This window comes from Monodon monoceros, unplaced genomic scaffold (assembly GCF_005190385.1).
Source record: "Monodon monoceros isolate NGI ecotype Baffin Bay Population unplaced genomic scaffold, NGI_Narwhal_1 Super_Scaffold_11, whole genome shotgun sequence".
NCBI classification, from domain to species: Eukaryota; Metazoa; Chordata; class Mammalia; order Artiodactyla; family Monodontidae; genus Monodon; species Monodon monoceros.
Window position 1 is genome coordinate 76,862,613 of NW_021703767.1, and position 144,179 is coordinate 77,006,791.

At 36.0% G+C, this 144,179-nt stretch overlaps 1 protein-coding gene and 1 pseudogene across 1 annotated transcript; both read left to right on the forward strand.

Annotated features, from left to right (window-relative positions):
• The first annotated feature begins 19,725 nt into the window (after window positions 1-19,725).
• Window positions 19,726-27,453, forward strand: GMNC (geminin coiled-coil domain containing). The gene is made up of 5 exons (XM_029215502.1): window positions 19,726-19,789; window positions 21,347-21,521; window positions 23,218-23,306; window positions 24,221-24,337; window positions 26,084-27,453. The coding sequence occupies exons 1-5, from the start codon at window positions 19,787-19,789 to the stop codon at window positions 26,699-26,701; spliced, it is 1,002 nt and encodes a 333-aa protein (XP_029071335.1). The 5' UTR covers window positions 19,726-19,786; the 3' UTR covers window positions 26,702-27,453.
• Window positions 27,454-52,833: 25,380 nt separating this feature from the next.
• On the forward strand, window positions 52,834-106,387 carry LOC114890298 (annotated as a pseudogene).
• Window positions 106,388-144,179: the final 37,792 nt, after the last annotated feature.

Here is a 144,179-nt window from a genome sequence, read left to right on the forward strand (position 1 = left end):
ATATTGGAAAAGTCTTCAGGAAGCCCCCTCTAGTGTCTGAAGGATGCAACAGCTCACTGGCAAAGGATTTGGGAGAGACAAAGATGTGGAAATTTTAGTGTATCCTCTAAAGTGGCTCAAAGGAACCATGGAGATAGTCAACTCCAATATCCATTCTATTTACAAATAGGAAAACTAAAGGTCCACAGAGAAAATGTTTTGTTTAAGGTCACACTGGTATATCACTTATATAAGGTCACTGGTATATCAAGTGTATCAGCTCAAATTTCCTGACTCCTAGGTCACAGAACAATCTACTCTACACTATGGACTTGGATTTGAGCCAAGCAGGCCCAGAGTAGAATAAAAGCAAGGAACTTGGGGGATGTGGAATTTTTTAAATGAAAGAGGTATAGAGATGAGAGACGGGTCATTGGGATAAAGGAGAAAATAAGAAGGTTAGCATTAAGGGTTAGGAAACTGTAGTAAAGAAATGTCACTTAACAATTATTCTCTTATTCTTGTCACCTGTCTCAATAAAGTTTACTGACAATGCAGAACATGAAAATGTCATAACAAGGCAATAAACCTTTATTTCCTGCCCCACTCCAGTTCATGATAATGGACTGGCAATGGGATTGTTAGTTAAAACAGTCACGATGTATCATTCTTAAATAGGATGTGCAACTTTTGGCCTCCTCATCCTTCCTTCAGAATGTATAAAGTGCTGTAACCAGCTGATCTCTAAGACACGTTATTAAAGCTCTAATTACACCAAGTACAGTTGATAGTTTTCACCTCTCCCACAACTTCCCTTTCTTTCCACCACTCACCTTCCTACCCAGGAGCTTTCAGTTACTCACAAGAGGGACCCAAGTCCAGCAAATTATTCTACAAATGAGTACTCCAAAAGGATGGCTAAAGTAAGACCTATACTGTATTCAAGAGGAAGAGATCAAAATACATTTAAGTAGTTTTGGGACATCCTTCAAAAATCCATGTTTTCCCATTTTCTGACAATAATCCCCTATCTTTCCAGTACTTTGTTTACTTGTTCTTACTATGCTTGCTCTCTGACTTCAGTAAGGTACCTAGTTTCTTAACTCTTCTGTTCTAAGTCTTTCAATCCTCTTGAGACATTTTTCTTTATGATCCAACATTTCTACCATTTCTTTACTAAAGCCTTCAAATCTGTCACTACATTGAAGTTCCTATAAAACTTTTTAACAAACCCTCAAATAGAGATCAATTCAAACATCCTTATTTTTCTTTACTCATATGGTACTGGTCACATAATTTACTTACTACCCCTCCAAAGTCATTCTCTTTATTTGAACCCTTATCTGATGATCAGCTCCCTCTTCTCTCTCTTTTGTGGCAATTTTGAACCTTCATAGATTTCCACAAGCTTGTATCTTTGTCTTTTAGTAGATTGATTGTTTCCTTTAAAAAGAAATTAGAAATTATCAAGTAGGTACTTCCTCAGTTTTCTATCAAAAAGTATGTCACATCAATATTCTTCCATATCTTTTTATTACCAATTAGGCCCTTTTCCTATTGAAGCTCTAATCTCTATCCTTTCTCTGGATGTTGAATCCTATATTCTTTCTGTCTCCAGGGGTATTATTTTATTAATAATTTTGCATTTGGCTACACAATGTTTGTGTTTATGAGACTCAGTGTTGTTAAATAAGAATTCTCTCCCAAATGATACACAGATTCAATGTAATCCCAACCAAAACCCCAGTAGGATTGTACAGGCTGACACTGAAGATGTAAATGGACAAGAATATAGTCAGATAGCCTTTTGAAAAGAACAAAACTGTAAGATTTCAAGAACTTAATATAAAATTATAGTGATTAAAACAGTGTGGTACTGGAGGAAAAAAAACGATGACATGAGTAGATTAATAGGAAATACACAGTAGATTTAACTTGATTTATGATTTATAACAATAGTGACAGTGCAGTGCAGTGGAGGAAAAGAACAATTGTTTTAATAAATATACTGGATCAATTGACTATGTGGAGAAAGATGAATCTTAAACTCCACCTTACACAATACAAACATTACATCAGAGAGACTGCAGACATAAGTGTACAACGTAAAGCAGTAAATCCTTAAGAAGAAAAGATAGGAGACTATCTTTATGACCTTGGGGTAGCCAAAGATTTAAAAAATAAGACACAAAGGAATTACCATGAAGGAAATATTGATCAATTGAGTTATTTTAAAATTCAGAATTTCTGGACATCAAAAGATGCCAATAGGAGTGCAAAGGCAACATACAGAATAGGTGAAGATATTTTGTTTATCTTGATAGGATTAATGTATGATGAATTTTGGACTCTCATTAAGTATTTGATTATTTTGGAAACTATGTATTAAGTGCCTACCAGGACTCACTGGATATTTAAAGTCATTATTTCATTTATTCTTCACCACAGTTATGCAAAACACATGGTAATCTATTTATAGAGAAATTGAGGCTCAGAGGGATTTAGTAATTTGCTCACAATCTCACATCTACTAGGAGACAGAGGTGCAACTTAGAGAATCCAAAGTCCAAATTCTCTCTGTCTTGGTTGACTTAATTCAATATCTAGATAATGCATATTTTATGTGATCTACTCCACAGATGTTGTATATATTAAATTTTGAATAGGAAGAGATGTGAGTATCATTTTTATGCCATAGAACCCCTCAGTAGATTCTTGAACTTGGATAATCTAACAGCTAAGCAAGCTTGAGGCAATGCTGAAGGGAAAACAGAAGAGGAAAGGAAATCTTCAAATCTTCAGTGTAAAAGAAGAAAAGGGAGTCCAGAGAAAGTCTGGTATAAGGAGACATAGAAACAAACAGGCAGACATTATACAGCTTAGAAACAGAAAATAGTATTTCTGTGTAGTGGAAAGACTGTACTGGCCTAGAAATATGAAGAAGTGTGTCCAGGAAAGAGTTCTGCTAGGGTGTCTAGTGAGAGCCTAGAAAACTCCCATGATCTCTTTGCTGCTGAGTGTCTCTGTCTGTAAAATGAAAGAAATGGACCAAAGTGTCTCAGATGTTCCCTCCACCTCTGGTGCTAAATGAATCTCTCTGTGTATTGACCAAGTGGTACACATAGGGCAAAGAGCCCACACAGCCTTTACAAAGTGAATACCAAATTGTCTACAACTACTGCATTTTTTTTCCATTTGTTTTTCAAAGTTATTGACCAGTCAACATTTAAATCAATGCTTTAAAGAATTGAATTTGTTTAACTCATAATGTTTTTTTTTCTGTAAACTTCAGGTTTTACTTCTTCTACTAGGCATGTACTCTATATTAAATTGTAGTGAGTTCAATCTTATCATATCAAAGACACTGATTTAGTTTTCCACATGACTCTCTTGGTCATTTTAATGTATATTCCTTTCACCCATAGCTTTCCACATAGGTTTCATTTATGTAAATAAATATCACTGTGCAAATCTCTGGGCCACAGTAAATAAATAAATAAATAAATAATAAATAAATAAATAAATAAATAAATAAATAAATGAAAACAGTTTCTGTGGAACAGCAAAAATCCCATAGAGGGCAGTATGGTTTTAGCTGACTCAGTACTAAATCCTATTTCATTGTAAAGAATGTAATAACTCTTTAAAAGAATAAAAGAGTAAGGGGCAGAAACCTGATTTTAAAATAATATATAACCAATGTAAAATCTTTGGCATATGCCAAACTAAAAATAATTTTTAAATAACCAATTATCTCGAAGTTCAGACAGAACTATTTTGAATTTATATATAATTACTATCTGATTATGTGGTTTTGTATACATTTCTTTTTACTTTTTTATTTTAAGATAATCATAGCTTGATAAACAGTTTCAAGAAATAATACAGAAGGATTCTACTTATTATTTACTCAGTTTATGCCAATGGTAACACCTTTTATACATTTTTTTGAAGTCATAGTTAAAATTTTTCTAGTGTGATTGAATTCTTTATATGTTATTTTGAATGGATGGGTAAAATCCCTTTATAAGGATATATGTTAATTTAAACCATTCAGCTCTTGGTTGAATTTTAGGTAAATTTCATATTTTCACAATGAATGTTGTGAGAAACATATTTTCATTTAAATTTTGTCAATTTCTGAATATTTATTTATAATATGTTCTTAAATTGGAATTAATGAGTAAATAGGTATTACTATGTAAATATTCTTTATATCTATCACCAAACTGCTTTACAGAAATGTTATATCAACTAACACTTGTGTGACTATAGCTTTGACAACACTTAATTTTATTTTTACTAGGAAAAATAATATTTCAGTTTATTTGTGATGGGAAAAAAGCATTGGTGTGAATAATAGTTGAGAACTAAGCATTGTAAATTATCTCAGCAAAATCTAATAGGTGGTAGGCAAATAGAGTGTAAAAGCATTTTAAAGGTCTCTTGAGAGGGGCAGAGGAGAATAAAGTTGAGGGAAATGAAAATATTTTTAAAATCTTATCTTATTGGAATGGAAAGAAGGAATGAGGAAGCATAATGCTTTCCTAAGGTAAACCATTAAGTCAGTGAGAATCGGTATATCATTTAGAGTTTCACAGCTTTGGCTAGACTCAGTCTACGTGGTTTGAAAAACCTTTGTTTCACCTCTTACCTGTGTGACATTGGATAAATGGCTCAATTCCTCAGTAGTTAGAAATGATAAGTATGACTACCCTAGAGGATTGCCATGCTGACAGAACTAGATAATATAGATGATTATAGATTAACTACAATTGTAGTAAACATATCACACTAATGGAAGATGTTAATAATAGGGGTAATTTTGGGGAGGGGGGAGGGAAGAGGGAGTATATAGGAACTCTGTACTTTCTACTCAACTTTTTTGTAAAGTTAAAACTGAGCAAAAAGTAAAGTCTATTAACTTAAAAAATAGTGTAGAAACCTCTGCTGGATTATATACATTATTTAGTAAAAACATTTTTTTGTCAGCTGTACAACAGAATAAATTTACATAACCTTTTAATATGTTAATTGCTTTTATATTAATATTTCCTTAAGGTATTGCTGACCCCTTAAAAATTTATATTTTTCAAATATAGATAGATAGACATACAGATAGATAGATAGATTATTTCATCATGCCAGTAATCCCAAGAGCTAAGCAAAGGCAGCTACTATTTGTGCCTTATGGATTAAAAAAAAATGGTTAACTTCACAGAACAAGAAAGTTGTTTAGTAAAAATAAAGATTAATTCTTCTGATTTCTTGGATCTTGGAATGATCCATGTTCATCGATATGAAAATAAAATAGACATTGTACAAATAATGTTAAAAATAGTAAATCAGATAAATAACATAAAACAAAAAGAAAGATATAAAATGTCTTATCAATCATTATTTAAGTTGGGAATGGACTATAATCTCCCTTAAAAACGCATGTTTTTAAACTAGATTTTAAAATATCCAGCTCTATGCTATTTATAAGAATCAGAGTGAAAAAAAGTAATGAAAATCTGAAAGTAAATGCAATTGAGAGAGAAGACATAGCAATATTAATGTCAGAAAGTGTACTTTACAATTGAAAACACTAAGCAATATGTAAAGGGGACTCATGTATTAATAAAAGACACATTTGGTGAAGAAGATATACAGTTATAGACCTTTGTAGCACAAACAATACAGTAGCTAAATATATAAAGAGCCATATATTAGAATATTGGCAACTTGATGAAAATATAATTATAATAAAAACCTTTAATATGTTTCTTTTGAAATTTAAGTAAATTTAAGCACTTCCTGAACATTAACTGATTTAATCCTCACCATAATAACCCTGTGATGTGGACATGATTTTAATCTCGATTGCAATTGAGGAAAAGTACAAAATATAAATAAATCAAAAGTTTCTTTTTTTTTAGATGTCTAATAAAAATGATAAATCCCCCATAAACCTGATTAAGAACAAAAGAATGTAAGTAAAATATACACCATTAGAGAAGATAAGACCTAACTGCAGAGGATATTAAAAGAATAATAAAATGTTATGATATGCAATTCAATGGCAACACGTTCAATGGCAACACGTTTGAAAACCTAAAAAAATGGATTTTGGGGGAAAAATATATAATTACCACAAATGAATGAAAAATTAGTGGAAATTTTTAAATGGTTATTATAATTGAAAAATATTGAAGGACTGGATAGGTTCACAGGTGATTTCTATCAAATATTTAAATTATAGATACTCTAGGTATATTAAAGTAATATGGAAAATATCAGAAAATCTATAGAGAGAGATATTGAAAATAAATGTGATCAAATTTAGTGGTCATTCTAGTAATAACACCAAATAAAATCAGAAAGAAAATAAAATACTAAATTTAATTCTTGACTATACAAATAAAACAATATATTTTTATAAACAGCAAAGCTTTAAAGTAATTTTATTTAAGGTCAGAGGAGGCCTGCTTTTGTCATTAGTTTTCAGTGTTGGCTGGATGTGTAAAAAAGGCAAAAAGGTAAGGAAAAAAATTAGTATTGATATTGGAAAAGAAAGAGTTTCATTTCTTTCTGTTGTTGATATGATTGTATCCAACCCAGGAGGTTCTAAAATTATAATGAGACTTTGTAAGGAGTTTGGGTATAAGATATATGTAAAGAAATAGTTTTCTCTTTAGCTCTGAAGCGTATAGAAGTAGAAAGAGAGAGGAAAAAAAAAACCTCACTGATAATAGCACATACACACAACTGAAAATACTTAGAAATTAACAGAGTAGAGTAGGACCTATATAATATATATATATTTGAAGTATATATGAAATTATATATGAAATATATATATATATGTATATATATATAATCTTATGAGGGACATAAAATATTCTCAACTAATAGAAGTAGTTGTATGATGATAGTTGAAATGTGAAGTATTGCAGCCAATTTAAAAAGAAGCGTCTAGGGCTTCCCTGGTGGCGCAGTGGTTGAGAATCTGCCTGCTAATGCAGGGGACACGCGTTCGAGCCCTGGTCTGGGAGGATCCCACATGCCGCGGAGCAACTAGGCCCGTGAGCCACAAGTACTGAGCCTGCGCATCTAGAGCCTGTGCTCCGCAACGAGAGGCCGCGATAGTGAGAGGCCCGCGCACCGCGATGAAAAGTGGCCCCCGCTTGCCACAACTAGACCGAAAGCCCTCGCACAGGAACGAAGACCCAACACAGCAAAAATAAATAAAATAAATTAATAAACTCCTACCCCCAACATCTTCTTAAAAAAAAAAAAAAAAAAAAAAGAAGCGTCTAGCAGCATCTATTAAAATTATAAGACCTTTGACTCAACAAATACTCTCCGGGAAATCTACCTCTAAGAAATAAATTGGCACTACATCAGGATATATGCATGGAAAGTTAAATCTGTAATGTTTATAGAAACAAAAAATATGAAAATAATCTAAATTTTCATTAAGAGAAATTATTGAATATATTATGTAATATTATATATCCAATGTATTATTTTATAGCCAATAAATCTGTTAAAATTGTTCCAGTTTACTTAGCTTCTACAAGGTATCACTGAATGAGAAAAGAAATATTATATAGACAAATCTATATATCTTTCCATTCTTTTGTAAAATTATGTTAAAATGTAAAATAATGTTAAAAATAGCCCTATGTGGTATGTGTGCATGTACTATCTATAGATGTTTATGTACATTTAGTTACATAGCATGGATAAATTAACTAAGTGGGAGATGTTGGTGGAGGACAATGTCCAGGACAGGGAGAGACAAGTGATCACTATGGCTGCATAACAATCCCAAAACTTAGTGGCTTAAAGCAGTGATTCTCAACTGGGAGTGATTTTGCCTCCCAAGGGACATTTTTTGATTGTCATGACTTGAGAAGGGATTGCTACTGGCAGGAGGCCAGGGATATTGTTAAGCATCCTTTTGATGCACAGGACAGCTCTCCAAGGCAAAGAATTGTCCCATCCAACATATCAGTAGGGCAAAGCCAAGAAATCCTGGCTTAAAGAAATGATAATATTTATTTGGCTTATGGATCTGCAATTTGGGTCAGGAAGAGCTGAGTGAGAATAGCTCGTTTGTGCTCTACCCAGTGTCTGGCTAGAAGGCCAGGCTGAAATCACATGAAGGCTCTCTCGCTTACATGGTTTGGTTTTGATACTGACTGTAGGCTGAGACCCGAGACTGTCAACAGGAACGTGGATCTCATGGACTCACTCCGTGTGGCCCCGCCTTTTTCGTAACAGTGTGGTTAGTTTCCAAGGAGAGAGAGAGAGAGAAAAAAAAACCATATCATCTTGTGATGTTAATTTGGTTGAGGCAGTCACGAGGTCCCCTGTAGTTTCAAGAGGAAGCAAAATAGACTCCAGACCCCACCTCTTGACAGGAGTGGCAAGGTTCTAAAGGCACATATAGGAAGGGAAAAACTACTCTGTCCATTTTTGAAAGATATAATTTGCCACACAGCAACAATGAAAGATACACATTTTAAAAATTACTTCTGTAAAATTATCTAAGTGTGTGTGGACATTTTAGCATTCCTGGTAAGGTTAACTATTTTACACTTTGGTAACCATTTGCTGTTTTCTTCCGTGAATAATGACCATTGCACATTTTTTTCTATTGTTAAGTTTAGAGTTTCCTTATTTATTTGTGTATGTTCTTTATTATTAACTATTCTCCACCTCTTTCCAGAAAACACTTAAACTCCTTAAAGGAAGAGAAAAAATACATGAAGTTGGCATAGAAAAAATAGGAGAGAGAGAAGAAGTTAAGTAAATGCAATGACATCAACCAAGACCAGAAAGAGGGTAAAAATTAGTGTCATAAAAACCTTTACCTTCCTATAGGCTCTACACTTACACAGCCAAAGGAAAGAGGGAAACCTGGACCAAATTCTCAACGTTCATGTTTATTTTGACATAAAGAACAGCTTTGGTCAGGGGACTGCTGGGGAACCATGAGAAAATTATACAATATTTAATTAAATACAACAATTTCATTGATATGATAAACCTCACAGTTACTCCATACAGACAGTCCCCAACGTACAATGGTTCGATTCCCTTACAATGGTGCAAAAGTCATATTAACTAGTGGAAACTGTACTTAGAATTTTGAATTTCAGGCTTTTCCCAGGCTAGCAATATACGGTACAATACTCTCTTGTGGTGTTGGGCAGCAACAGTGAGGGTAAACACAAGTATAAACAACCATTCTTTACCCATGCAACCATTTTTTTTTTTTACTTTCAATACAGTATTCAATAAATTAATTGAGATATTTAATACTTTATTATAAACTAGGCTTTGCGTTAGATGACTTTGCCTAACTGTAGGCTAATGTAAGTGTGCTGAGCCCATTTAAGGTAGGCTAGGCTAAGCTATGATGTTTGGTAGGTTAGGTATATTAAATGCATTTTCAACCTAGGATGGGTTTATCAGGATGTAACACCACTGTAAGTTGAGGAGCATCTTTATACAATAGGAAAATAGACCTTTGAAACAGTGCATGTTTTTCCCCCTGTAGGTAATTTTATGTACATGTATGTATGTAATGGGATATTATTCAGCCATTAAAAAAAAAGAAGGAAATCTTGCTATTTGCGACAATGTGGATGGAACTTGAGGGCATTATACTAAATGAAATGTCAGACAGAGAAAGTCAAATACTGTATGATCTCACTGTGGAGTCTAAAAACAAACAAACAAACAAAACAAAACCAATAAATACAGAGAAGAGATCGGTAGTTGCCAGAGGTGGAGGGTGACGAGGTGGGCAAAATGAGTGAAGGTACTCAAAAGATACAAACTTCCAGTTATAAAACAAATAAATCATGGGGATGTAATGTATAGCACGGTGACTATAATTCATAATACTGTATTGCATCTTTGAAAGTTGATAAGAGTAGATATTGAAAAAATATGCATTTATGCGTAGAAAGTTACAACTGGAGTCCAGATTACTATTAAGAATATGGTAGCTTTTTATGTTACAAATATGTTAGACTGAATAAAGATGCTTAAACAAGTGGCATGATATGGCTAATATAACTACTGTAATTTAATTTCAAGGTATTATATAAGTTTTTCTCACAATATTTAGAATACCCAAAGAAGGCCATTAGAATAACTTTTTAACAGTTCTAAGTTGTAAAATAAAATCACAATAGCCTAAGACCTCAAATTTAAAATGTGACTGCCTAATAAACATTACAGAATTATTATAATCACTAATCATTAATAAAAAAACAACATTGATTAATAACAAGATTGGATGGAAATTTGGAGATTCAGTTTCTGGTTCTAGCTTTGCACTTAACAACAGGTGGTCTTGGGCAACTCCAGAAACCTCCTGGATGTGTCTCCGAAGATGAAAGATTAGATGGGATGATGTCTAAAGCCTCTTTCTATTCTAAATATTATGAATACACAGATTTAAAGCCTTAGGCATAACACAAGATCAATGAAAAAGGATATTTTGGTTTTGTTTTTAAATGGAAGCTAGTTCTGCCCAAGGGTATAGGGGCCTGAATTGCCCAAGGTGTAACTGGTAGGATGAAGTGCATCCATTCCGCAGAATCTTGAAGAACATTATTTTACCCAGTAATTGGTTCTTTGGAAACAAACATCAGTTGACTCATCTAGTTAAACCCTTCAATAACTTCCCACTGCTTTTAGGATAGAGCCTGATGCCTGCATCAAGCTTTGTCTCATCTACCTCTCCCACCCATTACTCATCACTTTGTTTCTGAATATGTGTCTCAGGGGCTTTGCATGTGCTTTTTACCTTCCTTGTTGTATATTTCCCTCTCCTCTCAACTCCTACTCTTCCTTCGAGTCTTTACTAAAATGTCATTTCCTCAGGAAAATAAACCCTGATGCCTCAGTCTACTACCAGCTTTCTTCCTCCTGGTAAATGGGTTAGGAAAACAGGTTCAACACTCCTACACCCTATAATTAATCTTTTATTGCATTTATCACAGTTTCAATTTAGGTAAATATGTGGACAATATTTCCCTCCTAGAGTAGAAACATCATTAAGGTAGAGACTATGTCTGTTTTGTTCATGATTTATCCCCATTACATATATAATACAGTATAAAATGAAAGAGGAGCTCACTTACTTTTTGAATGAGTGCCTGTTTGCATTAACTAAATAACCTCTCTGTGTTCTGGTCTTTGATGGAATACCTCCAGGAATGAAGAACCTACTACTGCTTAAAGAAAAAAGAAAACTATTTCCTTTTTGACAACTCTGTTAAAAAATATCTTCAACTATTGAACGTAGATCTGTGTCCCTGTAAGTTCTACCTTGTTTCTGTTTTAGCCTCTGACTATATGTAGAATAAGTCATTCCTGAGGGTCATAAAATATGTAAGACTTTGTCTCTTCCGTACATACATTTCGGCTAGGATATAGTCACATTTCCAATGCAAAATTAATAGTAAAACCTGATGTCTGCAGCAAAATGACTACATAAAGGAGAGCAAAAGACGAAAGGTCAACATTTGTTTCACAAAGAGCAAAAAGTAAAATACTTATTCAACTTGTGGTTTTTTTAGCCTCAAGAAAGCACAGGATTCAGTAAGCCAGTTTTCACATTCTCCTTCTCTTCTGATTGCCCACATTTTTGGCCCATTTTCTCCTTATAGGCTTTTTATTTATTTATTAAATTTTACAACTTATGCAAGATGTCGTCATCTACTTTGTGTATTTTTCAGTTTTCTGGACACCCTAGTGTCTCACAATCTGAAGTTCCCACAGGCATAATCAAAGCATCAATGTGGGAGGAAAGCTCAACCTGGTAACCTTTAATTTTCCCGTGAACCCTGATAAGTTCTGACTTAGTGTAACCTGACCCATGAAGGTCCTGTACTCCAAATTCTCATTTTTCCCTAAAACTTAAGCCCTTAAGACCTGGGATGGACTCAATATATCCTCTCACTTAATGTGCTCCTTCTATTTATTATGACTAGTTCTCAGGACCTAGTGATCCTGAGATTGAAAGAAAAGGTGCTAAAGGAATGGGGATTAGCAGTGATCCTTCCCTACCACGAACATTTTCACCCACAGCTGCCTCTTCCCATCTTCCAAAAACCCTTGGTCCCTATGGAAGTTCTACTAAATCACAGCAGAACACTAAATCTCTATTCCCATATAAGAAAGGTTAAGGAGTTCTCAGTCTCTTTAAAGATATGCATGGAAATTAATTACAAAGGCAGACTTCTAATCTCAAAATCCTGTTGAATTGTAAGTTCTCATTATTGGAAATAATTTTAAGGAGCATATTTTCTTGGTATTACCAGTGTATGAATGAAATATAAAACATCTGAGATTACTGGTTATCTGGCCTTTTTGTGAATTTTTTTAGTGACCAAGAGCTCACTACTCACAGAGTATCAAGTTCTATCTTTATATAGTACTGAGTGTTAGAATGTCTTCTTTTTAAGCTGAAGTCTGGCAACTTGTTAATTCTATCTATTGGCACTAGTTCTACTTAATCTCTTCAATACTTTGTTTTAATTTAAAGATTATAATAATTTATTTATTTATATATTAAATATATATATTTAAATAAATTATTTATATATATATTATATTTATAAATTATAATTAATTTATTTTATTTTCTTCTTCGATATATTTAAAAAATATATTTAAAAAAGACCCTAACCTTCTTGCATTTTGTGATATTTTTATCTTAGTATCAAAGCCTCACTAAGTCTTTGTAATTTTTGGCATTTTGGAGCAATGCAGTAATTAAATAAAGTGGCTATTTTGTGGTAAAATATTTTTCTCCTCTCTGTAGATTTGTACAATTTTTAAAACAGTTTCAAGGTTGTGGAGAGAAAAGAAATAAAATATTTTTCTGCCCCCACTTCACCCTTCATACTGCAAATTTGCATAAAAGTAGAAACATGTGGAATGCTTATTGTAATCAATATACACATAGACATTATCTATCACTACTGTTCAAGTTGCTTTAATTTTAAATATGATGTTATTCCACAAGAGTCTATCACTAATGATTTTTCCCTTATTTTTTTCAGTTGTATGAATATACTTGCATGTATCTTAATGTAGTTAACACAATGTTGTTTGTCCATGTCTTTAATTCTTTTACAAGAATATTTTCTATGAATACACAGTCTATGCTATGAATATACTGCCATTTATTAAAAGAGTCTCTTATTGGACATTTAGAAAGTTTTTACAAATATTTGTTATACTGATATGATAATCAAAGTTGTACATTATTTTTGTTCAAATTTATTATTTTCATAAATCGATTATTTTGTGCTTGCTCCCTTAAAGGATATGGATATTTTAAAGTTCTTGAAATATATTCACATGTGGTTGATTTCATATAATTTTTTCTTCTGATTACTTACTTATGTTTTATTACAAAGCCTACAATTTGTGTGTCCGTGTGTGTATAGCAATAACACTTTTTTCTTTCTCTCCTGAGCTAAGAAACCAGCAATAGACATAAAAGGCAGGTACATGGATATAAAAGTTAACTTTATCACTTGAAAAAATAGGCTTGATTATCAAACATGATTTATATTTGTAGTTTTAATAGGCTTCCTAATAGTATTTCTAAATAATATAGACTTACTTGCCCTATCACAGGTGACACTGGCTAGCCACACACAATTCCAATTGGGACAGAGCTTTCCCTACTTCATTTCCTCAGGGGAAGCAGAAATAGTTTGTGTCATGTAGATGTTGACATGAATGTGGGTAACTCATTTCCTTTCCTTCTTTCAATCTCGCCAATCAAATAAATCCTTTCTCATGGGAACAGTTGCCCCTTTATAGAAAAGTGAGGAGTGAAGAATAAGTCTTTGTTTCCCAACACCTTTTCTCTTCACTCTGTATTTCAAGGCAATGGGCTCATTGATTCCTCCAGATACATGCATATGTATATAAGCAAATATATAAACACATACATTTATACACATCTGAATAGATACTAAAGAATGCACAAAGAATAATTGTTAATAATTTTTTAAAAGATAAAAGTTCTTCAATATGCAACTTGTGTTCTTACCAGTTGTGTTCTGGGACAATGAACCAGTTTTTAAAGAGCTTAGTGAATTTGCTTGCTTGTCTTTGGTGTCTTCTCACCTAAAAACGAAGCCATGGAAATTTATTGTGTTTAAAATTATTGGCTATGATTTGGTCGTGCAGGGCTAATGCTGCTGTTCCAGAGGTGGCAGGCAGCAGGAAAGCTTCTGGTTGGATGAAGCAAAAACAGATTATTTACACTGTCTTCATCGTGACTCTCTTTTTATACATTAACAGAGGATTTTGGAGTTTTACTTTATTGTTGGCATGGTACTTTATTCATAGTCTAACGCTTCTGCTCAATTCATTCAAGTGTTATTTAGCATTATTAATTTCATAGCAATTATAATTCTCTGTATTTTTCTCAGATTGTTTTTGAATGTATAAATGCTTCCCTTAGCTAGAGGTTTTTATTATGCTTTCATTTTGTAAAAAAATATGTGGAAAACAGTTTGACTAGAAACACCCAAATTTGATTATTAAAAATTTCGAGTAAGTTTCTTTGATTTGATTGTAAATAAGGTGATTTTGCCACAAATTATTGGATCAATAAGAATTCTGCTAACATTTTATGGATTGTTATGGATTACAAAGATATGGAATTATAACTTCACTTTAACATTTTGTATCTAAATGTATTTCTTTGTCTTCTTTTAATGAAAGATGTCACATTGTTTCAGATTCTCTAATTCCAGGGTTAGAACGAATGAGGTCCTGGTGGTCCTGTTTTGCTAACACCATGAACTAAACTTTTTGAATAAGCCAGCCAGTGATGTATCTATTTGTATTATCTTCAGGATAAAATTAGATGTCATGGTCTGTGCCAATGCACCTTTTAGGTCTTTAGTGCCTAGTCAGCAATCCATCTACTAACCCCGAGATCAAAAATCCTTAAGAGATTTCAGGAGCAATGAAGGTACTGAAACCTAGTTTATGAAAGTATTACTGCTCCTGAAGCAGAAATTCATTTTATTTCAAATTAGAGTTGGACTAGAATAACTCTGATGTATAGTAATCATAATAACTCAAGATTTCCATTATTTTCTAATGTAGTTAAAGTAATGAGGAGTAGAGCTGTGTTTGTTTTATGTTGTTTGGGATTCCACATCTCTAATCTTTCTGTTAATTCAAATAACTTTCACTACTTAAGTATTTACAGTGCTATTGAGATTATCTTATTGCAATTTGGCCAGAGAGGAGAGTGGGACTTCCCAACCAGTGCACCAAAATGCTATGAGTTAAAGCTCTGGGAGATAGTGTTATCCCCTGTCCTCATGGTGGCCTGATAGGGTCTGGGAGAAATGGGATATTTGCCCACAAACATAATTTTCTTAAGTGCCATATTACGAGAAAAGCCAGAAAAAGCAATTTCACAGAGTACAAAAGAGGTTTCCTGCACTTTATACAATGAATACAGATTTGCATCCACTTGCTAGGTATCCTTCAATGTGAAGTACACAGTTGATAATTTGAAAGATTTGTGAATATCATTATAGTATATGATGGTTCTTAATACAATACAATCCAATACAACTGAAAAATTAAGCAATCACTCAATGTGTCAATAAGTAAAGGTCTAAAGCTGATTATAAAGCTATTGAAATAAATGCTAGTTAAAAATCCAATAAAATAGTATCATAAATCTCTACCCCCTGCCCCCTCATTCTCCATAGCACTTATCTGAGTCAGGCCTGAATCGAACATTTCACTCTATAATTTGTCCCTGGCTCTTCTCTTCTCTGGCTAATAACCTGATATTAACAGTTGACTTTCTTTTGTATACCTTTTGTTCATGTAGAAATAGTTTTTACTAAGGCATGAGTTATTGCATATGTGATGGTTATTAGAAGCTATGGGTAGGTGGTGAAGAGTAGGCAAGATTCTGTCCATACCAGCATGATTGATTTCTGCACATCACTCTGGAGGAATGATATACAAAACTAAAACTAAACACGTCATGGTTCTCCAGATATGCTGAAATAAAACATGCAAATGTTAAATCTCCCACTGTAAATCATTTACTGAATTGAATTTTCTCTAAGGGTTTCACTTTTCTTTACCTATATGTGAAAGCAGGCCTAGTATCTTTTTATTCCCTGGAGACTTAGCTGTAGAAGTTAGAGGGAAAGGTTATGTTCATAAAGAGAATTTCTTAATTGTTCTTTTATTATATATGCTACTGAATTCACTAATGAGGTAATCAAATAAAGTGTCCTCCAGGGGCAAAATAAAAGCACATTCCATATGCCAATCTATTTATCTCCTTGGCCCACCTCTGATCACACTCTCCCCTTTTCTGTCTGCAGACTTGGTTTGTGTGCAGGTCAAATTACCTCCTATTTTGTTATATCTTTGGCCTGGCAGGAGGCAGTGCCCTGATTCAACAATTGGGCTGTTATTAGCCACCTTTCTTTAAACACCATCCCTTCAGCCACAATACAAAAAAGCAGTTTTCAACTGATCTTATTTTTCATAGAAGAAAAATCATCTACATGAATTGCAATCACTAAGGAAGGTGCACCTTCTTCTTTGATACTTATGAATAAAAAATGGCCAAAGGAATTCACATTACTACTTAATTGATTCATTTTTCAAAAAATAATCATCAAATAAACCATAAGGCTTACACCTAAGCAGTGGACCTTAAATAAAAATATGAGTTTAAATCACACCTTAAGAATTTAGAAATTTTTTCCATTAGTTTATGATTGCAGGAAAGCTTTACCTTCTTATTTATGTTAAATTGTCAATAGCTCTTTACTGTTTAAAGATTCTCTGCCACCATATACACTTCCAGTCTTACTAAGCTAAAGTAGTTAATGATTTATGAAATATTTACTGTGCTGAAAATCCATCAAAATTTTAAAAAAATATTTCTACCCCTCAAAAAAACCCCTGGAATTTTACAAATGTAGTTTGTATTTTTAGTTATTTTTAATAGGCAAGGCACTGCAGCATATATGTTCAAAGAAAGAGTCTTCTACACCTAACAGTAATAATAGCTACTGGTCATGATTTAGGCAGTGAATTAAGAATGTTCAAGCATTAGTGGTCAGTTTTTTAACAAACTTCTCAAGTAGGTACTTCTTTCTTAATTTACCAGAGGAGCTAATTGAGGATTTGGAGACCATAATATAGCCTCAGGTGACTTAGTCTCAGAGGGTAGAGCAGGAATCTGAACCCAGGTATATTTGGATCTAAAGCCTATGCCCTTTATGTCATACCATGCTTGCTCAATTGCCTGTTTTGTGTCATTTTTGGAGTCAAGAAATTGTATCTCCCAAAGGCTTACATGTCTCAGTTATGACAGTTTTCAAAACAAAACAACCTCCCTCCTCCTTTTTCTTGCCCCAGGTGCTCATTGCAAAACTAATTAGGATTTTCTTTGCCCTGAACAAGATCATTGATTCTTACCACCTAAAGCAGTTTTGAACTGTTGCCAGGGCATCTTTGCCCTTTGTGCAGCGAGAGCAGAGAGGGGACCACTCTTTCACGTCACTGAATGAAATGAGTCCTGTTGAGTGACTCAGGCAATAACTTCCAGGGAGTGATCTTCAAATCTGGTACTAGTCACTTAAAAATGTGTGAATAGGGTTCCCCTGGTGGCACAGTGGTTGGGAGTCCACCTGCCGATGCAGGGGACGCGGGTTCGTGCCCCGGTCCGGGAGGATCCCACATGCCGCGGAGCGGCTGGGCCCGTGAGCCATGGCTGCTGGGCCTGTGGGTCCGGAGCCTGTGCTCCGCAGCGGGAGAGGCCACAGCAGTGAGAGGCCCAAGTATCGCAAAATAAAAATGTGAATAAACAGTATTAGAACAGAATAAAAGGACTCTACTGAGTCTGACACCTTCCTCCTCTTCCTCTTCCATCTCTTTCTTAATTTTGGACACAAAGCTTAATAAGTATCTGCTAACTGTTAGTCAATGCTAAATGCTATGGATGGTAAATACAAGGCCGAATGAATAAAGGTTAAAACCGGTTTAGAGAAAGGGCTTTGCAGACCAGAATCAGAACTTTTCTCAATTCCTTCACTTTGTATTAGTTCTCTAGGGCTTCCATAACAAGAACCACAGCCTGGATGGCTTAAACCACAGAAATTTATTCTCTCACAATTCTAAAGGCTGGAAGTCCAAGGTCAGGGTGTCAGCAGCGTTATTGGTTTCCCCTGGGACCTCTTTCCTTGACTTGCAGATGGCTGCCTTCTCTCTGTGTCCTCACATGGCCATTTCTCTGTGCATGCCATCCTTGGTGCCTCTTCCTCTGCTTGTAAGGACACTCGTTTTATTAGCTTAGAGCACCACCCTTACGACCTCTTAACCTTCATGACCTCTTTAGAGGCCCTATCTTCAAATACAATCACATTGAGGGTTAGAGATTCAACATATATAAAATTGGGGGAAACACAGTTCAATCCATGAAAATGTCCATTACATAAATATAATGTGCAGTGGAAAGACATCAAAGAGAGTCAGAAACTATAATTATGGTAGTTAGCATGGATGCTGGAGCCGGAGGTTCAGATTCCCAGTCTGCCACTTCCCAATTGTGTGAACATTGGTCAAATTTAACTTCGGTGCTTCATTCACTATCTTTTGAAACAGAGACAGTAAAAGTACCAGCCTCCTGGGTTATTGCAGATGAAGTAAGAGTTGGCTGTTAGTGGTAGATGAATAGTTTTAAGGATATTACTCGTTTTTCTACTCTGGATATAACATCATAGGAATGGTGAGAATAAAATGCAAGAGGAAAAATGGCAGAAATAAAACACTTTGAGAAGTATTAACACTAAATTTTCTTAATTATATTAATTCACTCTGTGTAATAGTAGTTGTGAAGAAAAGACCAACACAGAGACAGACACTTGAGATTCCTACATTTGTAACTTAATTCATTCTTCATTGAGCACCCATTACATGTTAGAAATTGTTCCGGGCACTTTGGAGACAGCAGTGAACAAAACGGACAGAAACCGCTATTCTCCTGAAGCTTACATTGTAGAATGGATATAGATCGCCTCCGCATTTCACACCCACTTCAGAAGCTGGGGAAAATGAGACATTATATAGAAGGAAAATGCCAATCAATCGCAACGTCATACAGCAAGCTATTTATCAAGTGGCCAGAGAATACCCACGAGCAGTATTGACCTTGGGGTTGGAAGGGTTCCCCAAGCGCCGCTCTGAACCCCGAGATGCTGGTTTGCGTTTTTCCTGACCCTACACCCTGGCTCCCGGGCCAACCTGTGCGCCCCGCCTTGCCCAGCAGCTGCGTGCCTCGCGCGGGCAGGAGCCGGGATCGCCCTACCCGTCCGGGCGGCGCGGTCACGGCGGGTCCTGACGCCGGGGCCCGGGGGACGCGCGGCGAGCCGGCACCGGCGCGGGTTTTGAAGCCGCGCTGCGCACCCGGAGGCGGAGCGCCGTGGGCCTGCCCGAGACCCCGGCCCGCTGGTCCCGGGTCTCGGGAGGCGGTCGCCGATAGTGGCAGTGACTTTGGCTTTCGCCAGATGTCTCCTGACCCACGTCACCAGCTTGTAAGCCTCGCACCAAATCAGAGGGCGGCGCTTGCCGGGAGCCCCGGGCGTCACCCGGAGCTCCCTTAGATTAGAACTCGCCTCTCCTAGCTCCTCCCCTCAGTCCCATTTAAAGCTCCCACCGGCTTTCCTGAAAAATTAAGAGTGGGCTCAGTTTCTGCAGCGCCTTCTTCCAGGGCAAGATGGTAAGTGAGGAGCCGGTGTTAGCTAGTCCGCTGGCGAAACCGGGGGTCTCTGAGGTCTACTAAGCTTTGCCTTTAGAATTTCTTCCACCTTGGAAACAAGATTTCTCTGCTACCTGCCAATTAAAACAGGTCTTCCTTCCTGCTCCATCTCTCTTTTCTTCTCCCCTGTCTCCTCCTGGCTTTCTCTCTGTCTCTGTTTCTCTGTCTCTCTCTCATCCTTTTGTCCTCTCTGTTATTTCTACTCTCTGTACTTTCTCCCAACTTTCCCTTTACACCTGTACTCGCTTTTCATTCCACCTCTTTCTCTAGATTATGCACATATTTGCAAACACTTGAACTTGAGGCTAGGGGTATTTGGGGTTTGTTTCCTTCTCAGATGTCAATTGCATAATAGCTCAGCTTTGATTCCAATAATAGCCTCAGGGGAAGAGCCTACAAACATGCTTTCAGAATAAAAGAAAATAGCACTTGATAAACTTTTGGCGGAATTTCTTTGGTCTGCACTGCCCACGCTGGACTTGCTTCAAGACTGGACTTTTTCGAAACTTAACTTATTGGGAACGTTAACAAAGTGTGACTTAATTGACTTAACTTTCTTTTTTCCTCTTTTTATTTGTTTTCTCTCTGTATGTTATGCCTGAGAAAGTTCACAAGTCAACAAAAGACTTGTCGTGGTCAAAGAGTTTGTCCAAAGCTGGGCTCTGCTGAAATGAATGGCTTTTACCTGATTAAACATTGACAAATAATTAGGAATGAGCGGTTGTACAAATTAACCCAGGGAGTCTGAATACCTGCCCCTAACTGGACGTTTGGAAAGACTGTGTGTTTGAGGTTTGAGGAAGCTGGGGCAGGAGGGTGTTCACTGGATCAGAACACAGTAGAGAATACATGCCAGGCAGTTAGTAGTGGCAAGATAACTTTGGAAAGGCATTGAGATGTAGTGGTGGAGAGACCTAATTAGAGCTTCCTGTCTCTGCTAACTAACCTGTTTCAGTAGTATCCAGTAGCATTTAAAACCAGAGGAAGAGAGGTAGGAGGAAGGGAGGAATGGAGCAAGTTTATAATTCAGAAACTAAAAACGAAAATAAGGAGGTTAGATTATGTGACGTGTTCTGTCCATTTCAGCCTTAGCATTCTAAGTTCTTTGTCATTTAAGGTTGTTAGAAATATAATTAAGATATTTGCTAGAAAGAGTCAAGTAGTTCTTACATGTTTCACTCATTAAGTAGAATTCCTTTTACTTAGATCTTGGGTAGCCTGTTAGATGCCTCAGACCTGGCAACAGAGACTACTCCTAGATATTTACAAGTTTGGTCCGTCTAATACTAGCCTGTTCTTTGCTGAGAGGACCTAAGGAAAGTACTGGGTAAACCAAGGAGCTGATTCCTTTTTAGTAATTATATTTGGACCACTCAGAATCAATCTGGGATCTATATTTAACACTTTTACTGTTTTTTATTCACTGTGCATGTTTTCTGTTTCTTTCTCCCATTCTTTTCTCCCTCCAAATTCTCATCACCCCATCTCTTGGGACCTCCCACATACTGAATTTTACAGAACACCGTTCTGCCTTGCCAAGACCAGTACTTTGTAGGAGGCCAGAGCTATAATTGCCCGTATTCCGGTACGACGTCAGAATCTAGTGTTGATGTTTCCACGGAGACTTGGGTCTCTTTCTGGGCTGCTGGTCTCCTGGACAACAGAGAGCCCCAACAAGCACCACAGGCACAGGGTAAGTTCTGCTCTTCTGCTTTCCTGGTAGATCTGAAGTCCTTTTCCTGTACTCATAGTTGCAAGGCATTATGGGCTGGAACTCTGTAAAAGAAGGGATGATATGTAAAGTTTAAGAAAGCCCAAAGACTCCTGTATTTTGCAACCTAATAACTTGCTTTTTGTGTACTTGCCAAATAGTGAAAATGGGCTTCTTCCCGTTGCTCACTGTACAATATGTATTTCTCCCTATACTTTACAGTTCTTGGAGATTTCAGAGTCACTGAGAAAGTATGGGTCCGGGTCAATGTCATATAAACAATACTATTGTGATACTTTTGGAATTAAAATACCAGTTAGAGCTTTTTTTTTTTTTTTTTTTTGGTATTCAGGAAAATTTCCCTGGGTATGAGAGAGAAGCAAGAAGTACTAACTTAATCTTTTATTTCATAAAGGAAATTCTATGAATAGTGTCTTATAAGTGGAAAGAAAATGATTCCTTTTTGCCTAAAGAAGACTTCAACTTTGGAGGAAAGTATAACTTTGATGGAAAATTGCACATTAATTTTGCCCTGGGGCTTAGTAAACAGTGTTATAACTATTAAAGGAATTTCTGATTAACACTCAAGTTTCGGGAAGAACTCTAAGGCATTTCAGAATTCAACATCTGGACTGTTGGTTCTACCACAGGAATTTGTTGAATTTGAGAAAAGACACAAACAAAAAGCCCCCAAATATGGAAACACACTTACATGTAAGGAAGGAAGTTATTCAATTTTAGCTTTCTACCGCAAGAAACAGAGAAAACAGAATGCCCAAGAATGTGAAACCAAAGAGTGTATAAAATTTTATTCCTGTCTCCTTGCCCATCATTCCACTTTAATCAGAAATATTTCAGTAATATTTTAGTTGAAGTAGAGGAGAGCAAGAGTCAGAACTGTACTAGATGAGGAAAAGAAACTAAAAGTAAACCAAATTAGCATGCCCAAGCATAGTTCTTATTGGTAGGCATAATTTGCTGTCAAATATGAAAAGAACAACAAAATCTCTTTGAAAAATCATAAAACACTTTATAGATGATGGCATTTGAAATACATGAGTTTGGGTACAGTTTTGAGATTTTCAATGAGTTCTTCAGAGAAGCAAGTTCAAATTATTGTGAAGTAGAAAGTGCTATTCCATAGAATTCTGAATAAATACTCTCTCTCAGGCTTAACTGATAGGCAGATAGGCAGAAATTTTTCATCTGGGGAAAAATGGTAGCATCAAAAATAGGATTTGATTCTGGAGCCAAACACTATATTATTAAGCACTACAGCTTAGAAAATAAGATAAAAACTTGGAAAACATAGTGGAATTGCAATGCAGGCCTACTTGAGGGTGGGACCAATAAACATTTGCATGAATTAATAAGGCAGATAGGACAGTCTTTATAAATTTAGCCAGCAGGAATATATATATTAGGAAGGAAGTTGACCTCTTGACTCCTAAAAATTCACCTCTGTAGCCACCTTGGCATATAGTCTATAAATATTTGTCTTTCATAGCATGCTTGCCCCTTCTGAAAACTTTAAATGTTATTTTCCCATGTGGAGGCAACGGCTAATTTTAGAAAGGTAATTGAACCTATTACCTTTCCAAAATCCTCCAGTGAGTTCTTTATTACACAAAAACTGCATGTGTGTTTTCTCAGTTACCCATTTGGTGTTTTCACATAGAATCATCCAGTGACTCGAATTTCCCTGTTCTTAATTCGTGTTCATGGGAAGAGGCTCAGCTTTCCTCTCAGCTCTACAGAAACAAGCAGGTATGTGTAGATAATCAGAACATGAGACTGGCCATGTTCCATGCAGTTCATTCTCAACATCATACCTTAATGTCACATGGCTTCTTTTCCCTTGTTCAATTCATTGACTGTCAGTTTAGAACCAAAATGGATATTTGTCCACAGAGAAGTCAAAGTTAGGTGATCACCATGATGGAAAATAATAACAACAAAACCAACAACAACCAAAACCCTCTAGGAAGACCTTCAATCAAGCCCTGACCTTACACATTTTAGCTGTATGGCCTCTCAAATCCTCCTTTCTCTTATCTATGAAATGGAGATATTTGTGCTGCCTATCTCAGAGGGCTGGTGGAAAGATCAAATGATAGAATGAGTGTGATAGTATTTTTAAACCATAAACAGCTCATCACTTGGACAAGGGATGATGATTGTAAAAGTTCTTGCAAAGATTGCTTAATTTTCCTTATTTTGTTTGTTGTTATTTATGAGAGAGTAATTTAATCTAGTGGACGTACAAACTGACCTGAGACTGAGGGAAGCCAACCCACATCTTTTTTTCTTTCTTCTCTTTTTAACATGCAAGGAAGAAGTTCAGCAAAACCTTTCTAAACACCGTTTTCTATATTTAAACAGTTGCACGCAGCTCATTTTCCTACATACCTTCCCGATCCCCTTGTGGTTACAATTTTAAAAGTCATATAATCTCTTCAAACACTTTGCAATGAAAAAATTCAGAGCACAAACTGAACAATCAAGTGGTAAGTGGGTGTAGATTGAACTTAGGGCTTTGAGGACGAGGGCTCGCTGAGATTGAGTTCATAAAACAAACAGAATAATAATCAAGTTTAAGTAGGTTAAGGATCAGTGGCATTATTATAAGGTTACAAAGTCAATATAGTGGAGTAGCCTTCACCATTGTCTCCTTTTTGCAGCTCCAAGATACTCTGGTGCAGAAGGAAGAAGAACTTGCTAGGTTACATGAAGAGAATAATCATCTCAGACAATACCTGAATTCTGCTTTAGTTAAATGTCTTGAGGAAAAAGCCAAGGTATGTGATGACCCCCTTTATAAGGACAGAGCAGTGATTTGAGAAAGAAGACCATTTGGGTAAAACTCCTTGATTCAGTGTAAGAAGTGTATTAAACAATGTGCCTTGAAATGCGTCAATAGGATGGGCAAATTTTTCTGAAGGAAATATAGCACTTTCACAACAATGTTTATATATCATTTCCCTGAAGTATCTAGATTGCAGATTTTAGCATATATTACAAAAGGAGTTGCTTAAGAATCAAAAACCAGTCAAGGGGATTGCTGAGACAACAGAGGCTAATCAAAAGATAGAGTTGGGTGGGACGCTGGAGCGGGAATTAGATCCGAGAGACATGCGTTTCTTTTAATTATCTGTTTAAATTTAGGTCAGTCACTCTCCCACTTGGGGCCTCATTTACTTCTTTGTAAGTGTATGGGCTAAAAGATCTTTTAAGAATCTTTCCATGTCTAAAATGTTATAAATATGGCTGGAACCCACATCTCTTGACTGGTAATTAGACATAGCCAAGTACATTATCTGTTCATGAACATTTCATTCTTACCCTTTTAAAATGAACTGTTTCTAACTCAAGGATAGTTTGCCCATAGTCCCTTTTTGTTGTTCTTCCTTTTTGGGGTTTTGTATTTTTTGTTACCTATCTGCCATTCTGTTACCATTATTGTTTTATCATCAATCTTTACCTTACTTCTAGACAAGCTACATTATTTATCTAAATCGATCATATTTCTTATGACTCTTACCCAGATATAGCAGCTCAGAGAAGAAAAACCACTATATTTAGTTCCTTTAGAATTCAGTTAGCTTTGTTAAAAAAAGGGAGCACAGCTCACAGTTATTAGCCTGAGGTCCTATCTCCAGCCACCATTCTGTGAAAAAGCACAGTTATTAAATTAGTAAGTGATATTAATTAAGCAATTTTTCTCTCTTGTTCTCAATTTTGCAAGATTTAGAATAATATAATACATACCACATGGGAGTGCTGTGAAAGTTAGGAAAATTAGAGGAAGAGTGTTATGTAGAATTGTAATCAGTGGTTCTGTCTAGATTCAGGTGCCTTAGGCTTAAATCTAGGCTGCATGATCCTTAGCAAGTCACTAATGTGCCTGTGCCTCAGTTTCCTCATTAAAGGAGGGTTTAATAGTATCTACATAAAATGACATCATGCATATAACCAGTGTTCAATACATGATAGTTGCTATTATTGCCATAATAATAATAATAATCATGACTTCCTGGAACTGAAGTTTTAAAGACATCATTTACATCATTTCAACTTTTTTTTTTTTTAAATGCTGTATTTTTTATTTTTTTGCGGTACGCGGGCCTCTCACTGCTGTGGCTTCTCCCATTGCGGAGCACAGGCTCCGGACACGCAGGCTCAGTGGCCATGGCTCACAGGCCCAGCCGCTCCGCGATATGTGGGATCTTCCTGGACCGGGGCACGAACCCGTGTCCCCTGCATCGGCAGGTGGACTCTCAACCACTGCGCCACCAGGGAAGCCCATCATTTCAACTTTTAAATGACTAGTAAAATTATATGAATTGGAATTTCTAGGTGGTAACTTGTCATCATAGATTTTGATTTAAAAGCAGAAGTTAATCCAATCAGTTTTGCTTTTGCATATGAAAATATAAATTTAATCAAGTTTTCTAAGGAATTAAGGTGACCAGTAAATATTTGACAGTCTTAAAGAAAATGATGTTGATTATCTGACTGTGTATTTTCAAATATTACTTCCCCAGAAATTGCTGTCATCAGATGGGTTCTCCAAAGCACGTGGAAAATTCAGAAAGGGGAAGAGGAAACCCAAAGAGCAAAGATATTTTCCTCCTGAGATTCCCCACCATAAAAATGCCAAAAGAAACCTCTCTAGTGAATTTGCTAACTGTGAACAACCTGGGCCCCCTGTGGATCCCTGGGTTCTTCAAACACTGGGGTTGAAAGACCTCAACACCATTGATGACACCTCATCAGCTAACTACAGTGCCCTCTCTTCTCATCCCAGACGGACCACAAGCACATTTCCCCAGTTTCTGAATGATGCAGTTGATTATCCCGGTGCCTCCGGGGAAGATCTGCCAATTGACTATGGAGGTGACAGAACAACCCCCTCACACAGCACTGCCAGCCACAGGGAAGATTTTCACTTCCTTTCTCAACTTTCAAATCCCGCAGGAGGACTACAAACTCTTCCTTACTATACTTCTGATGTGTCACCCAATAAGACAGAGATGGCCTTTTCCACATCCCTGAGCCCTCACTGTAATGTGAAAACTCACTCCTTCCACCAGGGACAAGCCTTTGTTCGTCGAGATGAAGAGGGAGGCTGGAAGTTTACCTGGGTCCCTAAGCAGTCTTAGTGATCCCCTCCTCTATCACAAAGGACTGCCATGAACTCTGTTTACAAGACCTGTCTTGCACTTGAACCTGACTATGTGGAAAATGCAAGCTATTGCCCAGACTGTCTCCTGCCACTTTAAATGTCACTCTCAATTACCCACTTAAATCTGCAGGGAATGGCTTCCAGGAATCTATAATGAAACATGCCTGCTCTTCTTTCACCTAAATTTGACTTGTTTACACACCCACACCTGCTGTTGACTTCCTTCCTTGGCCCTATACTTGAAAAGGTATTTTCCAATTGCCTGAATATTCCTTTGAGACCTACATGTGCCATTCCAATTATAACAAGTCTAAAAGCTTTTCTTCTTTCATCAGACAGTTTAAATGTTCACAGCCTTCACCTTTCCACTTTTATTTCTCTCCTGTTCCTCTTCATTTCTAAAAACTGCCTTTGAAATGAGCATTATAATTGCTCCACATAGCTGTTATTGGGTGTTCAAATAACTGGGGGTGGGGTAGAAACAAGAATCTTTGCCCATTGCCATTCCTGAAGACATAATGTGAGTAATGTTATGTGTAGTGCAGTTCATTAACTTGAGTGTCCCATGATGGAGCTGACAAAAAAATCTCTTCAACACCTGGAAATCTACTGATAAGCAACAACACTGATAAATTAAACGATAAAAGAGAATGAAAATTACTTCAAAATGCCTGCATGGTGTATCAGCTTCTATGGGCACCTGGCATTGTGTCTGCAACCAACATCACTCAAACAAGATTTTTGAGGAACTCGTGGTAACAGAATAAGTCACTATCCTAAACTAATTAGATGCTGATACACTTCTATTCCTGAAAGTATAGTCTAGCCTAGCTCTGACACTGTCTTACTTATCCATTCAGTCATTCATGTGTTCATTTGTTCATTCATCAACACACCCAAAATATTTGTAGAACACCAACTGTGTAGCAGGCATTGTGCTATGTGGTGATGATAAAATGTGAACAAGTTAGATGCTGTGGCCACCCTCATGAGACTTAGACCCACTCATCTGCTGTGACCTTGAGAAAGCTACTTCCTTGGTATGAAAATTCAGTTTTCCCAACTGTAGAATACAGAAGTCAAAGTAGATAATCACTGACATTCTATAAATTGAGCCTGGGTCCCATCAGCTTTACTCCAACACTGCCATCCCAGGGCACTGTTCTCTGTTTTTGATTGGCATTGCAGATATGTTGGGTGAACTTTTTTGTATACAATTTTTTAAAAATGTGAGCCATTTGTAGTTAACACTAGAAATCATTGCTCTGATCACAGTATTCTTTTTCTGGTATGAGCCCATTTTTGAGTTAATTCAGTCTGTGTGAGAACATGCATCTAAAAAATAGAGACATTATTTTCTAAATAAGTGTGCATAGATTTAATGGAAATATTGACATCAAAGATCTCTCTTTCTAGATTAAAAAACATGCATTCTTCATGTTCCTGCTAGTTCTCCTTCTTTCCAATTCCCCAGGCTCCCTATCCTTCCCAGAATAAGTTAGGTATCAAAGATGTGCACCTATGATTTTGGGGGGACCAAACTTCAGTTGATGATAAGACCCACCGTGTTGTACGTCTTTCCCATTTTTCTTTATTCCACCCTTCAGTAAGTCATCTGTACAATCAACGCCTGAGAGCATGAGTATTCTATTTGGAATTCTTTGTGACTAAGACATGTCTTTTGTTGCTGTTTGGTTTTTGCTTTATTTTGGTGATGTGGACATATGATCTATTTATAAAGTTTTGCTACCACCCAGTTTTCTTTATAATCCGTGAAGGGGAATCAAATATATTAATTATTTTCATGACTTGGGAAGAAATAGAACACATTCTATTTTCTAAAAACAAAAACCAAAACAAAAAAGTGCCTTTTACATTCTAATATCTGTTCCCCTGTATGGTGAAACTTATCTCTTTTTAATTACAAATATAAGAATTAGAATTGACTGTGCTTTAATAGTAGGAATCAAGAAAGCAACATAAATATTTTGAAAGTCTAAACGATCAAGTTGTAAAACAAAATTCATTAGTCAACAAATTATTTTGCATTTTTTATGTGCTTCATCATGTGTTAGGTACTATGAGGAAGCACCCAGGCTTAGCACATTTGGTACATACAACAAAGCCACTTTTAAGTGAAACTTGGTCTCAGCCCAGTTTAAAGAAATTACAGCACATTTGTGGTAAATGATAACTCGCTCTGGCTTATGTGGGAGAAAATGACCACTTGTTCTTACAATCATATCTATAGGCATTTGATATTCACTGGAATTATGTATAGAAACTTATTTTACTGATGTTTGAAAAATTAGAAATTTCTCTCACCTGAGTATATGTTCTAACTTTATGGTTTTACCATGCCCATCCAGTAAACCAGAGTTAATATTTTACTAATATAAAGTGAGAAATAAAAATTAAATAGCACTTTTGTGATTGCAATGAATATTTTTATATTGTGCATAACATTTTCGAATAATGGATTTTCTTCTCCTAGGTTTTAACCATAATCTTTTGATGTGCACCTCTTTTGTATGGTATATGTGGCCAGACTAATATTTTCAGCATTTAGGGTTCAATGGTTCTTTCCTTTATCCAGGGTACATTAATGAGGCTTTCAGATGTTAACTGGCCTAAAAGGTCAAGTGCTTTGTGTGTACAGCATTCTCTTACCTAACCTCCCATAAAAATTAGAATCCAGTATCAGTTTTTAAAATTTGATCACACTTCCAATGTCCTCTAATCATCTGAAAATAGATCATACTTGTATCTCACTAGCATCTGGAAAATAAGGGCAATTGGAAAACCTTACTTATGCAGGTACATTTAATGAATGGGATTGTTTAATACTGCAGTGATGCTAAACTATAATTTTGAAAATTTTGAAGAAAAGAAGCTATGTGAATCAACGAAAAGAATTACTGTTTGATCTATTTCAAGAAAACAGAAACATTTTTTTAAAGTGTGACAAATCAACAACAGACCTACTAAGTATAAAGTTAATACACCTATGATAATTTTTTGATAAATTTACCTCTTGCCTGTAAAGTCAAGATATGCAATTTACATTTGTTTCAGTTTACCAAAAGATTCACATAAGGTCAATATTAAATGTACCATTTAAAAAAGAATTTAATAAATCAAAATAATAAAAATTTAAACGTTTAATAATTTTATTTGGTTTACAAGCTACAAATATATGGTATATTTCTTAACATATTTGTCATATTTTTAGCTACATTTTTTGTTACATGAACATAACCAGACATCCAGTTATGATTCTTAACATTGGATACTCTATAAATGTAAGATATAACTTAACACTTAATATTTTAAATGATTTTGATTTGTTTATGATTTAAAATATTTCTAATTATATGTAAAAGTCAATTTTGTAATGAATTTATATCTAATAAATAAATGACAAAAAATTTAATCCTACTTTTTTGGCCTTATTTTAGAAAATATTTCAGTGAATGAACAACAGACAAAAACAAGTTTTTGGTATTTATTTCTGCCATAAATTTTGTCATAGAAAAATATATGTATTTTTTGGGCTTCCCTGGTGGCGCAGTGGTTGAGAGTCTGCCTGCCGATGCAGGGGACACGGGTTCGTGCGCCGGTCCAGGAAGATCTCACACGCCGTGGAGCGGCTGGGCCCGTGAGCCATGACCACTGAGCCTGCGCATCCGGAGCCTGTGCTCCGCAACGGGAGAGACCACAGCAGTGAGAGGCCCGCGTACCAAAAAAAAAAAAAAAATGTATTTTAACTTCCAAATAGTGGTATGATTAATAATTGAGGCACTCATTCAACAGATATAGTCTGTGCCAGGCTCTGTAGAAGATATAAAGATGAAATACGGGCTCAAACTAACATAGCTATAAATGAGAGAAATAACTTAAACATGCTTAATCAAAGCAAGGGAGTAATTAGCTTTTATAATTAAAAAGTTCGTGCTTCAGATATGGCTGGATCTAGGTGCTCAAGCAGTACTGTCAGGAAGCTGGTTTGGGATCTCAAGGAAAACTGATAATTAGGAGTGAATTCTGGAATGCTGTTAAGATAGTCTCATCACACAAAAGTATGGCAGAAACCAGGATGAGATAAGCAATGTGAGCCTAAAGAGCAGCAAGCTATATCCCGTAAGATATTGTCTAGTTTTGTAACATTCTCCTTATCTTTCACATTGTAACCCCTTGCCCCCTGAAATGAATAAAGTCTCAGTTAAATGTTCCAGATTGGTCTCAGTCATACCATGGTAGATTATGAAAATATTTGGGTGTCTGTACATACAAATTGTGAGCAGATTTTCCCTGAGGTCACTATAGAAGCCATATATCTATCCCTAAGGGGGAGATTAATATCAAGAGAAATAATTTGAGACTTGCATATCAGGCCAATAACCCACTGTTACACAGGTTACCAGTAATGGATAATCCGGATTTTACTTGGTTTCCTTACAGGGATTTTTTTTTCTTGGAGACAACTACCTCTGAACCTCACTCACTCTAAATAACCCTTGAAAATGCACGTCATAAGTACAGGTTATTAGAAACATCTTGATTCCCATTTTACAGGTGAGAAATCTGGCTTTAGTGTTTTATAGATCACATTGTAACAAGTAGCTGAGGCCCAAAGTAAACCCTGGCACTGACTTTAGACCCAATTCTTTTTCTTCTATACTACACAATGATGATGTTTGGGACCAGTAAATATATTTACAGTCTGCAGTCTGTTACAGATAATTATAAGCCTCAGAGCTAGAGGCCTGGGAGTATGGGAGTTGTCTTAGATCTTTACTTACGTTCATCAGAAAGCTATTTGGGGGTCCCAGCTTTCTTAATCCCATCATTGCTAAAAGGGATTATTCGCAAAAGATCTAATTCATCCTCCACCATTTCAAGAAAAGGGAAGTGTATAAATTGAAAACTATTGTAGAAATTTGGGATAAAGAGAGTGGGATGGAAAAGGTAGACTACGCACAGTGAAAAATATTAATATGCTTCTTAAATGAAAGGAAGATAAATTGAAAGGGAAATAAATCTCTCTTCTAATCTTGCTACTGCTGCTAAAAAGCCTAAAGCCTAAAGTAGCAGTTTATAAGCAATGCTCATGAAGTCTCTTTCTTCTTCCCTTCATACAGGAAATAGATTTTATGCCTGTTGAAGTAATAGCATTATTCCCTCTCCTGTCAATCCTTTTAAGTATAACTCTAGGGACAGTAAAACAGTTGGGGAAGCATATTTACAATGTTGAGCCCACTTCTTCTAACTTACAGGAGCATTCTATTCTCTCCCTTTGGAAATCAGGGGTTAAATGATACCTTTTCAGGGGCACAGCTGATGTTTTTCTTTCATCTCTTTTCCAGGCTTATAATCTGAAATAATAAGGCATTGAAAGGGCGTTTCAAGGTAATTTCTCATTTCAAAAGGGTCCCTAATACTCAATGGATGGTCCCTCTGGGGTGAGGCTTAAGATCTCAGATCTGTAATCAAGAGCGTTCCAAAGGTACTGTTCCCTCAGGGTCCTCTGTTTGCTCTGAAGCTGAGAGCACGAGAAGCCCTTTTTTTTTTTTTGCGGTGTGCGGGCCTCTCACTGTTGTGGCCTCTCCCGTTGCGGAGCACAGGCTCCGGACGCGCAGAATCAGTGGCCATGGCTCACGGGCCCAGCCGCCCCCTGGCATGTGGGATCTTCCCTGACAGGGGCACGAACCCGCGTCCCCTACATCGGCAGGCGGACTCTTAACCACTGCGCCACCAGGGAAGCCCGAGAAACTCTTTAATGAGTGTGGAGTGAGAAGTCAGGACCCCTAGTTATAATCAGGCAAAAGGCCGAATCACACCCTCCTTTCATTTTAGTCTCCTGAGATTTGCCACCTTCCATTCTTCTTCCATCCCTAACCGCAGGGGAGTCAAAATGGATGCAACCTGAAAGTGGCATCTGCACAGTGCACCCCCTGCCCCATCCACTGGGAGAGCTGTGTACCCCAGGAATCCCAGCCTCCTTTGGGAGCAGAGCACCATATTGCTATAGACTTAGCCTTTCCTTCTTTTGATTTTAAGGATCGTAAGTAATCCACCTAGTCCATCCTATCGTCCTCACTCCAAATTTCTACAATAGTTTTAATTAATATGCTTTCTTTTGAAACGATAAAGGTTGGATTAGGTTTCTTGTGAGCTGTTCTGTTAGCAACAAAGGAAGAAAAAGGGCTGAACGTCCAGAATAGCCCTCTGATAAATGTAAATGTCTTCCTTCCAACGGCCTTGAATGGGCTTAAGGAAGATTGTTTAATATCTATGCTAATTATTAGCATTTATTTGTGTCAGTAGGTCAGAATACTGACAAAAGATTCACATTCCCCTTCCCTACATTTGAGTGATATTATGGAAAAAGAAAGGACTCTAGTCCAAAAATTGAGCTTCTTCCCTCACAGCTGTAACACCCCAGGAATTAATTTAGCATTCCTCAGCCTTCGTGTATTCACCTATAAAATGGAGATAATGTTTGCCCTATCTATCTCATAAATTTCTGAGATAATCTTTTAATTTTTAAGAACCATGTGTAAGCTAAGATTCTGTTATTTTTCACACTCTTCACACAGAGTAAATGTACATTCAATTTAATTCTTGAGTAGAAAACTTCATACTTCATAAAATGCCATGTCTTAAAACCACTTATACATATTTCTATTGATTCAAATCAGTAAATTCTCTCTGTTTTTCTCTTATGTTCAAAGTGCAATTTTATGTTCCAGAGACTATGGCCCATGTCTTAAAAGAGTTTACAGGTTAGTGAGTGGAGAGGAACTAAGAAAGGAGTCATTGAAGGCATGTTGAGACATTCATTGGATATTAAGTTAGAATTGCATCAGTAGAGATAGATGCAGGAGGAAAATAAAGAGAAGAGAAGCTCAACAGGGTAAACATGAGGCCTATGAAAGGAATAATCACTAGCCCAGGTGGCTTCAGGGTAGATTGTTTATAAAATAAAATATCTATTCTTGGAATCCAGAAGAAATTTCTGTACAGTGAGACCTGCTGCTGACTCTACAAATGTGTTATTAATAATAGAAGGGAGGCACCACCTATAGCACCCAAAAGAGTAAAGGCAATAACTTAGATATGCTATTTGCATGCTTAAAATAAAACAATTCATTCATGATTTTCATGACTATTTACATTGGTATTGATACAGTAACTCATAAAGAAGTCCAATTTTTATGATTTCTTTTAAAATACTCTTAACTTCTCAAGACAGATTCAGGAAGACTTCAAAGACAAAGGTAAGGAGATACAGGTAGTGGAAATTACCAGTTGTTCTTGATTCATATCCAGGAATGGGCAGTGATTTTAAGTGTGTTAAAATTTACTTTATATATGTGAACATTTTAGTGTTTCCCTTTGTTTTTTCTCTATTTGCTTAAAATATGAGAAAGTGATAGCCCATCTAGAAATTTGAAGCAATATCAATTGGTTTTTACTACAATTACTTGCAAACTGTTTTTTTAGTTTGATGAAAGAGTGTCCAAAAATTGCTTCTATGAAAAATACTGATCAATATTTCTTCTGGTACTGTTAATTAATCATCTTCAAATTACAGCTTTGGGAAAGTTTTCTTGAAAATATGTTGCATTTTTATATATGAATATGCATTTATGAACTTCACATTTAATTTTTGTATACAGAGGAAATGAGTTATGAAATACATATTAAATAATAAAAATGACAAAAGCAAAAACATAATTATAACTTCATTACATGAAACAATAAAAATGTATACGTGAACAAAACAAGAAGCAGAGGTGAGGTAAACAATACAAATTTTTTTGGGTGGGGACAGTGGGGGAATGGAAAACTTTGTGTTTTTATAAATATTTATTTATTTATTTGGTTGCACCAGGTCTTAGTTGCAGATCCAGGACTCCTTAGTTGTGGCTCGCTGGCTTCTTAGTTGCGGCACGTGGGCTCCTTAGTTGTGGTATGTGAACTCTTAGTTGCGTCATGTGTGTGGGATCTAGCTCCCTGACCAAGGATCAAACCCAGGCCCCCTGCATTGGGAGCACAGGGTCTTATCCATGGCACCACCACAGAAGTCTTAGGAATGGAAAATTTTGGATGATATTTTTCTTCTCACTTATGTTTCTGTTAATATCCAAACTGAAACAATTTGCAGAAAATCTACAGAGAGATACCCACAGAAGATAATAAATGGAGATCATGGTGCTGGACATGTGATAGATTTCCATTCTCCCAAAGCAATGAATTGTCAAGTATGTGCAATTAAAAATGAAAAGTTATATGACTGAGTTAGACATTTAGGCAACAAATACTTGAGTTATTTTCTTCTTAGACAAGGTGATTTTTAAACCATGGGAAGTAAGTGTTCCAGATCCTTAGTTAATTAGGTCATTCTATTAGCCATCAAATTATGCATTTCTAATTCTTCATCATTTTTGAATAAAATAATGCCGCTATTAAAATTAATATCAACATCTTTATTACATTTTAAATACTACTTATATTAATTGATTAAAGTATAAAGCAGTCAATGTCTATAATATACAGTGATCAAAAATCCATGTGTGCATGTGTGTAGATAAATAAAATGTTGTAGGATGCACAACTTTTTCAAGGGAAAGAGTCAAGTTTACTTTGCTGTGTGGGACAGAGCCTGGAATTCAATTTCTTTCCGGAATCTCAAAGAAAAAACAGCTCAGAAACCTTTGGTATTTATGTCATTGTCATTCCTCTTACTCCCTTAACATGCTTCTACTCTCTAAGATGTTGTAACAAATATCTGATCACCTGCTTTCCCTCTACTTTCCCCCTTCTCCTTTCTGTTCCAGCTTGCCAATGATCAATCCTACAACCATGCCTAGGAAGTAATTTTCTCTCCCTGTCAATCTCATTATCTTTCTGTGATATTATTTTCAATGTCAAACATGAATTTTAACAACTTTTTCCTTTGTATCAAGACTATGACAATTCTAACCCCCTTCCAAGCCAGAGACAGATGGTGTAAAATAAGCAAGAAAAAGCATATTACTCTCTATAAATAATATTAATCATGTTGAATACGAAAGAACTAAGAAAGTGCTCCTTTCTCACTTCCTATCCCATTGATTTTACAATCTGATCAATAGATTTTGGAGTCTACTACAAACAACACTGAGGAATATTGAAATATTGGATGATTGTTTTTAACACTGAGTCCCCAATTCTAGAAAAGTCAGGTAAAGCAAGCTTCACATGTGTCTAGATTCATTTAGAACTTAAGAATAACAATTAAGTACAAAAAAAGGCTATTTTTTAACAATTTAGAATGGATTATCATTTTCCACTTAACAGTAGTATGGCTTTAGGCAGATTACTTAAACTTTTTCGGATTTTGCCTCCTTTGTGATGTTGGCAAAATGATAGTGCCTAACTCAAGTTTTGAGGCAGAGACTGAATAAGTTATATTCAAATATTTAGAATAGTTTCTGACACATAGTAAGTACACAGAAATGTTAATTATATTATTACATTTATCGCCATCATGATCATCATAAAGAAAAGCATCAACATAAAATATGAAAGCTTGAAAGCACAATTTATTATGAGAACTAGGAGAGATTTCCAAAACCATCTAGAACAACTGTATATAGCTCACGTAACATGTACAAACAGAAAGTAGATAGTTTAGAAAGGGAAAAAGAATCTGTGAGTGGGAAGAATGGTCAATCAAATTTGGGTCTCCCTCACAGTATCTTAATGCTCTCAGGTTGGTCTTTTTACCTATATTATCACCCCTGCCATCAATATATATTGGACCCATAAGGTATGTTATATGTAATATTTAAATCTATGACCTCTGCTAAGGCTATTGCTTCACCTTAGCCTTGTGAGGACAAACTAATGATGTGTTTTTACAAATTGTTTGTATCTTTTTCTAAATCATCCATGCTTATGAGAGAAACATTAGAAAACAAAGTTAAGCAAAAAGAACAATCATAACTCTGAAACTACTACGCATGTGTCTGTATACATACTTCTTGTCTTCTACACACAAATGTGTATTTTTTACAAAAAAATTAAACTACTGCATTTCTTTTATTTTTATTATGTAAGTTTTTATTCATAAATAATAACAAGTAGAAGTCTTTGTCCATATATAAAGGGAGTTAGGAATTTTGGATGAAATGATCTATATGTGTTCTTGAGGGCAATATGATTGATTTTTTAAAAGGATGTTTATTAAGGTAAAGCTTTTTGAAGACTTTAATGGGTACGTACAGAACGATTATAGTTGGCTACTACATCATTTTGCCAATCACTTTTGAATATATATTCATTGGTATAGAGAAACAATGATTGCCCTGTTGTATCCGAGGTATGCAAATGTATAAAAATGTTCTTAATCTCATTGCTCTGACCAAGGGTCTGAAATCAGCCCCTGAAACTGCATCCCAACTATCAAGAAGGATAGGAAACTGGTTATTATTTTTCATTATATTTCTAATCACATCCAAATGAACTACATAGCAAGGTATGAAACAATTCTTAATATCATCCCCCCACCACAAATGACATCAGGCTACTGTAACCAAAGTTATAGTTGAAGATTAAGATTAAAGCCATGATATATCTCATTTAAAAATATTGAATAACTGGAAAACAAGCAAACTTATATGACGCATTTAAGAGACTGTAACACAAACACACACCACAGAAATTACAGATAGATATTTTCAGGATATATGTTAGAATTATGCTAATCTTAGTGTCATTATTAAATAAGACAGTGAATTTATGAAAATATGTTATGCTGTAAATTCTTCCTTTTATCATTGAATTTAGATATGAAATTTTGGCAGAAGGGAGGAATCCACTTCTGTGCCAATGTCTTTCCTCTCCTTGGAATTTCCTTTCTTTTTTTTTTTTTTTTTAGCGTGTATATTTCTTTTTTTTAAATTTAATTTAATTTATTTTTTTATACAACCTGCTGTATAAAATATCCATTTTACAGATATTATTGTATATATGTCAGTCCCAATCTCCCTATTCATCACACCCCCCCCCCACCACTTCCCCTGCTTGGTGTCCATACGTTTGTTTGGTACATCTGTGTCTCAATTTCTGCCCTGCAGACCGGTTCATCTGTACCATTTTGCAGAGCACAGGTTCCAGAGGCGCAGGCTCAGCAGCCACGGCTCTTGGGCCCAGCCGCTCCGCATCATGTGGGATCCTCCCAGATCGGGGCACGAACCCGTGTCCCCTGCATCGGCAGGTGGACTCTCAACCACTGCGCCACCAGGGAAGCCCATGTACCATTTTTCTAGGTTCCACATATATGCGTTAATATACGATATATGTTTTTTTCTTTCTGACTTACTTCACTCTGTATGACAGTCTCTAGATCCAGCCACGTCTCTACAAATGACCCAAGTTTGTTCTTTTTTATGGCTGAATAATATTCCATTGTATATATGTACTACATCTTCTTTATCCATTCGTCTGTCGATGGGCATTTAGGTTGCTTCCATGACCTGGCTATTGTAAATACTGCTGCAATGAACATTGAGGTGCATGTGCTTTTTGAATTATGGTTTTCTCTGGGTATATGCCCACTAGTGGGATTGTTGGATCATATGGTAAGTCTATTTGTAGTTTTTAAGGAACCTCCATACTGTTCTCCATAGTGGCTGTATCAATTTACATTCCCACCAACAGTGCAAGAGGGTTCCCTTTTCTCCATACCCTCTCTAGCATTTGTTGTTTGTAGATTTTCTGATGATGCCCATTCTAACTGGTGTGAGGTGATACCTTGTAGTTTTGATTTGCATTTCTGTAATAATTAGTGATGTTGAGCAGCTCTTCATGTACTTCTTGGCCATCTGTATGCCTTCTTTGGAGAAATGTCTATTTAGGTCTTCTGCCGATTTTTGAACAGGGTTGTTTGTTTTTTTAATATTGAGCTGCATAAGCTGTTTAAATATTTTGGAGATTAATCCTTTGTCCGTTGATTCATTTGCAAATATTTTTTCCCATTCTGAGGTTGTCTTTTCGTCTTGTTTATGGTTTACTTCGTTGTACAAAAGCTTTGAAGTTTCATTAGATCCCATTTGTTTATTTTTGTTTTTATTTCCATTACTCTAGGAGGTGGATCAAAATAGATCTTGCTGTGATTTATGTCAAAGAGTGCTCCTCCTATGTTTTCCTCTAAGAGTTTTATAGTGTCTGGTCTTACATGTAGGTCTTCAATCCATTTTGAGCATATTTTTGTGTATGGTGTTAGGGAGTGTTCTAATTTCATTCTCTTACATGTAGCTGTCCAATTTTCCCAGCACCACTTATTGAAGAGACTGTCTTTTCTCCATTGTATATTCCTGCCTCCTTTGTCATAGATTAGTTGACCATAGGTGCGTGGGTTTACCTCCAGGCTTTCTATCTTGTTCCATTGATCTATGTTTCTGTTTTTGTGCCAGTACCATATTGTCTTTATTATTGTAGCTTTGTAGTATAGTCTGAAGTAAGGGAGTCTGATTTCTCCATCTCCGTTTTTTTTCCTTCAAGACTGCTTTGGTTATTCATGGTCTTCTTTGTCTCCATACAAATTTTAAGAATTTTTGTACTAGTTCCATAAAATGTGCCATTGGAAATTTGATAGGGATTGCATTGAATCTGTAGATTGCTTTAGGTAGTATAATCATTTTCACAATATTGATTCTTCCAGTCCAAGAACATGGTATATCTCTCCATCTGTTGGTATCATCTTTAATTTCTTTTATTAGTGTCTTATAGTTTTCTGCATACAGGTCTTTTCTCTCCCTAGGTAGGGTTATTCCTAGGTATTTTATTCTTTTTGTTGCAATGGTAAATGGGAGTGTTTCCTTAATTTTTCTTTCAGATTTTTCATCATTAGTGTATAGGAATGCAAGAGATTTCTGTGCATTAATTTTGTATCCTGCAACTTTACCAAATTCATTGATGAGCTGTAGTAGTTTTCTGGTGGCATCTTTAGGATTCTCTATGTATAGTATCATGTCATGTGCAAACAGTGACAGTTTTACTTCTTCTTTTCCAATTTGTATTCCTTTTATTTCTTTTTCTTCTCTGATTGCCATGGCTAGGACTTCCAAAACTATGTTGAATAATAGTGGTGAGAGTGGACATCCTTGTTTTCTTCCTGATCTTAGAGGAAATGCTTTCAGTTTTTCACCATTCACAATGATGTTTGCTGTGGTTTTGTCATATATTGCCTTTATTATGTTGAGGTAGGTTCCCTCTATGCCCACTTTGTGGAGTGTTTTTATCATAAATGGGTGTTGAATTTTGTCAAAAGCTTTCCCCCCATGTATTGAGATGATCATATGGTTTTTATTCTTCAATTTGTTAATATGGTGTATCACATTGATTGACTTGAAGAATCCTTGCATCCCTGGGATAAATCCCACTTGATCATGGTGTATGATCCTTTTAATGTGCTGTTGGATTCTGTTTGCTAGTATTTTGTTGAGGGTTTTTGCATCTATATTCATCAGTGATATTGGTTTGTAATTTTCTTTTTTTGTAGTACCTTTGTCTGGTTTTGGTATCAGGGTGGCATCATAAAATGAGTTTGGAAGTGTTCCTTCCTCTGCAATTTTTGGAAGAGTTTGAGAAGGATGGGTGTTAACTCATCCCTAAATGTTTGAAAGAATTCACCTGTGAAGTCATCTGGTCGTGGACTTTTGTTTGTTGGAAGATTTTTTTTTTTTTTTTTTTTTTTGTGGTACACGGGCCTCTCACTGTTGTGGCCTCTCCCGTTGCAGAGCACAGGCTCCGGACGTGCAGGCTCAGCGGCCATGGCTCACGGGCCCAACTGCTCTGTGGCATGTGGGACCTTCCCGGACCGGGGAACGAACCCATGTCCCCTGCATCAGCAGGTGCACTCCCAACCACTGGGCCACCAGGGAAGCCCTGTTGGAAGATTTTTAATCACAGTTTCAATTTCATTACTTGTGATTGGTCTGTTCATATTTTGTATTTCTTCCTGGTTCAGTCTTGGAAGGTTATGCTTTTCTAAGAATTTGTCCATTTCTTCCAGGTTGTACATTTTATTGGCATAGAGTTGCTTGTAGTAGTCTCAGGATATTTTGTATTTCTGCAGTCAGTTGTAACTTCTCCTTTTTCATTTCTAATTTTATTGATTTGAGTCCTCTCCCTCTGTTTCTTGATGAGTCTGCCTAATGCTTTATCAATTTTGTTTATCTTCTCAAAGAACCAGCTTTTAGTTTTATTGATCTTTGCTATTGTTTTCTTTGTTTCTATTTCATTTATTTCTGCTCTGATTTTAAGATTTATTTCCTTCTGCTAACTTTGGGTTTTGTTTGTTCTTCTTTCTCTAGTCCCTTTAGGTGTAAAGTTACATTATTTATTTGACATATTTCTTGTTTCTTCAGTTAGGCTTGTATAGCTATAAACTTCCCTCTTAGAACTGCTTTTGCTGCATCCCATAGGTTTTGGATCATCGTGTTTTCATTGTCATTTGTCTCTAGGTATTTTTTGTTTTCCTCTTTGATTCCTTCAGTGATCTCTTGGTTATTTAGTAACGCATTGTTTAGCCTCCATGTGTTTGTGCTTTTTATGTTCCTTTCCCTGTAATCCATTTCTAATCTCATAGCTTTGTTGTCAGAAAAGATGCTTGATATGATCTCAATTTTCTTAAAATTACTGTGGCTTGATTTGTTACCCAAGGTGTGATCTCTTCTGGAGAATGTTGCATGCACACTTGAGAAGAAAGTGTAACCTGCTGCTTTTGGATGGAATGTCCTATAAATATCAATTAAATCTATCTGGTCTATTGTGTCATTTAAAGCTTCTGTTCCCTTATTTACTTTCATTTTGGATGGTCTGTCCATTGGTGTAAGTGAGATGTTAAAATCCCCCACTATTATTGTGTTACTGTCAATTGCCTCTTTTATAGCTGTTAGCATTTGCCTTATGCATTGAAGTGCTCCTATGTTGGGTACATATATATTTATAATTGTTATATCTTCTTATTGGATTGATCCCTTGATCACTATGCAGTGTCCTTCCTTGTCTCTTGTAACATTCTTTATTTTAAAGTCTATTTTATCTGATATGAGTATTGCTAGTACACCTTTCTTTTGATTTCCATTTGCATGGAATATCTTTTTCCATCCCCTCACTTTCAGTCTGTATGTGTCCCTAGGTCTGAAGTGGGTCTCTTGTAGACATCATATATATGTGTCTTGCTTTTGTATCCATTCAGCAAGACTGTGTCTTTTGGTTGAAGCATTTAATCCATTCACGTTTAAGGTAATTATCGATAGGTATGTTAGTATGACCATTTTCTTAATTGTTTTGGGTTTGTTTTTGTATGTCCTTTTCTTCTCTTGTATTTCCCTCTTAGAGAAGGTCCTTTAGCATTTGTTGTAGAGATGGTTTGGTGGTGCTGAATTCTCTTAGCTTTTGCTTCTCTGTAAAGCTTTTGATTTCTCCATCGTATCTAAATGATATCCTTGCTGGGTAGAGTAATCTTGGTTGTATTTTCTTCCATTTCATCACTTTAAGTATATCATGCCACTCCCTCCTGGCTTGCAAAATTTCTTTTGAGAAATCAGGTGTTAACCTTATGGGAGTTCCCTTGTATGTTGTCGTTTTTCCCTTGCTGTTTTCAATAATTTTTCTTTGTCTTTAATTTTTGCCATTTTGATTACTATGTGTCTCAGCGTGTTTCTTTTTGGGTTTATCCTGTATGGGACTCTCTGTGCTTCCTGGACTTGGGTGGCAATTTCCTTTCCCATGTTAGGAAATTTTTCGACTATGTTGTCCCAGAGGTCTCTTAGGCTTTCTTCATGTCTTTTCATTCTTTTTTCTTTATTTTGTTGCACAGCAGTGAATTCCACCATTCTGTCTTCTAGGTTACTTATCTGTTCTTCTGCCTCAGTTATTCTGCTATTGATTCCTTCTAATGTTGTTTTCATTTCAGTTATTGGATTGTTCATCTCTGTTTGTTTGTTCTTTAATTCTTTTAGGTCTTTGTTAAACATTTCTTGCACTTTCTCGATCTTTGCCTCCATTCTTTTTCCAAGCTCCTGGATCATCTTCACTATCATTATCCTGAATTATTTTTCTGGAATGTTGCCTATCTCCACTTCATTTAGTTGTTTTTCTGGGGTTTTATCTTTTTCCTTCATCTGGTACATAGTCCTCTGCCTTTTCACCTTGTTTATCTTTCTGTGAATGCGTTTTTTTCCCCACAGGCTGCAGGACTGTATTTCTTATTGCTTCTGCTGTCTCGCCTTTCTTTCAATTTCTGTTGAAAACTCTTCTATTTCTAAAGTCTCCCCTCATTATTTACATGGTTTGCCATCTAAATGTCATTAAATATATTTGCCACGCATATCTTAAGGGAGACAAATCATTTCCATGGCTGGTTATTCAGCTATTATATTTTCAATGTCTATCTGTATCTCACTCACTCAGTAAAAATTTACCTAGTAACCACCATGTACTAGTCTATGCTTTGAGTGAAAAAGGAAAAACAATGAGTATGGGAGATAATACAAAACAAACTTGTATAATACACATGTTTTTAAATGTTACATTACTGAAGAAAATAAAAATAGTGATGTGGAGTCTAAATATAGAAAGATAATTCCAGATTGGGAGAGGCAATTACTGCAAGTATGAATAAGGGCTAAGGATTGAGGAAGTGACATTTGACTAATGGAAGTTGGAAGAACATTTGAGAGGAAAAAAAAAATAATGAGAACAAAATAATGAAGGAAGGAATTTTGGGTGCATGAAGTAAAGTGATGATATATATAACTGGGAAATTAGGTGGTAATAGTTTGTAGATAACCTTCTATTCATCTAGAAACATTTTATTGGGTTTAGACTTATTTTTTCTAAACTGGTGTTCATGCAGGCTTTAGGGAAAGAGAATTATCCACTTATAACTATATTTTAGGAAAATAAAGATATCAATTAACATAGGGGCAATAAGGAGGAAGTGGAACAATAAGGGGTTATGTGAATACCTTAGCACTGGCAATAACAATAGAGAGGAAAGTCAGAAAGGACAGTATTGCATTATTTTTTCCTCAGAAGAAATAAAAATAAGATTTTATTTGTCTATCAAAAGAAAATCTCTAGCTGAAGTATTATATGCAGCATTTTTGTTGACCTTACTTATTTCTGTTGGAAAATCTACAATTGAGTATGAATTCTCATTTTTTTCTTGCTCTATTTCTCATCCTCCCACTGTCTTAATTAATATTAGCTTGTTCATTTTCACAGATGAAAGAAAGGGAATAAGGGAATAGAATGAGTTCCTGAGCTGTTTGTTTTTTAAAAACTGATAACCGTTATGTGCTTAATAGAACATAGCCTAGTCATGTGTGTATAAAATTTTTAAATCCTACACAAAAGGCAGGAAATACATGATCAGCCCCGTCTTTTTTGTTATTTCACTGAATATTTACATCCTGAATTGAGATCCATTCAGCATTGCATTTTTAACAATGCTTCCCCCTATATACTGAAATTCGTGTAAAGAAAATACTTGAATATAATTTATTATAGACATAATTTTCAAATAAACTGGAAAATGTTTATCTATCTTGGTAGCTATTCAAAAGTTATTCATTGAACAAATATAACGTTAATAGAGTACTTAATATGAGATGCTAAATTTGCTCAATTTAGGAAATAAATACATATATGATACATCCCCTTGTCCTCTAAAACTTTTTATCCTAGTTTGGGACACAGATGTATAAACAGATAACTTATATATAATTACATATTTACATACATTAAAAACCTATTGAGAGGATTTAGCAATAAGATGTAGAGGAAAGGACACTGCAGTGAGAGTCTGGAAGTCTGAGTTCTAGTTCTTTTTGTCACTTATACTCTGTATGAACTTGCATTCTAAGTCATTTTCTTTATGAAACAGATTCTGACACAGAAATTTGCATGCAGGAGATTTTCATGGGAGCATTCTCAAGAACAAACTTCTAAGGGGACTACTTGCACATTTGGGAAAAGAGAAAAAATTGAATGGCGTCACTGTCAAAACAAAGCCTTCAGCTGAGATGGCCCTTCAAAATTGAAGCAAAGGGCTTAGTTTTTTGTACCCCGACATTAGAAGTGGGATTAATCTTGTATGGAGCAGCTTCTTTCAGCTGAAGTCCATCCCTGGAGAGCTGGGGGAATGAGTACTTTAATCCTGAAAGGGATTTTGTATGGTGCATCTCTTACAGCGTTCCTTAAGATGTACTTCTTGCATTGCTCAGGTCCACTTGCATCAACAATAAGTTCATTCCATATGGAAACATTTCCTACAGTATTCTGGTTGATATTTGGTCTTTTTTCCTGGAGAAACCTAGAAGAATTTTAAAACTACAATGTTCATGTAGAAGTTCATCTTGGGACTGCAACTGATATCCATTATATCTCTTGTTTATTGTCCATTCTTGGAGCACCCTAAACTTGTGCTAGCACCTCTGCTTGTCTAAGTGACTCACCTTGTAGTGACTCAGACAGTCATTCTCATGTGGTCTTCTCACCATAATGATCTTCTCACCATAACCAGCAGTGGCTGATGCTCTTGTCCATTTACCATTAAACTGAGTAAGAGAGTACTAAGAGTTATTCCAGTGGGGCAAACAGATGTCAAGCATTTCCTCCATATTGCCATTTTGTAATGGTAGCCCACTCTCTTCCTGATGACCAAGATAAAGTACTCATACCAGTGTTGTTTTTCTTTTCCTTATCTATTAGTCTCTTGTCATAGGAGCCCAAATGACTTAGAAGTAACCACAGCATAAAGTTCTATGGGACTCTTGTGTATCTCTGATGGAGGTGTTCCTCCTCTAAGAAGAGGACATCCAGAAAACAGATGTTAAAGCACAAATTCTCCAAGTAACTCAATGGGAGTGAAGGTAAGTGGGCCATTCTTACCTCCTCTTCTTTGATCTGGGACCCATATATTTTACTTAATGGGGGCCTAGCACTATAAAATGGGTCACTGATTTAGAGTGTAAACCACATCCTGGAGGACAACATATCACTCTTGTGGGTTATCACCCTCCAGTTGATGCCTCATCTGCATTACTCTATTATGCTGGCAGATTCTGGGTGGGAAGGTATGTGATGAGTCATATGCTCACTTTCATACCTCCTTTGGTGTAAAGTAGTTTCCTCTTTCTGAAATGATATTATACAGTATTCTAAGTGGTAGATCAAAAAGTCTATATGCTTTTAGATAGTGGTACTGGCCAAGATAGTAGTAAAGGTAGGTCTGTAACTTAAATATGTATCTACCTCAGTCAAAATGAATTTCTGTCCTTTTCTGATGAAAGGGGTCCAATATACTCATCTTGAATCCAGATAACTAATTGATCTCCTTGAGGGATGGGGCAGAAGCTCTGCATTTGTCTCCATTGATGGCAGATTGATATTAAACAACAGCTAGAGCAAGATCAGATTTGGGTTATTGAAGACCATATTGGTGGGTCTGTGTGTGCATTGCCCAAGTTTCCTCCATTTGTTAGCTCATTGTGCTCCGCTACAGTGTCATTTAGGCCTCTCCCATGGTTAGATTTTTCTCTGGTGAGTATTAACTTGTAATGAAAAGATCCTTACATTCATGTCCACTCCCAAGAAGACTTTTTGATGTATCATCTTGTCCAGGAGTGGGGCTGGGGGATAGATTTAGAGATTTCCACTTTACCTTCCCCATTTCAACAACTCTGGTCCTACAGGCCAAGAAGCCAACATAGGGTTCTTCCAACAACCAAATACGTCCATTCCAATTATGTGTTCAAGGACCAGAGAAATAACTTCTGGGATGTCTGGAGACTCACTGGACACAATGTCAGCTGCACCTGAGCCAGAATTCCACTTATTATCAGGTCCTCACATGCACTCACTTTAACAGCAGGACCATAATAATGATCCAGACCCTCAAGTGTTAATATCAACTTGAACTCTGCTCCATAGCCCTCAAAATGTCAGAGCATTCACATGTTCACAGTGTACAGTTATTTGATTAAATAACCATAAATCCTTTGGGAGATTAGAGGAATCATAACTCTATACGCATGCCATGATGTTCAAAATCATTCCTCATGGGGACTCAGTCTCTCCATTAATCGATGGATTCATTAATAGGGTTTGAGAACTGGCTCAGATCTGGAAACTAGACAAGGGATTAGAATACTTTATTGGAGTGGCTATTTGTACTCTTATTGGCTGACCATCTATCTTTCCCATAGGAATACTGTATCCTTTGAATCATTTCCATAGTTCTTGGGCTGCACACTGACAGTGACACTCATTACCATAATGACTTCAAACTTGCTGTTATCTTGCCTCTCTTATTTTAGGATCTTATTATCCCCATTACTATCAGTGAGCCCAGTTCTTAGTGTCTCCTATCATCTACTTTGGACTGGAGAAGATAGCCATCACTGAGCTTTTCAAACATGCTAGGTCCTCTCTCATCAGTGCATTGCTAATCACTTTGATAAACAGAGTCATGGGGGCTCTCTTTCATAACATAATCAGCTATTGTGTTTTCTGACTTCACTTAGTAAATCCACTCTAGCATGCCTACTTCTCTAAGCACTCTTTCACCTTCTGCCTTAGTATTTCTGTCATTTCTACTTCACTTAGGTGTAGGCTATTATTCTTTTCTAACTTCCATTAGCCATTTTAACATTGTATCATTGCCATGTCTCAGGGTCTTGTATCACTTAGCTTTGTAAACTTTCTGCCCCTCTTTGATCCAACATGTTTAGGATACGTTTAACTATGTGTACCCGAGATATTCTTATGAATATTTTAAGAGGAGAGGTGAGGCATTCAAGGCATAGAAAAAGCGTTTATAAAAGATAATTATCTGTTAAGAATTAATGCATACTTATTGGAATTCTGTGTTAACTTGATGTTTCCCATTTACCTACATCCTTATCCTTATTGAATGTGGATACACTAAACATGGAACTTGACCTCATTTTTTTCAAGACATCACCACTTCAAATGCACATTACTTTGGGCATACATATGTACACACACATTTACACATATGTATATACTCACCCATCCTCCCTCGTGCTGGACCAAGGAATTTAAACAACAGGCTTAAACTTGGTCAAAGGATGAGAAGAGAAGTTCCAATCTTTTAATGTTTAAGTGACCCCAGTTATGCATGAACGAGAAGACTGAATTCAACTTGCCAAGTAGGTCAGCAGACAGTACTATGAAAGATCAGGACAGTCTGGACATGGATTATCTTTTCCAACACTGGTTCATTACCTTCCATTTTAGTTCATGAACATTATCCATTATATCAAGCCTGGGTTATCTAAGATGAAATAGCCCCATGCTGCCAGAAATAAGGTGGGTGGAAGATGACAGATAAATTGCTAATTCAATATTGGAATTCTTTGGGACCTTTTTTACCAAGGTCAAGTTAGAGCATCATGAAGTCATGTGGTCACAAAAGAAAAACAATCATTATTGTAGAGATGAGAAATATTGACAATTCCAAAACAGTTTTTAAATATGAAATAAGAAAATTTATTGTGACTAGGTGTTTAAAAAGAAAATACTAAGAGAAATACCACTAATTGATAATATCTTCTGCGAAACTCTAAGCTTATATTTTTATGATTATCAGAGTTTGGGGGTTTCACATTACTGTTAATGCCATGGAAAAAATACTGAATTTTAATGAAATCTAAGTATTTAGGTGTGTCTTTTTCTTTTACAACTTGGCATTTTATTTACCATATTTAATCATGTAGGGTATAGTCTTCTCCCTATGTCTTTCCTCATCTCTACATTTTGAGGAAAAATATGTCTCCTCAGCATAAATCTACCTACAAAAATAGTTTTCTTTTCATGGTTTGGTTGGAAGAATTAGTCCTTATAGAGGTTTGATAAGGACACTTGAAAATAGAACATAGATTTCATTAAATGAAGAAAAAGGAAGAGTGCTTTTGAAACCTCTTAATTAATTTCATTTAAATGGCCCCATTAAAGGAAAAAAAATCATGAACCATGTGAGGAGACTGGCATAACTAAGATTGCTCCTATCAGCAGGACCATATATTAAGTCAACCCATTTGAAATTTCCATTTCTATAGGACAAATATGGTCTAATATTGGCAATTTCATACAATTTAATCTACCTGAATAGGTATCAATAATGTATTTTAATGGAAAAATATCTGTGAAAGTGCTTAGCAAATTGAACTGGTAAACAAAGTATATAAACAAAGAGCTAGAAATGGCTACTTTACATGTAATTGAAATTAATATTTTTTTTTCTGAGAATGCTTGCCTTGATTGTAAAATAATGCTTTTTAATTTCAAAATTGACCACTGGGCTTCCCTGGTGGCGCAGTGGTTGAGAGTCCGCCTGCCGATGCAGGGAACATGGGTTTGTGCCCCAGTCCGGGAAGATCCCACATGCCGCGGAGTGGCTGGGCCCGTGAGCCATGGCTGCTGAGCCCGCGCGTCCGGAGCCTGTGCTCCGCAACGAGAGAGGCCACAACAGTGAGAGGCCCGTGTACCACAAAAAAAAAAAAAAAATTGACCAACCATTAAATACACTTTGGAGTTTAGTCCAAATGTAAGACCAGTAATAATCATTACAAAATGCCAACCTACCAACAATGTCCTTGTTACTTAAAAACTCTTATCTTGGATTTTATTGGATGGAAAAGCTTTCCTCTCCATACAGAAGTGAATATCTTCACTTGGAGACCTTCGATAGACTCTGTAAAATTCTAAGTGTGTTAGATGGTGAAGTTATAGTTACTTACAGTCCTGAGTAATAAAGCAAAGGCTCTAATTCAGATAGTCTTCCGATTTTTGTGAGCCATTGCTGCCATTTTTGGAACAATAGAGGAATAGAAATATTTGCTGCTTATTTTGAAACGACTCCATTGATAAAGCTGTCCTTTACATGTATTTTTAACTAGGTCAATACACACCAGCCTTCAGCAATCTATTTTTTTTTTTTTTTTTTTTTTTGCGGTACGCGGGCCTCTTACTGTTGTGGCCTCTCCCGTTGCGGAGCACAGGCTCCGGACGCGCAGGCTCAGTGGCCGTGGCTCACGGGCCTAACCGCTCCGTGGCATGTGGGATCTTCCCGGACCGGGGCACGAACCCGTGTCCCCTGCATCGGCAGGCGGACTCTCAATCACTGCACCACCAGGGAAGCCCCAGCCATCTATTTTTATTCTAATAGGTGCAATCAAATGTAACAGTAAAGTAAGGAGGTACTTCCAAGGCCAATAACTAAGTGACTTAGTGGCTAAAATTCAGTCTCTGGAATTACTAATGTCCTTCTGTGCTGCAGCAAATTATAAAATTATAAGAGTAATTGTTAAAGAATGATTGTCTTGCAAATGATTGTTTTTTCGATCAGTGTGCTAATATATAACGAAGAACTATATGCCAAATATATCTCTAGATCCAGATAACAAAGTAGTACCTCATATTCCCCTAGTGTTTAGGGAAGTGATGAAAACATTTAACAGGTATTCAGAGAAGGTTTATTAAAAGAACAAAATAATAAATGCATTAATTGGTGCATTAATTAATTAATGGATATAGTGATCACATAGTACATCATATGTATGCAACACCTTACCATTTATTAAGCACTTTCAAATATATACAATGTAATTTGATGCTCACAGGATGTATGATGTACTGGAATGCACATATACTTTGGAATGAGAGGATAAAGGTTTGAGTTCTGTTCCTGTAATTTTTTCTGTTTAGATAACTTTGAACAAGTAAACACTCTGAATCTGATCTTTCCACACTGGTAAATAGGATTGATAAAATCTCTATCATAAGTGTTGCTGCAAGAATTAAGTGAGAGACTGCATATAAAAAAGTGATAAATAAAAACAATTCAAGTGTTATAACATCTAATTAGAGATGAACAAGCTTCAACTCTGGAAATTAACTTACTTGGTCAAAGTCAAACCAGTTTCCCAGATGTGGTTTACAACAGTACCGTTATTTATCATTTTTATCATGCTTATGAACCCCTTATAAGACCACATATAGTGTTTGTATAAATCCTTTAAGAACACATACAGCATTCTTATACAGTTAAGTCCATTACCCCTTATTGAGCATATTTTATTATAAACATTATATTTTAACATTTCATTCAAGGCCTCAAGTTCCCCTCTTTTAATAATCCTTAATGAATGGCTTGTATTCATGAATGGAACAAGGATCAGATACCCAGACTTTCCTTCACTGACTAGGGAATGCATCATTGGCACAGGCAAGTATGAACGGTCAGATTCAGGAATTAGTTCCCAATAAAACTTGCTTTCCAAGCCCTATCATTAATTTATAGACCAATCCTTTTCCATCTGAGCCAATATATGTCTGTTGCTTCTCAATTTAATTTTTTAACTTTGTGCCAGTCTTTCTAACGGGTTCTCACGATCATTCTGATATTTGCTAGTACTCATTCTATGTAAAATTCTCTGTTAAATTCAGTGATGAATACCAGGGGAGTTAGAATTAAACTTTGGCTTCTGCATATTTGAAGAGAATAGGTAGCAGTTATTCTTTAGTAGTTCAATAAATAGCAAGAAGTACCTCTGATCTTTGAGAAGATTAAATTCTAAATGCAGATAAACGTCTTCGTCTTTTCAGCTAGCTTTATTTGAAAACAATTGGATGATACCCTCATTGATAAATGTATTAATAACTCCACGTGGCAGTTTCAGTTTTTACACTTTCTTATCTTTTCCTTCAGATTACAACCAGATGCAGAACTTCCTTCCAAGAAACTCCTTTTCTTATTCCTCTCAAATTAAGCTAGATTCTCTTGATTTTCTCTCCCAGAGAACCCTGAACATTTTCTTTATGGCACTTCCTACAGTTTGAGTTTTTGAGGGCAGGTAAGTTTCCAATATTATTCATCTTTTCTTTGCCCAATATTATTCATCTTCATTTGGGATATAGCATCACTCTACAACCCTGTTAAATGATTGCATGGACCATCCAGTGTTTTCCTCAATGGTCCCCCTTTCTATTAACATTCCTTGCATCATTCTGCTAAGAAGGGCTTCAATGAAGATCTGGTATTTTAGTCCAGAAAATAAATACCTCACCTTGTGCTCATCAGAGCTAGGTACAGAAGAGGAAAATTGATTTAATAGACCAACTTTTTTTTTTTTTTTTTTGCGGTACACGGGCCTCTCACTGCTGTGACCTCTCCCATTGCGGAGCACAGGCTCCGGACGCACAGGCTCAGCAGCCATGGCTCACGGGCCCAGCTGCTCTGCGGCATGTGGGATCCTCCCGGACCGGGGCACGAACCCGTGTCCCCTGCATCGGCAGGCTTTCTCTCAACCACTGCACCACCAGGGAAGCCGTAGACCAACTTTTCACAAAAATCCTGAGGGAAAAGTTAAAACCTTTGAAACTAAACAAAATATACTTTTCTTTGCATATTTCTTATACCATATAGCAGTCCTCTTAGTCTGATTGCATCCCAAATCTGACCTATAACTAAATCTACTCAAACATACGGCATGCTGCTTTCTCTTTTGGTGTTGCTGACAGAAACTTCAAAGATTTTAGAGACTTGTCTTGTAAGTCCCATGTGTGACTCTTTTTGTGAGGATAAAGTCTGATGGAGACAGTTGGGAATCACATACCAAAACAAGGTACTAGAATAGGAATAGTCAGGGGTTCTAGGGTAGAAGTCACCCTGGTTTTCATTGTAGGGAAGATAAATATGTAAGTCTGGTGGCCTAGAGGGTTACTCTCTCCTCAAAGTGATTCTGTATTCTTACTCTTTTTTTTCTTGGCTTCTTTGGATCTCTTTGGAATGTGCTTTTCATTTCAGCATGGATGCACTCAGCAGTTTGTGGCCCACTGGGCTGTTTTGCTTCACCGTCAAGTCGTGCTTGCCAGCTTTTGTTGAGAAATAACAGGAGGTCATACACGGTGTCAAGAAAATGTTGGCATAGTTAGAGAAACAGGTATTGTATTAGTTGCAATGAATTCAGACCTACTGATGGTAGGATTAATGAAATTGTGTCTGGCACTCTCCACGGCTCGATGGAGCTTACAATGAGCTATAGCTTGGACCCCAGAGAGGCTCAGCAAGACCCCTGGCCTCTGGCCTGCTTGATCAAGCCAGATTGGCCCAAGGTATTGGGAAACAAGTGAAAGCCTCCTAAAACACTTACCTAGAAAGGGAGGAGCAGATAGAGGTGAGAAGAGAGAGAGAAGGGAAGGGAAGGGAAAGAAAGGAGAGAGAAAGAAAGGAGGGAAGAAAAGAAGGAAAGGGGAGCATAGAGACAGAATTACATAAAATATCAATCTTTAGCAACTCCAAATTGAATTAAGATAAACATTAGTAGGAACAACCCTTTATTAATTGCTTTGTTATAGATAAATCACTGGTCCTAAACCTTTACATGCATTAATGAATGTAATCTCACAGCTACATCATGATGTTGGCCCTGCTTATATAACCCTTTTACAGATAACAGAGTGAGGCACAGGGAGACTAAGTAAATTGCCCAAGAGTTCACAGCTAGGAAAATGTGGACTTAGGATTTGAACTCAGAAAATCTGACTGCAGAGTCTGTGTTCTTAAGCACTAGGTACAACTGCTTCTTTCCAGAGGCTGTCACCCACACTCAACTGGTAACCCACAAATGTGGCTTGGTGGGCAGGGTGAGTGAATTGGGAAGGAATCCTAGAACTATGGAATGACAGATGTAGTAGACCTCAGAAGGTAGATATTTTTAGAGGAATATTGGAGTGAAGGAACTTATATATCCCATGCTTTGATATGGGTAATTGATTTTTTCTCCTAAATTTTATGTCATGCCAGGGAGCCTATCCTCCTGTTCAATACAAACTGTCTGCCCTTTAGTCCTTCCCTTTTCTTACAGACTGTGGAGATTATACTGCTTTTAGATATCATTTACTTAAATTTCTGAATGTATGGATGAGGAGGGTCAAAGAGGGGAAAGACACTGTTGTGCAGAAAGGCAGTGGGGATTAGAGAATCCAGGGCTCCTGAATCCTAGGTGAGTGTTCTTTGTATACCACACACGGAAAGACCACGAAGAAAAGGAGACACCAACATGGAAGGAGGCTCCAAGAGAGATGGCCAGAAACTCTTTCCCTTTCAGAGAGCCAAAGATAATAGTAATACAACTCGGTATGTTGCTTTATTTTGTGTTTAATTCAGCAGTACACAATAGCCATCCCTACCCCATTTTCCTCCTTCTTTTAGTGTTTCCAGAACTTCAGGAGAATCCATGAAACATTGACATCTGCAAATATCTATCCATGTTACACTTAAGGTTACATGTATAACTTCTGTATGGCTACTTCACTTCCCTCTCTGCCAGGACTCCTAAACTGACACCAGCTGCTTTACAAATCTTCAAAGCTGCTTCTGAAGAAGATCGTTTAGAAGAGAAAATGGGTAAAGACAAACCCTTGAACACATTTCTACTATTATGCTAGAGTTCCTGACCTTTAACGGGGCCAGTAGGATCCAGACACAGACTAACTGAATGCCATTAATTAAAGATTCAATTTCTTTTCCCCCAAACACCATGGTAAAAACAGCTGAAAAGATCATTCCATTTCTGAATCACAACTTGGACAACATTGCTTTCGAAGACAAAATTTTTTAAATATTAAATGATTTTGTTCTTTATTATGCACAAGTGTCGCTAATGTGTGGATATAGAATGAATGAAAAATATGATGTTGAAATATTCTTATAAGATTAGATAAAGTAATAGATAGAGAGTTCTGTATGAGTTGAGTATACATGATGTATACAATATAAAATTACTAGCACTGTTTCCATAGTGTAGAGGTTATCAGGTTTGTTTCACAATATAAAATTACTTTCAGACTGAGGGACTGGCAGACCGCCCTTAAAAGTTTAAAAAGTGGTTTTCATCTTTTCTCCAAATAACCAAGCTCAAATTCTCAAAATAACACCAGTAGATTAAAACTTATTAGGTGAGGTATGAGAGACCATCTATTTATAAAAGGCAGTTTGAGGTATTATAAAATAATTAACAGTATATTTGAATAAAAGTTTGTGTGAAAATGAAATTAGTAAAATCTAGTAATTACCTTAATTTGATTTTTCTAGTCTCTAATGAATAATTCAACACTTACTCAGTAGTTTGTGCTGTTTCTTTATCACATATTACACTTGTATTTGCATTATTGTCCTTTCAGGTTTATACACTCTGTTCTATTAGATTCAGCATCTTTTATCAACATTAAAATTACTTATATTATTTACTTTTATAGTCATAAAATATAATATTTACTAAAGCAGATCCACCTTTATAACAATTTGTTTTCTAAATATTATTACTTATTTTGCTTACTTGTCCTTCTCTGACATATTTCACTTAGCATAATACCCTCTAGATCCATCCACGTTTGTCAGAAAGAACGATTTCATTCTTTTATATGGCTGAGTAACATTTCATTGTATATATATGTGTGTGTGTGTGTGTGTGTGTGTGTAAAGTATATACACATATGCCACATCTTCTTTATCCATACATTTATCACTGGACATTCAAGTTGCTTCCATATCTTGGCTACTGTAAATAATGATGAAAATAACATTAGAGCACATATATCCTTTGAATTAGTGGGTTTTTAAAAAATTAATTAATTTATTTATTTTTGACTGCATTGAGTCTTCATTGCTGCGTGCAAGCTTTCTCCAGTTGCGGCAAGTGGGGGCTACTCTTCATTGAGGTGCACAGGCTTTTCATTGTGGTGGCTTCTCTTGTTGCAGAGCATGGGCTCCAGGCACGTGGGCTTCAGTAGTTGTGGCTCACGGGCTCTAGAGCACAGGCTCAGTAGTTGTGGCCCACGGGCCTAGCTGCTCCGCAGCATGTGGCCTCTTCCCATACCAGGGCTCGAACCCGTGTCCCCTGCACTGGTGGGCGGGTTCTCAACCACTGCGCCACAAGGAAAGTCCCTGAATTAGTGTTTTTGTTTTCTTCAGATAAATATCTTTTTGATAGTTTGTTGTTAGTGTATAGAAATGCAACAGATTTCTGTATACTAATTTTATATCCTGCAATTTTACTGAATTCATTTATTAGTTATAAAAGGATTTTGTAGCACCTTTAGGATTTTCTATAGATACTATAATGCATCTGCAAATAATGATGGTTTTACTTTTTCCTTTCCAATTTGGATTCCTTTTATTTCTTTTTCTTTTCTGAATGCTATGGCTAGGATTTCAAATAATATATTGAATAAAAGTGGCGAGAGTGGGCATCCTTTTCTTGCTCCTGATCTTAGAGGAAATGCTTTCAGCTCTTCACCTTTGATTATGTTGGCTGAAGCTTTGTCATATATGGCCTTTATTATGTTGAGGTACATTCCCTCTATACCCTCTTTGTTGAGAGTTTTTGTCATATCTGGATGATTAATTTTGTCACTAGCCTTTTCTGCACCTGTTGAGTGATCATATGATGTTCTATTCTTCTGTTTGTCAAGGTAGTGTATCACATTGATTTATTTGTGGATAGTGAAGCATCCTTGCATCCCTGGGATAAATTCCACTTGATTGGTGTATGATCCTCTTAATGTATTTTTATTTTCTTAATTTCAGATACCACATTAATAATCTCTAGGTTTTCCATTTATTTCTTTTCTACTACTTTCAAGTCTCTGAAATTTCCCATTTCTTTACTCACCCTACAGATCTTTTCTTGTAGATTCTTTAATATATTTATTATGGTTATTTCAAAGTCCTTGTCTAATAGTTTCAGCATATGGATTGTCTTTAGCTTGCTTTCAATTTACTGAATATTCTTTTGTCATGGGTCATATACTCCTGTTTTCTCATACATTTTGCAATTTTTATGATGATATTGTGTGAAGAAAGGCTGATGTAGAATATACATTATCTATCTATCTATGTAATATTAAGATATGTATATATATATATATGCCTCTCCAAGAAGTAATGCACTTTCCCCTTTTAGGTACTAAGCCTGAGGGACTGATTAGTTCATTGCTTCAAGCAGAAACTGAAGTGATTATGAAAGTGTTGTGACTTTAATCTCTCTAGCAGGGCTTGGAATTAAATCTCCAGGAATTGAAGAAGTTCTCCTTTTCTTTTCAGCCTAGCTCCAACTACTTGGGCCACAAAAAGGATACATTTTGATGTTATTAGGAGTTTCATTAGCTGCAACCTTAGTTAGACTGATTTCAACTTTGTCTTTAATTGCTTTGAAAACTTGCTCAAAACTGAATAAATAATGCAAGATGGTAAAGTCTCAAAAAAGAAAGAGTCTTCTATACCTTGAGACTATGAAACTATAATACTGCCAGACCTTCAGGCTGCAATACCTTGATGAGCCTTTGGAGACTGCAAGACTGCAGCACTATAAAAACGCAGGAGTTGAAATCCCTTTACATCACTGAAACAGTATCAAATCTCCAGATAAACAAAAGCAACAAAAAACCTTTCCTTAAATTCACTGAAAAGCAATGGACCTAAGTATTTCAAAACTATAAGAGTAAGTTCAAGAATGATGATCGCAAGAGACAAAGGATGCTTCTCTACCTGGAGTAGGTTGGAGGCAGAGGGTTGAGAAGAAGCTAACCTGCCAGAGAAGGACAGTTTCTCAGATGAAGAGAAGCCAAACTTTGGGTTAACCTGTCTTCTGGTATGCCAGAATTTCTTCTGGAAAACACCCCAAAGCAAAGACAACCCTCTCTGCTAAGTGTTTCTCTTATACAGGAAATCTGCTAAGTAAGCAGAGGCTAGAGGTAGCCCTGGGTAGCAGAAAGGATCTCTCAGTCTTTCAGGCTTGCAGTTTCAAAAGAGAAAGAGAAAGACAAATACCGTATGCTAACATATATATATGGAATTTAAGAAAAAAAAATGTCATGAAGAACCTAGGGGTAAGATAGGGATAAAGACACAGACCTACTAGAGAATGGACTTGAGGATATGGGGAGGGGGAAGGGTGATCTGTGACAAAGCAAGAGAGAGGCATGGACATATATACACTACCAAATGTAAAATAGATAGCTAGTGGGAAGCAGCCACATAGCACAGGGAGATCAGCTCGGTGCTTTGTGACCGCCTGGAGGGGTGGGATAGGGAGGGTGGGAGGGAGGGAGACGCAAGAGGGAAGAGATATGGGAACATATGTATATGTGTAACTGATTCACTTTGTTATAAAGCAGAAACTAACACACCATTGTAAAGAAATTATACCCCAATAAAGATGTTAAAAATAATAATTAAAAAAAAGCTTGCAGTCTTGAAGACTTGCAATTTCAGAGCCCTGTGATCTCGTGGATTCTTTTTCACAGTATCCAGTCTATCCACACACACACATACACACACAATGTGTCTATTTGTTAGGTTTAAAATTTAATATATCTCTTAATACAATGTTAATAATTGTATTTCTTTATATTTTATCCACATGCCATCTGTTGTATGTCATTCTACACATTCTCCCTTGTGATATAATCCATTCCCATGTTTTTTATTACTGAACACTGATCTTTAACCCAGATCCCTTTCCTAAGCTTCAGACTTACTTGCTTTACTTGTTCTCCCCACTTGAATTACACATTTACTTCATATATTAAAAATGCAAGCTTAATTCCTCACCTACTCTCTCCTAATTCCACCTGAAACCTGCCCTTTCTCTTCCTTATCACAGAGAATCAGCCAGATTCCCAGGTCTAAATCCTGTATAATATCATAATTGATTCTTTTTTCTCCCTTATCCTTATATCCAAATAATTACAGAGAACTATCACGGCTATCCTGTAAAGAGTTTGGTGCCATCTACTTCTCTTTAATCCTTCTAGCACTAATAATTCTCAACAGAGCATTGAGGGACTCTTTAATGGAAGCTAATTATTTGGTGTGCCTCTAGACAGGCTTTCTTTATACATGTGTTCAATCATCATTTTGAAAAAGAAGAGGAGAGTAGAGAAATATGACCACTGGTGCAAGTGCTCTGCCTTTCTTTTATTTTCCTGAACTATTATCTCTGACTCCAAACTTGCATATATGTCAGCAAAACAAAACCTTAGTAAATATTGATAATAAGACTTACCATTTAAAATGGAATGTTGCTTTCCATCTGTGGAAAGTTTGAGTTTGTTGTTTAAGGATCTCTAGCTTTATCCTAAGCAGATTTTCAAAGTATTCCTTCCCAAAACATATTGCATTCTCCCAGGGAGGAGCTTTGATAATTATAAATCTCTCCATTTTCTTACATTTTCAGCAGTTTCATCACTTTGATGACTTTTTTTTACCCTTCTGGGTTGGCATCCCCCCAGAAAACTTTCTTGCTGGCCCATCTCTCTATCCAGGTCAGCCAGAGCATTTCACACTTGGAGTTTCGCAACAACTCCCTAACTGGCCTCTCTGCTTCCAGTATTGCACTATGCTCTTTTCTACCACACATACAACGAACAAGTGAGTTTCCACACTTCAGCCAGAACGATCTTTGAAAAATACAAATCGAATCATATCACTCTCATACATGAATTATTATAGTAATTTTCTTTTTCTCTTAAGCAAAATCTCAATACCTATCAGGAATTACATTTACCACCTTACTTTTTGACATTCCCCATCACACTATATTTCCCAGGTAAAACAAATTTCTTTAAGTTACTCATGTATCCAGTGATGTGTTTTATGTCCTCTGGTCTTTTTCAAATGTTGTCCTCTTTTCCTGGAATATTCTTAATAGATAACAATCCCTTACTCGTCATTTGGATACAAAATTAGACTTCATTTCTTTTGGAAAGCCTCTCCTAACTCCCAATATCAACGTGAAAGGAAGGAACTTTCCTCTGTCCCTTCACAACATCCTATTCTCCCACAATCATACACCTACCACACTATAGTTTAACTGCCTCTTATTTTCTCTCCTAGATCATATGCTCTGAGACCAAGAGCCTAACAGGTACTCAGTAAATATATTTTGAAAAGGGTGACTAAATATGTGTACAGAAAACTATCACTAAGACATAGTGTGATTCACTAATCAATTATTCAATGTTAAATAAATATTTATTGAGCAAAAGTCTAATGTTAGGAATGTTGAGATAAAATCAATAGAATCCTTTGAGTTCCCACTCCTGTCAAAGATACTTTTAAGAAAACATGAGGTATATCTAGTTCTTAAATAATAGAAATACAGGTTCTAGAAGAGAGCTTTTAAGCATGAGGAATAGACCCTAGGGATGGGGAGGAATGAAGGCCAAAGAAGTTTTCATATTGGAAAACAACGGGGCAATTATTTAACACTTGTAGAGTTAGGCTGATGTCATCAGGATACAAACGTTCCTCTATATTAGTGAAAATCTCTCCATTGGGGTGAATAAAATTTCTATTTGATTTGACTCACCAGCACTATTCTAAGAGTTAAAAGCTAAATAAGAGTTGTTTCAAATACCTTTATAAAAGGTTAACTCACATTTTTATACCCCCGTTTCTAAACCACACAAATGTGCCTTTTTTCTGTATCAACTATTCAACATTTTCCCCTCAGATAATACTTGTCTCATTCACCCTAAACCCCCGCGCTGCGATACTTTTCCCAGGCAAGGTGTTTGCTAATGCATAGCGCCATCTGCTGGCAAAAGTTTGAAACCAACTTGGTACTCGCAAAAATATTGAAGCTTGTTTCCTGTGGAAAGACTTGTTTAGCCCTGGCCACGGTTAGATGTTTGCTAACATAATGGTATTAAGGAACTGTAGCAATAATCACTGCGATAAGCCATTCCCTCTATTAGATATGAACCTTGGATTATAAAGAGGTAAAGGGATAATATTCTTGCTTTTGTATGTGCACGTAATAAACTACAAAATACGGATTTATAGTATGTGGTCAATTAATACTGTAGGCTGATAGCACTCTGACATAAGACTTCATATTTGAGACTATGAAGAAAAATCACTCATCTGGAGTCAGGAAATCTGGATTTTAGCTATGTGAATCTAAGTGCCTTCAGTTTTATGTCTCAGTTTCCTCAGTTTTGTGTCTCAATCTCTCTCACTTGCCTTGGAGTGCTATTCTGGGAACAAAGTATGATAATGAATGTGAAAATATCAGTGAAATGTGAAACACATAAAAGTGACAGTCGTAGTCATGGTTAACTAATGAAATTGGATTACACCTTTCAGGACACAATTAAATCTGAGCTCTGATACCATTTCAAGCAGGGATTATAACTGTGATGTTTTGTTGGGCTGAGAAAAATGGAGTATACAGCTTATTCATAAAGCCACTTGTGTTCCTGAGAAAAACAGAAAATCCATCCCTCCAAGGATAATATTCTCATTCCCACGAAAGCCACAGTCAACAAGGGCTGAGCGGTGACTCAGAGAAGGAATCTATCCTAGCTGGAAAGAGATGGCTTCACCACAGGGTGGTCAAAAACTCTACGTGAGGGTCCACACACACGGTCAGTGCAGTTTTATCCTCTGCCCTCACTCAAAGTCCGTATAGAAAGGAAACACAGAACAGATGAGTGGCAGTTCCTCATCCCATTCCCCAAACCACAGTTGCACCGTTTGCTCTGATGTCCATATTCTCACTTAAGATTAATTGTTAATGTACCTTTTACCTTTTTGAAAATAAAGGTTTGGGGGAGTTGTGTTTATGACTCTAGTGAACAGTGAGTCCAACTTTTTTTTTTTTAACAGTTGAGAAAACTGGTAACCAGAGTAGAAGCAGCAGAAATTTCCTCCTGATATCACAATGATGCTAGATAGGGATCCAGATATATTGAACCCCCAGCAAGTGTTGGTTTGGTTTGCTTCATTTTGATGGGACCAATTGTTGTCCTGGCTTTGTGGCTCTCTTGATCTACATATACTCCAAAGAATGATTCTGATTACTGAACACCAACATCATAAAACTGATAGCATCCGATGGCCAAATAGCTCCTCCCTGGCTTAAAAACATAGATCACAAACATAGATCAGAAGTTCCATCAGTGATGAAACAGAGAGGGTGGGTACTTGGACGTCCAAGAGCGAGAGACAGCGGAGAAAGTTGGGCCCAGCTGCAAGTAATTAAGAAGGGCCAATAAGGCTGAAAACAAGTCCAGAGACAGGCAAATGTCAGCCACTCACATAGGTGTCTGTTGTCATGGAGGTCAGGGAGGAGACAACCCAGGTGATGACTAGGCATGTGGGCAGGCAGTAGCCAGGGGTCTGGGCCCAGGTAAGCAATGGAACTCTCTTCTATATTAGGCCAAAGCCATGATCCAGGGGTTAAAACTAGCCACCCCTCCTCAGTGAAGGAGTGAAGATCTGAGCTGCTTATCAACAGTGAAGAGTATTCTCCTCTTACTTTCTCCAGACTACACCAGAGAGTCTGTGGGACCTTTCAATTTTGTTCTGAACCAAGAGAAGCTCTTATAGCTTCTGACTCTAGACAGTGAACACAACAGTGGCTGCTGACTCTGACCTTACATTTGAACACTTTGGAGGCACAGGTTGGAATTTCATTGAGTTTTGGAGACTATTCAAGCTCCAGAGGGAAACTAGACTCCTGAGAGTGTAGGTGTGGAGAAGACTGTAGGGTCCCGACCAGCAGCTTTCCTCTCTCAGGCCTCCATCTGACCCCTTAGAAGAGTACATGGGACAAACACTCATTTCGTTAGCTGGCTCTAACTTGAGGAAACGCAGGGTGTTGTACTTGGAGTATGATCTCATGTGCCTCTGGACTGCTTCTTTTTTTTTTTTTTTCTGCTCAATGACCATGAGCATATCTGTTTCTGGACCCAAAATCTATAGGAGATAAGCAGAAAGCCAAGAAACAAGCTGGCAACTTATGTATAGATTTAGGTTTGAGCATCCTGAAACCCAGAGTTGAAAATTCTGGAAGAGGAACCTCCTTCCTGCAGGTCTCCTTAAATGTTATCCAATACCAAAGAGAAATTCAACAGGGGTGTCTGAACTTTACTCAAGGGAAACAAACAAGGCATAGCCATTGCTAGATACATAAGTCTATGTGTCACTAGAAAGCATGAGCCTAAGCAGGACTAAACAGAGGGAGTCCTGGTCCTTCCTGACCTAGACACAACTTGAGACAGTTACTTCTAAAGGTCCATAGAGCAACGCTTAGTCTGCACTGTTAGTTATTAACACTGGCAGCACGCTCTGGACCCATCAAAGCACAGTGGATTTCTACTGTCGTTTAAACTGCAACCTTGGGCCCTGTGTCAGACAGCATGCCAAGGAGGATGGAGGCACGTTAACAAATAAAAAGGAGGCCTGAAACATACCACCGAATTCCTCTGCTTCAACTATTCATTTTGGAGTCGCTAATGTTTAATATTTAATGGGTGCAGATATAATTGATCATTTTAAGTCTTTGTTTATTTGCACACATTTCAAAAACAGCCAACTCAGCTGCCTGCCTGTTGACCCTGTGGGGTAAATGTTCCTGTTCAGTGACCTGGGAGCAGTCTAGACTTATTCACAGCAGAAACCTTCCTCGTCAGATTATTCAGTGGCTTCTTAGGAAAATATTAAAGTTTGAGCCCTATCTGGAATCACTCACTGTTACTAGGATAACGTTGAGCCTGAAGTCACATAGGCATCTCAGGAAGAATTCTAGGAGTGATTTTTAGAGCCATCTCTGAACATTGTTGCTTTCAGATTCTATTATATTCAACACACATTTACAAGAACCTATTATCGAGATGGGCTATGAGGATTCAACCACAAAACTGATGTGTGAAGTGCCTAGCAGCATGCTCAGAACATAGGGGCTAATATGTGTGTTAAAATACATACCACTAAGGTAATAAATATTTAAGCAGATATCTTAGAAAATTCAGATAACATCAAACATAATAAAATCACCAGTCAGCTCCTGCCACAAAAATAATCCCTGTTACCACTTTCCAATCATTTTCCTATCATTAAAATAATGATAGCTATGTAAATTATATTTTCTAACTATGTTGGGGATACTAAGATAGGTATCCCTGAGAAATTTTGTGTAAAGAGTACTGAATTAAAAGTGGGAGATTAAGGTTTTAGCCTAACTCTGCAGTGAACTAGCTTTCTGACCTTGAGAGATTCTCTCCATCTCCGTAGTTTCCATTTTCACCTCTATAAATGTGAAAGTAGAACTAGAAAATCACTAATGGCCCTCTCCACTATAAATGAACATTAGAAATAAAGTTCTATTGTCCTCTTTTCTCTTTTTTCAACACCTTCACCCTAGTATGCAGAGACATGGAAAGGATTAAGTCAGTTACTGTGGTTGAAACTATTAAGAAGCAAAATTAATTCTCACGTACATTTACAATTTTGATAAATGATCACTTATGTATAGATATAAACACTCACGCGTGCACACACGTGTACAGACACAGACTACACACGTATTCCTGGTAGCACTAATTACCAAGAGGTCATATGTAAGACCTGTCACAGTTTCAGCAATCAGGGAAGCTAAATCCACTTGGTCTCTTAACTTGTCAGTAAAAAATTGATGCGTTGTGCCTGCTCAAGCTCTGAGCTGAGGTCAAAGCACCCTTGAGGAGACAAGAAAAAAGAATAAGTGATTTACAGATAAGGCCAATAGCCTTGGCACCAAGAGCTTTTGTTTTCTCAGCTCTAGGCCCCGGGAGAGAAGTGTATCTCAGCGGGCACAAAGTGTTCCCCAAACAATGTTAGACACACGCCAAACTGGAGACCAGCCAGGCTTCAGCTACAACGCTGAATTCCCGCTTGCCGCCCATGGGCGCACACAAAAGGCGAGCACAGGTTACCACAGCCTCCCAGGTAAGGACCAAAGCTGCTATTTTTCATCATTAAGCGAATAGGCCATTCTTCTTCCTTCTGTACTCTAATCAGTGGCAGTGAAACTGGACTGGAAAAGAAAGTGGGACAGAGAACAACTCCAAATTATGGACTTAGGTAAGAGTGAACTCCCTTCCCTCAACTGCTTCTCTGTCAGGAAACAATGCCTAATTTGCTACTTATTCTCTGAGTTATCTGTTTTTCTAAAAAGCTATATAAATATTAATATAGTAATTGTTTTCTGAATATGAAAGTAATGCTTATCATTGTAGATTTAGAAAATCAGAAGAGTCCAAGAAAGAAACTAAGAAGCTCTCATAATCTATTACCCAGATATGGCTACAGTGACCGTTTTCGTGTGTATTATTCTGACCATTTTCATCTATGTGTGGCGTATGTATATATAGCTTTACACCCAAGTGAGTAGGTGTGAAGAATCACTGTTTTCCATAATTAGTAACACACTACACATAATGTTTTGTATTTTCTTCATTCAACAACACATCATGGACATTTTTTCAGGCACTGAGTAATTGTAAAATTGTGAAAATAGTATATTTCAGGGCCATTATAAGTACTAAACAAATAAATGCAAAAGCCCCTACAATGGCACCTGACAGGTAGCAATCACTGATATAATGCTAATTCCATTAGACTCTAATAAACATGAAATTATTTTTCTGTTTAAAATACTCAAAACTATACAGCAAAGCCATATCTGCAAAGAGAAGGAGAGTGTAAAAGGGTTTTGCTGAAGATCACAGGACTAAAAATCAGTGGCCTTTGAGTCATGTGATATTTCCTCCCGTCCCTTCCTAAAGAGTGAGGCTGGTTACATATGAGCAGAGTCCACTGGCACAGAAATCATTCGATACTCACACAGCCCATTCTATTGCCGGGCATCTTTAGTCATTAGAAAATGCAACCTAATGTCAAGATCAAATTGCGTCTTTATATCAACCCGGTGATCCTAGTTCAAGGTGTTCAACAATACAAAAAATTTTTATTTATATTTTTGCTCAAGACAACTGTGCAGACAATGCAGGACAGTAATGTTCAGAACTGAATGTGTACTCCCCTGTGTTCTAATAGAGAGCACTCTTTTATCTTAGGCTCTGGGTACTTTGCTTCTATTTATGCATTCTGATAGCTGCAAGTTATTTTTAATTTTTTTAACATCTTTATTGGAGTATAATTGCTTTACAATGGTGTGTTAGTTTCTGCTTTATAACAAAGTGAATCAGTTATACATATACATATGTTCCCATATCTCTTCCCTCTTGCGTCTCCCTCCCTCCCACCCTCCCTATCCCACCCCTCTAGGTGGTCACAAAGCACTGAGCTGATATCCCTGTGCTATGAGGCTGCTTCCCACTAGCTATCTATTTTACATTTGGTAGTGTATATATGTCCATGCTACTCTCTCACTTCGTCCCAGGTTACCCTTCCCCCTCCCCGTGCCCTCAAGTCCATTCTCTAGTAGGTCTGTGTCTTTATTCCTGTCTTACCCCTAGGTTCTTCATGATCTTTTTTTTTCCCTTAAATTCCATATATATGTGTTAGCATACGGTATTTGTTTTTCTCTTTCTGACTTACTTCACTCTGTATGACAGACTCTAGGCCCATCCACCTCACTACAAATAACTCAATTTCATTTCTTTTTATGGCTGAGTAATATTCCATCGTATATATATGCCACATCTTCTTTATCCATTCATCCGATTATGGGCACTTAGGTTGCTCCCATCTCCTGGCTATTGTAAATACAGCTGCAATGAACATTTTGGTACATGACTCTTTTTTTTTTTTTCATTTATTTTTTGCGGTACGCAGGCCTCTCACTGCTGTGGCCTCTCCCGTTGCGGAGCACAGGCTCTGGACACGCAGGCTCAGCGGCCATGGCTCACGGGCCCAGCCACTCCGCGGCATGTGGGATCCTCCCGGACAGGGGCACGAGCCCGTGTCCCCTGCATCGGCAGGCAGACTCTCAACCACTGCAACACCAGGGAAGCCCGGTACATGACTCTTTTTGAATTATGGTTTTCTCAGGGTATATGCCCAGTAGTGGGATTGCTGTGTCGTATGGTAGTTCTATTTGTAGTTTTTTAAGGAACCTCCATACTGTTCTCCATAGTGACTGTATCAATTTACATTCCCACCAGCAGTGCAAGAGTGTTCCCTTTTCTCCACACACTCTCCAGGGTTTATTGTTTCTAGAGTTTTTGATGATGGCCATTCTGACCAGTGTGAGATGATATCTCATTGTAGGTTTATTTTTTTGTTGTTTTTTTTTTTTTGTGTGGTACGTGGGCCTCTCAGTGCTGTGGCCTCTCCCGTTGCGGAGCACAGGCTCCAGACGCACAGGCTCAGTGGCCATGGCTCACGGGCCTAGCCGCTCCGCGGCATGTGGGATCCTCCCGGACCAGGGCACAAACCCATGTCCCCTGCATCGGCAGGCAGTCTCTCAACCACTGCGCCACCAGGGAAGCCCCTCATTGTAGTTTTGATTTGCATTTCTCTAATGATTAATGATTTTGAGCATTCTTTCATGTGTTTGTTGGCAATCTGTATATCTTCTTTGGAGAAATGTCTATTTAAGTCTTCTGCCCACTTTTGGATTGGGTTGTTTGTTTTTTTTGTTATTGAGCTGCATGAGCTGCTTGTAAATTTTGGAGAATAATCCTTTGTCAGTTGCTTCATTTGCAAATATTTTCTCCCATTCTGAGGGTTGTCTTTTGGTCTTGTTTATGGTTTCCTTTGCTGTGCAAAAGCTTTGTAGTTTCATTAGGTCCCATTTGTTTATTTTTGTTTTTTTCTCCATTTCTCTAGGAGGCGGGTCAAAAAGGATCTTGCTGTGATTTATGTCACAGAGTGTTCTGCCTATGTTTTCCTCTAAGAGTTTGATAGTTTCTGGCCTTACATTTAGGTCTTTTATCCATTTTGAGTTTATTTTTGTGTATGGTGTTTGGGAGCATTCTAATTTCATTCTTTTACATGTAGCTGTCCGGTTTTCCCAGCACCACTTATTGCAGAGGCTGTCTTTTCTTCATTGTATATTCTTGCCTCCTTTATCAAAGATAAGGTGATCATCTGTGCATGGGTTTATCACTGGGCTTTCTATTCTGTTCCATTGATCTATATTTCTGTTCTTGTGCCATCCATACCATACTGTCTTGATTACTGTAGCTTTGTAGTATAGTCTGAAGTCAGGGAGCCTGATTCCTCCAGCTATGTTTTTTGTTCTCAAGATTGCTTTGGCTATTCGGGGTTTTTTGTGTTTCCATACAAATTGTGAAATTGTTTGTTCTAGTTCTGTGAAAAATGCCAGTGGTAGTTTCACAGGGATTGCATTGAATATGTAGATTGCTTTGGGTAGTAGAGTCATTTTCACAATGTTGATTCTTCCAATCCAAGAACATGGTATATCTCTCCATCTGTTTGTATCATCTTTAATTTCTTTCATCAGTGTCTTATAGTTTTCTGCATACAGGTCTTTTTTCTCCTTAGGTAGGTTTATTCCTAGATATTTTATTCTTTTTGTTGCAATGGTAAATGGGAGTGTTTTCTTAATTTCACTTTCAGATTTTTCATCATTAGTGTATAGTAATGCCAGAGATTTCTGTGCATTAAATTTGTATCCTGCTACTTTACCAAATTCATTGATTAGCTCTAGTAGTTTTCTGGTAGCATCTTAGCTGCAAGTTATTGAATCAAATTAAAACTTATTGTTAACTAAGAGGTCAAAGTTTTCTAAATATGACATTAACCTTGTGAATAATATTGTGCATAGTATATGTAACATGATTAGCTCTATGGTACCAGAGGAAGAAAGAACATCTTTTGAGAGCCCATGATTAAAACAAGGTAGGCACTACATAGATGTGTGAGCCTCTGAGTCACATGAAAGATGTTCTCACATGATCAACCCTGACCCATGGCTAAGAGGATAAGCTGCCACTACTTAACAGCAAAAAGCTCTGGAAAGATTTAAGTCAAATGGGAAATTATGGATGCTACTTTACAGTCTTTCATTCTATTATTCAACAATAGTTACTGCCTATATGTCCTAAGCACAGTAATTGGAGCTTCTATATATGCAATACTGTTTAATTATTCATTTCATTTAATTCTCACAGCAATCAGGAATTTTGAAGATAAGGTAAGATGAGAAAGTTGCTATCCAGTTATTTAAGCTTTAAATAATTTTCCCGTGACTACATAGCTAAAAAGTGGCAGTACTGAGTTTTCAAAGTTCAAAGTTAATTGTACTATACCATAGCCAAAAAAAATGTGCAAATTTAAAACTAATGTTCTGACACACACACACGCACACAAACACCACTTTAAGATGTACTCAAAACATCGTAAAGACAAAAGCATACTTTCTCCTCAGCTGGACCATTCTCTTGATTTTTTAATTGAACTTCTTGCCTGCAGTAACTCCTTCTTTTAATATATCCTATCCTTTTAAAGCATAGATCTGATCATAATGATTTCCTGCTTGAACAATAACAAAACAAACTTGCTGGATTTTTTTTTTTTTTTTTTTTTTTTGCCCTTAGGAAAAACTCCAGATTCTACTGATTAGAGCTCAACTCTACAGCTCTTCAGTCTGGCCCCTCCCAGCACTGTACTGTCAACCATGGGCAGTCTCCGGTCCTCACTACACCTTTTCATTTCCTCTGTAATCCCTCCAAATAGAGCCAGTCGACATTCCTCAAATGGGATATTTGTCTCCATATTTTTGCTCATGCCATTCTTTTAGGGCTGTTGCCACCTTTTTTAATCCTTCATATTTGTCTCATACACTATTTGCTTGGCTATGTCTTTTCCATTATCTATTTTAAAAGAATTATTTCCCCCTCTCTGCTCTTACATCACTTTAATTTTGCTTTTATCATAACATGAATTTCATTCTGCCTTGGAAGCTCTTCAAGGTCAGAGAGTACTTGAAAGTGAGATACTATTCTAGACACCAAAAGTTTAGAGAAAAACAAGAACTGATCCCTGCTCTTTAGGAACTAACAGTCTGGTGTGAGAAAGACTTGATCTTTACCCTCCCTTCAGTGAGAAAAACTTTTCTTATCTGCTTATTTGTTCCACTTGTGTGATACTCTACAATTTTACCATAATGTGTCTGAATGCTTATCTATTTTTATTTATCTTTCATTAAAACTTGCAGGGGCCCTGTCTCAGATTGAAGACTCATCATGTCATTCTTCAATTCTGAAAATTCTCACTCATCTCTTCAAAGATTCTTTCCCTCAAAATTCTTTCTAATCTCACTGTTTAGAAATCCTATTAAATATCAGTTGTGCCCTCTCATTCTGTCATCCATATATCTTAGCTTGTTTTCTACAATATTTTCTATTTCCTTAACATCTGTCCTGTACATGGAGTGATTTCCACAGATATAATTTCAAATTCCCTATCTATTGGAAGCAGCATATAATTGGACTTACTTTTATATGCAGTGTTAATAATCTTTATGTATTAAAGCAGACAATGAGCCATTTGCATATAATGGAATTAATGATATACTTTTATTTAAAAATACTATTTTACCAGTTGCCACTTTCTCTGTATTTACTTTCCTCTATTTTTTGCCCTCTCTGAAATGAGGAAATATTTTAAAATATTTTTCTCTCTTTTTGATTGGAAGTTACATATTGTACTCTTCCTGTTTTAAGTTTTCTCTTAGAGGGTACAGCATACATTATTAACAAAATCTAACATTAACAGGTGCTTTTAACTTCTTTCTGCCTATAACAAGAACCTTAAGAACCCTTTATTCTCATTTCCCCAAAACACATTATATACCATCATTTTAATTCTCCATATATTTAAATCTAACCAATCATGACATTTACAGTTTTAAACAGTCACTATTTTGTTTACTGATTTAAATAGCTAAACACTTTTTAGAATTACCTTAAATGGGTTCAATTTCAGTGCTTCCATCTTAAATACTTCCAAGTCCATGTCTTTTTCTTCCCACTATGGGTACTAGAAAATGACTACCCATTTCCTGGGTTTATATTTAGAACTAAACACCTCATGGGTCACTACTATGTAAGCTCATATTTACCAAACTGGCTTTGAGGGTTTTTTCCCTTCAGTTCATGATTCTGGGGATTTTATGTTTTATTACTAAGCTCAACTTTATGTCAAAAGGATTTGTAAGGTAGATGTGTGTAGAAGGAGAGGACGTGCCACATCAGCATATTTGCCATGTGACTCCAACTTCTGTTTATAATTATTTATAAGACTTCTTTGAACTAATATTTCTTCAAGCAAAAAAATATGAAAAAGCACATGTTTGGTACACTCTTCTAATAAAGTAAATGTAAAACAATGTCACTACTGGCTATTGTCATCCTGTGTGCATGGAAATTAAGTAGAAGTGAATTCAAGAAGACTGATGCTATTTTCCATCCAAATGAATACTAAATGAAATGTGATTATCATTTCATAATGCTACTGTATTTTTTTGAGAAAGAAACATTCTATAAAATGCTCAGAACTAAAAACAAACAAAACAACTACAACAACAACAACTCAACATAGAGACATCAGGGTGAAATCTCAAAAGTACACAATACAAAATATTATAAACAAACCAGGAAAAAGAAAACAAAAATTTCTCTTCATTAGTGATGATTTCAGGTAGATCTAAATAAGTTCATTTGCTATTGACTGCTATGGCCTTGGGTTACGTATCTTGGTGCTTAAGCTTACATGGAGTGATGCAGAAAAACACGTACATTTCACATGGATTGGGTGAGCCCAAGACTCTCAAACTGAGTACTTGAAAAAATAAATGAAAACAGGAATACAAGGAAAATGTGTATGTGCCATACTCCCTGCTTATCTGGGAAAAAAAATCCATGCTAAACTAAATTTTAGGGGCTCTTTATATGTTCTCACGTATTTAAAGGGCTGATTTGTGAAGGAGCAACCCAGAACATTCTCTATAACAAAGTCAGCAAACTGGTGGCTAATGAATCATATGCTTTATTTGGCTTCTGTTTTTCTTTTAAACTGTATTATTTGATCTTATTGAAAATGTAGAAGATCCACGTAAAATAAAGATTTATGACTTTTCTTTCAAAATTAGAAAATCTAACAACATTGGGCCAGCACTCCTCCATGGCAACTGTTCCCTAAGTTGAGTGGATTCCAACCCTTTAAGAAAAGACATGTGCTCTTTAATGGACCTCGTTCCACCACATTCTATTATAAGTAAGCATTAGAGGCTATAGCCCCTTGTATAATAAGTACATGGGGCAAAATCAGGAAAAATGTCCAAATGGTTTGGTACACCGCTTAGTGCAGGAAATTCTGGTATCAGAGGGATTTGTAGAAGATAGTATTTTCACTACTAAAAAGCCATAAAAATTATGTTCCCTACTCCTTTCTCCAACCTGGCATCTGCTGGTCCACTGGCCCTTTCAGTAACTTTCCATCTTCTCACCAGGGCAGTGGGAACTTCCAAACCCTTGCTTGCCATGTGCAGGCAACATGCCATGAAATACCAGGGTCCTACGTTAGGCTCATCTACTTGTACTCCTCTTAGTCATATCTCCATATTATTCCTCTCACCCTGCGTCAAGAGGTTTTAGATTCTTCCATATCTATACCTTTCTGTATATATATATTTTTAAATTAACTGCTATGTATTGATAACTTCAAGGGAAATAGTGTGGGGAAGTAATAATCCTGACATTTGACCTCGTAAATATACCTCTGTCTCCATTTTTTTCTTTTCATAATCCATAAAGGTAGAAATGACAGGCTGTATACTTTGCCTTTCTTCTGACATAAATCTTTCATTTCTTCATATCTTTCTTATTCCCAGGACACCAAGTCTCAGGGTTAAACATTAATGGTTTAATGGGCATCCTATTACTGAGACCCTCAGGCACAGGTGAGTTTGGAAATAGGATTATATGGGACAAAACCACAGCTTTAGTAGCTAAAAAAGTTAGCCTCAGTTATAGTGCCTCTATTTAAATTATTCCAAAGACATAGAATGAATAGAAACTTATTACATATATTCAGGTTTATAGCACTATAAAGAAATCAGTAGGGAACTTGTGTTATGTATTATTATATGCTCCACATTCAAAAATCTCTTGAAGACTTTCAGAATTACTTGAATTTTGAGATCTAAAATTGCTTCCAATTTCAAGTGGAAGTTAAATATCTTAGAAATATTATACAAATTCATGATGTCTTTAAAAATAGCATTAACTATTGAAAGCATTCCCCATTTATTGCCTCCTGTTTTATACAATCTATTCAACCTTGGGCTATCAGCACACTTGTTTCCTATGTAGACTGTTTATTCTAAGTTCTTTAAAAGGATATTCATCTAGAAAAATAATAAGTGTCCCATAAAATGTCAAGCATCAAGCTTAATACATAAAATCTAAACACTGTCTTAAATTCATTTCTTGGTGCCATCTAATGCCCAAAGAATGAATTAAACATTCAAGTGTATTTACAGAATTTGGCATGTTCAGAAAGTTTTAGTTATTCATTATTATGTTTAACCTCAAAATTCTGACAGCTGTCAGTAGTTTCTAAATTTATCACGTCTCAAAACTAGTAAAGCCAACTCCGGTCTTTGATTAAATGTCCATCATAGACTAGTTTCCATCCACCTCTTCTACATCAAGAAGTCTGATTATTCAATGAAGTGGAGGAAATGGGAATGGGCAGGCTGCCTGATAGAGTATGACACAATATTCTGGTAAGAACGCAAAAAATTAAAACCCCAACAAATAGACAATTTTTACCACAACCATTATTTTTTGAACTCAACAGGATTTTAGATGATGGTATAAGATACAATCATAGGATACTTTACCTTTACATAATGGTAAAGATTTATTTCAGCACACAAACTAGATGTTTTTTTCCCAACAAAAGCAATACAATGTTTTATATCGTCTTCCTATGCTGTACCAAAGCAACTAACTTATAAGCAGTGCATTAGCAGATTTAGAAACAAATAAGTTCTGGTATCACTTAGTGGAATAATATTTTGAGATATTAACATATCTGAAACATGTTTCATGTTTATTTGCACTCAAAAGTCATTTTCAATTGACTTCCTCTAAAGTCTAGAAAATAAAAATATTCCATTTGCTTTACTTCCTTGTAGTTAGGCATAATCACGTAACCCTTTTCTGAACAATAAGAGGCAAAAGGAATTTTCTGGGCTAGTTTCTAAGGAAGTTATTTTAGAATACAGACTAAACTGTTAGGATGTCTTTGTAATTTTACATCTCAGCTGTTTTGTTTGGTTTTTTCCTTCTTGGATAGCAGATGTGATGTTGGGAGTGTGGCAGTCATATTGTGATCATGACAATGAAAGCCACGCACTACTGAGAGCAGATCAGGACAGCCTACAGCTCTGATGTCATCTTGAGCAGCTGTCTTAGTCATCAACATCTTATTCTGAACTTCTTGATTCTTGAAAGAAAAACTCCTATCTGTTATAGCCATGGCTAGTTGTTGTTATTTTTTGCCAATGTAATTGTGACCAATATGCCTCCCCCACCATTCAGGCCTCAATAACATCTGCCTTCCTCTTCAAAGTGAGATGGATATCAGATGTTCCCAAATTTTCTTAGTTCAAAGAACAAATTGATGTATCAGTAATTTCTTTATGATGCTTCAAATCACAGAAACATCTAGTAGTTCTTTTTATTAAGTAGTTAGATTCAAATAATTTAACAGTTGTAATTTATGTGGTATCTGTGCTTTATTCAAATATGTAAAAGATTCCAATACACCCCTTTAAATGGGCTGTAGTGTCTCAGTGCACTTAGGTATACAGTTTGGGAGTCATGTTCTGTTCTGCTTTCCTAGAACAGAAAAGTGAATTTGAACTTTCTATGTCTGGTTGCCTAAAGTGGGGTAGGGGGGATCAGGTGTAAAGAGGCACAAGAAACTTTTTAGGTCGAGGAAGTAATCTATATCCTGATTATGGTGTTGCTTAAACAAGTTTTTAGAAATAATAAAATTTAAATATTGTGCCCATAAATTACTGAAATATAGATATGTAAATGAACTAATGGTGTTAGTTAGACAGGATTGCTTGCTAAAGAAGATGATAGGACCCAAAATGACAATGTGTAGAAATCTACAGTTTATTCAAAGGAAAGGATACATGGAGAAACAGTATTAAAGTAAGGGTATGCCTCATAGCCAAAGACCTCACAGCCTGAGAATCCAGGCAAGAGCTCTGATTGTGCTTAAGGGCTGTATAAGTGCTTTCTTGCTTGGATCAGAAACTACCAATGTGTGCACAGCACATCTGGGAACCATGGAGTCCATAATGGAGTCTTGACTGGGGTATCCTATACTCCTCCTGGCCACATAGGCATACTCTTGACATGTAAACAGCCCCAGTGGCACAACTCTCTGGGGGTCTCACCAAAACCAGATACAAACCAGCAGTCTCACTGTTGTTGATTAAATAATGTTGATAAACTAGTGCAAACCATCTTCAAACTTCTTTGGACATATGATTACAAAGTGACACTATTAACAGTTATATTTCATGCCTGGACCAAGCACCAGTGCTGTGTAGGTACTCCAGTAACATGGCTGAGGCCAATTCTAGGCCTGTTGGAATTAATCCTCACAGTAAATAACATCTTAATTATCCAAAAACAAAAAAAAAATATGGACTGTAAATCACTATACAAACAATGAATTCAGTAAGGTAATACTTGCTTTGCACAATTCCATGGAAATAGAAAATGATGACACTATACTAATATTCACAAGTTTCAGTTAACATAGTACCATGCAAAGCAAGGACTACCTGTAGTATAGTTTTTAAATTATGACTGATTTCTATAAGCCATACAATAGAATCAATTCCCTTTATTTTGATTATATATTATAGTAACGTTACAGAGTTAGTTAAAATTATCAAGTTCAGATTTTGTTTCCACTTGATCTTTCACTCAGTCTTGAATTGTATCTGTTGGTAGAGCAGAGGACATACAGATTAAGTTGATCAATTACTCTTTTTTTAATTTTTAAAAATTATTTTATTATTATTTTTTGCTGTACGCGGGCCTCTTACTGTTATGGCCTCTCCCGTTGCGGAGCACAGGTTCCAGACTCACAGGCTCAGCGGCCATGGCTCATGGGTCTAGCCGCTCCGTGGCATGTGGGATCTTCCCAGACCGGGGCACAAACCCGTGTCCCCTGCATCGGCAGGCGGACTCTCAACCACTGTGCCACCAGGGAAGCCCCAATTACTCTTTTTTTAGTGGGAACTTTTAATAGCTACTCTCTTAGCAACTTTCAAATATGCAATAGAGTATTATTAACTATAGTCACCATGCTGTACATTACATCACCATGACATTTATTTTACAGTTAGATGTTTGTACCTTTTGACCCCCTTTCCCCATTTTGCCCACCTCCCCACCTCTGCCTCTGGCAACCATCAGTCTGTTCTCAGTATCTATGCATTCTCTATATCTCTGTATCAATTACTCAAATGTTTATTTTATCCTCTAAAAATAAGCATAACCGTTTTGTCATGATTGATAAAGAAAATTCATGTAAAGCCCTGGGCATATGGAGGCATTCAATAAATGATAATTACAGGAATGGCCTCATGAGCATGCAATCTAGGCAGTCCATAGGGCTCCAAGCTCAGAAGGGCTCAATGTTCTGCTGTCATTATCTTGAAAGTCTTAATAATTTGATCTATGAATTTTGAACTTGTGTTTTGTGAGTGACAATACAATACGTGTGTCCTCTTTTCCATTGACAGACTGTGTTGGTGATGCTCTGTAAGCACTGAATTCTGGAGGACCCAAGATACATGGGAGTTCAGCAAGACAAACTGCATACAAGATAAGCATGCTATTTTTACAGTAGAGTAAGAGTGGCACTGACAACCCTGAGAAGTCATGCTTTCTAATTGAACCAAAACTATCTGAATAAGGAAAGAAGGCAGTTGTGTCCCAAGAAACATGAATGGCCAAGGGACTCCATCATATCCTTTTCTTACTCATGTTATTTCCTTATATTAGCCAATCACTTGTGCTAAAAATAATGACATAGAAGGAAAGGGAAAGATAGGGTAAACCATAATTCCTTTGCCTTTCAATTCTCCTCACTCATTAGTACCTGGAAGTAGAGTGTGTTAATAGAATATGCAATATCAAGAAGTAAAATAAAATCAATCGAGTTGGCTTTGTGCAGCATTTCACTGTTCTGGTAAGAATGAAATACGTATACATGCACAAAGCACAAAATACAAATTGTGCAATTTCAGTGATTCTGCATGTAGTTTAAGTGTTATTATAATTGCGTTAGATTTGGCATTGTACAAAATAAGATGTACAATAAAATGCATACTAATGATTAAAAATTTTAATTTTTCTTTGCTTAGAGTGACATCAAATTAAAAAAACACCATGATAAATCAAGAGAAAAACCATGGAAGAAAGGAAAATGCTAGTATTTTTAATGACACATTTCCTTTGCTTTTTGAAAACACACTTTCATTTCAGCACCATATATTATGTAGCAAGCCCTGGGTAATTAATACTATTGCAGCAAATGTTCCTGATATAATAGCAACCTCATGCTGTAGATGAATGAACACTTGGATTCTTACAAATACACAGATCAAACGGATATCATTCGCTCAATCCACATGTCTCTTATTTATTCCTTGAAGAGAATTAAAAAATTAAATTTAAAAAGAAATAGTGAATATTGAGCTAGCTAAATGTCTGAAAGAAAAACTGCATAAATAAATGTCAATAGTTTATTTTGCAATGAAACCTGAAAGTTGTGTACTGGCTTGCAGGTATATCCTGGGAAATGGAAACCTTGGTGATTTGATGTTTCCTTGGTGATAGGTCTTTCATTTCAGATATATTGTCTTTGTAAAGGCAGGGTTGAAAGCTTTGGGTGATGACTATTTCCTCATTCAGCTGGCTTCAACTTTTTCATAGTGCTAATGATTTGGAGATCATATATGGGTAGTAAGGTAACACTAAAGGGAGATTAAGAAAATTATGGAAGCATGGTTGAAGACATCATTCACTAAATGTATTTTATACATTTGAGGACACACATACTATATTTCTACTTGAAGTCCCTTTTTTAGAACAAAATAAAGAATATTCTGGATATGTTTTCCACCTTTATAAAACATCAGTAATCTAGTGTGAATAATTTTTTTTCTTTACATGGCAAAAATCTTAGATGTATTGACCAAGTATTGTATTCTTTTCAATGTAGTTGTTAGACTCATCAAGATTTTTCTAATGACAATTTATTTTATTCTTTTTTAAGTTTGAGGAGTCACTGAGGTTTAATCTCTATGTCACTTTACGCATATATAAATATATATATGTACAGCTGGGCATTAGGCCAAGAAAACAGACATAGACATAGTCTGGGGAGAACCTTTGAGACATAGCAATTTGGCTTAGGAAGGACCATGCAGGACTTTGAAACAGGGAAGTGAGGCAGCTTAACACAGCGTCTTATGGCCAAATGAGAGGAGCTTTTAGAAGGTGCTTGTATGAAAAGGTGGGATATACAGGTTTCTGAGAACTAGCTAAAATGATTTATCAATTCAAAAGCAAAAGTAACTCAAGTTCCAAGAAATGTAGCTTTATAAATCCCTATAACAAGAGATTACAATATGAAGGATTTTAAACTCAGAATTAAGTTCTTTAATGTCATGAAGTTTTTTCTGTGATAGCACTGATTTTCCTTTCAACCATGAAGATAGCAATTGTATATATAGACTCCTCTAAAAGATAAGAAAAATTTATAATATTATAGTTTCCTACTATTATAAAAATATTTTCGGAGAAAACTACTTAAAGCCAATTATGTCTTCTTTTGGAGTTATCTAAGGCAAATTTTATGATTTTTAGAAGTTATGTTATTCAAGGTAATACACCTATTAGCATAAAATGGGAGTATGTTGACATCACACGTTTTCTTTTCCTTCCTTCCATTTTCCTCCCTCCCTCCCTTTCTTTCTTTCTTCTTTCCTTCCTTCCTTCCTTCAATTTTTTACACCCATCCCTTCTCCTTGATTTAAACATGTGGGAGCAGATATCTGTTCAGGATAGTGATTTTCCTTAGGATATGTACACAGCAGTGATTGCTGGATCACATAGTAGTTCTATTTTTAAATATTTCTGGTGGGCAATTTTTGCACAAATTTCAAAATCTGCTACCACCTACTTCCACCAATTTTACCAGCTTTTTCTACTACACAGAGTTGGGCACTAGTTATTATCATCATCTATAGAACTTTGTATGCGATACCACCAGAGGCACTGAGCACCATATCAACCCCATCCAAATGCTGGGACACTATCAACAGCTAAGCCCTAAAGCATAAAAGCAACTTTGTATTCCATTCAGGAATGGGACAATTTCTTTTTCCCTTTTTTAAATACTGTAAATACAATCATGAATGCCCTTATAAAGGGACAAAAAAGAAGAGACAGACACAGAGAGTCACAAAGGAAAGCCATGCAAGACAAAAATAGAGATTGAAGTGATGCATGTACAAAGCAAAGAATGCCAAGGATTGCTGAAGATACCAGAAGTTAGGAAAGAAGCATGGAATAGATTCTCCCTGAGACCCCAGAAGGAACGAACCCTGCCAACACTGTGATTTTGAACTTCTGGACTCTAGGTCTGTGAGAGAATAAATTTCTGTTGTTTTCAGCCACCAAGGTTGTGGTAATTTGTTATGACAGCCTTAGAAAACTGATACACATGGCATATTACACTAGTTAAGCTCATTCAAGGCCATTATTTTCATTGATTTACAAGAGCCATTTAAGAGATTTGTTCAAGATGGTGGGGTAGAAGGACGTGCACTCACTCCCTCTTGCAAGAGAGCCATAATCACAACTAACTGCTGAAAAAGTGACAGGAAGACACTGGAACTCTCCAAAAAAGATACCCCACATCCAAAGACAAAGGAGAAGCCTCAGTGAGGCAGTAGGAGGAGCGCAATCATAATAAAATCAAATCTCATAAACTCTTGGTGGGTGACTCACAAACTGGAGAACCATTGTACCACAGAAGTCTTTCCACGGGAGTGAAGGTTAAGAGACCCACATCAGGCTTCCCAACCTGGGGGTCTGGCAAGGGGAGAAGGAATTCCCAGAGAATCAGACTTTGAAGGGTAGCAATATTTGATTGCAGGACTTTGACAGGACTGGGGGAAACAGAGACTCTGCTCTTGGAGGGCACACACAAAGTAGTGTGCACACCAGGACACAGGGGGAAGGAGCAGAGACCCCATAAGAGAGTGAAAGAGACATACCTGCTAGTTTAGGAGGGTCTCCTGTGGAGGCAGGTGTGGCTGTGGCTCAGTGCAGGGGCAAGGACACAGGCAGCCGAAGTTATGGGAAGTATTCCTTGGTGTGAGCCCTCCCAGAATCCACCATTAACCCCACCAAAGAGCTTGTAGGCTCGAGTGCTGTGTCCCCTCAGGCCAAAAAACCAACAGGGAGGGAACTCAGCCCCACCAATCAGCAGACAAGCAGATTAAAGTTTTACTGAGCTTTGCCCATCAGAGAAACACCCAGCTCTACTGACCACCAGTCCTTCCCATTAGGAAGCTTGCACAAGCCTCTTAGATAGCCTCATCAACCAGAGGGCAGACAGCAGAAGCAAAAAGAACTATAATCCTGCAACCTGTGGAATGAAAACCACATTCACAGATAGACAAAATGAAAAAGCAGAGGACTATATACCAGATGAAGGAACAAGATAAAACCCCAGAAAAACAACTAAATGAAATGGAGATAGGCAACCTTCCAGAAAATATTTCAGAATAACGATAGTGAAGGTGATCCAGGACCTAAGAAAAAGAATGGAGGCAAAGATGGAGAAGATGCAAGAAAATTTTAACAAAAAGACCTAGAAGATTTAAGAATAAACAAACAGAGATGAACAATACACTAACTGAAATGAAAAACACACTAGAAGGAATCACTAGCAGAATAACTGAGGCAGAAGAATGGAAAAGTGACCTTGAAGACAGAATGGTGGAAATCACTGCCACAGAACAGAACAAAGAAAAAAGAATGAAAAGAAATGAAGACAGCCTAAGATACTTCTGGGAAAACATTAAACGCACCAACATTCACATTATAGGGGTCTGAGAAGGAGAAGAGAGAGAGAAAGGACCCGAGAAAATATTTGAAGAGATTGTAGTTGAAAACTTCCTTAACATGGGAAAGGAAATAGCCACCCAAGTACAGGAAGCACAGAAAGTCTCAGGCCGGATAAACCCAAGGAGAAACATGCCAAGACACAAGAAATCAAATTGACAAAACTTAAAGACAAAGAAAAATTATTAAAAGCAACAAGGGCAATATGACAAATAACATGCAAAGGAACTCCCATAAGGTTAACAGGATTTTGCAGCAGAAACTCTACAAGCCAGAAGGGAGTGGGACAATATATTTAAAGTGATGAAAAGGAAAACCCTACAACAAAGATTACTCTACCCAGCAAGGATCTCATTCAGATTTGATGGAGAAATTAAAACATTTGCAGACAAGCAAAATATAAGAGAATTTAACACCACCAAACCAGCTTTCCAACAAATGCTAAAGGAACTTTTCTAAGTGGGAAACACAAGAGAAGGAAAAGACCTACAATAACAAACCCAAAACAATTAAGAAAATGGGAATAGAAATATATATATTGATAATTACCTTAAATGTAAATGGATTAAATGCCCCAACCAAAAGACAGACTGCTCGAATGGATACAAAAACAAGACCCATATATATGCTGTCTACAAGAGACCCACTTCAGACCTAGGGACACATACAGACTGAAAGTGAGGGGATGGAAAAACATATTCCATGCAATTGGAAATCAAAAGAAAGCTGGAGTAGGATTCTCATATCAGACAAAATAGACTTTAAAATAAAGACTATTACAAGAGACAAAGAAGGGCACTACAGAATGATCAAGGGATCAATCCAAGAAGAAGATATAACAATTGTAAATATTTATGCACCCAACATGGAAGCACCTCAATACATAAGAAAATGCTAACAGCCATAAAAGGGGAAATTGACAGTAACACCATCATAGTAGGGGACTTCAACACCCCATTTTCACCAATGGACAGATCATCCAAAATGAAAATAGATAAGGAAACACAAGCTTTAAATGACAAATTAAACGAGATGGACTTAATTGATATTTATAGGACATTCCATCCAAAAACAACAAATACACTTTCTTCTCAAGTGCTCATGGAACATTCTCCAGGATAGATCATATCTTGGGTCACAAATCAAACATTGGTAAATTGAAGAAAATTGAAATTGTATCAAGGATCTTTTCCGACCACAATGCTATGAGACTAGATATCAATTACAGGAAAAAATCTGTAAAAAATACAAACACATGGAGACTAAACAATACACTACTTAATAACCAAGAGATCACTGAAGAAACCAAGAGGAAATCAAAAAATACCTAGAAACAAATGAAAATGAAAACACGATGACCCCAAACCTATGTGGTGCAGCAAACACAGATCTAAGAGGGGAGTTAATAGCAGTAAAATACTACCTCAAGAAACAAGAAACATCTCAAATAAACAACTGAACCTTACACCTAAAGCAATTAGAGAAAGAAGAACTAAAAAAACCCCAAAGTTAGCAGAAGGAAAGAAATCATAAAGATCAGATCAGAAATAAATGAAAACGAAATAAAGAAAACAATAGCGAAAATCAATAAAAGTAAAAGCTGGTTCTTTGAGAGATAAAATTGATAAACTATTAGCCAGACATATCAAGAAAAAAAGGGAGAAGACTCAAATTAACAGAATTAGCAAAGAAAAAGGAGAAGTAACAACTGACACTGAAGAAATTCAAAGGATAATGAGAGATTACTACAAGCAACTATATGCCAATAAAATGGACAACCTTGTAGTAATGGACAAATTCTTAGAAAAGCACAACCTTCCAAGACTGAACCAGGAAGAAATAGAAAATATAAACAGACCAATCAGAAGAACTGAAATTGAAACTGTGATTAAAAATCTTCCAAGAAACAAAAGTCCAGGACCAGATGGCTTCACAGGTGAATTCTATCAAACATTTTGAGAAGAGCTAACACCTATCCTTCTCAAACTCTTCCAAAATATAGCAGAGGGAGGAACACTCACAAACTCATTCTACAAGGCCACCATCACCCTGATACCAAAACCAAAGATGTCACAGAAAAAGAAAACTACAGACCAGTGAAACTGATGAACATAGATACAAAAATCCTCAACAAAATACCAGCAAGCAGAGTCTAACAGCACATTAAAAGGATCATACACCATGATCAAGTGGGGTTTATCCCAGGAATGCAAGGTATCTTCAATATATGCAAATCAATCAATGTGATACACCACATTAACAAAGTGAAGAATAAAACCATATGATCATCTCAATAGATGTAGGAAAAGCTTTCTCCAAAATTCAACACCCATTTATGATAAAACCCCTCCAGAAAATAGCCATGGAGGGAGCCTACCTCAACATAATAAAGGCCATATATGACAAACCCACAGCCAACATTGCTCTCAATGGTGAAAAACTGAAACTGTTTCCACTAAGATCAGGAGCAAGACAAGATTGCCCACTCTCACCACTATTATTCAGCATAGTTTTGGAAGTCCTAGTCATGGCAATCAGAGAAGAAAAAGAAATAAAAGGAATCTAAATTGGAAGAGAAGAAATAAAACTGTCACTTTTTGTGGATGACATGATACTATACATAGAGAATCCTAAAGATGCCACCGGAAAATTACTAGAGCTAATCAATGAAGTTGGTAAAGTAGCAGGATACAAATTAATAGACAGAAATCTCTTGCTTTCCTATACACTAACAATGAAAGATCAAAAAGAGAAATTAAGGAAACAATCCCATTCACCACTGCAACAAAAAGAATAAAAAACCTAGGAATAAACCTATCTGAGGAGGTAAAAGACCTGTACTTAGAAAACTATAAGACACTGATGAAAGAAATCAGAGATGACACAAACAGATGGAGAGATGTACCATGTTCTTGGATTGGAAGAATGAATATTGTGAAAATGACTATATTACCCAAAACAATCTACAGATTCAATGTAATCCCTATCAAATTAACAATGGCATATTTTACAGAACTAGTACAAAAAAATCTTAAAATTTGTATGGCGACACAAAAGACCCCAAATAGCCAAGCAATCTTGAAGGAAAAAAATGGGGCTGGAGGAATCAGACTCCCTAACTTCAGAATATACTACAAAACTACAGTAATCAGAACAGTGTGGTACTGGCACAAAAACAGAAATATAGATCAGTGGAACAGGATAGAAAGCCCAGAGATTAACCCACATACCTAAGGTTAACTAATCTATGACAAAGTAGGCAAAGATATACAGTGGAGAAAAGACAGTCTCTTCAATAAGTGGTGCTGGCAAAACTGGACAGCTACATGTAAAAGAATGAAATTAGAACCCTCTCTAACACGATACACAAAAATAAAACTCAAAATGGATTAAAAACTTAAATGTAAGATCAGAAACTATCAAACTCTTGGAGGAAAACATAGGCAGAACACTCTGTGACATAAATCACAGCAAGATGTTTTTTGACTCATCTCTTAGAGTAATAGAAATAAAAACAAAAACACATGGGCCATAATGAAACAAAAGTTTTGCTCAGCCATGGAAACTATAAACAAGACAAAAAGGCAGCCCTCAGAATGGGAGAAAATATTTGCAAAGGAAGCAACAGACAAAGGATTAATCTCCAAAATATATAAACAGCTCATGCAGTTCAATATTTAAAAAATGAACAACCCAATCAAAAAATGGGCAGAAGACCTAAATAGACATTTCTCCAAAAAAGACATACAAATGGCCAAGAGGCACATAAAAAGCTGCTCAACATCACTATTTATTAGAGAAATGCAAGTCAAATCTACAATGAGATATTACCTCACACCAGTTAGAATGGTCATCATCAGAAAATCTGCAAGCAACAAATGCTGGAGAGGGTGTGGAGAAAAGGGAATCCTCTTGCACTGTTGGTGGGAATGTAAATTGATACAGCCACTATGGAGAACAGCATGGAAGAGCAAGTTCTATTTTTAGTTTTTCCTCCTTGAAAAACTAAAAATAGAACTACCATATGACCCAGCAATCCCACTACTGGGCATATACCCAGAAAAAAACATAACTCAAAAAGACACATGCATCCCAATGTTCATTGTGGCACTACTTACAATAGCCAGGTCATGGAAGCAACCTAAATGCCCATCAACTGATGAATGGATAAAGAAGATGTGGTAATATATACAATGGAATATTACTCAGCCATAAAAAGGAAAGAAATGGGATCATTTGTAGAAATGTGGATGGACCTACAGACTGTCATACAAAGTGAAGTAAGTCAGAAAGGGAAAAACAAATATTATATATTAATGTATATATGTGAAATCTAGAAAAATGGTACATATGAACCTGTTTGCAAGGCAGAAATAGAAACATAGTTATAGAGAACAAACGTATGGATGCCAAGGCGGGAAAGGGGCTGTAAGATGAATTGGGATATTGGGATTGACATATATACACTAATATGTATAAAATCGATTAATAAGAACCTGCTGTATACCACAGGGAACTCCACTTTGCTGTACAGTAAAAATTAATACAACATTGTAAAACAACTATACCTCAACAACAACAACAACAAAGAGCCATTTAAGGCAGATATTGTTTTGATTTTATAGATGAGAATGTAGAAATCAGAGTGATAGGTTGACTTTCTAAGATAATATAGTGAGATATTTGGACACATAATACAGTGGTGTTTCCACCTATCCATAACCATTCATTCACTCAGCAAATACTACTGAGTCCACCCTTTGTTCCAGATATTGAGGTTTTTTGGGGGAAGAGAAGAAGATAATGAAGACATACTTCTTGCCATCAATTTGCTTGTCGTTTATGTCATGAAATACAGAAAATAATGTAAGCTTTGTAGAGCAAAAAAGTAATGAAGAAGGTATTTTTCAGTTGCTTTTGGGGGAAAAACTGGGTAATATTGTGAGCTGTGGCCCTAGGATACCAGGATTAAGTCAAAGAAAGAAAAAAAAAAGTTCTAAATTATTCTAGGTTTAACAATGATTATTATTTGAAAAATGCATTAAAGTTTTTAAAACATTTTCACATAATTATCACATAATTAATGAAAGTGACTCACTCAAAAATGAGGAGGCTGTGACTTGATAATTTGATAAGGCTAGGAAGTGAACTCCTGTCCATTTCCTTGTGTCTATATATACTGTTATTTAGTATACCATACCAAACTGCTAGGAAATTCTATTTAGTAAACTACATTTCCTTTATCATACATTTTCACTTCCTTATTAGTATAATTAGAACGTTGCATCTCATACTCTTTCTTGTTAGCAGAAATCACAGTTACACTTAAATAGTTGTGTACTTATTTATTTATATATTTTTCTGTAACAGGATCTAATTCATGACCACAAGTTACATTTAGTTATCATTTTTTTTGCTTTTGTTTTCTTTAGTTTTCCTTTACATACTATATTTCCTCAGTCTTTCTTTATCTTTCATTGACTTAACATTTTTTGAAGAATGTGAGTAATTTATTTTGTTAAATGTCTCTCAGTTTGGGCTTTTCAGATGTTTTTTCATCATTGGAATCAAGTGCATTTTGACAAAAATACCACAGATTTGATGTTGGATCTGTGTCAGTGCATCATATCAGGAGACACCTAAAAATGAGTACACCTAGTATCACCCAGATCTTGGTTCCTAAAAATTATTTTCCACTAAAAAGAACCAAGGCTCCTTGGAGAAATGTCTAATTCTAGAGCTGGGTCTAGAAATATTCAGAATAATCCTGGAACAATATGCTATGCCAGAAGGTAAGGAATTCCTTAATAATCATGATTGTAAGACAAAAGGACAGAAAATTCAGTATTAAAAGGCTCTCACTGAGCAAATCTGTGAAACTTTGTGCATTAAATTAAGGAGTGATAATAATGAGTTATAATCTATTGATTAAAATAAGAATCTATGTCCATTATAAATAAATAAATACATTCTTTGAAAATAATATATGTGGAAGAATTGTGTTTTTTAAAAAATAAAAATTATGAGGCCCACTGGTTAAATTTATCTGTCTGTTTAATTTACCATTTATCTTTGGCAAATACCAGAGTGACTAGCACACAAGGACTCACTGCATTGTTATTTGCTATATAGATAACTGAATGAATAAATGAATGAATAGATGAAAAATAGATTCTTGTCATGACTTCATTTTGAAAAAACAGTGTGACCTTGACCACAACCTTTTATATTTTTAGGTCAAAGTTACCCATGTGTAAAATAAAGGCTTGAAAGCAGGATTCTGGATCAGATATTCTCTTTATATTCTTTCTAGATGTTTGAGTCTGTGTAATCCAGTTCGGGTCTTTCCTGAAGATACTTCCTCATATACCAAAAATGTTCCCTGGGCCTTTCTATTATTATGGTAAGATATCATGACATGAATTAATGTTGAGCAGTACTCTGTGCAATATTTATTTAGGTATAATTGAGGTATATCTCCATTACATTTTTTGTTACATTGGAAACCTGTTCGGTATTTACATATTTTGTGCCGATTGTTAAGTTCTGAATTCATTTACGTTTTGTGAACAAGATTCATATTTCATTATTTTCTCCCTGCAAAAAGCTGGACTATAAAGTAATTTATAATTAAAGAGTTAGAATTACAAGAAACAGTTCAAGTGGGGACATTGGAAGACTTATAAAATATATTTATCTGAGGCGCAGTTTTGCTGATCACTTTATAATTATGCTGATTTCTACATTGCAAACCATTTTAAAAACTCAATATATTTTGTAGAAAATCTATCTCCCCTTATATGTTACACAATATTACAGAGTAAACAAGTGAATCATAACCTGGGTTATTACAAAGAGGAAATACATGAGTCAAAATTCCCAAGGTAACAAAGAAAATCAAGGTTGAAGAAGTGATAAATACTATTATTAAGGACTCTTTGGATTTCAAAGTCCAAAAACCAAATTTAATCTAACTTTAGCCATAAACATTTATTGTAAGGGTAGTAAGTTGTCTCAGAAATCATGGGGTAGAATGCAGTTGATGTCTGAGCCTTAGAAACAAGTGAATCCAAGGAATTGAGTATTTATTAGAAATATTTTCCCATCTTGGGAATCCTCTCTGTCTGTCTCTCTTTCTTCTTGTCTCTGGTATTTATGGTAGGAAACATGGTTTCTACATGAAATTTCTGAGTTTTAAATTTTATAACCACCAGGTATCTACCCCTAGAATGAATATGGCTTGAAAACATAAACTTGGAATACAAATGGCTTAACTTTCTATGTCCATTTGGATGGAGGAGAAGAGTGGGGAACTTCTCATAAATATGTGCTAATATACTAACAATTACTGAGTGTACATAGTGTCCAGGTGCTTTATGTCCAATAAGTCTGTGAAGCAGTTATTATCCACAGTTGTCAGGTGAGGAGATAAAAGCTCTGACAAAGTACATGAAGTGTTCATAGCACTTAGTGTGTGGTGGAAACATCATTTGAACTCATGTTGATTTGACTTTAAACAAATGTTTATGTATTACCTCAAGTTAAATTAAAAAACAGTCACATCTTATTAACAGACAAATTGAGAAAAGGATTAATATTTAAATATTGAGAGAAGAGGGAAATAAGAGTTTATAAGGAGCATGGAAATCGAGTTTCCTATTTAAATACCTTCATTGGACTTTAAGTTCTGCCTCAATGAAGGAACAGAGACTGAATTTAACCTTCACAACTTAAAAAAATTAAAAATTGAGCAAAATATTTAAAATTCAGTTTTTAAATATTGGACAACAAACAGCACAGAACTATTTTCTCTGAGAGAAAGAAAACAAACAAAGGTGAGCACTATGTCACACAAACTTTCTTCCCGGAGACATATTCCAGGTCATAAAGTAGGAACAGTGTATTAGTTAGGATTCTTCAGAGAAATAGAAGCAGTAGCATGTTTATATGTATAGAGAAAGAGATTTATCAATATCTGTAGGCTGGAGAATCAGGGCACAGCCAATGTTGCAGTTCAATTCTGAAGGCCATCTGCTCCAGTCTTGTTTAACCCAGGCTTTCAACTGATTAGATGAGGCCTACTAACATTATAAAGCACTATCTTCTTTACTGTGAGTCCACCATTTAAAAGTTAATTTCAACATAAAACTATAAACTCCTGGAAGATAAATAGGAGAAAATCTAGATGACTTTGTTTTTGGCAATGTCTTTTTAGATACCACATCCAAGGCATGATCAGTGAAAGAACTGGTGAGCTTGACTTCATTAAAATTAAATATTTCTGTACTGTGAAAGACAGTGCAAAGAGAATGAAAAGGCAAAACATAGACCAGAAGAAAATATCTGCAAAAGATATATGTGATAAAGTACTGTTGTCCAAAATATGCAAGGAACTCTTAAAACTCAACAGTAAGAAAACAAACAACCTGATTAAAAAATGGGCCAAAGATCTTAACAAACGTCTCACTAAAGAAGGTATGCAGAGGACAAATAAGCATATGAAAAGATGCTCCGTATCTCATGTCATCAACGAAATGCAAATTTAAACAACGAGATACCACTACATGCCTATTAGAGTGACCAAAATGCAAGTCACTGACAACACCAAATGTGGGTAAGGATATGGAGCAACAGGTACTTTCATTCATTGATGGTAGGAATGCAAATTAGTACAGCTACTTTGGAAGACAGTTTGGCAGATTCCTACAAAACTAAACATTTTCTTACCATACAGCCCAACAATTGCCCTCATTGGTATCTCCCCAAAGAAGTTAATAACTTGTCCATACAAAAACATGTACAGGAATGTTTACAGAAGCTTATACATAATTGCCAAAACTGGAAGCAACCACGAGATTCTTCAGTAGGTGAATGGATAAATAAACTGTGGTGTATCCAGACAATGGAATATTTTTCAGCACTATAAAAGAATAATCTACTAAGCCATGTAAAAACATGGAGGAACCTGAAATGCATATTGCTAAATGAAAATAAAAACAATTTGAAAAAGCTATGTACTGTATGTTTAACAATTATTTGATATTCTGGAAAAGGTAAAACTATGGATGCATTAATAAGATCAGTAGTTGTCAGGGGCTGGGTGAGGGAGGGATAAGTAAGCAGAGCATGGATAAATTTTAAGGCATTGATATTACTCTGTATAATCCTTAATGGTGAATACATGTCAATATACATTTGTCCAGACCCATGGTATGTATTACACCAATAGTGAGCCCTAAGATAAACTATGGACTATGATATGCCAATGTAGGTTCATCCGTTGTAACATATGTACCACTCTGGTAAGGGATGATAATGGAGGAGGTTATGCATTTCTGGGGGCAGAATGTATATGGAAATTCTCTGTAGCTTCTATTAAATTTTGCTGTGAACTTAAATCTATTAGAAAAATAAGGTTTATTAAAAATAATAGTAGTCCAAAAAACAAGTTAATCTCATCTAAAAACACTCTTACAGAAACATCCACAATAATGTTTGACTACATACCTGGGCACTAACCCAACTAAGTTGACATGTAAATTTAACCATCACAAAGGGAAATTCCATGAAAAGTACAGTAGTACCACTGACTTGAGAATGCACAGATCAGAAATCAGTAAGTTTGAAATAACTGAAATTTGCAGGGCAGAGTTATGGAAAGGAGGGATATATTCCAAAGGGTTTTAGAAATCTAATCAGGTTCTCTATTCTTATTAAGGTGTACATGCCTTGCTTGAGTGAGTCTCTACAATGTTGGAAAATAGAGGACAGGGAAGCTATGAGTAAATGGTTCCAAGAGTTTTCAAAGAGGTGGAAATTATTCAAATTTCCACCTTCCTGAATGGAGCATCTTTGTTGATCACTAGAGGCATTCAGTAGAGACCCCAGTTGGGTAAGTACTTCTGAATTATTAATGTAGAGTAGCTAAATTATTATCTTGGCAAAGACTACTCTATAACTATCATAATAAAATTTAAGACCAAGCCTCAAAAGTATCAAACTTAATCTCAAGTAATTTAACTCCCTATTAGAACCAATTTAAAGAAAACAACAAAATCCTGACAACAACATGAAATACACGATGTTCAGTATCTAATAAAAAATTACTAAGTATGCCAAAAACAGGAAAATGTGACTCTTGGTCAGAAAAAATGACTCAATTGAAACAACCCCAATATAGTAGAAATGATGGAATTAGCAGGCAAGGACTTAATCAGTTATTACAATTACATTCATGCATTAAAATAAAAGCATGAACATAATAAGGAAAGAAAGAAAAGATATACAAGAAGAAAACAAAATTCCAGATCTGAAAAATAAATATAATACCTGAAACCAAAATTCACTGGAGTAAATTAACAGTAAATTAGAATCTACCAAATAAATATAGTGAACTTGAAGGCAAGTGCAATAGAAACAAAAATAAAGCACAGAAATAATAAAGACTGATGAAAATGAATAGATTTTCAGTGAATGCATTGATAATTGAATTACTGTAGATGGTATAAGCATTTGAATTAAGAGAGAAAAAGTTAAACTATATTTTCAAAAGCATGACTCAACTATATGCTTTCTCCAAAATAAAAAATTAAAAAGGCATTTAAAATCCATAGATGTAGATTTAAAGAAAAAAGATTGAAGAAGATAGACTATGTGAAGAAATAAGAAGACAGCCACTATGGTAGATAGTCCAGTGGTATCTCAAAAATTAAACGTAGAATTACCACATAATGCACCAATTCTTTTCTAAGGTATATACTATAAATAACTGAAAACAGGTCCTCAAATAATTGTACATAATGTTTACAGTAGCATTATGCACAATAGTCAAAAAGTGGAGACAACCCAAATGTCCATCAATCATTGAATGGATAAAGACAATGTGTTATATATGCAAGAGGAATATTATTTAGTCATTAAAAAGGAACAAAGTACTGAAAGTTACTACAACATGGATGAACATCAAAAACATTATGCCATGTGAAAGAAGTCAAACACAAAAAGTACGTTATATTTTTTGTGTTATTCTGTTTATATGAAATATCCAGAATAGATACATCCTTAGAGACCGAAAGCAGATTGGTGGTTTCCAGGGGCTGGAGGAAACTGGGGAGATGGCTTATGGGGCTTGGGGTTTTATTTCAGGGTGATTAAAATGATTTGGAACCACATAGAGGTGATAGTCGTACACTACTGGAAATGTACTAAAGGACACTTTAGTTGTTGTACACTTTAAAACGGTTAACTTTATACGATGTGAATTTAGCCTCAATAAAACAAATTAAAGAAACAAGAAGAAAGCTAGAGTGGCTACATCATCATCAAATAAAGTGGACTTCAGATCATGGAAAATTACAATGGTTAAAGAGGGTTATTTCATAATGATAAATAAATTAATTCATCAGTACGATATAACAAGAGCTGTTATAAAATTTACAAGAAGATCCATCATTCTGGAAAAGACACCCAGGATTAACCAATGTTAGTTACAGGAAGGCAACTTAATGTGAAGAAGAAATTTAATGGTAAATAATTTCAATCAATGAATTAAATGCAATATGGCTAATGGAAAGAATATGGCCTCAAGCGTGAGTTCAAATCCCAGTTCTGCTATTTAGCAGATTTCTGACCTTGTACCAATACAATTTACTTAACTGTTCATATCATTAGTTTCTCACCTGTAAAACAGTTAATAATAAAATCTGCTTTACAGTGATGTAAGAATTACATTAAATTATGTATGTAAGGCAGCTCAGGACCTATAGTAGATGTTCAATAAATGTAAATATAAACTACTACTGAGAGATACTGATGTAAGTGAGAAGTACAGTAGATTTCACTAGAGGAGAGAATATGAGTAATAGCTTATTTAAACCAAAAGAAAATCTTACAGGTCGTTCAGGAATTTCTTTCTTTGGTAATAACAGTGCAAAATATGTTCCACAGTATCTTTCCTATTAAGTGAAACCAACAGATTTGAGACCCAAATTTTAAAAATCAAACCTAAAAGTTAGTTTGAATACTTCTGTTTTCTTGGTGGAAATTTGCCATTTCATGAATGGTATTAAAAGATGTAAGAAACTACTCTTTCAACTGTAAACACTTTTTTTGAGGGAGTAAAAGGGAATGGAATTTGTTAATATAGACATAGTAGATACAAAATTTCTAGTTTTTTCTTATGAAGTTGCTTTTCAGTTTTGGGATAACCTGTACTCCCCCTATATAGGGCTATCCCTATTTTGAGTGAAATTTAAATAGGAGACTATTGCAGGAAGCAGACAAGTGGTAAGTCCCAACAATATTTTATAATGATCACTCTGGCTATTATGATGAAAATGGACTGGATGTGAACAAAGATAGATATAGGGAGAATAGTTAACGGTTATCACAGTAACCTAGGCAAAACATAATATTCACAAGTGGACAGGAAAGAAGTGGTCAGTTGAGAGAGAGAGATATATATATATTATATATATATAAACATCTTTATTGGACTATAACTTTTTACAATGGTGTGTTAGTTTCTGCTTTATAAAAAAGTGAATCAGCTATACATATACGTACATCACCATAACTCCTCCCTCTTGCCTTTGCCTCCCACCCTCCCTATCCCACCACTCTATGTGGTCACAAAGAACAGAGGTAATCTCCCTGTGCTATGTGGCTGCTTCTCACTAGTTATCTATTTTACATTTAGTAGTGTATACATGTCCACGCCACTCTCTCACTTCGCCCCAGCTTACCCTTCCCACTTCCCGTGTCCTCAGGTCCATTCTCTACGTCTGCATGTTGATTCTTGTCCTGCCCCTAGGTTCTTCAGAACCTTTTTTTTTTTTTTAGATTCTATATATATGTGTTAACATACGGTATTTGTTTTCAACTTTCTGACTTATTCACTCTGTATGACAGACTCTAGGTCCATCCACCTCACTACAAATAACTCAGTTTCATTTCTTTTTATGGCTAATATTCCATTGTATAAATGTGCCACATCTTCTGTATCCATTTATCTGTCAATGGACACTTAGGTTGCTTCCATGTCCTGGCTATTGTAAATAGAACGTAATGAACATTGTGGTACATGGCTCTTTTTGAATTATGGTTGTCTCAGGGTATATGCCCAGTAGTGGGATTGCTGGGTCGTATGGTAGTTCTATTGTTAGTTTTTTAAGGAACCTCCATACTGTCCTCCATAATGGTTGTATCAATTTACATTCCCACCAAGAGTGCAAGAGTGTTCCCTTTTCTCCACACACTCTCCAGCATTTATTGTTTGTAGATTTTTTGTTGATGGCCATTCTGACCGGTGTGAGGTGATACCTCATTGTAGTTTTGATTTGCATTTCTCTAATGAGAAGTGATGTTGAGCATTCTTTCATGGGTTTGTTGGGAATCTGTGTATCTTCTTTGGAGAAATGTCTGTTTAGATCTTCTGCCCATTTTTGGATTGGGTTGTTTGTTTTTTTGATATTGAGCTGCATGAGCTGCCTGTACATTTTGGAGATTAATCCTTTGTCACTTGCTTCATTTGCAAATATTTTCTCCCATTCTGAGAGTTGTCTTTTCATATTGTTTATGGTTTCCTTTGCTATGCAAAACTTTTAAGTTTCATTAAGTCCAATATTTTTTTTTATTTCCATTTCTCTAGGAGGTGGCTAAATAAGGATCTTGCTGTGATTTATGTCATAGAGTGTTCTGCCTATGTTTTCCTCTAAGAGTTTTATAGTGTCTGGCCTTATATTTAGGTTTGTAATCATTTTGAGTTTATTTTTGTGTATGGTGTTGGGGAGTGTTCTAATTTCATTCTTTTACATATAGCTGTCCAGTTTTCCCAGCACTACTTATTGAAGAGGCTGTCTTTTCTCTATTGTATATTCTTTCATCCTTTATCAAAAGTAAGGTAACCATATGTGCATGGGTTTAACTCTGGGCTTTCTATCCTGTTGCATTGATCTATATTTCTGTTTTTGTGCCAGTACCATACTGTCTTGAATACTGTAGCTTTGTAGTATAGTCTGAAGTTCAGGAGCCCAATTCAACCAGCTCCATTTTTCGTTCTCAAGATTGCTTTGGCTATTCGGTGTCTTTTATGTTTCCATACAAATTGTGAATTTTTTTGTTCTAGTTCTGTGAAAAATGCCATTGGTTGTTTGATAGGGATTGCATTGAATCTGTAGATTGCTTTGGGTAGTATAGTCATTTTCACAGTACAGATTCTTCCAATCCAAGAACATGGTATATCTCTCCATCTGTTTGTGTCATCTTTGATTTCCTTCATCAGTGTCTTCTAGTTTTCTAAGTATAGATCTTTTACCTCCTTAGGTAGGTTTATTCGTAGGTATTTTATTCCTTTTGTTGCAGTGGTAAATGGGAGTGTTTCCTTAATTTCTCTTTCAGATATTTCATCATTCGTGTATACGAATGCCAGAGATTTCTGTGCATTAATTCTGTATCCTGCTACTTTACCATATTCATGGGTTAGCTCTAGTAGTTTTCTGGTAGCATCTTTAGGATTCTCTATGTATGGTATCATGTCATATGCAAACAGTAACAGCTTCTTCTTTTCCAATTTAGATTCCTTTTATTTCCTTTTCTTCTCTGATTGATGTGGCTAAAACTTCCAAAAGTAGGTTGAATAATAGGGGTGAGAGTGGACAGTCTTGTCCTGTTCCTGATCTTAGGGTAAATTGTTTCACTTTTTGACCATTGAGAACAAGGTTGGCTGTGGGTTTGTCATATATGGCCTTTATTATGTTGAGGTAGGTTCCCTCTATGCCCACTTTCTGGAGTGTTTTTATCATAAATTTGTGTTGAATTTTGTTGAAAGCTTTTTCTTCATCTATTGAAATGATCATATAGTTTTTCTCCTTCAATTTGTTAATATGGTGTATCACATTGAGTGATTTGCATATATTGAAGAATCCTTGTATTCCTGGGATAAACACCACTTGGTCATGGTTTATGATCCTTTTAATGTGCTGTTGGATTCTGTTTGCTAGTATTTTGTTGAGGATTTTTGCATCTATATTCATCAGTGAAGTTGGCATGTAGTTTTCTTTGTGACATCTTTGTCTTTTTTTGGTATGAGGGTGATGGTGGCCTCATAGAATGAGTTTGGGAGTGTTCCTCACTCTACTATATTTTGGAAGAGTTTGAGAAGGATAGGTGTTAGCTCTTCTCTGAATGTTTAATAGAATTCTCCTGTGAAGCCATCTGGTCCTAGGCTTTTGTTGGAAGATTTAATCACAATCTCAATTTCAGTATTTGTGATTGGTCTGTTTATATATTCTATTTCTTCCTGGTTCAATCTCAGAAGGTTGTGCTCTTCTAAGAATTTTTCCATTTCTTCCAGGTTGTCCATTCTATTGGCAAATAGTTGCCTGTAGTAACCTCTCATGATCCTTTGTATTTCTGCAGTGTCAGTTGTTACTTCTTTTTCATTTCTAATTCTATTGATTTCAGTCTTCTCCCTTTTTTTCTTGATAAGTCTGGCTAATGGTTTGTCAATTTTTTTTATCTTCTCAAAGACCAGCTTTTAATTTTATTGATGTTTGCTATTCCTTCATTTTTTTTTTTTATTTCTGATCTGATCTTTATAATTTCTTTCCTTCTGCTAACTTTGGGGTTTTTTTTGTTCTTCTTTCTCTAATTGCTTCAGGTGTAAGTTTAGATTGTTCATTTGAGATGTTTCTTGTTTCTAGAGGTAGGATTGTATTGCTATAAACTTCCCTCTTAGAACTGTTTTGCTGCATCCCATAGGTTTTGGGTCATCGTGTTTTCATTGTCATTTGTTTCTAAGTATTTTTTGATTTCCTCTTTGATTTCTTAAGTGATCTCTTGGTTATTGAGTAGTGTATTGTTTACCCTCCATGTGTTTGTACTTTTTACAGATATTTTCCTGTAATTGATATCTAGTCTTATAGCATTGTGGTCAGAAAAGTTACTTGATACAATTTCAATTTTCTTAAGTTTAGCAAGGCTTGGTTTGTCACCCAAGATATAATCTATCCTGGAGAATGTTCCATGAGCACTTGAGAAGAAAGCGTACTCTGTTGTTTTTGGATTGAATATCCTATAAATAGCAATTAAGTCCATCTTGTTAATGTATCGTTTAAAGCTTGTGGTTCCTTACTTATTTTTATTTTGGATGATCTGTCCATTGTTGAAAGTGAGGTGTTAAAGTCCCCTACTATGATTGTGTTACTGTTGATTTCTCCTTTTATTGCTGTTAGCATTTGCCTTATTATATACTGAGGTGCTCCCATGTTGGGTGCATAAATATTTATAATTGTTATATCTTTGTCTTGGATTCATCCCTTCATCATTATATAGTTTCCTTCTTTGTCTCTTGTAATAGTCTTTATCTTATAGTCTATTTGATCTGATATGAGAATTGTTACTCCAGCTTTCTTTTGATTTCCATTTGCATGGAATATCTTTTTCCATCCCCTCACTTTCAGTCTGTATGTGTCCCTAGGTCTGAAGTGGGTCTCTTGTAGACAGCATATATATGGGTCTTGTTTTTGTATCCATTCAGCCAGTCTATGTCTTTTGGTTGGAGCATCTAATCCACTTACATTTAACGTAATTATCAATATGTATGTTCTTATACCATTTTCTTAATTGTTTTGGGTTTGTTATTGTAGGTCTTTTCCTTCTCTTGTGTTTCCTGCCTAGAGGAGTTCCTTTAGCATTTATTGTAAAGCTGGTTTGGTGGTGCTGAATTCTCTTAGCTTTTGCTTGTCTGTAAAGGCTTAATTTCTCCATCAAATCTGAATGAGATCCTTGCTGAATAGAGTAATCCTGGTCATAGGTTTTTCTCCTTCATCACTTTAAATATATCCTGCCAGTCCCTTCTGGCTTGCCAAGTTTCTGCTGAAAGATTAGCTGTTAACCTTATGGGGATTCCCTTGTGTGTTATTTGTTGTTTTTCCCTTGCTGCTTTTAATATTTTTTCTTTGTATTTAATTATTGATAGTTTGATTAATATATGTCTTGGTGTGTTTCTCCTTGGATTTATCCTGTATGGTACTCTCTGCACTTCCTTGACTTGATTGACTATTTCATTTCCCATAATAGGGAAATTTCAACTATAATCACTTCAAATATTTTCTCAGTCCCTTTCTTTTTCTTCTTCTGGGACCCCTATAATTTGATTGTTGGTTCATTTAATGTTGTCCCAGATGTTTCTGAGACTGTCCTTAATTATTTTCATTCTTTTTTCTTTTTTCTGCTCTGCAGTAGTTATTTCCACTATCTTTTCTTCCTGGTCACATATCCGTTCTTCTGCCTCAGTTATTCTGCTGTTGATTCCTTCTAGAGAATCTTTCATTTCATTTATTGTGTTGTTCATCATTGCTTGTTTGCTCTTTAGTTCTTGTAGGTTCTTGTTAAACGTTTCTTGAATTTTCTCCATTCTATTTCCAAGATTTTATATCATCTTTACTATCATTACTCTGAATTCTTTTTCAGGGAGACTGCCTTTTTCCTCTTCATTTTTTTGGTCTGGTATGTTTTTACCTTGCTCCTTTATCTGCTGTGTGTTTCTCTCTCTTCTCATTTTGCTTAACTTACTGTGTTTGGTGTCTCCTTTTTGCAGGCTGCAAGTTCGTAGTTCCCGTTGTTTTTGGTGTCTGTCCCCAGTGGGTAAGGTTGGTTCAGTGGGTTGGGTAGGTTTCATGGTGGAGGGGATTAGTGCCTGTGTTCTGGTGGATGAGGCTGGATCTTGTCTTTCTGGTGGGCAGGACCACATCCGGTGGTGTGTTTTGGGGTGTCTGTAACCTTATTATGATTTTAGGCATCCTCTCTGCTAATGAGTGTGGTTGCATTCCTGTCTTGCTAGTTGTATGGCATATGTTGTCCAGCACTGCAGCTTGCTGGTCATTGAGTGGAGCTGGGTCTTAGCACTGAGGTGGCGATCTCTGGGAGAGCTGTCGCTGTTTGATATTATGTGGAGCCAGGAGGTCTCTGGTGCACCAGTGTCCTGAACTCAGCTTTCCCACCTCAGATGCACTGGCTTGACGCCCAGCCGGAGCACCAAAACTGTCATCCACACAGCTCAGAAGAAAATGGAGAATAAAAGAAAGAAAAAATAAAATAAAATAAAATATTAAAATAAAAAAATTAAAATGTAATTTAAGAAAAGAAAAAAGAAAGAAGAGAGCAACCAAACCAAAAAAGAAATCCACCAATGATAACAAGTGCTAAAAGCTATATTTTAAAAAACGGACAGAGAGAACCCTCGGATAAATCACACAAAGAAGCATACACATCACACTCAGAAAAAGGGAAAAAGGAAAAAAAAAACATATATATATATATATATATATATCTACATTTAAAAAAAAATGGAAGAGAGAAACCAAATCAATAAACAAATCTACCAATGATAATAAACTCTAAATACTAAACTAAGATAAACATAAAAGCAGAAACAAATTAGATGCAGAAAGCAAACCCCAAATCTACAGTTGCTCCCAAAGTTCAAGGCCTCAATTTTCAGATGATGTGTTGTCTATTCAGGTATTCCACAGATGCAGGGTACATCATGTTGATTGTGGAGTTTTAACCCGCTGCTCCTGAGGCTGCTGGGAGAAATTTCCCTTTTTCTTCTTTGTTTGCACAGCTCCTGGGGTTCAGCTTTGGATTTGGCCTCGTCTCTGCATGTAGCTTGCCTGAGGGCGTCTGTTCTTCGTTCAGAAAGGGCAGGATTAAAGTAGCAGCTGATTAGGGAGCTCTGGCTCACTCCGGCCAGGGGGAGGGAGGGTTACAGAACGCAGGGCAAACCTGTGGTGGCTGAGGCTGGCGTGATATTGCAACAGCCTGAGGCGCGTCATGTGTTCTCCCAGGGAAGTTGTCCCTTGATCACAGGACCCTGGCAGTGGCAGTCTGCACAGCTCCCAGGAGGAGAGGTGTGGATAGTGATCTGTGCTTACACACAGGCTTCTTGGTGGCTGCAGCAAGAGCCTTAGCATTTCATGCCCGTTTCCGGTGTCCCTGCTGATAACCGTGGCTTGCGCCTGTCTCTGGAGCTCGTTTAGGTGGTGCTCTGAATCCCCTCTCCTCGTGCACCCTGAAACAGTTGTCTCTTGCCTCTTAGGCAGGTCCAGAGTTCTTTCCAGTCTCCCTCCCGGCTAGCTGTGGCACACTAGCCCCCGTCCAGCTGTGTTCACGCAGCCAACCCCAGTCCTCTCTCTGGGATCTGACCTCTGAAGACGGAGCCTCAGCTCTGAGCCACTACCCATCCAGCGGGTGAGCAGACAAGCCTCTCAGGCTGGTGAGTGCTGGTCGGCACTGATCCCCTGTGCGGGTATTTCTCCACTTTGCCCTCTGCACCCCTATTGCTGCACTCTCCTCCATGGCTCTGAAGCTCCCCCCACCACCCCCCATCTCTGCCAGTGAAGGGGCTTCCTGGGGCGTGGAAAACTTTCTCCTTCACAGCTCCCTCCCAGAGGTGCAGGTCTCATCCGTATTCTTTTTTCTCTGTTTTTTCTTTTGCCCAGGTACGTGGGGAGTTTCTTGCCTTTTGGGAAGTCTGAGGTCTTCTGCCAGCATTCAGCAGGCATTCTGTAGTTGTTCCACATGTAGATGTATTTCTGATGTATTTGTGGGGAGGAAGGTGATCTCTGGTTTTTACTCCTCTGCCATTTTGATGGTCTCTGCAAGATATATTTTGAAGGTAGAGGCATTGGGATTTCCTTACAAAATGAATATAGGGTATTAAATGAATAAAACAATCGGTAATGTCTCCAAGGTTTTTTTTTTTTTTTTTTTTGCCTGACTAAATGGAGAGATATAATTGCTATCAATTGAGAGGGAGGACACTGAAGTTGGAGCAAGTTTGGGGCATAGAAGTAGCAGTTCATTTGAACAGGTGAAGGGTGAGATGCTATAAATTATCCAAATGGAGATGTTGAGGACACAGTCGGGTATACAGAGTCAGAGCTTGGGAAACAAATTTGGTAACCATCAGCATAAAGTTGGTATTTAAACCTATGAGACTAGACGAGATCATTAAGGGAGTGAGTGAAGATAGAGAAGAGAAGATCAAGGACTGAGCCCTGGGTTCCTCCATGTTATCAGTCTGGAAAAGAGGAAGCCCAGCTAATGACACTGACCAAGAGTAACCTATGAACTACAAGGAAAACCAAGATATAGAAATGTGAGCATTATTAAGGAATATATAGTTAATATTCTCTTTGGGAACATTGACATGCTTTTTTTTCTTTTGCCATTTTGTAAAGATTTTTATTATGAGCAGAGAGCTATGGTTTTTGTTTTACAAGAAAGAACATGAACTGTTAAGGCCAAGATCCTGAATAAAATTGAAAAATTTACCTCTAACCAACTATGTGATGCTGAGCAAGTGCTGTATATGTCTTTTACCCTCCATTTTTCATCTGCAAATATAAATAATGGATATGTAAAATGTGTGCATATAAGAAACTTTACTTTTATCAAGTTGACATAAAATATCTTATATTTTTCATTTCCCCTACATGCTATGAATAATTCCAATGTTTCTTCATATTTTGACTTGCTTGTTGTAGTAGGAAAAATTATATGATTAATATGTTTTATAATTTCATAATACATGTTTAACTTCTAGGGAAACTGTGCTTTCTCTTATTTAACAGAAAAAAGTGTTTTGGTTCTTTACCCAAAGCCTTACATTTTCAGTTCTTACCTGTTCTGGCATATTATAATTTGTATAGTTTGTAACAGGTCTTTCTCTTTTGTTTTGAACGGAAATCAACTGTTGTTGTGAAACATTTACAGACCTAGATTTCTTAGTTTCTCAAAGTCCACTTGTGTACTAACAATCTGTAAATCACTGAGCCTTAGAAGAGAGCTTCCCCAGGAAGGAAAACATAAAACATCAGAGGCATGAGATCTGAAATCTTTTTATATCAACACCCAGTGTTTAGATCTGGTTCTGTTTAACGTTTGATTGGTAGAATCCTGTATCCTAGAAGAGTAGGTAGTCACCTCCTTCCCTTTTCCTCTCTCTGCCTCCATGCCCTACATAAACAAAACTAATATATTTCCTTCAAATCTCGTATATTGGAGCTTTACCCATCCTTTAATGTCTGACAAAAGTACCACTCTTTCTATAAAAATGTTCTTATCTCAATCATTTGGAAATTTCTGATTATCACCATTTTATAATTATTATTATTTTTAATGGGGATATAGGTATAATTATTTTTATAAATAGATTTTCTTGGACCATTTTATTAGATACTCAAAGGTAGAGACTAGGCCTTATGTATACACTTACCTCATATAATTTAAATTTAGTGGTTACTCAAATATATGGGTTGATACAACAATAGCAGAATACACTTTTTTTTTTTTGGTACGTGGGCCTCTCACTGTTGTGGCCTCTCCCGTTGCAGAACACAGGCTCCGGACACGCAGGCTCAGCGGCCATGGCTCACAGGCGCAGCCGCTCCGTGGCATGTGGGATCTTCCTAGACTGGGGCACGAACCCGCGTCCCCTGCATCGGCAGGCAGGCTCTCAACCACTGCGCCACCAGGGAAGCCCAGAATACACTTTTTTTAAAGCACTATGGAATATTCACTAAGATAAACCATATCCTGGGTCATAAAACAAACCTCAACAAATGTAAGATACTTGTAATTTTTATAGTATGTTCTATGAAAATAATAGAATCAAACTAGAAATTAGTCTAGTCTCTATACTTAGAAATAGCCTAAATAATCCTTGGGTCAAGGAAGAAATCTCAAAGTAAATTAAAAATTCATAGAACTAAATAAAAATGAAAATACAACATATTAAAATATGTGAGGTTCACCTAAAGCCTCTAATCAATAACATAAAAAAATTTTTTTAAAGAATGACAAAAAAATAGGAAAAGAATAACAAAATATACCCAAAGCAAGAATAAGGAAGAAATAATAAAGACACAATTAGAAATCAATGCAATTGAAAACAGGAAAACAATAGAGAAAATCAATGAAAAAGTTGTTTCTTTGGGAAAAAAATAAAATTGATAATGCTCTACTAAGGCTGACAAAGAAAACAACTAGCAAAGACATAAATTACTAATATTAAGAATGAAACAAGAAACATCACTACAGATCTTGTAGTCATTGAAAGCATAAGAGGAGACTACTATAAACAATTCTGCAGTCATAAATTCAACTTAGAAGAAATGGACAAATTCCTCAAAACCCACAAACTACTAAGGCTCAGTAAAGATGAAATAGTCAAATGAAATAATCTTATTACCTTTAAAGAAATTGAATTTGTAGTTTAAAATCTCTCTAAAATGAAACCAGACCCAGGTGTTTCACTGAAGATTTCTACCAAACAGTTAAAGAATACAACAATTTTACATAATCTCTTCCAGAATATAAAAGTGTGCAAAACATTTTCCAACACATTCTATAAGGCTAGTATCAACATGATATCAAAACCAAACAAGGACAGTACAAAATAAAAAGGAAAGAAAGAGGAAAAACATCTACAGACCAGTATCTCCATGAGCTTACACATAAAAACTGTCAACAAAATATTAGAAAATTGAATCCAGAAAGGTATAAAAAAAACATAATTACCAAGTGAAATCTATAACAGGTATGGAAGACTGCTTCAACATTTGAAAATCAATCAGTTTAATTCACCATATCTATAAGCTGAAAAAGAAAAATCAAATGACATATCAATTGACAAAGAAAAAGCATTTTAGAAAATCCAACATTAATTAATGATAAAAACTCTAAGCATATTAGTAATAAAGTGGAATTACCTCAACCTGATGAAGAGCATCTACCAAAATTTCCAGCTATCACCACGCATCAAGAGTGAAAGACTGTCTCCAGTATAAATCACATGCTGGGCCACAAAGCAAACCTTGGTAGATTTAAGAAAATTGAAATCATATGAAGCATCTTTTATGACCACAACACTATGAGATTAAAAATCAACTACAAGAAAAAAAAAACAAAACAGAAAAAACACAACCACATGGAGGCTGAATAATATGTTACTAAACAGCCAATGGATCACTGAAGAAATCAAAGAGGAAGTTAAAAAAAAAAAACCTAGAGACAAGTGAAAATGAAAACAAGATGATCTAAAACCTATGGGGCACACTAAAAGCAGTTCTAAGAGGGAAGTTTATAGTGATACAAGCTTACCTTAGGAACAAGAAAAATCTCAAATGAACAACTTAAACTTACACCTAAAGCAAGTAGAGAAAGAAGAACAAACAAAACCCCGTTAGTAAAAGGAAAGAAATCATAAAGATCAGAGCAGAAATAAATGAAAGACAGACTAAGAAAAATCAATGAACCCCAAAACTGATTGCAAAGATAAATAAAATTGATAAACCTTTATCCAGAATCATCAAAAAAAGGGAGAGGGCCCAAATCAATAAAATCAGAACTGAAAAAAAAGTTACTACAACCAGCACCACAGAAATACAGAGAATCATAAGAGACTATTATGATCAACTATACACTGTTAGAACGGGAAACCTAAAAGAAATGGACAAATTCTTAGAAAGGTACAATCTCCTAAGACTGAATCAGAAAGAAATAGAAAGTATGAACAGACCAATTACCAGGACTGAAATTGAATCAGTAATTTAAAAAATCCCAACAAGCAAAAGCCCAGGATCAGATATATATATCATATATATATGTATATATATATATGATATATATATAACTGAATCACTTTGCTGGACACCTGAAAGTAACACAATACTGTAAATCAAATATACTTCAATAAAATTAAATTAATTAAAAACAGAGTGAGCTACCTGTGTTCTTCAGTTGGGCTAATGGCTGACTCTGGGAGGGCTCATGCTAAGGAGTACTTCCCAGAACTTTTGCTGCCAGTGTCCTTGTCCTCATGGTGAGACAGAGCCACCCACCACCTCTGCAGGAGACCCTCCAATACTAGCAGCCTCAAGACATTCAGAAGACAATATTAAAGGGAATCATTAACAGCCTGTTACAAGAATGGAAAAGTCCATGAACAAAAGGTTATCTTAGAGCATATTTTATACTTTTACAGAGTCCTCAATTTAATAACACATCTACATATGCCATCTATGCTCACTTGCTACAACAGATAGCTACGTTAGTAGAAGCTGACCATCATTTCCTAGTTCACTGGTTTAAAAAATTATCCCAGAAGAGGTTCAAATAATTGGTAGAGAGATTGCTGCAGTTTATTTCTTTACACCTGTTTCCTGCAAAGCCTGAAGAATTTCCACCTATATCAAAGTGTTCCTGGTGGATCCCATCATCATCTAAAGTGTTGGCTTTACTTAATACTGCAAACAATTTGGTTCTTCCTCCCCTTATTCCTTATACTGATTTCTATAATTCTACATTGGATCATATTGATCTCATGGAAGAATAACACACCTGGCAGAGCTTTGGAAATTCTCACAGCAAAGTCTGGTGGATAAAGTATCTAGAAGAGAGAGACCTGATATGAATATGTTATTTCTAAATATGAAAGTAAGGTGGACGTATCTGGTCAGGGATTCTCTTGATGAGTTAACCCTGAAAAGAGCAGACTTGGAAAAAGCAGTTGAAAGTTACCTTTGTAGGGGAAGCTGGTTTGGGTATGGGCGTCTTGACTAAAGAATGGTTCCTTCTTCTAATTCGCCAAATTTTTCATCCAGATTATGGCATGTTTACGTATCATAAGTATTTATACTGCCATTGGTTTAGCAGCTTTAAATGTGACAACTATTCTGAATTCCGATTGGTTGGAATTCTTATGGGACTAGCTGTTTATAACAGCATTGCTTTGGATATTCGTTTCCCCTGCTGCTGCTACAAGAAATTATTGAGCCCTCCCATCGTTCCTAATGACCAAAATATGCCAGTAGGCATCTGCAGTGTTACCACTGACGACCTGAGTCAAATTATGCCTAAGCTGGACCATGGATCAAGTGAACTCCGGTCATATGAAGGCAATGTTGAAGAAGATTTCTATTCAATATTTCAGGTGTTTCAAGAAGAATTCGGAATAATTAAGTCCTATAATTTAAAGCCAGGTGGTGATAAAATTCCAGTTACCAATCAAAATAGGAAAGAATATGTACAGCTTTATATTGACTTTCTTTTCAACAAATCCATCTATAAGCAGTTTGCTGCATTTTGTTATGGATTTCACAGTGTGTTTGCTTCAAATTTCCTAATGCTGCTTCGTCCAGAAGAGGCTGAAATTCTGGTCTGTGGAAGTCCTGAACTGGATATGCACGCCCTGCAGAGAAGTACTCAGTATGATGTCTATGCAAAAACCGACTTGACTATACAATACTTTTGGGATGTTGTGCTTGGATTTCCTCTTGATCTTCAAAAGAAGTTGCTGCATTTTACCACAGGAAGTGACAGAGTACCTGTAGGAGGAATGGCTGACTTGAACTTTAAAATCTCAAAGAATGAAACTTCAACTAACTGGTTGCCTGTGGCCCACACCTGCTTCAATCAACTTTGCCTTCCCCCCTGCAAGAACAAAAAGGACCTGAAACAGAAATTGATTATTGGAATTTCAAATTCAGAAGGTTTTGGACTTGAGTAACCTAGAAGACTTGAAATATATTTTATATGTAGCATTCACTTCCCTCTCATTGTGCCTTTAAGCTTTTCATGTTTCTGTCTCAAAACACCTTGACAAAACTCACCAACTTTAAAATACTGATATTTTAAAAATCAAATATGAAGTATGTTCAGTAGAGGCATGGTTTTCTAAAAATACAACACTGCTTGAGTGAGAAAAAGACCAGATGGCAGAGACAGGTGTGGGTCCAGTCCCTCTTTTTTATAGCACTTTATCATTCTCCATAAGTAGTTTGTCACAGGTGTTCCACTGGGAAAGCATTGTGCAGTAAAGAATGCACTGATGACAGAGTGGAGACCAGTGGCAGCTTGTGTGCTTCTAGCACACCGTAGCAACACAGATAGCTACATTGTCATTAATGTAAGGCATGTAGCCATATTTTCATATAGCTGTTAAACAACAGTATAATTGCAAATGCAATTTACAGAGTTTTTTGATATACTGGCTTTCGTTCTCTAAGATTCTTTTCAACCATTGCTGAAAAGCATGTAAATAACTACATAATAGCCTGAGAATAATGGGATTTTGATAGTGCCATTTATTGCTAAAGATTTATTTTTACAAAGTAAATTCAGGGTTTTAGATGTGTATACAGCTTTTACAAATCAATAAAGATGATTGTATAAGGGTGTAAAAAAAAACAGTGAAAAACTGAATATTTTCCCTCTAAAATTGGGATAAGGTGAGGATGTCTGTACTCACTACTCTTATTAAACTAGAAGTTCTAGTCAGTGCAATAGGGTGAGAAAAACATTAAAGAAATAAATTGGCTCTATTTCCATATGATATGATTGTTTACATCGAAAATCTCAAGGAATATACAAAAAATTCTTAGAACTATTAAGAGATTTCAACACAGTTGCAAGATTTATGAGTCACACATAAAAATCAATTATATTTGTATATACTAAGAAGCAATCCCACTACTGGGTATATACCCAGAGAAAACCATAACTCAAAAAGATACATGCACCCCAATGTTCATTGCAGCACTATTTACAATAGTCAGGTCATGGAAGCAACCTAAATGCCCATCGACAGATGAATGGATAAAGAAGATGTGGTACATATATACAGTGGAATATTACTCAGCCATACAAAGGAATGAAATGGAGTCATTTATAGAGACATGGATGGACATAGAGACTGTCATACAGAGTGAAGTAAGTCAGAAAGAGAAAAACAAATATCATATATTAATGCATATATGTGGAATCTAGAAAAATGGTACAGATGAACCTGTTTGCAAGGCAGAAATAGAGACACAGACGTAGAGAACAAACATATGGGCACCAAGGGGGAAAAGGGGTATGGGATGAATTGGAAGATTGATGACAAATACACACTAATATGTATAAAATAGATAACTAATGAGAACCCACTGTATAGCACAGGGGGCTCCACTTCGTTGTACAGTAGAAACTAATGCAACATCGTAAAACAACTATATCCCAATTAAAAAAAATAAAAATCAAAAGAAACATGTAGAAATCAAAATTTTTTTTAAAAAATTACAATTGTTTCCCCAAAATAAAATACTCACATATAACTGTAATAATACATGTAAAGGACTTTTATCCTAAAAATCACAAAATGTTGATGAAAGAAATCAAAGAAGACCCTAATGGATTCATGATTCACAATTCACGTTCATGGACTGTAACACTGGACATTATAAAGATGTCAATTCTCTTTAAATTGTTCTATAGGTTTAACACAATTCTGTAAAAAAAATGTGTCAAAGACATACTTGATCTTAGCCAATTTATACATTGTCCATATATACAGAGATTGACATTTTATCAGTATTTACAGGCATAAATTTTCACAATTTAACTCTCTTAATGTCATTAAATTTCTTCTCCCATTTCACATTGATATGGTCTAAAAATTACTTTTAATTAACCTTTTGCTGGGTAGAAAGTGTTAAATGTCATTTGGGATTAAGAAGCCTATAGATTTTGACTGATTTCCAATTTACAGCATTTTAAAAACTGTTATATAATATTTTCAATGCATAGATTTGTACACTTATTTCTTCAGCTTTTTAATTTAACAATAGTATGATCTACAAAAATGGGAGAAAGTTGTGAGCACTGAGAAGGTTCTTAGTTTTATTCCCAGCTTCAGAGAGCAAATCTTGCAGTCATCTTCATGTGCTTTTATTCCACAGATGCTAAAGCTGTTTATTTTTAAATGTTTAGAATCACGTCTTCTTCTGATCTTTAAAACTCACAATGATTAGGGAATCTAGATTTTGAAATAAAGTACGTCCAAAGATATGTCAATGGCATTAAATAAAATCTGAAACTGAGTTTTTTTAGGATGACATCTCCTTACTCAGATAAGGATTTACTTCATTTTTTTTTTCTCCCTGTATTTGGTAGAATTGAAAGTATTATTTCTTCTTGGCTTGAATGAGGGAATGACTTACATTTATCTAATACAATTTATTCTTACAAATGGTCTCAAAAGTGAGGTAATCAGACATTGAGGCAAAGGAAAAGAGTTATTATCATAATAAATTTACAAATTTATGTGCATTCTTTCTCTTCTTTATAAGTCTGTGAGGTCCTTGATACCATGCCTTACATGTGAGACCTCTCAGTTTCCAGATCAATGTTTTATTTTATGCTTCAATATATCAGAGGATACTTTCATACTCAAACCAGTTCAAGCAAAAATTTTATTATTTTACATAACTGAAATGTCCAGGGACAAATTTGGCTTTCAGGAAAATTGAATCAAAGATGCCATCATAATTCTGTCTCTGTCCCTTGATTCTGCTTTCCTGTGTTCTGGCTTCATCCTCAGGGAGATTCTCCCCACAGAGCAGTGTGAAAGCTTCACACTTATATTCTATAGCACTTTAAACCTAGTGGAAAGAGTGCTCCTCCCTTTTATATGTCCAGTTAAATTTTGAAGATTGAATGATAAGCCTGGAGTAAGTCATGTGTTGATCCCTAAACCATTTATTGTGGACAGCACATGTGCTGCTCTGATCAGATATGCATGCATCAACCCCACCCAAAGTCAGAGATGGAGTGCAGCACTGGGTGTTTTCTTGATGGAAATTGAGAATTTATTATTAGAAAATAGTAAATAGGTGCTGAACTGGCATAAATGAGATATCCAAACAATACACATCCAATACAAATGCCTGAAATAAAATAATTAAAGCAATTAAATAATAAAAGTAAAACACAAATTAAAGAATGCTCTGAGATTTACATTTGAAAGAACAGTGTTGGAAGTATGGTTCTGGCACTTTCAAGCCCTGTGGACTTAAGTAAATGATAAATACTCTGTGGGCTTTACTTTCCTTGTTTTTTTTTTAATTTTTGAGGAATAAACAAAATGTTTATAATCCACTAATGAGATAATTGTGTGCAGAGAAAAATTCAAAAGCATTTGAAAAATAAAATAACGTAACAATTCAGCAGGTTTGTTGGAACTTAACAGATATCATAAAAATAAACCCTAACTTTATGCTTTAATAAATGGTTCAACACTGAAATTAAAAAATATACTATCTAAAATGCTAACAAAAATATAAAGCATTCAAGAAAAATGCCCCACAAATACGTATGAGACCTCCATAAAAAAAGAAATTAAAACAATTAAGTCTGGTTTATTAGGCTATAATTTATATGCAATAAATTTTTATTTTTTCCCGGTACAGTTCTATGATTTTTAACAATGCACGCAGATGTGTAACCACTAGCACACTAAAGATAGTGAACATTTTCATCACCCCCGCAAAATTCTCAAATGTTCCTTTGTCAACCTACTTTTCCCACATCCAGCCCATGGTTACCACTGTTCTTTTTTTGTTAGATAGATATACACATCAAAGCCTTCCAGTATTCCTTACAAGCTTGAAAAGGTGAAATGTTATTTTATCAGCAAGGTATTAAAATGCATTTATAAATTCTTCTTGGCTTCAATCATGAATAAATATTTGCTGTTAGCAATTAAAAAAAAAAACTTACAGTTTTGACTTTTCCAGAACATCATGTTAATGGAATAATACAATTTGTGGCTTTTTGAATCTGGCTTCTTTCACTTAGCGTCATGTATTTGCTAGTCATCCATGTATTGCATACATCAGTAAATCCTTCCATTTTATTGCTGCATAGAATTCCTTTCCATGGTGTTCCACAGTTTGTTTATCCATTTAACAGTTGATTGACATTTGCGTTGTTTCTAGTTTTTGGCAATTATCAACATGCAATAAAATTTCCCATACAGTATTTTTTGTGAACACGTATTTTCTTTCTCTTGAGTAAATACACAGGAGCGAGATTTCTGAGTCAAATGATAAGTATCTAACTTTGTGAGAAAACTGATTTCTAACATGTCTATACTAGTTTGCATTCCCACCAACAATGTATAAATATTCCAGCTGCTCCACATTCTTGCCAGTACCTGGTACTGTCTGTTCTATTTTAGTCATTCTAATACATGTGTAATAATATTTCATTGTGATTTTAATTTGCATTTCCTTAATGACTAATGGTAGTGAGCATCTTTTCATGTTTTTGCTTACTACCTATGCATCATCTTTGATGAAGTTTCTGCTCAAATCTTCTGCACATTTTTAATTTAGTTATTTTCTTGTTAAGTTAAAACAGGTCTTTATATATTCTGAATACAAGTCCCTCATCAGAGAATTATTTTGTATATATTGTCTCCTAGTCTTAAGTTATCCTGTCATTTTCTAAAGAGTGCCTTTTGAAATGCAAAAGTTTTAATTTTGAGGAAGTCCAATTTATCAATTTTTTCAAAACATCATGGTTCATGACTTTTATGTTGTAGCTAAGAAAATTCTTGTTTGACCCAAGGCCACAAGGATTTTCTTCTATGTTTTATTCTAATATTTATAATTTTAAGTTTGATATTTATGTTTATCACTCATTTCAACTTAATTAATCTTTGTATAGTGCAAGGTGGGATTGAGAGTTCTTTTGTAGAAAAATATCTCATAGTTTTGGCATTATTTGTTTAAATTACTATCTTGAATTTCCTTGGCTTCCTTGATGAAAATTGGTTAACCATATATGTGATCCTATGTCTGGAATCTATTATTATTTACAGGTCTATCCTTTAACCAATATCATACTGTGGTAGATTAAACAGATAGATAGTAATGATATAAATATATGTATAAGATAATTATATATAAATATATACATATTTATGCTATTTTTATCATTTAGTATTTATATAATTGGTATATATTGTATATAATTATATTATATGTATGCCAGAAAGAGAATATAAATTCTTTTCAAGCATACATGGAGTATATTTGTCAGGATCAATGAAATAATTTTAAAAACTCTTAAATGCTTGCTAGCAGACAAAACACATTCTATAATCAAAACCAAGAAAAACTGAACACAAATGAGCTAAAAATTTGAATCAAGAAGCCAGAAACAGAACCATAGAAGAAGTCTAAAGTACATAGAAGGGAGAACAGATAAAAGCATAAATTAATAAAATAAAATTGTATAACATTTCTTATAGTAAATATTGCAGAGAATCAAAAAAGGGACTTTGTACAACTAATTTTATAAACCTGGTGAACTATGAAATCAGTGATAAGGACAATATAAAAATTATAGAACATTCTTACATATGAACATAAACTATAAATATATTAAATAAGTAAATCTAATACAACTGTGTGTGTGTGTGTGTGTGTGTATGTATGAATTATATCATCAATCAGTGGGATTTATCATGAAAGAAATTATACTCAAATAGAAAAGTAATTGATTTACTTATATATTTTAACATTAAATTTGAGAAATATTCAGATTAGCTTAATAAATAAAAAATTAGTAAAATTAAAAATTTGTTGATAACTAAAAATAATAACAATAATGTTTTAGCAAAGTAGGAATCGAGAAAATTCCCTCAAACTGATTAGTGAGATAACTACTAAAAGTCAACCATAATCATCATGTTCTATGATGAAACTTTAGGTGCATTTTTTAAAATTAATTAATTAATTTTTTTTTTTTTGGTATGCGGGCCTCTCACTGTTGTGGCCTCTCCCGTTGCAGAGCACAGGCTCTGGACGCGCAGGCTCAGTGGCCATGGCTCACAGGACCAGTCGCTCCACGGCATGGGGGATCTTCCCAGACCGGGACATGAACCCATGTCCCCTGCATCGGCAGGCGGACTCTCAACCACTGCGCCACCAAGGAAGCCCTAGGTGCATTTTAATTAATCTAATTAAGGAGACCTTCAGGATGGTGGGGGAGTAAGACATGGAGATCACCTTCCTCCCCACAACTACATCAGAAATACATCTACATGTGGAACAACTCCTACAAAACACCTACTGAATGCTGGCAGAAGACCTCAGACTTCCCAAAAGCTGTGTGGCTGACAGGGTCTTTGTGCTCCTGCCAGGTGTCAGGCCTATGCCTCTGAGGTGGGAGAGCCTAGTTCAGGGCATTAGACCACCAGGGACCTCCCGGCTCCACGTATATAAAAAGGAGAAAGCTCTCCCAGAGATCCCCATCTCAACACTAACACACAGCTCCACACAACGACCAGAATATACTGTGCTGGACACCCTATCTCAGACAATTTGCAAGAAAGGAACACAACCCCACCCATTAGCAGAGAGGATGCCTAAAATCATAATAAGGTCATAGACACCCTGAAACATACCACTGGATGTGGTTCTGCCCACCAGAAAGACAAGATCCAGCCTCATCCACCAGAACACAGGCACTAATCCCCTCCACAAGGAAGCGTACACAACCTACTGAACCAACCTTACCCACTGGGGGCAGACACCAAAAACAACGGAAACTACAAACCTGCAGCCTGCAAAAAGGAGACCCCAAACACAATAAGTTAAGCAGAATGAGAAGACAGAGAAACACACAGAATATGAAGGAGCAAGGTAAAAACCTACCAGACAAAACAAATAAAGAGGAAATAGGCAGTCTACCAGAAAAGAATTGAGAGTAATGATAGTAAAGGTGATACAAAATCTTGGAAATAGAATGGAGAAAATTCAAGAACATTTAACACAGACCTAGAAGAACTAAAGAACAAACAAACAATGATGAGCAACACAATAAGTGAAATGAAAAATTCTCTAGAAGGAATCAATAGCAGAATAACTGAGGCAGAAGAATGGATAAGTGACCAGGAAGGTAAAATAGTGGAAACAACTACTGCAGAACAGAATAAAGAAAAAAGAAGAATGAAGAGAATTGAGGACAGTCTTAGAGACCTCTGGGACAACATTAAATGCATCAACATTTGAATTATAGGGGTCCCAGAAGAAGAAGTGAAAAAAAGGGACTAAGAAAATATTTGAAGAGATTATAGTTGAAAAATTCCCTAATATGGGAAAGGTAAAAGTTAATCAAGTCCGGGAAGAGCAGAGAGTCCTATACAGGATAAGTCCAAGGAGAAACACACAAAGACACAGATTTATCAAACTATCAAAAATTAAATACAAAGAAAAAAATATTAAAAGCAGCAAGGGAAAAACAACAAATAATGTACAAGGGAATCCCTACAACGTTAACAGCTGATGTTTCAGCAGAAACTCTGCAAGCCAGAAGGGAGTGGCAGGACATATTTAAAGTGATGAAAAGGAAAAACCTACAACCAAGATTACTGTACCCAGCAAGGATCTCATTCAGATTGGATGTAAAAATTAAAAACTTTACAGACAAGCAAAGGCTAAGAGAATTCAGCACCACCAAACCAGCTTTACAACAAATGTTAAAGGAACTTCTCTAAGCAGGAAACACAAGAGAAGGAAAAGACCTACAATAACAAACCCAAAACAATTAAGAAAATGGAAATAGGAACATACGTATTGATAATCACCTTAAATGTAAATGGATTAAATGCTCCCACCAAAAGGCATAGACTGGCTGAATGGATACAACAACAAGACCTGTATCTATGTTGTCTACAAGAGTCTCACTTCAGACCTAGGGACACATACAGACTGAAAGTGAGGGGATGGAAAAGATATTCCATGCAAATGGAAATCAAAAGACAGCTGGAGTAGCAATTCTCATAGCAGACTAAATAGACTTTAAAGACTATTACAGGAGACAAAGAAGGACACTACAGAATGATCAAGGGATCAACCCAAGAAGAAGATATGACAATTGTAAATATTTATGCACCCAAAATAGGAGCACCTCAAAACATAAGGCAAATGCTGATAGACATAGAAGGGGAAATTGACAGTAACACAATAATAGTAGGGGACTTTAACACCCCACTTTCACCAATGGACAGATCATCCAAAATGCAAATAAATAATGAAAAACAAGCTTTAAATGATACATTAAACAAAATGGACATAATTGATATTTATAGGACATTCCATCAGAAAACAACAGAATACACTTTGTTCTCAAGTGCTCATGAAACATTCTCCAGGATAGATCATATCTTGGGTCACAAATTCAGCAATGGTAAATTTAAGAAAATTGAAATCATATCAAGTATCTTTTCTGATCACAACACGATGAGACTAGATATCAATTACAGGAAAAAATCTGTAAAAAAACACAAACACATGGAGACTAAACAATACACTACTTAATGACCAAGATATCACTGAAGAAATCAAAGAGGAAATAAAAAAATATGTAGAAACATATGACAATGAAAATATGATGACCCAAAACCTATGGGGTGCAGCAAAAGCAGTTCTAAGAGGGAAGTTTATAGCAATACAATCCTACCTCAAGAAACAAGAAACATCTCAAATAAACAACCTAAAGCAATTAGAGAAAAAAGAACCAAAAAACCCCCAAAGTTAGCAGAAGGAAAGAAATTATAAATATCAGATCAGAAGTAAATGAAAAAGAGATGAAGGAAACGATAGCAAACATCAATAAAGCTAAAAGCTGGTCTTTGAGAAGATAAACAAAATTGATAAACTATTAGCCAGATTCATGAAGAAAAAAAAGGGAAATCAACAGAATTAGAAATGAAAAATGAGAAGTAACAATGGACACTGCAGAAATACAAAGGATCATGAAAGTTTACTACAAGTAACTATTTGCAATAAAATGGACAGCCTGGAAGAAATGGACAAATTCTTAGAAAAGCACAACTTCCGAGACTGAACCAGGAAGAAATAGAAAATATAAACAGACCAATCAGAAGCACTGAAATTGAGACTGTGATTAAAAATCTTCCAACAAACAAAAGTCCAGGACCAGATGGCTTCTCAGGCGAATTCTATCAAACATTTTGAGAAGAGCTAACACCTATCCTTCTCAAACTCTTCCAAAATATAGCAGAGGAAGGAACACTCCCAAACTCCTTCTATGAGCCCACCATCACACTGATAGCAAAACCGGACAAATATGTCACAAAGAAAGTAAACTACAGGCCAATATCACTGATGAACATAGATGCAAAATCCTCAACAAAATATTGGCAAACAGAATCCAACAGCACATTAAAAGGATCATACACCATGATCAAGTGCAGTTTATCCCAGGAATGCAAGGATCCTTCAGTATACGAAAATCAATCAATGTAATAAACCATATTAAAAAATTGAAGAAGAAAAACCATATGATCATCTCAATAGATGCAGAAAAAGCTTTTGAAAAATTCAACACCAATTTATTATAAAAGCTCTCCAGAAAGTATGCATAGAGGGAACTTACCTCAACACAATAAAGGCCATATATGACAAACCTACAGCCAAAATCATTCTCAATGGTTAAAAACTGATATCATTTCTTCTAAGATTAGGAACAAGACAAGGTTATCCACTCTTACCACTATTATTCAACATAGTTTTGAAATTTTTCGCCACAACAATCAGAGAAGAAAAAGAAATTAAAGTATTGCAAAATGGAAAAGAAGAAGTAAAGATGTGACTGTTTGCAGATGACATGATTCCATACATAGAGAAGCCTAAAGGTGCTTCCAGAAAACTACTAGAACTAATCAATTAATTTGGTAAAGTAGCAGGATACAAAATTAATGCACAGAAATCCCTGGCATTCCTATACACTAATGATGAAAAATCTGAAAGAGAAATTAAGGAAACACTCCCATTTACCATTGCAACAAAAAGAATAAAATACCTAGGAGTAAACCTACCTAAGGAGACAAAAGACCTGTATGCAGAAAATTATAAGACATTGATGAAAGAAATTAAAGATGATGCAAACAGATGGAGAGATATAGCATGTTCTTGAATTGGAAGAATCAACATTGTGAAAATTACTATACTACCTAAAGCAATCTACAGATTCAGTGCAATCCCTATCAAACTACCAATGGCATTTTTCACAGAACTAGAACAAAAAATTTCACAATTTGCATGGAAACACAAAAGACCCTGAACAGCCAAAGCAATTTTGAGAAAGAAAAACGGAGCTGGAGGAATCAGGCTCCAGGACTTCAGACTATATTACAAAGCTACAGTAATCAAGACAGTCTGGTACAGGCACAAAAACAGAAATATAGATCAATGGAACAGGATAGAAAGCCCAGAGTTAACCATGCACATATTGTTACCTTACTTTTGATAAAAGATGCAAGAATATACAATGAAGAAAAGACAACCTCTTCAATAAGTAGTGCTGGGAAAACTGGACAGCTACCTATAAAACAATGAAATTAGAACACTCCCTAACACCATACACAAAAATAAACTCAAAATGGAATAAAGACCTACATGTAAGGCCAGACAATGTAAAACTCTTAGAGGAAAACATAGGCCAAACACTCTATGGCATAAATCACAGCAAGATCCTTTTTTACCCACCTCCTAGAGAAATGGAAATTTTAAAATAAATAAATAAATAAATGGGACCGAATGAAACTTCAAAGCGTTTGCACAGCAAAGGAAACCATAAACAAGACCAAAAGACAACACTCAGAATGGGAGAAAATATTTGCAAACGAAGCAACTGACAAATGATCAATCTCCAAAATTTACAAGCAGATCATGCTGCTCAATATCAGAAAAACAAACAACCCAATCCAAAAAATGGGCAGAAGACCTAAATAGACATTTCTCCAAAGAAGATATACAAATTACCAACAAACACATGAAAGAATGCTCAACATCTCTTATCATTAGAGATAGGCAAGTCAAAACCAATGAGTTATCACCTCACACCAGTCAGAATGGCCATCATCAAAAAAATCTATAAACAATAAATGCTGGAGAGGGTGTGGAAAAAAGAGAACCCTCTTGCACTGCTGGTGGGAATGTAAACTGATACAGCCACTATGCAGAACAGTAGGGAGGCTCCTTAAAAAACTAACAATAGAACTACAATACTACCCAGCAATCCCACTACTGGGCATTTACCCTGAGAAAACCATAATTCAAAAAGTGTCATGTACCACAATGTTCATTGCAGTTCTATTTACAGTAGCCAGGACATGGAAGCAACCTAAGTGTACATCGACAGATGAATGGACAAAGAAGATGTGGCACATATATACAATGGAATATTACTCAGCCATAGAAAGGAACAAAATTGAGTTATTTGTAGTGAGGTGGATGGACCTAGAGTCTGTAATGTAGAGTGAAGTAAGTCAGAAAGAGGAAAACAGATACCGTATGCTAACATATATATATGGAATCTAAAAAAAAACAAACAAACTGGTTCTGAAGAACCTAGGGGCAGGATAGGAATAAAGACCCAGACGTAGAGAATGGACTTGAGGATACAGGGAGGGGGAAGGGTAAGCTGGGAAGAAGTGAGAGAGTGGCATGTACTTATATATACAACCAAATGTAAAATAGATAGCTAGTGGAAAGCAGCCACATAGTACAGGGAGATCAGCTCTGTGCTTTGTGACCACCTAGAGGGGTGGGATAGGGAGGGTGGTAGGGAGACACAAGAGGGAGGGAATATGGGGATATATGTATATGTATAGTTGATTCACTTTGTGATACAGCAGAAACTGACACACCATTGTAAAGCAATTATACTCCAATAGAGATGTTAAAAAAAATCTTTCAATATTTTCACCATCAAGTAATTGGTAATTATTAGTGAATAACAAACCAGTGACCAACTTACAAGTGCCCAGAAAATATGACAACAACAAAGTGAAGGGACCAGATGGAAGTGGGAGTGTAAATGTGGAGATATGCATGTCTCTTCAATGGTCCACACCAGGCTTAGCTTGCTGTCGACCCTCAGTAAATGTTAAGCAACAATAATAATAATAGGTACCATCTGGATGCCAAATTTAGAGTGGTAGAAACATACAGGCCAGACTTCCCTTACTGATTATTCCCAATGCGTACAGCACTTTTCTTAGCTCAGTTAATAGGGTAAATATTCTTTCAGTCACTCAGGCAAAAAGTCACCTTTATCTTTAACTCTCCCTGCTTCACCATCACTCACAAACCCTCTCAGAAATCTTCCTGTCTTCAGTCTCCTTCTCTTCTAAACCAGACATAGCATTGCTGTCATTGTTTCCATAAAAAATGCAAGTCTATATTACTAGCTCAGAAAACCTCTGATCATGTTCTGTTACCTAAGAGGATAAAATCATAATATTTTAACTTGGTATATAAGACTTTTTAATTTCCTCAACTCATGTTTCCAACATAATATCATGCTATGTCACTTGAAAATCTTCTCTTGCATTCTATTTGCCTCACATATGAGGCTAATGAATATTTTTCAAAAGATACCAAAAAAGAACCCTCATGTATTTCTAAGTACTCACACTTTTCTCATATGGAATGATCTTCTTATCTCTACTTGTTCTTCAAAGGTTAACTTAAAGTCATCTCTTGTGTGAGAACATCACTGTTCATCCCATGAGAATCTAAATTCTCTCTTTCATCTTCCTTTAATATATTGTTTGTGATCTTCATACCATATTATAGTCTGCTTTTTCTTAATAATTATAGCTAAAATTTATTAAACCCTTATTATGCATCATATATTCTTCTAAGTTCTTTTATTATTATAGTAATAATATTATATATTAACACACAATCTTCACAACAATCCTAGAAGAGCATTATTAACCATTTTACAGATGAGAGAATTAAGGTATAGAGCCATCAACTAATTTGAGCAGAGATAGAAAGTGACAGAGCTGAGATTTGAACCCAGAGTGCCTGCTCTCAACCGCTAGACTTGTGTTGAGCTACCTGTCTTGCTACTAGATTCTGAGCTACTTGAGAGCATATGATTCTCTTAACACCACTTCATCAAGTTCTACCTTGATCCCATCCCCCATCCCACATAAATATCCTATTCCTCACAGCACCTAACAGCTTCTTATAGCTGGCAAATAATTATGCTATGGAAAGGAAAAAGAAAAAAATGATTCAACTGGTATCAATTAAAAACGTTATTATCACTATTACTATTATTAAAATATTATTATCTCAGCAAAGAAAAATTAAAGCATCTCTCATTTATTCTACCCTTTACCCTCCAAGAATAGAGACTAAGTAGGCTCTGGAGTTATTTAGTTCTAGGCTATCTTCCCCACTAGGAGTAATTAATAGTATTTTGTGTTTTATGTACTCCAACTGGAATTGGAGTTGCTCTGAAGACATTCGCAACATGCACAGGTTCTGGAAGGCTTAGGCCCTTGAGGGAATTAGGTCGAATTATTCACAAGGAAGCCCTATGGACTAGACAAGAGGAGAGTGCTATGGATTGAAGGTTTGTGATCCCACCAAAATTCATCTGTTGAAATCCTAAACTTCATTGTGATGGTATTAAGAGGTTGTGTCTTTGGGATGTAATTGGTCATTAGGATGGAGACCACATGAATGGGATTAGTGCTCTTATAAGAAGAGATAGAAGATTTTGCTCCCTCTCTCTCTGCTTTCTACCATATGAGGATACAGCCATCTGCAAATGAGAAAGCAGGATTTTACCAGACACTGGATCTGCCAGCACCTTGATCTTAGACTTCCCAGGCTCCAGAACCATAAGAAATAAGTGTTTGTTGTTTAAACTACCAAGTTTGTTGTAATATGTTATAGCTGCCAGAGCTGACTAAAACAGAGAGTAACCCTGGAAACTGGCTAGGCATGATCTCCCTAAAAACTGGATAGAAAACAGCCATTCAGGTTCCTTTAGCAGCTATGCTCAAACAATTTCAGCTCTAGGGGAATGTTGAGGATCTCTGTGTTCCAGGAACACTAAAACCATGAAACTCGTAGTTCACAACACACTGCCTGAAAAACCAAAGGAAACAATGATACTGATGAAAATAACCAAACTCTTAAGACTTCTCTAAATGTACCTATTTGTTAGGACCATGTAAGTGCCAAAGAAGGAAATCTGTCCTTTAAACATTGATAATCAACTTCTTGACAATCCTACTGAGCTGGGAGTATATAGGAAATTTTAATTTAATTTATAAAAATAAGGAAATGTTGTGGAACAATTAATACCTATTAGAGTTCTTGAGTGAGTTGATCAATCAAACCACAGTTTGGAAGCCACTTGTAAAATAAAGGTTTATTGAGAATAGACAATATTTTTGCTTTGCTTGATTTTGGTAGATCATAAAATCCATTGGTAGAGAAATAACAGTGACAATAAACTTTTATGAAATTACATAATTAAATAAGAAATTATAAGAAAATGAATAGACTATCATTTTTCTTTCTTAAAGGAATCACACAAAAATGGAAGAATTTACAATTTATTTTGAAATATCCCTACTTGACTAAATCTTAATCTTGTCAATTCTTCCTACAGGAATAATGCCAGAGAAGTAAAAGCTGTATGTGAAAAGATGTCCATCACAGTATTATTTATAAAATAATAAAGTAAACCAAAATTATATAATTTATTCAAATTGGGCCACTATTTAGAGAGAAAGATAGCACTAAAAATGAACAGGCCCAGTCATTGATCTATAACAGTCATAAATTAGGACTACCTTTTGAAGACTGGAAACTATGGTTACATCAATAATGAATTTAGTTAAGTAAATTACAGTCCACTCATTTAAAATAATGGTTATGGAGACTATGCTTAAAATTCATGTTCAATTCAACTCAATAAATATGTATTACACAATGAGTATATAGCAGTGAACATGTTCCTTGTCCTTATGGAACTGAAATTTTATTGGCTTATGAAATTGTATGTATAGTGTGACTTCCCCATATAAATATTCTTAGCATATATATACTAATAATTAAAAAAATAAGAATTTGTGCCTGACTTTTAAGGTGATGAATAAAATTTTGGGTGTTTTTTTACCTTTTATTTGTGTTATTTCTACAATATTGTTTAGACAATACATTTAGAGATGATGAACTTGAATATTCAATCCACTGGCATTAAAAATTAGAGTTAATTGGTAAATATTTATTGAGCTCTACTAGGTAATAGGTATTGTGATAAATGTTTCACTTATATTTCTTCCTCTAATTCTTACAATAACTGCATGTGATGAGCTTGAGGTTTAGAGGAATTAAGTGATTTGCCAATGGTCAAACACATGATAACTAGCTAAATCCAGCACCAAACCTTGATTCTGAAATCTGGGTTCTTAAGCACTATTGCTCACCCACTGGAGAAGGCCCTGTTCTGTGGATGTTCCACACCTCACTTAATTTCCTATTGGTTTCCAGCTTAACATTAAGCACTCAAAATAACAGCCTTAAATCTGGCTGTGACCCAATGCAAGGTCTCCTAGGAGATTGCTGGCCTGGTATCAGAGATCCCAGATGGGAAAGCCATATAAGCCACTTTCCTAAGCTTACTTTGACAACCAGATGGAAACTGCAAGTGAACAAAACCAAACTGTACAGCTCAAATATGCAGGATTGATTCAACTCAAGGTCTTTTATTTTAAGTTAAATTTTTTTTAAAGTTAAAATCATGGGATGGATAACTGTTTAATTAGAATTTTTTTAATGTTGTCTTTTGACTATAAAATGTAGCCCTCTTAATCATAGTGAGGAATTGGAAAGATAATGCCTTTCTTCAATACATTTTACCCTTTTGATAAGCAACTTTCATGGCTTTTCCCTTAGGTCTTTGTGTTTTCCTCATGTTTTTTTATCCAGCTTTCACTTAACCATATTTGATAGATCAGGTACTCATCATCTGATAAGAAGGCAAAAGGTTTCTTCCCTCTCAATAATGGGGTAGGGAATTTTCTGGTGGTCCAGTGGTTAGAACTCGGCGTTTTCACTGCCAGGGACCCAGGTTTGATCCCTGGTCGGGGAACTAAGATCCCACAAGCTGCAGGGGAAAGCCAAAATAATAATAATAATAATGGGGTAAACCCAGATGCCATTGGAAATAAGATTATTTATAGTTTAACCTTAGTTGTAAAGCTTAGATTCTCCCTCATCCAGTTCTGCTGCTCAAACATTTCTAGGATAAGGTATTAATATCAGCACTTAGAAAATGTTCCCTCTTCCATAAATTCAAAGGACATACTTCTTACCATAAATATGTTCTAGGCTAAATTTTTTTTTTTTTTTGCGGTACGCGGGTCTCTCACTGTTGTGGCCTCTCCCGTTGCGGAGCATAGGCTCCGGACGCGCAGGCTCAGCGGCCATGGCTCACGGGCCCAGCCGCTCCGCGGCATGTGGGATCCTCCCGGACCGGGGCACAAACCCGTGTCCCCTGCATCGGCAGGTGGACTCTCAACCACTGCACCACCAGGGAAGCCCTAGGCTAAATCTTTATTCCATCAGTCATCAAGCTGTGTAAGCTTGGACAATTTATGTAATCTCTCTGACTTTCAGTATCAGTGAGTAAGGGAACTAAAGGTGAAGATGGTTTGGTGGATAGAAGTCAGCTTATAAATTTTGTCTATTAAGGCAATATCTCAGATTTTATTCTGCAGTAGAAATATAATTTCTGTGGTAGGTATTGTTTTTCTTCTATAAGCCCTGACATTAATGGCTGTGTGTATGTGATGTGTTGTGTCTGCGATGACTATATGAAGTTCTTCGTTTTTCTACCATGAGTTTTCTGTGTCTGTGTCTATGGTCTATATTGTCTTTGGTGATTGCCCACTTTTTTGATACTGAATGATCTCTTTTAGCTCAAAAATGTCTCACTTTGCAGTTTAAATTTTATCAAATGAAAAATGCACCTCTGTTGAACAGAAATTTGAGTATATAATATAAAATGAATTTAAAATCCCCCCTCTATCTCATGGGGCTCCACCCCAAAGTGCAGGATGTCTTCTAGTTTTAATGCAGTTCCATGTAATTACTTTATGTTAGAGATCATGTGTGAATGACTACTGAGTGTGGAAAACAAAAATTACCAAGTATAAAATGGAAGAGTTTATCAGTCATATTTTAAGAAAAGTCACCAAAGGCTACCTTTAAGAGACATTTTTCAAAATATGTAAAAGGCGTACTACTGTTTTTAAAACCTATTTAAGCAATCTTTCCTCCCCTGCACTCCATACTTTTACAGAAAAGATTAGAAGCATCTTACAATAAAAGCCACTTTATGCTGTAAAGCTATATATTAAAATAATTTGGGGGAATGGACTTGGGCTAGGGGAAAAAATAAAGTTATAGAAAGACTAAATTAACAATAGTTACTGTAATTGAACATTAAGTATAGCTCACAAACATTTTATGGGGAAGATATAGAAACTTTTGTGTCAAGTCTTCCATTGAAATTATAATGTCTGATTCTTTTCTACCATTTAGGGAAAATTAATAACTTCTCTGGATTTTAATTGTTGAAGAGCAACCCTATCGGGGTCTCTGAGGAAGAAATTATGCCAAAGTTTCACAAAAGGGGAAGAAAGGGAAGAGACAATTATTTGGTCAGTGAGTGAGATACAGCTAGACCTGGAAGGAAAAGTTGGATTCTCTATGGGTAGAGTGTGGAAGTGTCAGAGGACTCAGGGGTGATGGCAACTTGCACTCTACCCCACATAGAGAATGGGCTGGATATCTGTGAGACGGTCAGGCCAATGTATGTGCAGGATGGCTTTTCAGTACCACTCCTTGTGAGTAACAGTAGTTGTGCCACTGGGCATAGTCTTTGAGCAAAAAAGGGCAAAAGGCTAACATTCAAAAGCTACACCTTATAGCAGAGGGAGCAGAGCTAACCATGTGACCACAGTAGCAAAAGGACCCTGCATGTTCTCACTATCCTGACACCAAATAAGCTTGATGAACACCATCATGAGTAACACAAGATACTCTGCTAGCATGGGTGATAGGGTCTCAGAGCTAGGTTTAAGTCAATCTGGGAAAAAATGCAAATGTGGTGTTTCTCACACACAGGTTTTATAGAATAAATGCATAATGCTACATGTAAAATGAGTTATATCATCATAAGAATTTCCTACTGAAAATACCATGTGTCATCTATGAAAATGTTAAATCTCTGCCATCTGCAGATCTGTTTAAATATTTTTGAAAACAAGCTTCTTTGAAAGGTTTACAAAGTAAAGGCTTTAAGTAGAAATCTTGTTTCCAAAGATGAGGTATTTTCAGTTTTGGATATTCAGCAAAAGGTATGTGATGTCTTGTGAGGGAAAGATTGAAAAGAATATGGACATTAATTTAAATTCAACAGCTTTTTCAGGTGGATGTATGGATATCTTTGATGCATGGCAAAGCATTTGCAGAACCTCCCACCCACTCAACTACTGGGATTAAATCCCATCATACTTCCAGTTAAACAAATTTTCAGACGACTTTTCTTCAAATCTTGACATCTTGCAGCTGTCAAGACAGTTTGGTACTAGACATCTAAATGGAAAAGATATGAATTCCAGGAATCCCTCAGCTAGTACTTTTGTATAATTCATCATGAATATTAATTATCTCTTTTCAGCTGAAAAGTAGTAGTAAAAAGATTAATGATTTTTTTTTTGGACAAACTAAATGTCTCCTTGATTTTTTTTTCTTTTTGGCAATAGTAAAGAGATGTAAATATTTAAGTAGATGTATTTTGAGTGTGCTGCATGTGAAATTTCACCAAAATATTTTTTACACATTTTTATTGTATAGTTAGAAACAAACCCCACAATCAATATCTGTACTTTTGAGACCTATAAAAGATACCTCTTAATGTGCTACTTCAAAGCTTCTTGGCCTCATTTGTTTCCTGTTTTACTCTCTGCTATGAGTACCAGCTTTGCATGGGTTATGACAGCACTGTCCCTGGCACCTATGTCACATATCTCGTTTTCTGCTCCCTGTTAATCGGTAGGCTTGAGTAGCTAAGCACCCATGAAGCACAACTGAGAATTGTCCATCCTTGGGTGAAACATTGATAAATGGGAAACAGAAACTAGTGAGTAATTCTCCTTCCCCACCACCCCCAAGATTGGCTCTCCTGGGATGAAGTTTATGCATCTTACTGGTGGCTGGGATATCAGCAATCAATTGCATTTTGTAGCAGCCAAATCAATAGCATGTCATAGTAATTGGCTTTTTGTTTTTGTCTGCTTCACTCACCTTTTCCCTCGCTGCTGCCACCTGGTATTATACTTCCCAGTAACATGGTTTCAGATGAGCCCTTTAGCTCAGGTTCTTCTTTCTGTGGAACTCAGACTGAAACAAGACTCTCTATATATTTCTCTGTCAGTTTTTAATTCAATTATTATATATTGTTAAAATACAAAATGTATTCAATCTTTTCTTAATTTTGAAAAGAATGCTGTATATTTACTTTGAAAAATAAAAGATTATTTAATTAAAAGTAAATGTGTCATATTTTTTATTTTAAATTTATTCATATATAATCATGATGTGGGCTTCTATAAATAAGGATTCTGTTTTTAAAAAGTGTAATTTTTGAGTGAACTGATGAGGAAGATTATAATTTTTGTGACTGAATAAAAAAAATAAAAAAACAACTATAACAGAAAAAAAAGTGTATAAATTTTTTTAAAGGATTCAATGCAAAAAAATGAACAGCAAAACCTAGGTAAAACATTACAAAATGGAAAATGAGCAGACAATTGATTACTTGTATTAAACATTATTGATGATTCTAGTCCAAAATTTCAACATAGGAGGCTTCTGAGCTCACCTACTCCCGTGGACACGCCAAATCTACAGCTACACAAGGGGCAGTTCCCTCTGAAAAAAATCCAGAAGCTAGCTGAGTGACTTCTATACGTTGAGCAACAAGAAAATACTCAAAATGAAATGGAAGGAAAGGCTGAGACACATTCTGGCCATCAACCTCAGTCTTACCACAGCAACATGTAATTGGGAGGGAATTCACAACTCACAGTTTCTCTCTGAGGGGCAATTGGTTTGGACCCAACATCAAGTGCCCCAAGTTTTAAGAATTCCACCTGAAAGATAGAACCCCAAAACACCAATGGGGTTTGAGTCCACAAGATCCACAAGATTACAGCAAATGAAGAAAGAGTTCTTAACAGGCTCAAGAGGACTTGCTGTAGCTATCTCCAAATGCCTTTAGGTCAGCCTTCTAATTTAATTTCTATCTAAGGGCTCTAATGGAAACAGTAGACAACATGTAAGAGCACATGGATAATGTAACCAGAGAGAATTTTCAAGAAAGCATCAAAAAGAAATTTCAGAGATCAAAAATGTTCTTTATTTAGAAATAAAGAAGGTATTTGGTGGGCTCTGGACATGACAGTAGACTGGACATGGCTGAGGAAGGAATCTCTGAGCTAGAGAATGTAACAACAGAATCTTCAAAAACATAGAATTCCTTTATTCCTTTTTAATTTCCATGGAATCTGTAGTGATGTTCCTCTTTTCTTCCTAACATTAGTAACTGTATCTATCTCCTTTTTTTCTTAGCTTAGCTATAAGCTTATTCATTTTATCAATCTTTTCAAAGAATCAGCTTTTGATTTCATTGATTCTATTGACTGAGCATTTAATAGGATTCCACTTTCTTTCCTTTCTTAGCATATCAGTTATATCAATACTTTGTTTACTTTCTTTAGTGACTGCCCTTGAGTTTGCAACATACATTTACAGCAAATCTAAGTCCACTTTCAAATAATATTATATCACTTCATATGTAGTGCAAGTACATTATTATAACAAATAATTCTAATTCCTCCCTGCCATCCCCTGTAACATTGCTGTCATTCATTTCGGTTACACACAAGCTATAATCATTGAATACATTGTTGCTTTTATTATTTTCAACAGACTCTTTTCTTTGATCAATTAAAAATAAGACAAATAAAAGTTTCTATATTACTTTCACTCTTTTCTTTATGTAGATCCGAGTTTCTGACCTATATTATTTTCCTTATCTCTAAAGAACTTCTTTTAACATTTCTTGCAAAGCAAGAAATTCCCTCAATTTTTATTTGTCTGAGAAAATCTTTATTTCTCCTTCACTTCTAAAGTATAGTTTTGCAGGGTAAAAATTTGGTTTCAGATTGAACAAACGCAAATTTTTTGTAAACTGTGAAGTATCAGGTAAGTTATTTAAAATAAATCTCTCTCTCCCTCTCCCCCACCACCTTTCTCTCGTCCTCCCTCCCTCTCTCTTGAGCCTACTGGATCTCTTTCTCTGCAGAACTCTAATACAGGGACATATATTAAAAAATCACAGGTGGCCTCTAGAAGCTGGCAAAAACAAGGAAACATATTCTCCTCTGGAGCCTCCAGAAGGAACCAGCTGTGCTGACACATTGAATTTAGCCCAGTGAATCTAACTTTGGACTTCCGGTTACCAGAATTGTGAAAGAATACACTTGTGTTATTATAAGCCACCAAGTTTGTGGTAATTTTTACAGCAGCCCTAGGAAACTAAGGCAGGACCTTATCCTCACTTAATTAGTAAATTATTCCTGTTCTAATGTATGTTCTTTTAGATAACAATACTTCTCCTCTTATCTAAATGACAAGTATAACTGACTCAACATGTGTCTCCCTTTACGTTATTTCAGCTTCCCTTTTTATTTCAGTTTTTGTTGTGTCAACCTACTGTGTGCAAGTGTCATCCAAGTGTAAGTCACTTCACCTCAGCTGTATGGAATAACTCCATTTATTTTCCTGAGCTTTTCTTCCACTGCCTGAGGTATAATGGCCAGCAAATCATCAGCCATTCTGACATGGAAAAAGTCTCAAATTTTGAGGGAGTTAAACCTTGCATAGCTGCTTTTAACCAATGAGGGATGGAAACCAATGGAAAAATACCTTCCTTCTTCTGCAATTCAGCGGAAATAAATAAGTACTCTCCACCTGGTTCCTCCAGGGAACCAGATCTCTCTATCTCTAGCTACTCACCGTGGTGATTAACATGAAAATTTACTTCCTTCCCACTACCACTCCTACTTCTTGGGATCACGTTCAAAAATAAACTATTTGCATGGAGGCCCATAATTCATGCCTGCCTTTTGGAGAAACCAGTCTAAGTTGGTTGGTAACAGAAAAGACACTGGAAAGCACACCATCAGATTAGGATTTTAAACTAGAGCACTCACCAGTCAGATAGCAGTGATGACTACATTGCTGGTGGTAAGTGGGATGATGATAACTCTTGCACGCCATAGCCTTATATTTACTAAGAATCTTACCAATGATAGATTAAAGTAAGGTATAGACAGGGCTTCCCTGGTGGCGCAGTGGTTGGGGATCCGCCTGCCGATGCGGGGGACGCGGGTTCGTGCCCCGGTCCGGGAAGATCCCACATGCCTTGGAGCGGCTGGGCCCGTGAGCCATGGCCGCTGAGCCTGCGCGTCCGGAGCCTGTGCTCCGCGGCGGGAGAGGCCGCAGCGGTGAGAGGCCCGCGTACCACACACATACACACACAAAAAGGTATAGACAGAAGAATAAACTTTAGCTTCTGAGGCGGTTTTAAAGGGTTGATATTTAAATATCACATAGGGGCAATAGTAGTTCTAAAGATTGTCATTTGGCTGGCTTTTATTTACAGCTTCAAAAGCTTTAAAATATAAAGTGATAGACTCAGATAGTTGTACTTTGAAACTAAAAAGAAAGCCTCCATGGCAACATATATAAAGACCCTCATCTCCTGCAGCTAAGGCAGAGGCCCAATTTTTAATTATAAAGATAGCCCAGTTACAACTAATTCTATAACCTTAATAGGTCTCTTATGTCAAAGACAAAGTGCTAATAGAAAAACAATGAGACTCGAGGCCTGTAGTGGGACCATTTGGTTGAACGAGCTTAGAACTTCTAACTTCTGGATTCTCCTGAGTAGTCTGACCCAGCAGAGGCAGTTTCCTTTCCCTTGTAACAAAAAAGATGCCTCTCGTTCCCTGGAGTTTCTGTAAAGACATCTGATATTTTTGCTTTGCAACATCATATTTGATTTCATCAAAAATGCCCTTGCTTCCCTTTATTGTCTCCACAATAATAAATACAGTTGGCTTGAACAGGAAAATAAAGCCCTTATTTCAGGAGGAAGTAGATGGAGAGAGAGAGGGAGAGAGAGGATCACCAAGCAAATGGGATAAAATGCTAACAATTGATGAATTGGGGTTAAATTTTTATGGATGTTCTTTGTTCTTCTTTTATTTTTGCAACTCTTTTTAAGTTGAAATTATTTCCAAATAAAAGTTTTAAAAGTGTATATCCTCCAAACTGCGCTTTAAAGAAATGAGAAAAAATAAGGTTTTTCCTCAAGAGATTCCTAAATGCCACATCTCTAAGGAGAGCAAAAGTTAGACAAATATTCTTTGACTTTAAGATATTAAAGGGGGCTAAAATATTTTAAAATTCACACACAATATCCCCAAACACATTTCAGGAATAAGTCTTACATGATTAGTTGGATGAGTAGCTTTTTATATCTAATAAAACCACTTTCCTTAGACATGCCAGAGCAGGAGATTGTGAAATTGGTATGAGTTGGTTCAAAAGTAATCCGAGTCCTTGCTTGCATTCCAAACAAGGAAGATCAAAAAGTAAGCCCAAGGAGCGAGTTGTTCCTTAAATATTTGATTTCTTTGACCCTAAGAAAAACCTGAATTTTAAGGGACAAAATAATATCCATGAAATTGAATTTCCTAAGACCTTAAAATGTAAGATGCAATGTAAATGTCCAAAATGAATACCTTCCTAACTTTAGCTAAAAACTATTAGAAAAGTATCTTGCATTTTTTTGAGTTTATATTATATATAGTGAAAATAATTTTAAAAAATCGGTCTGAGATTGTTTTATTATTCCATATGATGAAATATTTTCATGCACTTCTATAATTTAATGTCCAACTTACAAATGGAAAATGCTTCAACTAATATATAATGTCATTGTATTGGAAATATTTAGGATGAGTGATTCTTTATTTCTCTAATCTAACCACTGCTTGTCTGCCTCTTCACTGCAAAATTGGCATTCTACTTATATTGTGAAACAAAAGAGACATTTAAAACCTCTTTTTGTGAGATAAGTCTCATAAGGCTTGGCATGCAGAGATGAAAACATGTCTCTCATTGCAGAGATAATAATTCCTAGGGAAAGTCTTAACAGCTCTTTCTCCTTTCTCTCACTTTCCAGAAGCAGCAGTTTAGGGCTTAACTGCTTAATCAGTTCAAGCTCCCATATTTGGTGAGCTACAACAGTAAATTAAGACTTCTAAGTTGTGCTAAAAATATCAGGTGATTCTCTACTCTGGGATAGGCAAACTATATTTGTCCTACAGGTCATACTTTCAATAACTAAATTTTATTTTAACCCACTTACTTTACATCAAAATAAATTGTGGCCTAGACAGGGGAGGTAACTTGTCCAAAGATGAGCTGGAATTAGCACCCAGGCATCCTGTTTCAGTCTAACATTATATGCATCACACCTAGAAAACTGTTTTTGTTTGCTCTGGATTTACCCTACTGATGACTTCAGCCTGAACATAAGGAGAAAGTTCAGACTCCTTGTGTTGACGACGATACTTGAATGATTGTCTATATATTAGTTTTAATGTGGAACAGGATTGTTCCCATGTGAAATCTAACTGGGTCTGCAGAGTTCAAACTGGTTGTAACTTTTTGGGTGGTTGATGCTCGACTTTAGCTTAAGTCTTCAACATATATTGTTTTTGCTTTTAAAAATGGAATTTTAGTATTTCAAGGTAAAATAGAGACTAGAAAAACAATAGAAAATATGAACAAAACTAAATGTTGGTTTTTTGAAAAGATGAAGTGCATTGACAACCCTTTAGCTAGCCTAACCCAAAAAAAGAGAAAAAAGACTCAAATAAACAAGATTGTGAATGAAAGAGGAGGCATTACAACTGATACTACAGAAATTCAAAGAATCATACTAATATGAACAATTATATACCAAAAAATTTGGATAACATAGACGAAATGGATGAATTCTTAGAAACATAAACTTACCAAGACTGAATCATAAAGAAACAGACAATCTGAACAGACTAATAGCAAGTAATGATGTTGAAGCAATAATCATAAACCTCCCACCTGTTCATCATAAACATCCTACTTGTGAATTTTACTAAACATTTTAAAAAGAATTAACACCAATCTTTCTCAAACTCTTCCAAAAAATTAGAGAGGAAGGAACACCTTAGGATTGTAAACTCTTGTTCTGAGAAATACCCATGGAAAATTTTGAGGCCTACATTGATGTTGTATTCTTCCAAAGAGAATTTGTGTTTTCTTCTGCCACATGACTGGGTATGCTATCAACTTGGGATCTTTTTAAATAAAATTCTGAGCTTAAGTTTTGTTGGATCAATTAGGTACATAACCCTGAGTTACATAACCATATGAGAATCAGCTTATGTTTGTAGGGCAGTTATGGAATCTGAACTGACATTGGATCTAAAACATGGGTTCACAAATGCATTGTATACCCCTTAATAGGATGAGGACTTATGGAAACCAGGTGATAAATGGAATTATGGTTCAAATATATCTTACTATATGTGAAACAGGTCCTTGGACACATCCTCAGGTCATTCCCTGATCCCCAGTACATAACTGAAATGCATATATTCAGGTGATAGTAGAACCCTCATCTTGACTGCAGAGTGAATTGATATTATGGTAAGAAATTCCAAGTGAAAACTGAAACTTCCCCTCACACTGCCAGAATAGTAAGTCATCTGCATTACCACATGCCAGAAGGAATTGCAGAGGTAAATGTAATCATCAAAAATATAAAATATGCTGGGGTGGTGACCCCTCATTCAATTCAGCAATACCATGCCTGAAAACTCTTATGGATAATGACAACTAACAGAAATACGGTAACTCTCACCAAATGACAGTATTCATTGCAGCTCTACCAGCTGTGGATCCTTATTGGAATAGGTCAAGACAGTCTCTGACCCTTGGTATGCAGCTATTGAGCTGGAGAATGTATTTTTATCAATTCTCATCAGTAAAGGAAAAATGAGTTTGTTTTATATGAGATAGACAGCAGTACGCATTTACCGTTTTGACCCTGAGCTATGTTAATCCTCTTGATCTTTATCACAATAGTTAGCAGGTACTCTGATTATCTTAAAATTCTACATAATATTATACTAGTCCACTACATTGCTCCACCATGCTAATTGGACTTGGTAAGGAGGAAATTTCAAGTACTTTGTGTAATTTTTCTATGACTTCAAAAATTATAAAATATTATGGCTTCAGAAAACTAATTGCATTTTTTTGATGTATCTAACTCTTTAATCTAACCTTATATAACTTTGGTCTATTTTGAGAAGTTAAATTTTTTTTCTAATTTTCTAAACATTTATTTTTCTTATTAAATAAGACCCAAGCTCATTATTGATTTGCAAATGTCTTCAAAATATGTTACATTCATTGGCAGTCTATTCGATTGCCTGTTTTCTATTTTGCACATCTATTTTATCAAGTACAATATTTTTTAATTTATAGAAATACTTAAACTATGTCCATTTTTACCTTTAAAATATTCTTTGATATTCTTACCTGTTTATGCTTCCAGATAATGTCTATTGTCTCATTATAGAGGTCCAAGAAAAAACTTGATAGGTTTAGTAGTGAAATTATGTTAACTCTACTAATTAATTTGGGAAAATTGAAATCTTTACAATTATTAGACTTCTTATCCATAATAAAAGTTTCTGCACTTATATATTCAATACATTGTTACTGTTTTATATAAAATATGCATATTTTCATTGGGTTAGTCACTAAAAGGAAATTTTGTATTATTCCCTTTGTAAACACAATCTACATTAATAAATATTTTATTAAGAAACATCAATGAATAAAGCAAACCAGGAAATAAACCCTGAAAAAAATGTGTTTTACTTTCTGTGTAAATCTAAGCCTTATAAATGTAGATATACTTTAGTGTGTGGAAAAGGAAACAATAATAGTGAAGAGTCCGCGGCATCACATGGAGAATTAATTGAAAAGTAACAGTATTTAACCTATATAGATGAGAAGTTATAAGTTAATTCTATTGGAAAGTTTTTCATGTGGACAGAATAGATACATTTGTCGTCAAAAGAAATATAATTATACCATGGATAGAAATCTCAAGGCAACAGATTTTGACAAAGTATTTTAATAAATTCAGTTATAGATAACTTAGGCTACCCTAGATGGGAATGAGGTAGTTCCCTGCCCTTGCAGAAGCTGATGCCACTTGGAAGGGTACCTGTGAAACAGATAAGATATTAAACAGTGATATTTTGAATTTGTTTCAAATGGTAAGTCTTTGATAGCATGGAACTTACGGCATAGTTTATTCTTCATTCCAATGGTCTTCTAATCCCACGCACAAAATTTATGATCTTAAAAAAAATATGGTAGATCATCATTCCCATGACTATTGCTTCAGTTCTTAGTTCAGTAGGCATTTTTTGGCAGATGTAAAATGGCACCTGTGATGTAGGATATCGTTTAAGGACATAGCTCTTATTTAAATTCCTTCATGGTTCATTTTAAAGTTAATGGTTTCAGCTGATGTGTTGGATTTGATTCACATTGTTAAATGCTTTAATACAAGTTGGAAAAGCCAACTTTACATTCTTTTGCTTGTGAGTAGAATAAATCCTCTAAGACAAAAACCAAGAAGGATGATTGACCTAACTCAGCTTTTGTGCCTTTATTTGTTAAGGAAGTCAAAAGTGCCATGAGATTGATTAAATCAAATAAATAGGTTGGGGTTGACACTTGGGTAATTTGTACAATTCTCTTTGTTTGGTCCCCCTTCTAAGTATTGCCAAGCCTGTTGCCATGTGGGCAAACATGACCGTTTACTGGTAAATTATCACTTTTGGAAACTGAGCTAACAATAATTCTTCATTTAAAAAAAAAAAAAAAAGATTGTTAAGTCTAGTGTAAATACCTAACAGCCCACCCCTGTTTGTGTTTCGGTTGGGTGGCTTAAATGGTTTGTGAATTTTGTGTTCCTCACATACAAAATCAGCTGATTTTCTTAGCCCCCAACTCGAAACTGACAACTTCTGCTCCTTTGAACACAAATAGAACAGTTTTGAATCTCTGGGAATAGATTTTAAGAAAACATTTATTTTTATTACCATTAACCTATACATTTTCAAGCATTTCTGAGTGGCACAGTGAGTGAAACGAAGTACTTATCAGCTTTGTTCAGTGAGACTGAGGCATCTGTTGGATCCTACTGTACTCCAGGACCTATGGGGGCTTCTAAGGAAAGAGAATGAACCCAGTTTCTTGCATAGAGTTGCTTATGAAGTAGTAGGGGAGGAAAGAAAGAAGCATAATTCATTATCGCTGAAAACAAAACCTAAGTGGCACGAGAAAGGGATTAAGTGCCATAAGGTTTCCTGCACAAGAATAAGCACCTTCCATTGGGAAAGATTTTGTGAGCTCAAAGGTGAACAGAATTTGAACCAGGAAAACAAAAAAGAAGAGGAATTGAGGCCCAATAATAGGTAAGTAATCTGCTTTCTAAGTGAATCAAATAATTCACTAAAGTATTTTAAAAGGCATATGCTTTAGTCTACGGTAAGGTGAATATTGCCCTTTACGGCAATTATTTTTATAACCAAATTAGGACATCCAGAAAGGCTTGATTTTTCAGGGACATTGGAAGCATACATCACTATAAAACCTCCAGAGAAGCCTGACCTGATACTGCATGTAATTGAGACATTCCTGCTTCCTTCAGGGAGTAAATCAGTTGATTTTCAACTCTTTTATTCACCTCTAATTTAAGTGTCCTCTTTCTAAACGGTAATTTGACCCAGAACATCTCTGAAATGTCTGAGACGTTTAGCAATCCCTCAAGGGGCTATTACACCTGTGAGTTATGATGAATTCAGAAGTTGGAACAAGTTAATGACTTTTGAAAAAAAAAATGTATTTGATGTGGTAGGATTCACTTCCAGGAAATCACTTAGCATAAAACTAAAGGTCAGGAGGATGGAAAGTAGAAACATGATTGCCAAACACCATTTACTTTAATGTTAAATAAGGAAAATTTCTGAGTACTTATCAGAAGAGATGCTTTTATAAACTGACATCAGAAAGGCAGCGTGATATTGTTGAAAGAGGACTGGGGTAGGAATTGGGAGACATGGAATCAGTTCTGATTTTGATACAAATTTCTTGTGCAACTCTAATCATATACTTCTCCTCCTGGGGCCCCAACTTCCTCCTGTACCTGTATGATGAAAGAGTTGGAGAAGATCAACTTTAAGGTCATTTCTAGTTCTGACAGTGTTATCTTACCTTATCATGTGTTTGATCCTTTCATACTTTTAAGAGTGAGAATTAAGATGGAGACCTGGTTTGAGTTTACAGGCTTGAAAATTTGGAAACTATTCTAGTAGTGAATTGTACAAAGTCAAATCACACCTAGACTTACGTTAGAAATGAAGCTGAGAAGTTTAGGAATACATCACTTGGCCATAAACCAGTGTCTAAGAATCTGGTGTTAAAAGAAACAGAATATATTAATAAGTAATAGTTTGAGGTTTTGCATTACATTTGAGGCTCAGTTTGAAAGTCTTAAAATAGCAAGTGTTTGCAAAATCTTAGGCCCACCAGTGACTACTAGGAAATTAATTGAACAAAAGGATAGAGTGAACCCTGTCAGTTCAGTGGTTAAGACACTGTGCTTTCACTGCCGAGGGCCTGGGTTTGATCCCTGGTTGGGGAACTAAGATCCCACAAGCCGTACCACACAGCCAAAAAAAATGGAGTGACTAATTTTCTGATTCTAATGATAAAAAAATAGGTTGATTATATTTAAATGGCAGCCTAGAAAACCAGTTCAGAAACTGGAAATATCAGGATTGGATAAGGCTTTTCAGGCTGACACACTCATTTTATAGATGGAGAAACTGAGGCATCAGAGAGATTTGTCTAAGAGAAAGAGAGCAAAGAAAAAATGGAAAATAAAGCACAACTGACTAATGTATATACATATATATCAAATATTTTACATATATATATCCATGCAAGACCCTGTGGGGACTTCCTGGGGAGAGCTCCACCCTCCAAATGTCCCCTGCTTCTTGTTTGTAGAAAACCTTTAGCCTCCTAGGCCTTCCCCAAGTTCCAAAGAGCAGATTTAATCAGCGAAGTGAGAAAGTGTGGAAACAAAGGAAAAATTCAAGCAAGACAAAATAATAAATGTTTAGCCATAAAACAAAGTCAAGGACATTTAGTTCCTCCTCAAGGGCTATAGATAATATTCTGAGCCATATCCTTGAGTTGTTTTGCAGCTACTAAAACCCACATGCCACCAGGTGGAAAAAGTTAACTGTATTCTGACTACCAGCAGGTAGACTCCACACTCCAGACTGGTTGGAACGAGAAGGTTGGTGATTTTAACTCCTGAAACATCACCCTGTTACCTTACCACCAACCAATTAGAGAGATGCCCATGAGCTGATCACACACCCTTTGACCCTCTCCGTCACCTTGCCTTTAAAAACCCTTCCCTGAAAGCCTTTAGGGCATTTGGGTCTTTTGATCATGAGCTGCCCATTCTCCTTGCTTGGCCCTATGTTGGACACCCTGCAGTAAATGCTGTACTTTCCTTCATCACAACCTGGTGTCAGTAGATTGGCTTTACTGCTCAAGGACAAGCAGATCCAAGTTTGGGTTGGTTATATATACATATATAGAGGGGGGGGGAGAGAGAGTGACACCTTGTACTCAGATATGTAGATCTGACAAATTTAAAAGGTCTAGAAAAACATTTAACAACAGAAAATATCAGAGACTAGCTCTCTGATTTGAATATTATTGAATAGAAATATTTGTCTTCTTGGTTTTAAATTGAGCAAATGTAAATTTATTGTAAACTGTGAAGTGTTAGGTAAATTCCAGGGATGTTGTTAATATATTAGCTCTTCTAAAGTTATCTGTGTTTTAGAAGGAAATTCCTGCAGTTGTAATGACCTTACTTTAAAAGACTGATAGATTCAGAAATATTGGAAATGTCTTCAAAATATGTTACAGAAATATTGGGCTCAGTGGCAAGAACTGGACTTTGAGTCATACTCTGAAATTTTAGAGGGATAATTCAGGGAAGTTTCACAGACGTGATACCGAGAATTGGTTTGCATTCTGATTATGACTTGACTAGGCATAAAAATGAAGAAGGACCCCCCCAGAGAAAAGAGTAGCATGTGGGAAGATACAACTTGTTTAAAGAGCCTGACGTATTTGAAAAAAGAGTGGGGAGAGTGGTTGCAGATGGACCTGGAGATGTAAGTTGAGGCAAAATGAAGAAAGAGCTTCATTTGCTGAGGTGTTTGGATTTTATCTTGTAAGCAACAGGATGTCAAAAGAGGTTTTTAAGCATGGTAAATAGATATCAAATCTGCTTTTTAGGAAGGTAGTTCTGGAGAAAAAACAGATAGTAAGGAAAAAAAGTATCTGAAATTCAATATAATGTTCTTTGGCAGAAGTACAGGTGAGAAATGATTTTTTTCAAGTGAATCAATGAAAGTAAGAATAAAGAAGAACAGAATTCCTAAAAATATAATAAGTCTGATTCTGTGCCCTTTGCAACAAATCTCTTTGGATTTGGATATAGAGCCTGAGAAGAGCAAGCAAATGACCTTGAATTTTCTAGTTTGGAAAACAAGTGGATTAGACCATTATTCAAGAGTGAGACAACTTGACTTATGATTCTGAACAATCAAATTTGCACAGTTACATTATCTGTTTACTTTTATTGGTTTTATTTATCCCTGTTTTATGCCAACAGGTACCTGTATGGCTGCAGATATTTCTCTACCCTTTGAAACTTTCAGTCTACTTAGGGAGTTGGACATGGATCCAGTGACATAAGAAAGAATGTGATAAGAATTATGAGATCATAGTACTAGGTAGTGCCAAAGGAGAAAGACACTGATTCTGACTGCTCATGCACTGGGTCTGTGTCTCTGCAGTTAAATTGCAAGCTCCTTGAGGTCAGGAGCTGGGTATTATTCATCTTTGGATTTGTGAACCTAGCACAGTGTCTTGACCCCTAGTTGACATCCAGAAAATGTTTATTGATTTGAATTGGTTGTAAATATATTAACAGAGAAGTTTTTTGTACACAAAACTTCAGTAAAGAGTACTTGTTAATCTCTCAGTTTCTTATAGTCTAATAGAGAAAAAAGATAAGTGAAAATAAATTCAGTTTTGAAAGAAGCTGGGCAAAACTAATTCAGAAGATATGTATTTTTGTATGGATAAATCTTCTGTGAAATGAAGAGCTGGTTTAACTGGGCACGTCTCTGGGACCTTACCTCAAACTTTTCAGTCAGAGTTTTTAGGGGCAGGGACTTGCCTCCCACCCTTTATTATTTTGTTTCACAGGTAATCCTCATATATCTTACCTAGTTGAAAACAAGGGTCCAATGTAATACGTTGGTGGGTAAGACAGAATCACATTCTCATTTATACAAACAAACAAAACACAATGATAAGATTCACTGTCTCTAGCTACCTGGTCATCTCTTCTCTAGGGTATGTCTCAAGTTTTGATGATTCTGTCTCTCATTAACTTCAAATAAGCAAACGTATACTTAGAGTTTTTCTTGTAAAGGTAAACTCCCTACCTCATCATGACACCTGCAATTTTTATAAGATTGAATTAGCTCATAGGAAAAATACTCCAAAGAACTTGATGAAACCAGAGCAATTCATTTTTCAAAGTGAGATACCCTCCGATACTTTTGCCTACCAGTTATTAGCTGGACTTTTCTTCATCTATATCTTTAAGCTGTCTGTAAAGTTTTCTCTGCCCCCATATTTTTGAGCTGAATTGTAGCTCCTAAACACACAGCATGGACCCCAGTGTGTGTGACTGTCAGCAATGCTTAATCCTGTTAAAGCACTTCTCTAACCACAAACCCTGGAGCACCCAAATATCACCTGCTGCCTCCCAGGCTATCCTTCAGAAGAAAGTTGGAATTCTTTCTTTAATTAATATCTTCAATATCTCTAGTCATTTTCACATTATGTACTCCTCAAGAGTCTTAAATGAAGTCACGCATTTCAGTTGTGATGGTTGCTCATGAAGACAGGCTGCCAAATCCCTGGATTGTGAAGATGTGATTGTTGGGATGTCCAGTCAAGCAACTGACTCACACTCCCTTTGTCTGCACACAATTCAGAAGCATTCAGTTTTGAACAAGTAGCGCTGTAAAAATACTAGCCCTAGAGTTCTAAGGCTCAACTCTAATTCTTGAAATAACGGGATTTCTGAGCAGGTGGTAAAACATAGGTAAAACACTTTAGACTTCTGAGGTAAGTTTCTGTTAGGGGCCATGTTTTCACTGGGCTAGATTCTCCTTTTGAATCTAAAGCAGTTTCCGTTCAAATAAGAAAGGAAACTCTCTCCCTGAATATACATACATTTCTTCCTGACTTCTTCTAACCCAATAGGTATACATTTGTTCTGAGTCACTCTTGATTTCCTTTGCATGAAAAGAATAACTGCTCCATCCTACTTTATAACATCCCCAAGAAAATATGTAGGTAAAAAATATTTCTTACTAGGTAATAAGCAATACTCAGAAAAAAAATGATTTTATAAGGTTTAAAAAATTTTGCAGGGTGACCATTCTTGAAATATCATAACAACATTATCAAAATTACTATTACTGTCATTGTAATGCTCATGGTAGCAGTTGTAATAGTATTATTAATTTTTTCTCGAGGTGAATAGCTTGCATTCAGATGAATGATTCCTTCTTGGTAAGGGAAAACTGGGTTGAAGTTTCAAGTTTAAGAGAAAGTCCATAAAATTTTGAAGATACTTTATTTCAGAACTGCTGCTGTTTTACTTAGAACACTGTACCAACATCTTTTTAAGAACAAACACCTGAAGGAGTTACTGTATCTCCCTCAAATCATTAGTTTATTCTCTGCAAAGTGTCATTATCATCATCATTCCTTGAATATGAAAATTTTAGTAATGTATATTTTAGATCAATGTTCATTTAACATTCATGAAAACTCTGTTAGGCAGATACTACTATTCTTATTTTACACATGGGGAACTAAGGCCAAAGATGACATGTGATTTGCCCCATACAACAGAGTATTAAGCAGTGGAGGCAGAACTAAGACATTAGATTTCTGACTTGAGTGCATTTATTAAGAAGAACTTATCCAAAGCAAATAAAATTGTACAATGGGGATAGGTAAATAGCATCAAATAAAATCACCCACTTTGACCTAGTTAACTGTCTGACATCAAAGCTGCCAAGACCATTTATTGTACGGTCACTATATGTCTCCTGAGACTCCACAACTCTTTACAACACAAAAGGCTATTTCAACCTTAGACTGTTTTTTTTTATGAACTGGATATTTTCATTCCAGGGCGAGGAACTCTTAGATAGCAATGTAATGTCCCAGGATGAAAGAGAAATCACAGACTTAGGACTGAAGGTAGAAATAAGAATGCAAAACTTGTTTCTTGAAGAATCACAATATGCTATGGTCAGAAGAGACCATATACAGCTATTATTTACTCAAGGTTACACAGAAAGCTGTCAACAGTGTCAGGACTTCTAATCAATTTCAGCTCTCCAGATGCAGTATAGTGCTTCTTCTACCGTCCTGCTCTACAGCATTGTCCTCTTTCCCACTGCCCTAGTATACAACTGAGATCTCCATATTATACTGGTCCATAGCCCCCTGAACTCCAAGAGTTCGACTGAAAACACTCCTGTTAACTTCAAGCTGAAATGAGAAAGTGAACCCTACCAGCAGAAACAGTATTGGGATTGCAATTCTTTTTGGCCATATGAAGTTAGTTTCCACCTTCACTTTTGTGAGAAGGCATCCAAAAAATACCAGTTATTCACCATATGACACTAGTACAAATACATCACTTACTGAAAATGCCAAAGCTCAAAACACGGTCTTTAAGAGAAAGGACTACTTGTGATTTTGCAAATAATAAGCTTGTGCTAGCTGGCTATAGTTCCAGTAATTGTATCCATCATTATATTTACATTTCTATAATTGGTTGCAACGATTTAGGTCTCTAGTTTAATGCAGTCATTATTATCAGTTAGTAAATAATAAGCTTGAATTCTACTGATATGTTTGGAAAGCATTAATTTTAAAAGAATACCTTTCAGATGTAGCCCTAATCTCAATCCAACAACAATTACTGAACACCCACTTTTGGCAAGAAAAAGGGATGGTAAAGAGGGAGAATTCATAGACCTCACCCTTAAACAGCTTACAGTAAAGTTGAATAAAGTGACGTAATAATATAGAGCCCGGTACATAAAAATATAAGATATAATAAAATATGATGGTCCAGGTGAATGGTATAAACTGTAGGAGCTCAGAAAGGGAAGAGATTGCTGTTAACTAAGGGGAGAAAGACTATGAGAACATGTCACTTTCTTTAGTAAAAATAAAGTCCATTACTTATAGCAATATTTTATCTGTAAGAAAGAATATTAGAATTTAAGTGTGGATTTGAACTCGGGCATCTTACTCCTAATTTAGTCACATTTCCCATGACACTTAAGGTCTTATTAGTCATAAATTTAGCAAAACCTTTAGGATCTTATTCTCTCAAAAATCTATTTTCCTCTCTGCTTTCCTCTCAATATTATTTTGTGTTTCCAGAAAGAAATTATGTTTCCTTCAGTATACTACATCTGTTTTACAGAGAATATTTGGAGATAATAAAATATTTGAATTAAAGTTTGGACTCATTGTCATTCATACCCTCATGTCACATCATCATTTTCTCACCTAGAAAAGCAAGAAGCTGAGCACTTTAAAGCCAGTATTACTTCCCAGAGGAGGTTTGTTCTTTTCATTGTGCAGCCATCAGTTTGGCCATTTGCCTCTTCTTAGTGAGGGAGGAACACTTTTAGCAACAGCTTACCTCTTACTAATTAGAGTAGTTCTTTTAGGAAAGAAACTCCAGGAACGTATTGAATGGGAGACCCCTTGGTTCACTCAGTAGTTGAAGTTAAAGGAGTCATAATGAAGAGATCGCTAATGATTCCAGAACGATCCTTGGAGAGGTTATTATGGTGTTAATGGTGTTGGTAGGCCCCTCAATTAAAGAGTAAGCAGCTTTACTACCAAAAGGTAAAATTTTAAGGGCAGAGATTATCTCCATACACTCTGCTAACACCTGCATGTGCAACACAAGGTTTTGCGCATAGCACACTGATTGCCTACTTAGTGAATGAAAGGCAGTAGAGCAAAATATAGTGATTAAGAGCACAGAAATCAAGGCCCATCGCTGCTATAAATCACTGAGTAATTGTGCAGAGAAGCAGAGTCAGTGCAAAGCAGTGGTAAGAGCATGGCTGGGGGAAGACGACAGCAGTATTTCAGTCCCAGTATTATTTCGTTAATAATCCACCTCTTATTAACGGAGACTGAGGAGTATCTTAACCTCTCCATGTCTCTATTTCCTCATCTAAAAACTGAGACTAACAATAATATCTACTGAGTGGATTTTATTGTAGATTAAATGAATTAATATGATTGTGTTCTTAAAACCAGGGTCTGGCAAATAATAAGCATTGGATAAGCATTTATTATTATCGTTACCAATTTATTTGACTCCCACCTTCCTCATCTGTAAAAGGGAAAGATAGATAATACATTTACCTCATAATATTGATTTGTAATTAAAGGAAATCATGTAGGTAGAGACATAATACAATGACAGTACATAGTGGGTTCACATATTTTATCTATTATTATTATTATTGTTATATGGAACATTGATTTTATTAAAATATGACAATTTAAAATGTGACTAGTTGCCTGATATATTTGAGTGTCCCATTAAATAACATGCATGCCAATAACCTCATAGTTCTCTAAAGGCCATCAGCCTCTTTCTATAAGTAAATCTGATTTGTGGTCATCAGAATTCCTTCTGGTAATTCTCTCTTCTGAGTAGCAAAGGAGCCTGGAGTGTCATTTAGGTGATGAAGTGTTCTTTAACGGTACACCTGGAAAAGAAAAAATAAGTTTACATTAGTCTCAAAAGATTGTCTTCACACATGTTGCCTCATTTTTGAAAAAAAAAAAAAATGACTCTCCTGGGTGACAAATTCATCAAGGAAAGTTCATTGAAACCTTTACTTTTTAGTGGAAATAGGTAAAGAAGTAATCCAGCAGGGAGAAAAGTATAACAACATGTTTCATAGGAAATGCTGTTTGGATAAATCCACAGCGAATACTCCATTTCCCCTTCAAAGGATCTTTGGACACTAGTAAATATATTCCTAGGAGTAGTCATTTGATGACTTAATTTTTCCTCATCAGCCTTTAGCAGTAGACTTGATATGTATAGAAACAAAATGGGACAGGAGGCAAAGACAAAGTACAGTGTCAGGGGCTACTTTCTGGTATGAAGGC

Excerpts from the sequence above, each read along its gene's own strand:
- GMNC (XM_029215502.1), top strand. Across the intron at positions 21,522-23,217 it reads ACAAGCACCACAGGCACAGG|AATCATCCAGTGACTCGAAT; the intron begins GTAAGTTCTGCT and ends GTTTTCACATAG. Across the intron at positions 24,338-26,083 it reads GTCTTGAGGAAAAAGCCAAG|AAATTGCTGTCATCAGATGG; the intron begins GTATGTGATGAC and ends TTACTTCCCCAG.